The 144,179-nt window shown below is 35.2% G+C and overlaps 11 protein-coding genes, 2 long non-coding RNA genes and 2 other non-coding genes across 23 annotated transcripts; 10 read left to right on the top strand and 5 right to left on the bottom strand.

Annotated features, from left to right (window-relative positions):
- Positions 1-6,530: 6,530 nt before the first annotated feature.
- On the bottom strand, positions 6,531-34,274 carry LOC120630404 (intraflagellar transport protein 172 homolog). The gene is made up of 35 exons (XM_039899628.1): positions 34,193-34,274; positions 33,455-33,626; positions 30,447-30,639; positions 29,676-29,868; positions 28,982-29,116; positions 28,463-28,650; positions 27,736-27,875; positions 27,141-27,217; positions 25,572-25,688; positions 24,835-24,970; positions 24,084-24,214; positions 23,893-23,981; positions 21,918-22,057; positions 21,178-21,305; positions 20,886-20,991; positions 19,911-20,132; positions 18,048-18,220; positions 16,775-16,891; positions 15,905-16,075; positions 15,457-15,525; positions 15,056-15,301; positions 14,383-14,524; positions 13,754-13,961; positions 13,117-13,333; positions 12,613-12,736; positions 11,846-11,957; positions 10,568-10,735; positions 9,992-10,074; positions 9,734-9,924; positions 8,965-9,210; positions 8,726-8,822; positions 8,270-8,410; positions 7,609-7,727; positions 7,184-7,295; positions 6,531-6,719 (listed from the first exon to the last, which is right to left on the bottom strand). The coding sequence occupies exons 1-35, from the start codon at positions 34,229-34,231 to the stop codon at positions 6,592-6,594; spliced, it is 5,070 nt and encodes a 1,689-aa protein (XP_039755562.1). The 5' UTR covers positions 34,232-34,274; the 3' UTR covers positions 6,531-6,591.
- A 460-nt stretch (positions 34,275-34,734) lies between these two features.
- On the top strand, positions 34,735-35,658 carry LOC120630378 (60S ribosomal protein L14). 2 transcript variants are annotated; one of them, XM_039899595.1, is made up of 2 exons: positions 34,735-34,880; positions 35,081-35,658. In XM_039899595.1, the coding sequence occupies exon 2, from the start codon at positions 35,087-35,089 to the stop codon at positions 35,585-35,587; it is 501 nt and encodes a 166-aa protein (XP_039755529.1). In that variant the 5' UTR covers positions 34,735-34,880; positions 35,081-35,086; the 3' UTR covers positions 35,588-35,658. The 2 variants fall into 2 exon arrangements, with proteins under 2 accessions (XP_039755529.1, XP_039755531.1); XM_039899597.1 differs by lacking the exon at positions 34,735-34,880 and adding an exon at positions 34,896-34,920.
- A 324-nt stretch (positions 35,659-35,982) lies between these two features.
- LOC120630379 lies at positions 35,983-41,952 on the top strand. The gene is made up of 15 exons (XR_005659027.1): positions 35,983-36,171; positions 36,417-36,459; positions 36,948-37,017; positions 37,202-37,260; positions 37,446-37,526; positions 37,816-37,945; positions 38,245-38,323; positions 39,192-39,228; positions 39,410-39,462; positions 39,817-39,862; positions 40,102-40,139; positions 40,345-40,402; positions 40,829-40,873; positions 41,312-41,348; positions 41,890-41,952. It is a non-coding gene; the product is annotated as an uncharacterized LOC120630379 (long non-coding RNA).
- On the top strand, positions 38,100-38,180 carry LOC120630760. The gene has a single exon (XR_005659040.1). It is a non-coding gene; the product is annotated as a small nucleolar RNA Me18S-Um1356 (small nucleolar RNA).
- Positions 39,686-39,751, top strand: LOC120630758. The gene has a single exon (XR_005659038.1). It is a non-coding gene; the product is annotated as a small nucleolar RNA SNORD31 (small nucleolar RNA).
- Positions 41,953-49,012: 7,060 nt separating the features above from the next.
- On the top strand, positions 49,013-50,642 carry LOC120630579. 2 transcript variants are annotated; one of them, XM_039899844.1, is made up of 3 exons: positions 49,013-49,175; positions 49,991-50,130; positions 50,469-50,642. In XM_039899844.1, exons 1-3 carry the CDS (start codon positions 49,113-49,115, stop codon positions 50,560-50,562), a joined length of 297 nt encoding a protein of 98 aa, XP_039755778.1. In that variant the 5' UTR covers positions 49,013-49,112; the 3' UTR covers positions 50,563-50,642. The 2 variants fall into 2 exon arrangements, with proteins under 2 accessions (XP_039755778.1, XP_039755777.1); XM_039899843.1 differs by having other exon boundaries at positions 50,463-50,638.
- On the bottom strand, positions 50,619-63,001 carry LOC120630576 (sperm-associated antigen 6-like). Its single transcript, XM_039899841.1, has 14 exons — positions 62,912-63,001; positions 61,869-61,973; positions 60,728-60,885; positions 60,114-60,160; positions 58,456-58,540; positions 57,005-57,139; positions 56,442-56,555; positions 55,681-55,854; positions 54,866-55,018; positions 53,958-54,110; positions 52,593-52,751; positions 51,120-51,265; positions 50,821-50,881; positions 50,619-50,695 (listed from the first exon to the last, which is right to left on the bottom strand). The coding sequence occupies exons 1-14, from the start codon at positions 62,949-62,951 to the stop codon at positions 50,624-50,626; spliced, it is 1,602 nt and encodes a 533-aa protein (XP_039755775.1). The 5' UTR covers positions 62,952-63,001; the 3' UTR covers positions 50,619-50,623.
- LOC120630577 (DNA-directed RNA polymerase III subunit RPC7-like) lies at positions 51,382-52,235 on the top strand. Its single transcript, XM_039899842.1, has one exon. The coding sequence runs from the start codon at positions 51,468-51,470 to the stop codon at positions 52,119-52,121; it is 654 nt and encodes a 217-aa protein (XP_039755776.1). The 5' UTR covers positions 51,382-51,467; the 3' UTR covers positions 52,122-52,235.
- Positions 63,002-63,655: 654 nt separating the features above from the next.
- Positions 63,656-66,375, top strand: LOC120630558. The gene is made up of 2 exons (XM_039899813.1): positions 63,656-63,999; positions 65,499-66,375. The coding sequence occupies exons 1-2, from the start codon at positions 63,892-63,894 to the stop codon at positions 65,844-65,846; spliced, it is 456 nt and encodes a 151-aa protein (XP_039755747.1). The 5' UTR covers positions 63,656-63,891; the 3' UTR covers positions 65,847-66,375.
- Positions 66,376-70,287: 3,912 nt separating this feature from the next.
- On the bottom strand, positions 70,288-82,814 carry LOC120630243 (coiled-coil domain-containing protein 93). Its single transcript, XM_039899393.1, has 10 exons — positions 82,425-82,814; positions 81,950-82,158; positions 81,343-81,610; positions 80,760-80,921; positions 80,339-80,386; positions 79,832-80,130; positions 79,547-79,666; positions 73,059-73,288; positions 72,116-72,236; positions 70,288-71,090 (listed from the first exon to the last, which is right to left on the bottom strand). The coding sequence occupies exons 1-10, from the start codon at positions 82,506-82,508 to the stop codon at positions 70,859-70,861; spliced, it is 1,773 nt and encodes a 590-aa protein (XP_039755327.1). The 5' UTR covers positions 82,509-82,814; the 3' UTR covers positions 70,288-70,858.
- On the top strand, positions 74,068-75,048 carry LOC120630245. The gene is made up of 3 exons (XR_005659016.1): positions 74,068-74,165; positions 74,271-74,474; positions 74,920-75,048. It is a non-coding gene; the product is annotated as an uncharacterized LOC120630245 (long non-coding RNA).
- Positions 82,815-83,556: 742 nt separating the features above from the next.
- Positions 83,557-88,087, top strand: LOC120630244 (glomulin-like). The gene is made up of 7 exons (XM_039899396.1): positions 83,557-83,768; positions 83,998-85,762; positions 86,026-86,375; positions 86,457-86,548; positions 86,627-86,747; positions 87,285-87,488; positions 87,971-88,087. The coding sequence occupies exons 2-7, from the start codon at positions 84,043-84,045 to the stop codon at positions 88,004-88,006; spliced, it is 2,523 nt and encodes an 840-aa protein (XP_039755330.1). The 5' UTR covers positions 83,557-83,768; positions 83,998-84,042; the 3' UTR covers positions 88,007-88,087.
- Positions 88,088-88,158: 71 nt separating this feature from the next.
- Positions 88,159-90,866, bottom strand: LOC120630720 (suppressor of cytokine signaling 5-like). Its single transcript, XM_039900007.1, has 3 exons — positions 90,227-90,866; positions 88,848-89,141; positions 88,159-88,452 (listed from the first exon to the last, which is right to left on the bottom strand). Exons 1-3 carry the CDS (start codon positions 90,712-90,714, stop codon positions 88,308-88,310), a joined length of 927 nt encoding a protein of 308 aa, XP_039755941.1. The 5' UTR covers positions 90,715-90,866; the 3' UTR covers positions 88,159-88,307.
- Positions 90,867-91,113: 247 nt separating this feature from the next.
- Positions 91,114-130,474, top strand: LOC120630352 (F-actin-uncapping protein LRRC16A). 7 transcript variants are annotated; one of them, XR_005659025.1, is made up of 28 exons: positions 91,115-91,386; positions 91,484-91,581; positions 92,538-92,588; positions 94,048-94,156; positions 94,874-94,977; positions 101,374-101,486; positions 101,745-101,834; positions 102,499-102,764; positions 103,323-103,510; positions 104,115-104,192; positions 106,589-106,773; positions 107,101-107,252; positions 107,752-107,867; positions 107,952-108,023; positions 108,679-108,850; positions 110,633-110,768; positions 112,085-112,277; positions 113,741-113,859; positions 115,205-115,322; positions 118,142-118,316; positions 119,114-119,185; positions 120,953-121,142; positions 121,901-121,947; positions 122,113-122,208; positions 123,665-123,751; positions 126,104-126,232; positions 127,693-127,725; positions 128,694-130,474. XR_005659025.1 is itself a non-coding variant. In XM_039899552.1 (28 exons), the coding sequence occupies exons 1-28, from the start codon at positions 91,326-91,328 to the stop codon at positions 128,708-128,710; spliced, it is 3,201 nt and encodes a 1,066-aa protein (XP_039755486.1). In that variant the 5' UTR covers positions 91,115-91,325; the 3' UTR covers positions 128,711-130,474. The 7 variants fall into 7 exon arrangements, 5 of the variants coding, with proteins under 5 accessions (XP_039755488.1, XP_039755486.1, XP_039755487.1 ...); XM_039899552.1 differs by having other exon boundaries at positions 126,104-126,166; XR_005659026.1 differs by lacking the exon at positions 123,665-123,751 and having other exon boundaries at positions 91,114-91,386.
- A 2,028-nt stretch (positions 130,475-132,502) lies between these two features.
- On the bottom strand, positions 132,503-143,891 carry LOC120630256 (histone deacetylase HDAC1). Its single transcript, XM_039899411.1, has 11 exons — positions 143,733-143,891; positions 143,241-143,353; positions 142,967-143,084; positions 142,030-142,130; positions 141,243-141,486; positions 140,587-140,763; positions 139,923-140,025; positions 138,689-138,923; positions 138,397-138,486; positions 137,829-137,970; positions 132,503-137,107 (listed from the first exon to the last, which is right to left on the bottom strand). The coding sequence occupies exons 1-11, from the start codon at positions 143,779-143,781 to the stop codon at positions 137,031-137,033; spliced, it is 1,449 nt and encodes a 482-aa protein (XP_039755345.1). The 5' UTR covers positions 143,782-143,891; the 3' UTR covers positions 132,503-137,030.
- Positions 143,892-144,179: the final 288 nt, after the last annotated feature.

Here is a 144,179-nt window from a genome sequence, read left to right as displayed (position 1 = left end):
ACAAAATCAAACGCAGACGAAGTCGCGGGCAACAGCTAGTTATTATATATGTTTTTAAAATGGGACAAGGATGTCCCATTTTATATATTGAACATTTTTGAACGACACTATTGAACTACATATTATTACCCGTATGCAGGACATGTTATATAATTAGTTATTATTTATAATATCTTATTTATGTCAATCCAAATCTTATTTATGTTATCCTATAACTAAGTAGGATTAATTTTTTTAAAAAGTAAACTTACAAACTTTTCATACAACTGAGAAGCTAGTGTATCAGGAAATTTATGAGATAACCGAGATACTAAAACCAGATTTCCTAGTGTAATAACCATATCTCAAAAACGTTCAGAATCATTCTCCATAACAAACAGACATTACTTAAGCTGCACACCAAACAGGTTTTTCTGGATGTCCAGGAAATTTATGAGTTTACCGAATAGGTAAAACTAGAATATTGAAGTAATGAAATCTTATGAAAACCGCATAGAATCACCCACCCTCTAGGACATACAAACATCGCTAGAGCTGCCAACTCTACAGATTTCTCCGGATTTCCTGGAAGATTTAGCCGTCCCGCCATGAGCCCTGGCGGGACGTCTACTATCCTAGAAAATTTATAAAGTGTTTTATATGCCATTTAGTATTTTAATTAACCTACCACGTCACTCGTTTGTGAAAATCGTTAACATCCGAAAGCCCTAATTTCGAAGTAAACTCTTCGAAAATTACTTCAGTAGCCTTAGTGTACGTTTTCAGGTAAACTAACGTCACGTCTACGTAAGCGTAAATCTGTAATTTTCAATAGAGTCCCAAACGTCAGTATGAGGCAACTCTATACCAATTTTACCGATTTACTTTACTCAAAGTTATGTTTGTTAACTTGATAAGATACATTAGGGGCGCAGATTCTAGACGTCACCCTACTTTACCTAAAGAGAACTCTACCCACGCTTTCCTCATCGGGGGCACATCACATGTAGTCAAAAGGAATATTAAGTACCTGGTATGTATTAGGAAGCAGATTACCTGCTCAACATTTTTTATCACCGGTATTAAAATACTACTGCCTTGATACATATTATGCAGTGCCATTATAAAACTATAATAACACTCGATACAAGTCACCCTCCCTAATTAAACTTGGATTTAAAGTCTAATAAAGCAAAACTTTACAATGGATGCATTTAACATGCTGCAACATAATCATTATTCATGTATTTGGTTGTAAGATACTCATATTTATTTAGTTTAAAAGTTTTATAACTGATCTTTAATAACCATTTGCGCTCATTCTTACCTTATAAAAAAATAATGTAAGTATATCAAGTAATCTAAAATATTAGCTGATATAATGATGGAGTATCTAGATATAAATTAATTGTAAAAGTATCATATGTAATGTAATTAGAAAAAGTATCTGTCTTTTTAATACTGTGGTATCTACTACTTTGACATCTTAAAAACCCCAACTTAACACTTTGCCTTATACGATTTATAGAAAACTCTTAAGTGATCCTAGTACGTAAGCGCCTCTAGGTACTATTCTTCCAAGGTTGTGCTTTAGTGAATTTTCCCTAAATAGCTAATCTACTGACATCGTTATTTCTTCGTATTCAAATAAATCTTTCTACGAAATGTAAGTACTATTGAACAATTTATTTTTCAAAATTTTCTACGCACAACTATTTCGTGATAATGTTGAATCTTTTATAATCTGTAGAAACTTTGATGTATAATATTAAAACAGATATTTAGTAAAGCCATATAGTATTGTGTATCTATAATATAAAGTGGGTATCTCCCCGTTTTTTTATTATCGTGAATTAAAATATTTTGATTAGGTACACAACTTATTACAAGGTAATCAGACTCCTTCATTAGAGACTTTAGCTGACATTTGTACTCGGCATTCCAAAATAAAATACTTATGAACGAATATTTTAAATACTTACAGAATAAATAGGTAGCCTTTTTTTTTAAATATTTAATCTTTTGATCTTTTGATCTTTTAGTTACACCAAGCTTCATGGGTATTTACGTCTTGACAGTCAAATCCTGATCTTATAATGTAGGCTATCTATCTTACAGCCCTCTTCTATGTGCACAATTTCATGCACTACTCTATAATATGTGCTCTATTATTAATTATGTGCGAAGGTGTCTTCTTTTTATGTGTATTTCCAAAGTTTAATCAACGAGGTCTACACTTGCGTAAATAATCTATTTAACTTAACCGGTTTAAGATCTTGAAAATTAACAGTCACAAGTAAACAGTCGCCCGTAAGCTAGACTAAAAGTTATTGGCAACTGACTTCAATATTTCCTTATTTTGGCAACATAGCATGGCAGTATATGTTGCCAGTTATTACATGTCCTTTAAGTTATGGAGATGTTATTGAGTAAGCCGTGTATATTCTTTCGAATATGATCTATTAATAAGTAACTCTTGAAATATTAACCTCTATTAGGTATTATATACGGCCATTAAAAGGCACTTAATTCTTCAATGATGAAACTTGGCCTATCTTATTCAAATATATGTGTGAAAAATCATATTTTTATTGATGTTAGATGAAATTGACATATCGACGAATATAATGTTTTAAAATTTTCTCGTCAAAATGTGTTCTTCCAAAACTGTCTTAGCTTAGTGACTTGCTTGACAATATCTTATAGTTGTAAGAGATACGTACTCTGAATGTTGCACTTCAAAAGATCGCAGACTGCGAAGAGCCGCGCGCAAGACAATCCATTCTTTGTGAATGTACTAAACATGCGAATAACGTTGCATTTACAGACCTGTTTTTTTGCGTGCAGCTCTTCCGCCTTCTATAAATTTTACGCCTTTTACGGCATAGTTTGCGATCAGCACTATCGCTCACGACCCTGATTCTTTATGGCACTGACATCTTAACTCGGTATTTTGTAAAGCAAATGAAGACAAAGACTTAAAAATTTATACTTCTTCATACAAGGACTATAAATTTTTACGTCAGATATTGAGGTTATAAGTAGATATGTTTCATTAGAGTGTACCGTTATATTAGAGAATCAGGGTCCAAAAAAAATTACCTTAAATTGCTAAACCTACCTAAAAAAACACATTATAATTAACTATGAATTAAGTAAATAAATATATTCTAATATTATAATTCCCTCGAATTACAAAAAAAAGCCAAGCGCTCTACGATACCTGTTATTATGATAGAAAAGCGCAAATACTTTTTAAGCTCCACCAGTGATTATACAATTCCTAAGAGAGAGAAATATTTAGTATCTTAACTTAATCCCTAAACATAATCCCATGTAAAATTTTATATATCACTATGCCTTGTAGATAAACTTATCACGCATTGAATATATTTTTACACTATAATTTTATATTATTCTGTTAATCTAAAAAAAACGGAAAAAATATTTTAAAGATATATTAAAATAAAATCTACTAATAAATATGAAAATACTATACTTACTTAAGACGTTTTGTCGGAATGTGTACGTACGTTGAAAATGACTGGGCAATCCAGACGAAGAGTTCAGTACCAGTCAGTTTATTTAACTACCTAACATTGCAAAGATTAGCGGAGAAAAAAAATAGAGTAGTCAACTGTAGGCAAGGGCGTAGCCAGGATTTGTCCCACAGGGGTTTGAAGCCAGGAAAGCACATATAAAGTGCATGTTTTACATAATATATTGAATGTTTTACTTTAAACTATGTAATACCGAATTAAGCGACGAAAAATAGACAAAAACAAGTTATGAATGAAGTTCGAGTTGAGGCACATTGAACATGTAAATTTTGTGCTTAAATATCACTCAATAAGTAATAACAGTTTCTTTTCAATATTGCCTAATAAAAGTTACAGTCCAACAAGTTTGCCAAACTGAAACTTTAGATCTAAATTGTTGGTCAAAAGTTTCTTAGAAGAAAACACTCGTATCAAATGAGTTTAATATGTTTCTATAATTTCATTAAAACGTATATTTTTATGAGCAGTAAATATTAATTATAATAGACATATCGCGTATTTTGATATTTATATACTATTGTTTTAAAGTAAATTTGAATACTATCTATCCTCAAGAGCCACTATTATTTACGTACGTATTTGAACAAAACCTTATTTCATGCTGAACCTCGGAAAACTGAGGTAGTATACTGAAAAGTCATATTTTATTTAACTGTATTTATGATTCCAGGAGGAAAAAGTCACAAAGGCGAAAAAAGTTAACTCGGGTCTTTAAGTTGCGCTAATTTTAAAAAGCCTTGTCTTTCTTTAATCGCAAGAGGACGCAAATTGGCACGTGTAGATATGGGGATGCGGGCGACGCACGACGCGATGCATTGCTTGAGTTTGCCATATTACGGTATTCAGCCATGAACGTTCAGCCATGGCTATGCTTTTGGCTGCAGTGTGTAGTTTACTAAAAATTACCTCTATGTACATAGAAACGTTAATAAACGTTTGCTGTACAGCAAGAAACAAAAATTATCATAAAATCTGACTAAGATTTTGGGCATTTTTCTGTCATTGTAAAGTTTGTAGTTGTCTTTTAAAACAGTTTTTGATCCCTTGTACTTAAAGACCTAAATAATATCTAGCCATAAAATAAATACCTATTTGTAATAAAGTTTTTTTAATCTAAACCGGATGCGTAGAACCTAAGATTTTACACGATTTTTAAATTGAGTGCCGTAATTTACTAAAAATATCCTGAACTCCTGTACTTTGACAAACAGAAACAAACAAAGCCGCATGCAAAATCTATTTCCTACATAATAAAATCTAACAGAAAGGTGGTAACTTACGCTTACTATTTCGATATTTTAGTATGTACGACAAAATAATATTCTAAGTATGTAAGAAATATATAAATGTGAATCTATTTACTTAACATATTATTACGTGCCTATAAAGAACCCCGATACCACCGGATATATCTTGCACCTCCTCACAAAACATATCTTTCTAATAACTGAAACGTGATCCTTGCATATATTAAAGTAGAAATATTAAACGCTGAGTAAATACCCACGCATATGTACAACTAAGGCCACATCAACACAGTTTTTACAATAAATAGGTAAATAGTAATTTACATTGAACGAGTTGAGTTGTCCCAATCTAAATGTTGAAGTACAACTACGAGAAAAGTAACGTATAACTTAACATTGAAAAGAGACTCAGCGTTTATTGGTTAGACGTTAGTTTGAATATATGGATTAGATCTTCTTATAATATGAAATCTAATGTGATATGGTATCGGCTATCTGTTTCATGTATTTATACTTCTAATTGTATCTTAGTGTTATGTCGTTTCTTCATAGATACAACGTGATCTTCTTAAAAGTTCCGTTTTCGCGATGTCATCAACTCATTGGTCGATGCAAAATTTTCATTCATCAATAAATTTAAAAAAAGTGCAAATTTTCAAATAAAGTAGCGGATATCTCTTACATTGCGAAAACGGAATAAGAATACAAAGTAAGTAACAAATAATATGTGTGTCAAAATATATTATCAAAATAAATGTGATAACAAATGAGTTTATTATAGCGGTATAAACACAATACTTGGTTTTTATTTTCACCCCAAAGTAGATGATCCAAATTCATCCGCCCCGAATTATAATATAATTTCTAATTGAACCATATTATGGTTCAATTAGAAATTAATTTTCAATGAAGAACATGATGTATGTTACCAGTTCCCGGCAAGCACCTCTAACTTTTCGGAGTTGTGTGTTTAACACTGACTTGGGAACATCGTGAAGAAACCTGCATGCCTTATAGTGTACCCGAAGGCCTGGTCCAGTCAACCAATCCAAAATACACTAAGGCTTGAACCAACCAACTAAGGCTTTTCATTCTAAGAAACCTATTTCCTGTATTCAGTAAGCCAGTCATGAAAGAGAGAAGAAATTAATATTAAAATCTTCAGATGGTTCAGATGGAGGGTTGAATCTTTTCGTACCCTTGCCCGCAGATCAGGATAGCACTACGTTTAATCTACCATCCGAAGAATTTGGATTAGATTATTTAATTACGAGACTAATTTCACTCCGGCCAACTATGATCTGTACTTTACTTTATTAATAAAAAGAAATAAAACGGCACAATTCACACCTAAAAACTTTATTCTTCAATAATTCTAATCTAACCCCTGAAACATTTAAAATCGGGATAAGTGCGATCTCTCTGGCATACCATAGCAGTACTTAGGTATTGACATTTCTTAAACTCACAGAATTAAGAACATACAGAACCCTCATTCAGCCATCGCTGCATTGCATTCAGTGCATTCTGTCCAAAAACAATTAAAACACCCGCAGAGTGTTGCTAGCTCAAAAACTTTTCCCATTTTCCTCATGGTAAACGTTATTACATTAGAGGTAAAATAATTACTGTCAGCTAAATTGAATGAATTGACCGCCTGTTCGAGAAACACCAGTAAAGTGGAGTGGTTTTTCATACTTGAGTCATGTATACGGTTTCTGTATGTTCTTTATTCTGTGCATAAACTATACACATATTTCCGTCCCCAAACCACCCCTGCACACATGCAACCGACGTATGTGAGCTCAAATATGAGAGTAATCAGCTGGCCCGCACCACTTGGTGATATGTTGCAAGACTGACGCCGCTGGGGCGGCACCGCTACGAGCCGCGTGCGATACACGAGACCACCACTCACGGTTCGCACAGCGACCTAGAGAATAACAATAAAAGTTTTCGATGTAGAACATCAATGCGGCAGGTAAATTTTTGATCAAAAAAATCTGATTATGCTTGTTTTTGATTCCGCCTTATTCATTTGCTTTAATAACTTTACAGATTTCCATACAAAATTGTTTCCGTATCCAACAGCAACTTCGGAGAATGTGCTTAAGAACTGTTTGCTCTAGTTCCTCCATAGTTCCAGTTCCACCTATTGAACATCTAAATACCTCTGTCTGCAGAAATACCTAACCTAAGTATTTAACTACTTAACAGAACGTGGAGTATTCTGCACCGCAAAAATCTGGAATGCCATATTGAATCCATCAATGGAGCAGCTTTAAGGGTTATAGAGCTATCCATCTCCACGACCAAGAGTACGTTTTGGATCTGGGCTACGTTTGTCAGTTGCCTGTGTAATTTCTAAAATACTACTTAAAAATATTGAATTGTTACCGTTAGTAAACGTGACAAGACGAGATGCCAGAAGGTATCCAGTGAGTACACAGAACGGCTCATCATCTCCAACGAAAGAACTGTACTTGCCACGACCATCCACCGGGAGTGTCTATGATAAAATATGACAATAGGATATGTGAGCATTAAATAAAAAAAACAACAGTAAAAGCTCTTTGCTCTGACCAGGTTTTCTCTATCCCGTATAAGATAAACTGATAAAAAGTAATTATAGTTTAATATATTTAAATATGTTAATAAACAGTTACTGACTAAACAAAGCAAATGTTCAAAGCAAAGTTCTAAAGATATTTTTGAAACTATTTAATAATTATCATCTTTCATTGCAATGATAGGGGTACATCAGTCATATTAAGGCACACGAACGAAGCCCTTTTAATAATGTAATATGCATGCATGCATACCTGTTCAACCTGCTGGTCCATAGATACTGCAAGTACCCAGTCTCTAAGCGCATCTAACGGAGCGCCACGAACACACGCGCTTTCTAACACCAAAGGAGTTCGTGGCCAGTCGGTGCACTCTGTATTTTAAAACAGCCGTTTAAATCTCAAGACTTTCATAAATTATGGCGATTGTAACTTAGAGGCTCTAAACTACTGAACGATTTTCTTAAGTCCGTTGTGGCATTTATCTCCAGAAATCTTCATTAAATCGTCGTAAAATATTAATGGGACCAAAAAGATGATAAAAAATCAATAAAATCAATTCCAATTTGGAAAAATTTTGATTTGGTAGCCAAAAGAAAAACTACTATGTAGACCTATTGTCGCAACTTTCCGATGTCCTTATAGATTTCTGTAATGTCTAATTTTTTATGTGGAATAAATTACTTAGATATGCTAGGGATTCAAAGTAATTATTATTAACAAAATATACCTCAGAATCTATTACAACAATTTGGGTAAATTGTTTCCTAAGGAATAAACAATATAAATCCATATCTATATAATAACTACACTTTACGTTACTTTCGGTGAAAACTTAAAGGGGACAGTTGATAGAGATGAAATGATTGAAAATACTAGATAAATCAGACTAGAAGAATTTTAATTTAAAACTTACCAAAATCTGTGTAATCTAGGAGATGTACAGAGTCTTCGTCAGCTGCCTCAGCGAGATCAAGACAGTGGTTGAGCATGACAAATGCCTCCCGCGCACCGTTTGAGGTTTCAGCTCGAATGACCTCGCCGCAGGCGTAAAATGCTATTTATAATAAATGCATATCGTTATGAAAATCGCCAAAAAATCATTCATATTTGTAATATTGAAACGGTTCTCATAATAGATAATTTACTAGGAGATTTAAATTCCGGATTAGTCCTTAATTTGGAATCAAGGTTTAAGCGATTTTTTTTAGATAACCCTTTCCCTTTTTATAACAACTTTTGTTTTATATTATAAATATGTTGTTATATTATGGTTAAATTTTATAATGTAATTACAAAAGTATGATTTTCGGTAATGTTTCGATCGTAAATTGATAACATGGTAAGATAAACTAGGAAGACATTAACTTACCTACATCTGCAACTATAATATCTGTGTACCGAGGTAATGCCCGAGCTACTTTTGATGAGATTTGTGGTACGTGGAGACCCATCAACAATGTGAGAGCCTATGAATAAACCAAAAATATATCCTTTCTTTAACTAATCTATCATAAGAGGAGGTTATACATACATTAAAGGCAGGTATTTATAATACAATGACAAAAGATAGCCTACACAGTTATAATGCTGTTACGCATATACTTCTACCTGTAAAACTCTGTCATCTGCTCCTGCAGCAATCATAACATATCCAGCGTCTTTCATCGCTGCAAGTGCTTTGGGTGCCGTAGATATTCGCACCAGAATTTCACTGCAAATAGCCTTTGCTAAAGGCACATCGCTGCTGGATATAATAACACCGTTGTCCTCGCTTAGATACTGGCGTAATGTATCTAAAGCCTGCGATAAAACTTCTGGCACGTCTTCGCTTTCTATGTCTACGCCTTCCATACGCTACAAAGGAAAAAAAGTTGTTTATGTTGTTTTAGTACGAAATTTCAAAAAAGATGGAGAGACTGCAATTTAATTGTGAATGTAATTTGTAAAAATAGAAGCAGGAAGAATAAAAAATTACCAAATGATCAAATCATATTTTGGGAATTACATTTTTCAATGCAGATTATTTGAAGGATTTATATTTAACACACAATAATTCATTAGTTGCTCAAGTAGATATGTTAGGAATTTTAAAGAACATAAAACCTGTCATGAGGAGATCCACAGAAGAACTAAATTAACTGACATAACCAAAACCATAAGTTAGGTAAACAATGACCAGGACAAGTTTAGTTGCAAACGGAGAGCACGCAAAACAAGGCCTAAGTGCGGGGAGTTTTCGTCGTCGATAAACCTTAACCACGACACTCACAAGTCCAACACCAATGTCGAACAGAGAATAAAAACCTACACCATTAGCATCAGATATATGATGGCGTATCCAAGAACCATCAATCATTTTGGTAATTATCATACTTACAGAATGCGTCTTAAACAAGTGCGCAACGTATCTGAAAGCATAATGAGGAGCCTTTAACCCCGCGTGAGCAAGACATCTTTGCCAATGCCCAGCTCGTGCTAACTTCTCCAACGCTGCCGATTCAGAATCATTTTCTGCAACAGCCACCTGAGGCTTCTGTTCTTCTTCTTCAACGTAGTCTGCTGATGTGCCTGCAGAAGGAAATTATGAGAATTTACACAGAACCGTGCGATCTCCCTATTCGATAAATATCATTACCTGCCACGTTGTCCTCTTCAATACCTTCTATAAGTGCAGCTTTTAATTGCTCGCCAACCTCACTCTGTCCGATTGAAGCAAATCTGTAAATGGGTCAGAATGAAGAATGTGAATGGAGATACTTTCAATGACCAAAATTTAATTCAAATATTGTAATTATTATAAAAACTCACCAAGGTGTGAATTGAAATTTGATTGCTTCATCTATATGTATTAATTTAGTATAATTAACAATTAAGTATAATTACTGAGCAAACCTTGACACTTGAATTTACATTGTTATAATATGAACAATATAATTTATCACTTCTGTAAGACTGTTTTATAGGTACTGAAGCTATAACCGATGTAATGGAGGCTGTAGGATAATACACAAATCGAATGACGAACCTATAGATTCGTAATTGAGGTGTGTATTTTTTGTCTAAGTTTCCGATGACAGAGTTTTCAGTTGGAACTAGATGTGACGTCGCCGTCTAAATGGTCAAAATCAGGCCGCCGGACTATGTTGGCGTCTGCAGCTTTGGTGCGTAATATTCCTTTAATCTTTTGTATGTTGACTTAAAATAAACTTACGAGTCAGCCAACATATTGGCAGCATTACGTCGCTGTGATCCTCGTAGTCGGTCTCTCGCCAGCCTTGCCGCTCTCAACGCAGCTCTCTCGGCCAGTCTATTTGCACCTCCCGAAGCGCCAGCTGCACTCGCTGTTAATAACAGCTGAACTGCTTCCCACCACTCGCCTCTAGAGTTATTATCATAGTACGGAACTTCAACTGCTATGCTTTTAAAATAGCTGATAATTTTGTTTTCTTTCAAGCCCGCAGTTTAATGGTAAAATCAATTCAATCATTAACAACATGTATCGTAATGCTCATGATGAAGGCTCGAATCTATAGTTCGAAGTAAACGAGAAGAGAAAGCAACCGAGTCTCCAACTTCTGAATTTTTAAATAATTGTCAGTTTTGTTGGAAGTACTAATTGTAAATTCCGATTGAATTTAATTTAATTTAAGCACTGGTACTGCTATCGTAATGATAATCATGTTTAATCAGCAATAAGGAGGGTTACCTAGACTTTAAAAAATCATGTATTTTGGGTTGTTGTATCGCATTTTTAATTTACAACAAATGATTATTAAAGTAGCTTTACTTTAATAATCGTTTACTACGATACTACTTTATGCAATTTTCTTCAACATTTACTGGATAAATTGAAAATACAGATTAACACCAAAGCACTAAAAAACATTCATGTTTAGGTGTTTATCTGTATACTATAAGTATTAATGTATATTATAAAATAAAATAAAATTACCATCAGTCATCTTAGTGCCCTTAACACAAGCTACGCATACTTTGGGGCTAGATAGCGATGTGTATTGACGTACCATATTTCCTAGTTCCTATAATTCCAGTGTCCGGGATGCACTTCCCTATAATTTTATAAATGCGTTTTGTTTATAGTTTATATCCTATTTCTATAGTAGAATCTCAATTTATAATTGCAATATTGTTTTATTGCTAAGTATTTCTTAATTACCTAAGAAAACCACAGTAAAGCGCGGGGACTGCTAGTTAATAATAGAAAGTCGACCCAAAGTCGAATGTAGATTATTTTGTCTACAGACAAAATAAGTATGATTAAATATTTTAAACATAAGCTTAATTTACTATACTCCGTGAACCAGAGACGGTATAATTTATAATTTCTTCAATCTTTGTACTCCACACCAGACAGAACTTCCACTAAGGAATCTCTACGCTCGTTTCGCTCCGACACCGGATTATCCTCAGGAGATGTTCACTTTACAATGAACAATTGCTAAGAGTGTATGATTAAATCAACTGTCACCTGTCAGCATGATCAGCAGCTCGTTGCAGCAGCGGTGGCACGGAAGGCGGGACCGGTTCCGCGCTATCCGGTAAGTACTCGCGGGAAACTCGAGCCGCTTCTTCCCACAGTTCTATTACCAGAATAACAAGTGTACAGCAATCGAATAAGTAATAAACGTGGACGAAGGACGTGGGCAACATCTTATTAGTAATAAGATGTGTAGTCTACACGAACTGAAGCTGGCTAAAAGTTGACTATATTTTAATCCTCCTATTTGACGTAACCGTGGGCGCTAACCATGGGCCTCTTCAGAGGGCAAGAAGAAAGTATTTCTACGTGTACAAATCTGAAATAAAGAGATCCATAGAAGAACCAGAGTTACGAACATAGCTCGAGTTGTGAACCTACAAGGGGATGGGTATATAGCTGAGGAAATCGATGGTAGCTGGGATGCCAAGGTGCTGGAATAGTGTCCTACATAATTAAACGCAGAGTTGATAGATTCCATGCGTGTAGCAGGGTGCCATTACAGGCACAGTAGGTTTTGCGGAATCATGATCAACTTCAAAAGACCACCATGCCTATATCCGCCGCTAAACAGCATTAGCGCAATGCTGTGTTCATGTCTGCAGGGTTTGGTTGCTGTTGCAATTACAGGAACATGAGGCTTACCAGTTACCACCTAAGCCTCAGGTCATTTGTCATTGACAATGAACTGGAATTTTTGAGCAACTAGACACATCATATTGTTATTGCAAACAGTTAAAACAACAATGTAAACGTACCCAGATCCTTGTAATGCTGTACTACCTCTCTGGGTCTGTTTGCGCGGATCATGAGAGCTTCGAATTGTACAAGATCACCTCTTTCAGCAGCAACCCGACCCCCTTCTATCAATACTTCTTCCACCTACGGACACAGGTAGGACCGATTAAGCCTTTAAAAAAACATAAATTCATTCGACAAATTCTCCAAAAAATAACATTTATAATTTTCATACATATAGTGCGTAAAGACAAAAGCCCCATGACACAGCGAGTAATGGCTATAGATGAAAGCAAAAGACGCAGAGGACGCCCACTTACCACCTAGACTAGAACCGTATTCAATGAAATAAAAACTCTGGGCCTAACGCCAGAAATGACACAAGACAAATGGCGGACAAGTATCAGGAGGGCCGATCCCAAATATGGAAAGCGCCAGGAGAATGATGATGATAAGTCAACAACTTAACACTAAACCACTTTCTAACAAGAAGAATGTAAGTATAGTATTAAAAGAAAAACTACCATATGCGAAGCGTGCTGTTCTGCCAAAACCAAAGCCCTCTGATGGTGACCCTTCGAAAGCCACATTCGTATTGCATCTTCAGCGGCGGAAGCTCTCAAGAAAGCAGCTTCGGCTTCTTCTGGACGTTCCTCGGCTAACGCAGCTGCCTCGTGTCTTGCTACTTCTCGTTTTGTGATACCCCCTCCCAAGTCGCTGAGCTCCATTGCAATATCCCACCTACGAGGGCGAAATATATCCATTTAACCCGTTTCACATCGTATAGTTTATTGATTTTATTAGCACAGTATAAAGAAAAGATAGTCTCTTAAAAAATTATAATGCAATAGTCTAATATACAAGCTTGGATGGCTTTGAGCTCGTGGTAGTTTTTAACATGGCCAAGGCCACGATATTGGAACAGGGCAAAAAAAACAATCCGTACGTGCAACAGTACCGCACGTAGAGACCTCGAGTCGCGAGAGGACAGGGTGATGGCTCTGGCCACTAGATCAATTGTCCTTCCATGCAAACCCGATAGCAACTTGTTCTAACACAAGTTGCCGAGCACCATAGCGTGGCGCATAAATTTTGGGGGATTGAGAAATCCATAATGATCAACATGATCATCAAGTCCGTGAATGATTAAAAAAATGTTACCTCTGAGCTTGTAAAGCCCATCTTGCACCTAATGCCGCCAGTCCCCTTGCAGCCAGCAGTCTGGCGGCCGGTGCAGCAGGCAGAGCGGCCGCCCACTGCAAAGCTACCTGTTGCTGCACAGCTGCGGGAGCATGCGCCCGCGCAACCCTCTCTGCGCCCTCCCATTGGCCGCTTGAACGGTACATTTGGATAGCACTCTTCCAATCGCCTGTTTTATAAACAGCAATCGTTTTTATCAAGGTATTGAGCGTTCACCTCAGATTTTTCTAAAAAAGGGTGAATAATGTTTTTCAGAAGCCAGCTTCAAATAAAAAAAATACAGAAGCTCTCAAATAGTTCTAAGACGCTTTTTCGTCCAATACGACCTGCGGCTAGAAAAATTCAAAACAATGATAAAAGTGTAATAAGCGCCATAACATGTTCATATGCAAATGTAAGAAAGAAATGGGAAATATTTTGTGGGAGATTAAACGTCACCCATCCACCCTATAGTTTTGATGTATATGCACTGTCTTCTATAGCTAAAGATACAGCCGCTACAGCTAAGCCTAGATGAGCCTCTGTCTCCAGGTCTTCAATTGGCTTAATTCATTTAAAAACAGATCAAATTAGCTGTACAGTTTACTAACCAGCTTGTATGTAATAATTCTCAGCGGCCCGCAGATCACCAGATCCGTGCAGTGCCTGAGCCACGTGTCGTCGGGTCGCCTCGAGTAAGGTAGTGCGATGAGCCGCCACTAATCGCAGCATTGCTTCGTACTGTGATGCATCCTAAAGTACAAACCTAATATCATAAATGCGAATGCGTATTTGTGGGTTTTTTTTTCATTCCTTCCCGCGTAAATAATTAACCAACTATATTGATTTTTGGTATAGAGTTAGTTGAAAGGAAGAAATGTAGAACTTTTTCTCCCAGGATAAAAAACGTCCCATGGGACGTAATAAACGGGGACGAAGAAAGCGGGCACCAGCTGGTGTTCAATATCCAAGAATTATCTTGGATCCAAATAAAACTTTCTGTATTTTATGCTTCATCTTCTAAATAACCAACGAAGTTCATACAACAATCCATGAGGTAAAAAATGTGTTAAACCACAGAAAGCTCTACTAATATTGATCACTTTGTATAGTTTTATAAGTATAAATTTAAGACAAATTAAAATCTATTCATTCATTCATTCAATCTGTCAACTGAGAATTTTAGATTACATAGATTATTTTGTAATTTCAAGCATTATTCCGCTAGAGAGATTCTATTACATTTTGGTACATTGAAGGTTTTCAAAAGTTAGCATGTCATACCTTATACATAGATATAGCTTCGTCAGGATCACCGAGGCCGATGTAGATCTGTTCTGCCTTTCGTAGCTGACCCTCTTGCCGCAGTTGCTGAGCCAAGGGTATATATATGTCTCTCGTCTCTTCCTCCGTTAATTGCGCAGCGGCTAGTCGTAGTCCTTCGGCGACTTTCCCCGCGGAATTATATGCGCGGACGCATCTTTCGGCCATTCCACATGACGTAAGCACTCGTTCTGCTGTTTCCCATTCCTGATTTTGCAAAAAATGCATTAAACTATTAAGGCTCGCACATATAGAAGTGGAGGTCACTCTTGCTCAATTGAGTGCTAAACCGTTTTGCACCTCAAAACCTTGCAGATTATAATCGACTTGAGACATCCGATAATAATATAAAATTGATTTACCTGGGTAGATATAAAGTGATCACCCAGCTGCTCGCATTGTTCACGAATGGCTTCCTTGTCATCTATGACCTTAAAATAAATCAAGGGTTACATTTTTTTTAAATAAAGTCGTTTTTGAGAAACACTAACAAGCTCAGTCTTCCACGAATTTCTCAGTCAAGGCCAATACTAGCCATTCAACCTGCAAACCTTCGTTATAGGAATGTTCAAGTTTTGGTCCATCGGTTAGCCAATCACAAAGCACGCATTTGAGCCGGAGTCTTATGATTGGTCGCACGCAGATTCTCGAGATAATCAAACTAAGGAAAAGTCTTTTCAAATCTCTCCACCTCGGTCTTGCAATATTCCGTCTATCGTGTCTCAAACATTAAGATAATTATTTTCTGGTCCTATTTGTATGAGATAAGACTTAATTAAGATAATTGCCCGTGTTATAGTGCTAAACTACCTGCACAATCTGCAACGCCTTCCGGTAATGATGCGCCTTTAGAGCAGCTACCAGGGCGTCAACAGTACGCCCAGCCTCAATGAGATGAGGAACGGCCGCCCCCGCCTGCCGAGACGACACCAGCCAAGCGCCCCACTCGCCTTCCAAGCGTGTTACTTCACCTGGGCATGCCTATCAGGACAGATCAACATGCAACTGTATACCTGTAAAGCTAAGCTACGCAGGTATACCTAATAGGATTTAGTATGCTTATAGTAGGTTTAAAGTCTATATTCCACTCTTCAATGAGAAATTACCTTTATTAAGCAGTGAAAAAGCAATTAGCTGATGATGAAATTAAAAAAATTGAAAATATTTGTTACCGAATAGTGTAGTTGGAGCTTGGGAACTAAAAAAAATAATATCCCTTGCGTGTCCATTATTACTTAGAATCCAATTAATCCAAAGGAGTCCATTATAAAATCTAATTGGTTAATAAATATGAACACCTAAACAGGCTATCGAAAAATGTAGTCGAATGTAATAGAGTCCTAGATACATACCTATTCCTATTTACCAGTAAAGCAATAAGTAGCCTAGCATTTCCAAGAACTAAAAAGTAAATAAACATTAAGAAAAAATATTTCGAAAGTTCCTCCCAAATGGTTGTGAAAGCTTAATAAATATTTTGATTTGAAAAACAAATAAAAAATTTGTTATGGAATAAATGCAAATCGCCTTTTAACTATTCTCCAAAAATAATGTCAGAGTCGGCGAAGAAGGGGGGAAAAGTAAATTCGATTTTAAAACGCCAATCATAAATTAAAATTCGAACAAATCCATTTTAAAACATTTTAAAAGTCTCAAATATTTATTGTTGTTAATAAAAACCTCTCGGGCAAGTTGAACCGCTCTCGCGTAATTATTTCCTTTTGCGTAGTATTCCACAGCAGTTCTGCTATCCCCTTTCCGCTCGGAAATTTCTCCGGCCATTTCCCACCATTCCTCCTGAAATGCAACAGAAATTAAATTTTAAAGCCCGTGAGCAGTGTACCGTATTACAGCTCACTTGTTTTAATGGTGAAAGAAAACATTGTGAGGTAGGCATGCTAGAAAGTTCACAAAGACGACCTCCCTGGCGCAACTTCATTGTGGTTGGTTTTAAGTGGTCAGGTCACGAGTTCGATCCCCGGCAGGGGCAATTTGCTAATTCATAATTTCTACATTTTGTCCGGTCTCATCTGGAGGCTTCGGTCGTGGCCAGTTATCACCCTACCGAAATAAATTAAGCATGCCGGTAAGAGGTCGCGTAGAAACCGATTAGGGGTATAGGTTTACTATAACTTCTATACTCCTAAAAGGTTAACCCATTCAAAATTCAAAATTCAAAATTAATTTATTTCAAGTAGGCCTAATATAAGCACTTTTGAAACGTCAAGTCTGTCTGTTTGTAGTGATTCTACCACATTACATTATACTGCATAATAACTTACCAGCAGGTATGATTGCAATCCAACTTGTTGTGGTACAAAAATAAGTGTCATGTGAAGTCTACCAATCCACACTTGGCCAGCGTGGGGGACTAGGTTCTAAGCCCTTCTCATTTTAAGAGGAGACCTGTGCTCAGAAGTGGGCAAATAAACGTTCTTTAATAAAGTTGATGAAGTCTCATATTAATGTCCCACTGTTGAGCACATACATAGGAGACAAAGATTTAGACCACAGACAAAAATACTTGGCTAAAAACCCTTATCATTCTGAGGAGAGCACTGTGCCTTGTAGCGAGCCGGTAAACGGTTGACAATGATGACTGAAATAACGAAAGTTCCCATACATTATGGGAGCAAATATCCGTAAGTAGTAGTAAATTGATTTAGTGACAGTTCGCTCGGAGAAGTAGTACCACCATGCTTTTTTCCAAATACATCTGCTTGGTCCTTCTAATTATATAAAAAAGACCTGTTAATTGTAGAAATATCTACTTCGTTTGTTTAGTTTTATTTGTTCAGTTCTATTTTTACTTAACACGATGGCTTTATCATTCGCTTAAAATTAAACCCCCTTATTAATGAATGTATTAGCATAACTTGGCATAGTTATACAGTGTTTTGACACAATTCAATTCAAAAGCAGCACCATTAAAAAAAAAAAAAAATTTAAAAACCTGCACGAGCTGGTCGTGTACAGCTTGAAGCATCTCATCGTCTCGCAAGAGCGCCGGGTGGTGTAACAGCACGGTTGCGGCCCGACGGGCGCGACCACCGCGCAACCATAAACGCACTGCACCTTTGACGTCACCGTTCGCTGCTAGCACTGCGCCGGCTTCACCCAAACGACCTAAAAATATCGGCTAAATAAACACGGCTTGTCAAAAATATTTTTTTTTTTTCTTATAATTAGGGACCATCTTAGCCTGCTGTCTTTCCGCCGAATTTCTACCACCTATCTGTATTATTCTATACCCTATACCCTATTATACCCTACTATATATACCCTATTAATTGTCCACATGCTTAAATTCAAATATTCTTTATTCACGTAGGCCTATCACAGGCACTTATGAAGCGTTCATACATATATGTTTACATAATTAACTTAACCTAACTTATGATGAGACTGAAAACCTTATTCAATAATACATACAATCACACCCTCACCCTCACCGAGACCCACACTCACATACACATACAAATAAACACACGCGCACGCACACACTCATATTTAATTTTATAAGTACGTAAAAAAAAAATTTATGGATGTATTTATGTAAATGTAGAAAAAGAAAAAAAAAATGCTTGAAAGCATTGATAAACTCAAATTGTTTTGGAATTTAATTCAAAAGGATTTTAGGTTTCTATTTTTATTCATCTCACTAGATTTAATTTAAGAGTATGGTTCTCGCTCCAGAGATGGGCGATAATAACTGCGCCAAAGTCTTGCACTATAGCAGTATTATCGAATTAGGGGTTTCATGATACACATTACCTTATGTTTGCCTTATTTTGTACTATTTTAAATTTACTGTGTAACACTTAATTGAAATAAAGTTATTATTGTTATTATATTCAATCATTTATCCTTTTTTATTTTTTATTTTTAATTAATAACAATGGTTAAAAATAAAATAAAAAACACTATTAAAAATTTATAAAAAAAAAAAACTTCCACCCTCCGCTTGCGGGGCTTTTGAATGCCCAAGCAACCGGTGGTCAGGGCTCCAGAGTAAGGAACCTCCTCACAATACGCGCCGTTTCAAGGACTACTGCCTTCTGTATCCGACCCTTGATCCAACAACCAAGCGAAAGCTTCTTAAGATGTTGGTCAAAGCTTTTCGCGAGAAGACCATTGACTGAAACGACGATCGGAACAATAACGGTCGACTCAACATTATTATTATTGTGAGGTAATGGTGACTTCGTTCGCCAACTTAAACCTAAGCTACGAGGGTTCCAACCGCGCCCTGGTCTAAGAAGAACCAACAACAAACTTAGCCGGGTAGTTTTTGTTATCACCATCGCACACTTAATACTGTACGTACCTACGTACAGTATTAATCCCCTGATTATATGAGCCCATGGCAATTCCCTTAATAATAGGATCCTAGAATAATAGGTAATTGATCTAAACTGCAAATTTTATAGAATTTGACTGAGATCTATAGATGGCGATAGCATTGTATAGATGGTCGACATCTGTATAAGTTTTATAAAATCACTGTAGTACCCCTAAAAGGTTAGCCCGCTACAATCTCAGACCGCATTAATACTGACCACCAGGTATAATTAGTCAAGGGAAAACTAATTGTAGAATAAAAGAAACGTCGAAATGTAAAAATGAATGCAATGCGTAAAAAAATGATCGATGTATTTACCCTAAAAGTACCACCAATATGCGGTGAATGCCTTGGTAGTCCAATAGTTTCGTTCCGTGCAACTCTAAGCTAGCAAAGACGATACCATTCAAGGTCTTTACTTTAGCGATCTTACCTTACCTTCCTTGGTGCCCCAGTCAAAACTCTTCTACTTACCAGTGTTAGTCAAATAGTCCATATACTGCTGCTTCAAAGTCATCGCTGTAGCACGATCAGTCTTTTCTGCAACCGTTATAGCCTCGGTCCATCGATTGAATTGTTTGTACATGTTAACAGCTAATTCCGGCTGTCCGGCTTTACGAACGTAGCACTCTTCAGCAGTTGACAGACCACCGGCGAATATGGCGAGCCTCGCACGAACTATTGGGCTACTGAAGCCTGTCAGAGAAATTTTTATCAAAAGTTTATTGACTTTATTTGTATTAACAAGACGATTTTTGTTTAAACTTTTAAAGTCAATAATTAATAACCTATATCCGTGCAATGCTGAACTGAAGGACCTAACGGGAGGGTTTGCGCATAATCACCACTCGAACCACGAGTTGGTGATCGCAGTAGATAATAGCAATACATAGGATGCTGCGGCCTGTTGTTTGTTTGTTTGAATGCTTATTGCACACACACATTATATACAAAGTAAACACATATACAGAAGAAACTTAGAAGAGAAAACAGCGTGCATAGGCGGTCTCATCACTAAAGCGATCTCGTTCAGACAACCTTTGACGTACTTTATATCTTTTCGAGCTACTTCTGAATATGAATCATATTAAAAATTGGAGCGACCTTTTAATATTAAAATTTCGAATTGCGAATATTAGATTTTCAGGATCTTTATCATTTTTCTTGTAGAAAATAATGAAATAATCAGAAAAATAATTTAAAAAAAAAAAACATTTTTGACGATTTTGGAAGATTTCTAAACTTTATAAGCCAACATATTTTGGTACGGGACTCGAAAAGAAAAAATCGACGGTTTTTTGGGCCACCCTAATATATATCATTTAAAATATATACATTAAAAAAATATTATAATAAACTACTTACTCATAAATTCTAATACTACACACATAATATACATAATTTATAAATATCCTGTTCTCCGTTATGTTAATATTTACATTAAATTACCTTCAACTGTATCTCCGTTTCCTTCTCTGGTCGCTAACTCTACAGTTTTTAACAAGTAGAAAGTCCGCGCATTGTCTCCAACTTCGCTGTAGCATTTAGCTGCCAACTAATAACGGAAAGTGAACAAGAGTGGATTATTGAACAGTATCGATATTCTACACAGAAAGTTGCAATCCACACTGCAATATAACTGCTACTTTCTACTTAACATTTAAAGATTAATAAAGAAATTGTATCGAATAATATTGCTCTGTTTTTCAACTGTTTATTTATTCATAACCACATCACGTACTTGTATGTCTTCATTAGCGAGTGACTGTTCAGCAAGTTGGCGCCAAAGTAAGGCCACATCAGCGGTACTGGAAACGGAGTCCAAATAACGTGCACAACCATCTAGATCTCCACTTCGAAGGGCAGTATCTGGAAATTTTGAATGACTTGTACACTACTCATTGGTTTGAGAATCTGTATCACAAAAAAAACGAACTCAGCGCGGAACATGGCATAAATGATTATAAAACTTCAGTTCTTTAGGGCCATATACAAATTGAAGGAATTTGAGTAGTGCAAAGCATACATTATAATATATCAAATTCAAATATATTTTATTCATGTAGACCAACAGGCACATATGCAGCGTTCCTACATAACATATGTTACCACATTCGATAACTTATCTTTCACTAAAAGTCAGTGTTCTTATAAGTGTTCTATCAGAACATTTCTAAATCATCCAGCCAAATATTAAAAAGCACTAACCAGTCAGTAATATAAGCTTAAAAGACAACAGGAATTCTACGCAATGAATTTTATTGCACGACTTTTATGTTTTACCAAACAACTTACAGAGAATTTTTTTATATACATCTTGATATGTGTTGATGCAGCCTTAGGTGAAGCGTCCTTGCATAAATATATCTTTTCACTCTTGTTTGAAAATACTTATAATAGGTATTATTGATAGCGGGAAAACTAAAACGCCAAAGAAAAACGAAAGAGCATTCCAGCAGTATTAGATTAATGAAAACATACTGAAGGCCAAGCGATGCTCGTCTAGCTGCACATACGGCAACAATCCTCCTTCTAACAATACTTTGCGAGCTGTCACCTCAACAGCAGAACCACCACCACATTCCGCCATTTCTACGCATTGGGGCTCCCACGCGCTATACCTAAAAGAAACAATAATTTTACTTTTGTTTCACTTGTCCTGTCTTTTAAGCGTAAGACTTGACATTCGTAAGAAGTGAATGAAAAAGTAACTCAACGGCTCATAAACGAACCTTCCCAATTTGAGTTGATAACTTCGTACGACAGTTTGTAAGGCATCAGCTACTTAAACTAAAAACAGGCATGTTTCACCCTGCATTTTAGATACCAAATCATACTAACAGCCACGTAGCTTTTAGTAAAGTAACGGTTACTTACAAGCGTTCTTTTGAAATTTTATATCTGTTTTGTATTCTCATTTTTAACGGTTTGACATTTTTTTTAGCTGACTACCGAGTATTCGCCAACGCGATTCGTTAAATGGTGCCAGTAGCGTTTTGCGAAAGACAAGCTAAAACATTTTGCGAGAGACAACCTAACGTTTCAACGAGTACTTTCAATATGTTATGGACATATATCGCACTAATTTAGTTTTTTTTTTCATTATTAATAATTGATGGACCAAGCAAAAAGCCTACTTGAGGGTAAGTGTCCATCAACCTGAGGCGAAGGTGTTAAGCCTCATGTGCCTGCAATTACACCGGCAACCACGCCTTTCAGACCGGAACACAGCAATGCTACCATGCTGCTTAGCTTCAGAAATAAGCATGGCATATTTCGACGCGCTCTGAAGCAACAAGCTCTACTACAACTAAAACTACTAACTAAATTTGTTATACACCTATCGTTTGATTTAGTTTTTATCGCATGATCGTAGTCTTATTCATGTATCCTAGCTATGAGGAGTCTGCACAGCATGTCTTTTTCTAACTTGAACATAGACTATAGTCGTAAAAATGTAATAGGCCCGTAATTTGTGCAAGACCATAGAATGTAACTTGGAACAAAACTGAAAGAAACAATGAAATAAAAATCAATTACATACAGTGTTTCAAAAAATACGTAAATTTTTTTGGGACGTTAAATAATATGGAAGAATATATCGCGAGTATTCTTTTTGCGCTTACTTTATAGTAGCATGCAATTTATAATTGTTGCGAAACGTTTCGAAAACAGTTACGTTCTCAGTTTTTTTTTTTTTTTTCTAGAGTTGTAACGATTTTTTTACTGAATATCTAAAGCCGCCGCGCTTGGTTCTCAAAGCAGCAAATAAAATTTTGAATTGACGACAGGTTCTAAATAATGAGTCTGAGTTGATGTATCTGACCAAGCGGCACATGACTGAAGCGTCCCCGCGCGCACTGCGCAGTTTTTCGTTCCCCATCTTGTAAAGTTGACTGTGCGCTCGTTTAAGTTTGATATATACTATTTACTATTACGTTAACTTTAGCTCTTCTACTTTGGATATTGATTTAAACATATTGATTTGACTCGATTTTTGTGTTTGTTGTTTTATAGTACGAACTCTGTTTCAACATGTTGAAAAGTGAACGTATAATCAACAGTCAGTCACGAATTGGTTGTGAAGTTAAAGGAATACTTTGAACGAACGAACACTTTACAATACATAATCATATCAATCAAGTACTGATACAAACTTGAATTGATTTATCGTGAGTATCGAGTACCGAGTCTCTTATGGTTCCATAACTAGTTACGTCGCGATGACAAATTTCAAAACGGGCCTATTACTTTTTTACGACTATAGTAGTTTTGGTGATCGCATGATAGTAGATTAGGTTAATTTCAAGTTGAGCTAATGGCGCAGATGCAATTAACATTAACTTACCGCTACGCTGCTCTTTTGTCTCTATCACTAACAGCATCGACAAAGTAAATGTTCCGTACTATTAGATAGGTACATATTGTGTGGTATTTAGTCTCTATATCCACTTACCAAATCAGCAAGTGGGTCGGTGTCTGTGCGACAACAGCGTCGCTGTTTTCTATCCACTGCACAAAAGTAACTCCACTAGCCACTATATCCTGTAACAGAATTTAAAGATTCAAAAAGCACAATATGCCACGAAATTAAACTATTATGTCCGTTTCATTTACCATCCTTTAGTAGTATATAGTATTAAAGACCTTTTCTCCAGTATCCAGACGTAGTAAAGCAAGACGTCGCCGCGTGTCTCTTAAAAGAAGTAAATGCCCACTCTCATTTAGTTCCAGCCAATCCACGCGAGCTTCGTGCCACCACTGTCCCAGCTGTATACCTAGAGCAAATAAATCTATTATCTTTCAGTGCCCCGTGCATGCAAGGTGATCCATCGCAGCGATCGATTACACGCAATTCACACCAATCCATAACTTCAAAACTGTTTGACCACACTATCGTTCGCGACGGGACGTGGCATCACAGAAACTTCGTTAAAGTAGAACGCCCCAATCTTAAATATCTTAAACTTAAAAACTTACGCTAATAGCGCGTGCCAGTCGCATGTATATATAGCTTGCACCCTTACTTCAGAAAAGATGCTTACACCGGTAAATCGGTAGAGTTTGCACGACTTACGCTATAGTGTACTTGCAAATGGAAACGCCCCAGATTGTCCGATGTCCAAAATTTCTTTCGACGAAGGTATAAAGATGGATTGTCCCGTGTATGGAAACCATTAAGAAACACAGCCATTAAGAAACGGCTCGAAAAACTACTCCAACGATGCAAAAATAATATCATAAATAGCCTAAAAGTCAGACTAAAGGCCTCTCCCAACGGTAGGGTTTGTCAATAGTCACCGTGCCGAGTAGCAGCTCAGAGGACCCTGAATAATATGTCAAATAAAATATTTACAGTATTATTAGGGACCCAATTTTGTTAAGATTAACAACTTACCGGTAACGAGATCGACCACAGCGATTGTCTGTCGGTCGAGCAGATATGCGAGGTGTTTGCGATCTTGCCCCTCAACTTTCTGGCCCTCGTTAATACGCACGCTAAGTACGTGCGGATTCACGCGTTCCGTGCGTACCTAAAAAAATAATATGTTCTACAGTTTCCTTGATAAGTATCTAGAATAATAACAATCATGTTACATAATAGTGGATTTTTTTATTATTTTTTTATAAAAATAATAAAGAAGCGTTTTCTTTATTTATATTTCTTTAATGTTTGTGTGGTTGTTATCTTTTCACGACTAAACGGCTACACGGGTCTTAATGAATTGCAAGGAAATAGATAAAATTCTATAGATGGACATATGCCATCTTTTGTCTCCAAAAATAATCTTGAAAGGGGTGAAATAGAGGTTGGCAGTTTGTATGAAAGTTTTTGAAGTTAAATCGGCATTGAGGTTTAAAAATAAATATATGTACATACATATTTGTAAATTAAAAAAAAAACGGTGATAGCCTAATGGCTTCGGCTTTCCTTTCGTGGAGACCGAGTTCGAACCCCGGCGATGCCACCACGCACCGGTAAACCCAGTGTAGGTCGGCCCCCAACGAAGTGGATAGACGACATCAAGCGAGTCGCTGGGAGCCGCTGGAAACAAGTGGCCCAGGATCGTGGATTTTGGAACTCCCTACAATGAATCAATAAAAACTACGTTTTCTTGGAATACTATTTATTACCGTATGTAATACTTTGTCAAGTCCGTACTCTACGACGCTTAGTTCTCCAGCACGAAGCAAAAGGCACGCACCCCCAACTTCTGCGTAGATTCTTTCACCAGTACCACTCCATGGAATCTAATGCAATAACATCAAGACAAGAGGCTGTTTAATAAACGGATAACGTCGGAGTAGATTTGCGCTCTGACATTTCAAAGGCGCTGTCAATGAAAGTGCTACAAAACACGGTATAACTATACCGACATTATGCTACGTTTATTAGTAATTTAGGCTATTTTATTTTTATTAACCGCCCATGCAAAAACGATCAGATGTTAGAAGTTTTTCGTGTCTGGTTGTGTGTGTGTGTGTGTTTACTGTGTTTTGGTTGAACCGATTTTGATTTTGTTTGTTTGAAAGGTGAATTAGTGAGTGTTCAAAAGCGGGAGTGTTCTTAGCTATATTTTATGTTAATTGGTCCAAGATGGCCCGCTGCAACAAAATGGCGAATTACTTTTTTTTTTACAATTCCCTCAATATGGGTATCAAATGAAAGAGCATAATGGACACTTTTTTCATTGGGTGGTATAACTTTTAAGTAATTAAGAAATCCAATGAGTTTAGTTACAAGAGAACTCGAATCAATAACTATAAAACAAACTACCTACCTAGATACTACTACAATTTACAGGTTTTTTTCATAGTTATATAAGGATAGATATAAGGACCAAGCATGATATGGTAAATAAAAAACCATCGCCTATAAACAGGGCAACTCTTGCAAGGCATGCAAGGAACACGTCCTGCAACCCTTTTGTTCTTCAATCCAACCAAGTTCTTCGGTAACTCTTCCACTTTGAAGGCTTAGGAATAATTTGCCTACTGACATCCGTAAAAGTCAATCCCTTCCCATATTTAAGTGTCGTCTTAATTAAAGACTGCTATCTGGCTCTGAGTGAAGTAATTTGAACAAATATCGTTATTTATGTGCATTTTTTGTATTTTTCTTTTTTTTATGTACTTATATTTTGAATCTTTAAAATTATGTATATATATATATTTTTTTTTTTTTATTTTTTGGTAATTAAATTGCAATTGCAAAAATCGTAGGCATGCAATGCCTACGATTTTTGTTCTTTTATTTTGTTTATTCTTTATTTTATGTATATTTTAATGTTTCTGTGCAATAAGATACTTCTTCTTGTTCTACTGCCATCAACCTGAGGCGTTAGTGTTAAGCCTCCTGCCATTACACCGACGCCCACGCTCTTCAGACCGAAACACAGCATTGCAACAATGCGGCAGAAATAAAGAAGGTGGTACTTCTTCCCCAGACGAACTCTAGTACTAAAAAAACACACCACAAAGATATATATTTAACAAAACATCATTTTCTTGTATGCTTTTGGTTGCCTGGAAGAGATCGCTATTTAGCGCCAAAAGTTTTAAGGCCGCCAAATTGTACGTTCTACTTTATTGTGCTGTTGTATTTGTATCTCTGTAAATTTTCTCAGTTGTTTACAATAAAAGTGTATTCATTCATTCATCATTCAAAACATCGAAGAACCAAACAATAAAGTCAATACTAACCTCGCTAGTCAAACCACGAGCAATGTCGCAAAGTATAAGGCTATTACTAGTCCGACAAACTGCGTACCAGTCATGTCCTGAAAAAGTAAAAGTAGAAAGCTAAATAATGATAACATACAAAGATATTACGCAAAAAACTACATAAATAATTTATCATTCTTCTTTTTAGGTACCTTTATTACGTCTTTTATTTTGTGTCAGAATTTATGTTTGAGGACCTTTCTGGCGCAACGGTGAGCTCTGTGGATTTAAGCGGAAGGTCCCGGGCTCGATCCCCGGGCATGCGAAATTTGGGAATTTATAACTTCTGAATTTTCTCTGGTCTGGTCCGGTGGGTTTTCTGCCGTGGCGAGTTACCACCCTATAAACACGTGCCGCTAAGCGATTTAGCGTTCCGCTACGATGTCACGTTGAAACCGATCAGGGGTATGGATTTGATATCCCTATCCCTAAGAGGTTAGCCATCTCACCGGTAGGTGAGATTGCAGTCCAGGGCTAACTTGTAATGGAATAAATAAAATTAAATAATATCACCAAATGCATTTACAGGCCAAAAATTTGCAAATTGGCAACTATTGCAATGGTAAATGCTTACCAATAAATCGAACATTATAGATGTCAGGTGCGAGTTTAGTGCTGACTGTTAGTGGTGGCGAGTCATTAGCCAAGCGGGTAAGCAGCAGTTGACGCGGACTCACGTGCTGTACGCTCACAGAGTCTCGCCATACCCAGCGTCTACGATCAAAAGACGACACTACTAATTACTAAAGGCAAGGCGAAACCGTGGCTTCTAACTTACGTCAAACATGCGACCAATCACAACTCACAAGTCTGACGTCATTGGTCGCACGAAGGACGCAAACTTGAATGTCACTAAGAACGCCGTGGTGCGAAGGTACAACTAAATTCATCAATTTAGAGATCACACGCTCGTAAGTCGCACGTCTGTGATTGCAGAGTACTAACACTAGCCGCAACAAATTCAGATGCCAGTAACATGTGAATTCATAACCTTCTATGCTATAAATTTCTTTATAAGTTCCACACCATAATAATTCTTTGAATTGTGCTTTTGACACTGGAAAGATATCGTTCCAATCAGATCTCATGTCCATTTAAACCGGTTTCATATCCTTTATACCCCTTAATCCTTATTTATATAGAAAGGAGCGAGCGACCAAATGGCTATTAATTTTCATGGGTGGCGTTGATTACTTAACATTAGTTAAATCGTTTCAAAGTTTGTTCGATATATATTAATAAAAAAAAAACATAAAGGTACCCATTTTCTATATAGAGAGAAATTAATAAAACCTGCTTACCTTAGAACAGCTTCGAACTGTAAGACAGCCCCTGTCTGCGATGCCACAGCCAGCTTTGTGCCATCGCCGCTCCACGCAAGAGCACGACAAGCGTACAAGTTGGATATGTTCAGAGTGGACAGCTCTATGCCGCCTGAATCCTTCACTTCACCTATCAGACACCCATCGAAAATGCCGAAGGCTAGCGTCTTCATGAAAAATAAATTAAATCGCTTTAAACGACCCAGTATTAGTTATTACCTTTCCTAGCCCTAGTAAATACCACAGAAAAGATAGGTATAATAGGTACTAAGTAATGCAATTAAGGAAGTCGTACCAACCTCAGTACCTATGAATTTCGAGAATTCATTCAAATAAATCTGATCCTTTTCTCCGTTTTTATTTTGCGAAATTTTTAATCAGCAGTACAGAACAATTTCAAAGTTGTTTAATGACGTAATAAAGTTGACTGTTTATTGTATTCGAGGCTATGGGCTGTCTGGGCTGGATTTTCATCATGAATTCCAAATGAAAAATTACCTGACCAGATGGGCTAAGTGTTGCGGAGATCAGATCTCTGCGGTCAGGTGGTAATGTTGGCTCCAAGTTTCGCACCAGTGCTCCTCGCTGCGCCTCATACATCGCGATGCGACCATCGCAGGATCCAACTATCAACTGAAAACACATTGCCATCACACACAAACACACATTTACCAAGGTTAATTTTCATCCTTAGCATGATCATAAGCTTTCGCTTCGGCTGTTCCTCTCAAGGAGCAGTTTGCAACTAAAGCATAGCCTGTTCTTTCAGTGACCACCAATAAAAATATTACGAGTATAACTAAGTATGGTAGTTATAATATTGTTGTCTAATCGTATGTGCCTTGAGAACGGAATTAAGCAATCTTAAGAAGTTCTACTTCTTTTTGCCCTAATCTCTCGATCTTCTAGGCCAACTTGAAGATCTGTTATTGCTAGTTTGGCATCTTTTTTTCACTGGCCGCCTAGCCTGCCTGGCGGAATCCACTTTCGGAATGTTTTTTTTTGGAATAACCTTTTCATCGCACCAGCTGTGGTTAACAGTATCTCGATATCCCATAATCTACCACAACAATCAACATCCATGGTGAAATATGGAGCAGTAGTATTCTTAAACCACGGTACGGTATTTGTCAAACTTAAATTTTCTAAATGTTGCATTCCAGAAATTGTATCTTGTCATTAAGTCACTTACGTAGGGGGGCATCAGCACAAGGGCGGTTGGAGGAAGAGCGTAACGTAACAACAGCCGACCGTTAAGGTAGAGCGTACCATCCACATGGCCCGAGGCTAGTGTCGCTTCGGTACCGCCACCCTTTGTTAAAGCAACGCAGCATGCACCCGCTGACCATAGGCTGGAGCTCTTATTGGTTTTGCAGTCCAATGAACTACATGACAATAAATTGGCATTACTTTAAAAATCTCTGATCAATCACAAGACCGTGTGGAGACGGCAGACCAGAATACAGTGGTCATCGCGCACCTGGAGGAGATCGCTTAAAGCTATAAGACCGCCTTTGCGCATTTTTATTCGTCTTATATTTATGTTTTCAATTTATATTATAAATTGTGTGCAATAAAGAATTTATCTATCTATCTTGCCGCGTGTACAAGGCGAAGTCTGCCCAAAGTGCTGACTAGCCTTTTACCCAGCACTGGGATGTTTTAGGCTATTGAAGAGATTCTTGCTCGAACGCACGCTGTTTGATTGGTAGAACACAGACAGACACAAAAACACAGACGCAAAATTAAAAGCCGCTTAGGACATTTGTTAGATTCATCAGTGTTTTTAGGCACTTTTATCCTATAAGCACAAATAAATAGTTTACCGTGCCCGGCCTGGACACGGTAAACTATAGTTAAAAAAAGAAGAAGTTAATTGAAACCCGTCCTCTTATATCAAAGGTATGAAAGCCTAAGTTGTTAGAGGTCTGTTACTAGAGGTTAATTAAAAAACAATTCATACCGTATCTTTCCATCGCTGGTTCCCGTAAAGAAACCATTTTCAGCTGGGAGCAGGCGCAATGGTGCGCCAGTTAGTGGGAACTTGTTGCATATCACCTTCTTTCCGCTCCAGTCGGCTCCGACTCGATATACAAATACCATATTATCGCTTTGAGCTACCCCAAGCAACTCGGAATTCTCACTAAACGCCAAACCTTCAATACAATAACTTAATGAGTACCTAATAAAGGAGGATTGGCAAAATTTATGGAATCTGCTCGAATTGGAGAGAATGATACATCGTTGGAAAGATAGTTTTGTTTATAAGAATAACCGTGTGGCCAGCCTCAGTTCGTTGTACAATCAGAATAATCTAACCTTGAATTATTTATTTTTTTTTTCGCTACCTATTATAGTTTTTCTTTGGCATAAAATTGTAATTAACTAAGTAAAATAATAGTCGTATTAAGTTTTATCATTTATTATAATAAATGCAAACATATACCACAAAATAGCATATATATATATATATATACAATTCATATATTTTTTAATCAAACATAACATATTTTACTTAGCGTCATCTATAATAATGCTATTTAAAAACAATGCTGGTTCAGTAAACCCTTTTGTGTCCAGCATATCCTAAGCACCATACAATTGATTGTGTAAAGCACAGGAGCCCACCGTGCGGCGTCATGTCAAACGCGTACAGTAATGATGGAGTATACTTCCGTTCATGCAATATAAATAACAATCTAAAATTTATGATCTTCATCGCACAAGAAAAATCAATGTAAAAAATTACGAAATTAATCCTAAACTTTATAATAATAATTTAGAATATAATTAATAAATAATGACGAATAATATGATAACGGAGAACGGGCAGCAGCGTCCTCTATGCTTCTACTAAGTACCATCTACTGCGGTCACTAACCCATCTGCACAGCGTGGTGATTATGGGCAGGCAGCGTGGTGTTTATAGGCAGGCAGCGTGGTGATTATGGGAGAGGCCTTCAGTCCAACAGTGGACTGTTATAGGCTATTGATGACAAATTATGAAAAATAGAGATTAAACTTCAAAGCATTCGAGTTAGTAACCTACTTACTTCGTTATTTTAATAAATAAATATTCTACGACAATACACACATCACCGTCTAGCCCCAAAATAAGCCTAACTTGTGTTATGGGTACTAAAATAGGTATATATTTATATAAGCCATATAAATTTCGTAAACTTAACGTAGGTATACAACTACAATGAGTTATGTACTGCTTAAGCTATTATTCAACTATTATTAGGTCATTTCGCCTGTTTGCGTCCACTTAGTGGAGTTGTTAGGTTTGAACGTGAAAAAAAATATGTCCGTGCGGTAGTTTTTAATCAAATATGGTCGTAATGTAGTCCCTATATAGTCTTGTCAAGTTTAATGCACAGTTTTGGACAACGCATCTGATGTTTTATTCTACACAGGTACAAATAGCTGAAACAGGCGATTTTCCCATTTTGCGTCCACAAAATCCAGATTGCGTCCGCCTGTGGACCAATTGGCGTCCACCTGTTTAAAAATAATTAGGAAGGGAAATAGGAAATAAAAAGGGAAGCTTGTGATTTTAATCAAAACATTTATTTAATACCTAATTGCTGATATCATAAAAGTTAACATAAATTGCACTTCAGGATATTTTTTTTTCTCCTCATACTAACTCCATTAATAGGTTCACTATTATTTCGAATATCATGTCGATGACTTTATACGATTCTATTTTACCATTTCGGTACAAAGCCTTTAAAATTGGCCAAGTTCGAATCGGACTCGCGCGTTCCGTGTTTTATTCTATTTTTTAATATTTATTGTCAAAGCGGCAATAGAAATACATCATCCATGAAAATTTCAACTGTCTTACTATCACGATTAATGAGCTACAGCCTGGTGACAGACGAACAGCGAAGTCTTAGTACTAGGTTCCTGTTTTTACCCTTTGGGTAAGGAACCCTAAAAATGGAACAAAATTCAAATATTGGCAAATACATAAAATAATTTTCGTATAATAATTGTATATTTTTAGGTTAGGTAGGTTATAAAGAGTATATTTAAATAAAATTAACTCTATTATTTTACTCTATTATTTTCGTGTGATAAAAAGATGAACGCAAAATGTTATAGGGTTTCTAATGTAGGAAAACTGTGCGTCCAAGTCTGATTTTTGACATTCATTATCTTTTTTTATATTTCTAATAATATGGACGCAAATCGGCCATCATATTATGCATGTTAATGTTGTTAAAATTGATAGGAAGTTTATATTGTTTTTCCCATGTTATCGTATTTAATTAAACATCTGACTGAGAAATAGTTAGAGTAATCTGCGTCCACAGCGGACGCAAAGTGGTTTTTTTATAAATTTTATGTACCAGTTCGCGTCCACCTTATATAAAACTGTCAGTATAAAAATATCAGCACAAACATCGTTATTCCTATAGTGTGGTTCACAATTAAGGTCTAGGGATAACAAAGTATTCTAAATTTCACATAAACACCTTAAATACTTACCGTGAAAAGTACAGCTGCTCACTATTTTTTTTACAACACATTCGCGCGTCAGCACTTGTTGGTTGCACACGCAAGATTAGTTTATTTTTCATTAAATTTGGGTTGCACGCACAGATCTTTTGTTTGTGTGTGAGTACCTGTCATAGGTCCGAACATCAATAGAAGCGCTCTTGTTTAGATTGGTGTGTCGGTATTGTTATTTTTCACTGTTGTAAAACAGTGTACCGTCGTTTGGACGCGAATTGGGCGTCGGACGCGAAAAGGCGAAAAGACCCTACTTTATGTTTAATTTTTATGCATCAGGATCCCTTTTCGGTGAAAGCCTCCTCCAAGGCTTGCCATCTTTCCCTATCCTGAACTATTTGGATCCATTGGTTACTACGATAACTGATATTTGTATGAATAATATACATAAATACTTATAACATACAAATAAACACCCAGACACTGAAAAACATTATGGCTACGCACATGTAATAACATAAGATTTCTTCCCAGCAGCTGGATCCGAGGGTTTAGTACTGAACTTGTCTCTCCGTACCCCATCTCTGTCAAATAGGAACACGATGCGTTCCGCAGTCGCTACGGCTAACTTCACATTATTCGGAGACCAGCATACATCTGCGACTGGACTATCGGTCTCCTGCGATATTTTTTGACTTCTATTAGAATTGAGCGGTGATAGACCACTTCAGCCTCCCTTTCAGGGTAGAGCGAGTTCGATCTCCGGCACGCACCTCTAACACTTCAAACTTAGGTAAATATGCTTTTTTACGTCAGTAGGTAAATATAACTTTATTTAATGGTGAAAGAATAGGTACATCGTGAGACCTCGTCATAATACAAATAATAAATTGAATTCATTACCTACAGATTGGCGGAATTTTACGAAAATTATAACTACGTTAATAATAATAACCCGGATCGACGTCTTAGGGGGGTTCGCCAATTCAGTTACTCCTAGAGAATAATTATTGACAAAGAATTGACCTACTTATACCCATTAGTAGTGTGAACATTGTAATGCGGTTGCATAGTTAAACGCAATGTTTTGTCTTTTACTACTTATAATTATAAATTTTTAATATTAAATATGTTTCATATCAAAGCAAAAATAACATAAATCTGTTGATATGTAGCCTACGTCACAGAAGGAAGAACCGACAAAAACACATGCGCCCTTAATTAAAATATTTTTTAAGAATTTACCTGTGCTTCCAAAATAGTTTTGGCATATTTTAAACGCATATTTAATCAAACAGAGGTTAACACAATTAAATTGCTAACACTGAATTCCGTACACATCCAATTTTTCCAATTGAAATATTTGTTGTTGTTTTGCTCGGTCCCATTGCTTAGCAACATAAATCGAACTTTACCGCCGATTTCAAAGAGAAAACAAACACTAACTACGTATCAAACACAGAGAAAGATAAGGATGTGCACAAATCTCTAAACTAAAATGGGCAGGTTGTAAATATAATCCGTTCACTTTAACTTGACGCTTTGACTGTATGTTATGCGTGTAGCTGTTTTCAAAATATGTTTAAAATCATAGATAGGTCATTCTTTCTGTACCTATCAATTAAAGCTAACATGTACAAAAGCACAAATGAAACTACGATACATCACAGACTAATAACTTGTGTTAACTAACCTCGCGTTACAAACTCTGTGAGTTATAAACTTTACGAATAATAATGTCAGTTCTTCAGTTTGTTAAATCCATAAATCCGATAAAAATCTCTGATACTTGTGTGGTACCAACTTAAGAAACTTAGTACCATACTACAGATAAATAATTTCTTTAAAAGGGAATTCATTTTTTTAGTTGTTGGTAACATTGCGTGTTCACGTCTTTCTTGCAAGTGTTTCGCGATTGACAGGACGTTGTGAGGTTAGAAAATTTCTAAATCCATTTTAATCCGTGCGAGAAAGTTCGTATTATAAATGTTCTTTTCTATTTATAAGAACTAAGGACCATATCTTTTGAATTTTAACAATTATTTTTGGTGAAACGTCAATCCATGTAAAACCGGAGTGTCTGCATCATTTACAAACAAGTCTATCTGTGTTGATAAAAATCGTGTCTTTCAGGACGTCATGCCGTTTGAGCGCTACGTAGAACCGGGGCGTGTCGCCCTGGTATCCGACGGTAAATTAAAAGGCAAATTAGTGAGCATAGTCAACATCATTGACCAGACTAGAGCCCTAGTCGATGGACCTGGAAGTGGTATCCCAAGACAGCAAATACGTCTAAACCAGCTGCATCTTACAAAGTTCCGCCTCTCATACTCCTTCACAGCGCCAACACGCGTTGTAAGGAAAGCGTGGTCTGACGCGAAACTCAATGAAAAATGGGCTGACAGCCAGTGGGCCAAGAACCTCGCGAACAAGGAGAAACGTGCACAAATGACAGACTTCGACCGGTTTAAGTTAACCGCCGCTCGTGTCAAGAGGAACCGTGCCAGGACTGCAGTGTTCAAGAGTATGAAAGTCAAAGCGGCACGTAGTGGCGGCTTTGGCAAGAAAAGGCTACCCAAGACGACAGCGAAGAAGGTCCGCACGAAAAAAGCGCCCGCCGCCAAACCAGCGAAGAAGTAATTCTTGTTTTGTCTGAAATAAATTTGTATTTATAGGGCAATTGAAAAATAAAGAGTTACTTTTAAGCTACAGTCACTGTTTAATGTTTCTCTATCATTTATTATAACCTTTTAAGTGATATCAGGTGAGTTTTTTTACTTTTTCTAGAGTATGGCGTTTTTTCTTTACTCAATTTTTTTTATGTTTCAGATGTCTGTAGCCAGCGTGTGGAAAATTTTGAGGTTAGCATCAAACACTTTTTCTTTAAATTTTTTTAATATAATAATATGTTCACATTGTATGACACACGTTTAAAATACATAAGCTCATTTGAGGTTATCTGTGTTCTAATAACTTAAATGACTTGTGTGCTCATGTAATAGGTAATTCAAATTTTTACTGCACAATCAAAATGATGATTTATAATTATAGTCTCGTTCGTATGAACCTTATTGATTACAAACATACCAAATAGAACTGAAATAACTACTACTAGCTTTATAGTTTTATGAGCATAAACTTTGTAAACTAAATCTAATATTTTTATATAGATACTGAAGATAAACTGGAAAAGGGCTGCATAATCCAGTTTTACTGATAAATTTGTAAGTAACATTTGTTTAAAATAACTTAAAGTTAAAAAATTATGAGTTCTTAATTATAATAATTCAGACTCTCCCTATTTAAAAAAAGTTAACAGTTAATCTTTTTGCATGATGAATTATTAAATGTCTCGTTCGTATGAATTTTATTGATTACAAACTTACCAAATAAATCTGAAAATCCATTAGTTCATAACTTTATAACATTGTCTGATTAACTGTCAATTAAATTACAATTATTATTGCAGGTTTGCATTATATGCAACATAGCTGACTTGATGAAAAATAAATGTAAGTATCAAAAATGTCCTGTCTTGTTATTGCAAATGAGAGTTCTAATACATGCAAGTACTATGTGCTTAAATCTTCCTTTAGGTCGCCTGTGATGATCTAATGATTGTATAAATGACATTGCAGAAATTCCAAGACAATTGGCCATTGTCGTAAACTTCTTTTAAACAATAACACTGTTCTCACTTTGGAGAAAAGTACTATACCCTACCAAAGCCGATGTGTTTTCAGACAATCTGACTCACTTGACTCTGGATAGGAACATTATCACACTCCGTGTAAGATGTGCTGTTTGAGTGACTGCATTTCTAAGGGTTGAGTGTTACAAACATTTTGTTCTAAGACCCTAAATAATGAAATTTTACTACTTTGATCAAGTTTTATACATATCTTTTTTGGTCATTATATCAGCATAATCCATTTTCCATATCCTGTAATAACTGAATCAATGCATGAATTAACTTTTTAATATTGTTTGTTTGTTACAGAATTTTATACAACTTAATTTGGATGAGCAAGAGTAAAATTGGAAGAGGACGGAACATTATTCAAAAATTTGTAAGTTCAGCTTTTTATTTTTTTTCTAGTATGTAGATGATTACTATGATGAATTACTGTTATCCCTGTCTCACAAAGTCATGGGGAAAATATGGTATGGTAACATCTGAATCAATGCTAATATTATTTTAATAATTATTTTTGATTAATCTTAGATAAACTTTAGTTTATTTATGTTTTGTAGGGTCAATGTTGAAGTTCTGGTGGAATCTTGGAAGACTTAAAGAATAAACCTATGTTCAAGTAAGTTTAATCTGATTATTTTAAGTTTGTAGATATGATAAATGAATGATGAATTACTGTTATCCCTGTCTCACAAAGCCATGGGGAAAATATGGTATGGTAACATCTGAATCAATGCTGAAATTATTTCAACAAATTTGTTATTAATCCTTGTTATAAGTAATTTTTTTTTTTCTCTGTTATAGGTGAAATTGTGAAGACAACAATATTTTTATCAAGCTATGGTCAGTGCTGGATGGATTTAGCATTATTCTTTATCAATCAAGGTAAACAATACCATCAGATTATTAGGACTTATTGCGATTGCAGTTTTTTTTTTTTTTTTTCTAGAAATAACTATACAATCATCTACAAAGATTTGTTAAATAAAAATGAAGATGTGTTCCATTAACCAACCAATTGTTAAAAAGTAGTTTGATATGATGACAAACTTACACCATTACCTGAAAATCATGATTGATTTCAAACATGCATCACCAACTGAGGCTTTACCAGATATTTAACTCATATCATCTAATAGGATAAACTAGATACCTAACCAGGTTATTGTTGCAGGCTTCCTATGGAACCCATTGTGAAGGAAATTCTCAATTTATGGTACTCCATATTCAAAATGTTTCAATGCTGTGCAAAATTATCCAAGATGATTATGACTCTTTAAAAGATGTATGCAGAAATTTTAATGGTAAGCACACAAATTATCACATATTATGTTTAAATAAATATCAATGTTTGCCTTTTATATTTAATAAAACCAACTACAATAAACATACAATTTGTTAAATAGGTATTTATCTATATAATAAATGATATCTTCCACTCACCAAAAAATTTACTAAAAATAGTAAATGATGACAAACTTACACCATTATCTGAAAATCATGATTGATTTCAAACATGCATCACCAACTGAGGCTTTACCAGATATTTAACTCGTATCATCTAATAGGATAAACTAGATACCTTACCAGGTTATTGTTTCAGACCTCCCATGGACTCCCAATGTGAAAAATGATGCAAGAACACAATGAGCCTATAATAAAATATTTGCAGGATATTAATGGTAAGCCCACAAATTATCATACATAAAAAAATCTAATGTTTGGTATGCTTACTTCAATAGTAGATTGTGCTAAAAGGCTTGGGTGACAAATATCTTAAATAAAATGGGTTACCGAGAATAATTAATCCATCAAAAAAGCAACTAATAAGTAGAGATTGGATACTTCGTAACATTGCTGTAAAAAAAAAAAAAAAAAATAGGAATAAAAAAGTAACAAACAATGTAGCATTTACATACTCTTCAAAAAAAATGTATACTCACCTAAAGGTAAGGCATGCATTATGATCAACAATATTAGAACCCACAGCCAGAAAATAAATTATTATTAGATAAAGTTAAATTCTGTCTACAAATAGCCTAAAGTAGGACAAGAGCATGGAGTAGTGAAAAATAGTTAAACGAACTAAACTTAGCAACAGTTTAGACTAATATAATGTCCTAACTACGAAATTTCGTTGTTCTTACAAAACAACCTACCGACCGGCGACTTGTCGGCGTGTTAGTTCGACAGCATCGCATCTCTTTATAATTTCAAAAGCTTTGTTGGCAGCATGTAATCAACAAATCGACGGGTTAGTGGCTTTGTTATGTACACTCCTTTTGAGTAGTAAATTACTCACAAACTTGTTATAGTATATAACCTAGCTAAAAAGACCCTACCAAAGCCGATGTGTGCACAGAAATAACTGGCATGCTTGACTCTGGATAGGAACATTAACATACACTCTGTGTAGGATGTTTAGCTTATATAGATAAATATCCAAGGGATAGACTTGTGACAAATCTAATTTTAATATGTTCTTTGTTCTTATATCTTTGACTATATTATACTCAAGAAAAAGTTTAACTCACGTGTTTCTCTTTTCAGATATGGGCCCAACCCAGAGATGGTGCTTAAGTTATGAGTAAGTACTCAGTAGTAACTCTATACTGTATTTTGTAATTAATTGTTATTTTGTTAAATGATGCTAATAGTATCGCCCCTAGCTGATTCTTGATTGATTGATAGTTACTGATTTTTTTGTTATACTCTTTTTATATTGATGGTTGTACCAAACATAAATATGTGTAAAACTTTAATTACAGGATATGTGGGTAATGTGATGTGGAACAAAGTGCTGTAAATAGTATTATGATATGTAAGTAAATTTTTCATTACCTATGCCTGACCACTGTGACTCTCAATATATTAAGTGTGGTGGTAGGCTTAACTATGATACAAATGAGTAGTTTTCTATGCAAACTGAATTAATTACCTTGGGTTAAATTTACATTTAATTTTCTACTAAGTCATCAGTACTACTTATTAAGACAAAACTAATAAAACGCCTGTGATGTGGTGTGGATCTTAGGTGTTCAGTAAAATATTATGATGATTTTATATCGCCCCAGTCTGAAAACAGTGTTGATCGATTTTTCTGATTATATTGTATTTTATATTTGTAACAATTTTTTCTTACCATGCTAATAGATAAATTATTCAATTGTTACAGATTTTCGTGATAGCACTCTTAAAACATCTCACAATGTATGATTTGGGTAAGTTATTAAAACAAATACAAAGATACTCCTCCTAATCTGATACAAATAAGTGACTGTAATTTAGAAAAAAAAATTTAGAACAGGTTTTTAAATAGTAAAGATATGCATTAATGATGTTAATTGTATCGCCCCTAGCTGATTTTTGATGATTGATTGTTCCTGATATAAAATTGTTATACTATTTTTATTAAATGATGTATGTATACATAACTAACATTCTTATATTTTGATTGCAGATGATGAAGTAAAAAATTGGAGCCAAAAAAATATTAATGTAAGTTCAAATTGATTTGTTATTGATTCTCTCGACGTCAGGTAATTGATTTCAATTGTCAGCAGAAACAAACTGCTTATATGATGACTATAGTATCGCCCCTATCTGACATACTGATGATTGATAAACACTGAACTCTTCTTATATAATAGATTTTATAAAATCTATCTTAATTTCTTGTAATAACAAAAAATATGTATTCTAGGTGGGCAAATAATAAACAGAACTGGATGAAAATATATTGTGTTAAACAAGGGAAACATGTAAGTAATATTTTAATAAGTAGCAATTTTTTTGTAGAAGGAAGTAGGCATTTGTAAATGATACCCTAAAACCTGAGTATAGTATAAAATGTGACAATATAGTTGACGACCAACATACATGTTGACACCCTTAGTGCTTTTGCTATACTATGTCTTGTAAACAAAACCACTACATAATAGAGATGTCTTTTATACCTAACCACATATTGGAAACTTGAACACTCAGAATTTTTCGAGGTGAGCAAACTGTGTAGACTAATATTTTGTTAAAATTATTTTAATTTACAAGGTCCAGTAAAATTCTATGATGATTTTATATCGCCCCAGTCTGAAAACAAGTGTTGAGCGATTTTTCTGATTGCATACATTAACATTTTGAACTATATTTTCATATAATTTTAATTAATAGATTATTAATTGTTACAGATTTTCATGATACCATTTAAGAAACACCGCAACTATATGATTTATGTAAGTACAATTTATGACCTGCGGGGCTAATTAGTCTGTATTCCGTAAAAACTGTTGTTTATTGAACCTGTCTTTACCCAAATATTTGGTTAACCAAAAACATTGCATTAGAAAGATTTCTATTGTGTTGATGATTCAACCGATTTTTGCTGTTTAAATATAATGATTTCGCTAGGTCTAGGCTTTTTTAGAATGTGGGGAATTAAACCACATTAATTGCTGCTACGATTACCAGCACATTATTACAGTCTTCTCATTATTGCATTTAATAATTAATTAACTATGCCAAAATAATAATTTAGTTCAATAGATGATGCTCTTTTAAACAAGCATATATCATAATGTTATTGATGAAGATGATTTACTGATAATGTCACTTTTAATATTAAATGATAACACAAGTGATCTGTTTATATTACTATGGTATTTCTTTTTCAGATCCGTTCTCTTAACTTCGACTTGCCAGAATCACAAGGTAATTATAATCCTCTTAATTATTCAACTGCAAGTGCTTAAGGCATACTTGCCATTCTTAACTAAGATACTTAGCACAGAGTTAAATGGAGTTAAAATGAGATTAACCCAGCAATGTTTTAACTCGTCGACTAGTGAGTGGGTCACTGAAACACTTGCGCAAACGTTCGCAACCCAGCTAGCTAGCTACTAATGATGAATCCTAAGTTATCCCTGTCTCACTAAATCATGGGGAATATTTGGTATGGTAACATCTGAATAGGAAATACATTCACACCAGATATTTATTTTGTATCCTATTTACACTTACAATGCACTTTTTGTTACAGGTAAATAATATCTACCATTGAATCAAGTGACATCTTGAAATTTAAAACATGAAATAGTGTTAGTTTAAACAAATAGAAATGATGAATTATTGACAAGCATATATCTAGAATTTTTTTGAAGATACTTTTTCCCTGACAAATATTTTACTAGTTATTATGTTATTACATTTCTTAAGTTTAAAAGTACTAATTTTGTATTATTTTTATTTTCAGCTGAAATTCTCTTCAATTTGAGCATAACATTGTTATGATTTAATTAAATATATGATGTTGTAATTATAATTTATTTTTTCATTATTTATAAGATACCCATACAGCAGAGATTCCTTAGTCGGAAATACTAAAAAGATTTGAAGAGCAGATGCGCCAATGAAAAAATTGTCTAAAAAGATTTTTTAAATTAAAGCTAATATAATATTATGAAACGGGATTGCCGAATGTGAAAAAAAGGCTAAGCTAGGCTGTGTGAGAAAGAAAATACTAAAAAGCACTGCACGGCTAGCATGGGCAGGGGACAATTAAGGCCCCCCGGGGAAAGGATAGCTTTATCAAATCTCAGAGCATTTGCGCAAAAGTGGAAATAATATCCAAATTAATATATGTGTAATAATAAACGGGAGTAAACTTTATAGACTCCACGTTCCCGTGCTTTCCTGTGATATATTTTTTATCTGCAGTACGCTGGACAGGCTTTACCACCTTAAATGATAACTAAAAATTATATTCAAGTTCTTTCTACCAAGTACAGGTTTCCATTACTACAATTAAATCATAGCTGCGAACTCTCCACACTCATAGGTGTTTAATATGTTATTTAAAAATGGACCTGGTGGTGAGTGTTGACGCAGTCTTAAGATGGTGTTAGATTAACCTGTTAATGGTACGGCAGTATTTTAAAATTATGCGTCTAAGCAGTTTCTGCGCAGCATCGTACCTACCGCAACGCAAAATCGCTCTGTGACTTATCTTTGTTGGTAGAATGGTAAATAACCAAGCCTGAACCCCCGCTAGACAAAATTAATGTTTTTGTTTCCCGATCTTCAAGATTTTTTTAGTAAGTTGTCTTAGATAATTTTTATAGCCACTTATAAGTACCGTTTTTTTTGGTATGATAAGTACACAGATATTCGGTTGTATGCAACTAAAAATTTTTCGTTTCATGTTACGAGCAATAAGTTAAGGTTTTTTTTTTTGTCAGCAAAAATATCTGGACTTGCCAATAAAACGAATAAATTACCCATTTTACTTTGTTTTTATTTCAATATCCATTCCTGTATATTATCATATTATGTTCTGATTGTCGAGAAATAATCTTAAGAGGATTTTGAAAACAATATAACCCACGTCATGTCATGCAATATATTAACCTTTCAGATTCTAAAAGTCATCATCAGATCTACAACGTGTAAAAAAAAACCGTGTGTGTACTTATACTTCATTGGCGTACGAGGTAAAAATCTTTTCAAAAATTTTATCTTTCGCCTTAATCTACGTTTGTAGAAAAAACGACACTATAGTCCGAAAAAATGTAATAGGCCCGTTTTGACATTTGTCATCGCGACGTAACTAGTTATGGAACCATAAGACTCTGTACTATTATGTATTGTAAAGTGTTCGTTCGTTCAAAGTATTCCTTTAACTTCACAACCAATACGCGTGACTGGCTGTTGATTATACGCCCACTTTACAACACAAAAATCGAGTCAAATCACTATGTTTAAATTAATGTCCAAAATAGAAGAGCCATAGTTAACGTAATAGTAAACAATATATATCAAACTTAAACGAGCGCACAGTTATGGAGGGTAGAGGTAAGGAGAGTCATCTGTGTATATTTAAAAGTGTCGTGAAAATGTATTAAATTAGGATGGCGCCACATTTGCATCAGGGTAACTCTTAAAAGAAGCGCCAAATATAAATATTGTTAGAGTAGGCTTGAAAAATAAACAAGGAAGTATGGAGATACAAGGAAGTAAGGTTATATTTACCACAATATTTTGTACAACGTAAGTTGTTGAAATTCTCAATAATTAACTACTTTAGTCGATAATGACATTAAATTTTTTAACTCTGCATACTTCAATTCATCTACGATTGCTACATTCATACCATACCCTGTGCATCCACCAGCGCCATTGTGGAGGATTTTTGAACTGTTATTTAGCGCAACAACTGGACACTTTTTCAACTTTTCTCCCATATAAGATGACTCTCCTTACCTCTACCCTCCATAGCACAGTCAACTTTACAAGATGAGGAACGAAAAACTGCGCAGTGCGCGCGGGGACGCTTCAGTCATGTGCCGCTTGGTCAGATACATCAATTAGACTCATTATTTAGAACCCATTTTGAGAACCAAGCTCATTCTTACATAAAGATGTAAAGTACAGACAGTAAAGATAACTACACAATATTTAATTTCGATATTCAGTAAAAAAAATGGTTACAGCTCTAGAATAAAAAAAAAAAAGACTGAGAACGTAACTGTTTTCGGAACGTTTCGCAACAATTATAAATTACTATAAAGTAAGCGCAAAAAGAATACTCGCAATATATTCTTTCATATTATTTAACGTCCCAAAAAAATTTGCGTATTTTTTAAAACACTGTATGTAATTTATTTTTATTTTATTGTTTCTTACAGTTTCGTTCCAAGTTACATTCTATGGTCTTGCACAAATGTCAAAACGGGCCTATTACATTTTTACGACTATAACAATAGAAAAAAGGTATTTAATACATTGAAAGTTTTATTATAACGCATCCAGTTAAATAAAGTTTTATTTAAATATAACAAAAAAAAAATGGACACTGTAAGTAAGTAAACTTAATTAAATTTGGAACTTCAAAAACTTTGTCCGATAATGATTCTAAATCATTAAGTAGTCAAGTAATCATTATCGGACAAAGTTTCACTCAACATTACAATTTTTGTAGGTACAGTTCTATCAATTAAATTACCGGAATGAGCCCGTCGACTTTGACAATTGAAAGTGTATACTGTCAAACCATACAGCTAACTTCAGTGTCGATTTCTTGTGACGGTGTGCGCGCACGCATCGCAAAAATTTACCCTCATCATTTATCCCTAACGCGCCAAAAGTGTAGCCTCAATATAAACCGAAATAATTCTTCACAGGCTTTAGAGTACATTATTTAATAACTCTGAGACCTATCTGTGAAACAGTAACGCTAATAGTTTTTGAGTAAACCACTGTCTGTCATTATTTGATTGACAGAAAAAAAGATAGAGCCCTAACATCATATGCAAAATGCACGCAAACAGCAGAAAAATTAGGAGTGATAGATAGCCCAGTGGTTCAGAGTTCAAATTTATTTAAAAAAAAAAAAAAATGACCCACTTGCGTAGGCCGTAGCAGAGAAGGAAAACATTGGCAAATATTGTATGCCTGAAAGTTCACCAAAATGTTCTCAAATGCGTGCAAAGCCCTCGAACCCGAACTTGGCCAGACACACGACGAAACCAGTTTCATTCTGAGAGATAAACTGAGCAGTAGGACATAATAAGGGGTTGAATTAGTTTCGTATAATTTTGAGCACATTGTGGTGAACTTGAATGGTTCCACACGACATTTTCCTAAAACGCACATGACTGAAAAGTCAAGAGGTACGTGCACGGGATGCCTATTAGCAAAGGTCTATTCAAGGCAGTCGGCTTTAATGTAGTTATCACATTTATATACAATTTCTTTTACATCAGCGTATATCAAATACATAACTGCTAATTTTATGTCAAAATGAAACATTCTAAGAGTTACGGTTTAAAACTAGGACTCCTGAATGCAAGATCGCTGAATACCGGACGAGATGAGTTATTAGCTAGTATGGATCGATATAAACCCGATATTTTAGCGTTAAATGAGACATGGCTTAAATAAGATGAACAAAACTACGCACTCGTCGTCGCGTCGTGCGTCGTGCGTCGTCAAGCATAAAGCTAGAGCAGGAGATGCAAGGGGAGGAGGAGTTGGTTTCTATGTAAGGAAAGAACTAAGAGCACGAATTAAACTCTCACCCGACTCCCCTGAAACAGCTATGGCTTGAATAATTATTAATACCAGGTAGAGGGCGTCTTGCAATCGGAACGGCATGTAGGCCTAAGTCTGTATCCGTAATTACAGCCATTGACGCGCTTATTGAACCTTTGTGTTTTTAGCCAATGCAATCACACTTTTTTAATGACAGATTTTAATGTTGACATGTTACAGCGTGAAAAGCCATCTTGCCGTGAAGTTGCGGAGTTCCTAATTTATAGAAACTTAGCACAAGTCGTACAGGAGCCAACCCGTGTAAATGAAAAAAATAGCTCTCTATTAGACTTAGTAATTACATATTCACCGGAAATATGTAATGGTATAAATGTATATCACAATCCTGATTTAAGCGATCATGCTATGATAATTACAAAAATGTAAAGAAAACTAAAAGGGCACCTAAATTTATATGGACGCGGTTTTTAGATAGAATTAATGATGACAGTTTTTCAAAAGATTTGCAAAATATGAAAAGTGTTAAATTTACGGAAAATACCAATGTAAACGAACGTGTAAAGTGTTTAAATGAGGCAATACTACTAATTTTTAATAAACATGCACCAATAAAACGTATAAAGATTTGTAAAATGGCTATGCCATGGATTACAGACAATATAAAGTTTATGATGTTACTTCGAGATAAAGCACTTAGCAGAGCACACACTGCAAAAAAAGTTAAAAATATTCAAAAAGGACTACTATAGATCTCTTTAAAACTTAGTGAATGGAGCATTAGACAGAGAAAAATCAGCGTACTACACTTATTATATCAACAAAAATATTAATAAGCCTAAACAAATGTGGAATTATTTTAAACAGAGCTGTCCTCTAGACAATAGTAACCATATTTCAACATTACCGAAATCCTTTAACAATCCAAATGCTATAAATGATTTTTTCCTAAATGTACCAGGAAACGAAAATGTGGATCTTATACATCTTTTTAAAGAGCAGAGTCATTCAAGCAATATATTTGAAATTAAACAAGTAACAGAGGAAGGTATCTTAATAACGATTTCAAGTATCTCAACAAATACTTTTTGTCATGACGACATAAATATACAAATGGTTAAACTAACACTACCTGTAACGTTACCGATAATAACACAAATAATAAATCAGTAAATTTCCACTAACACTATTCCTGACTCCTGGAAACTAGCAAAGGTGAAACCAGTACCTAAAGGTGGAAAGGTTAAGGATTGCAAAGATTAAAGACCCATTAGTATAAGTACTACCTGTTCTTTCCAAAATTGCGGAGAGAGTAGTATGTACTCAATTAACAAAGTCTCTGGAAAATGGAAAAATTCTACCTGAAATACAGTCTGGATTTCGCACTGGGTATAGCTTCGCAACTGCGCTTGCAAAAGTATCCGACGACATTCTTTGTGAATCAGACAAAGGCGTGGGAAGTATTTTCGTGCTCTTAGATTTCTCTAGAGCCTTTGACTGTCTCAATATTGATTTATTAATTGCTAAGTTATTGTATTACGGTATATCGAGCACATCAATTAAATGGTTTCCATATTTTTTATCAAACAGACGTCAATACGTTGAAAATGAATCTGAACATGTTAAAAAAAAATGCTTTTTACAGACTTAAAGTTCTTTATGGCATAAGAAAGTATCTGTCAGAGAAGGTGAGAAGAGTTCTTGTAGAATCCTTAGTATTATCTTCATTTAACTATTGTGACACTGTTTATGGGCCACGTCTATTCCAAAAAACAAATAAAAATATTCAGCGAGTCCAATATGCTTGTGTGAGGTTTTGTTTCAATATTAAGAAGAAAGGACATGTTACACCGTACTTAAACAAAAACCAAATTCTAAAAATGGAGTTCAGAAGAAAGCTACATCTGACATGCCTGGTCCATAAGATTGCTGCACAGAAAAGGCCTTTGTATTTATATGAAAAATTGGATTGGGTAAGAGACTCACAAGTGCGGAGTACACGAAGAAAAGAAGCCAATTGCATTCTCATTCCGACACATAGAACTTCTGGTTATAAAGGTTGTTTTAAGTATTCAGCATCAAAAATTTGGAATGACATCCCTCCTCCCCTACGCAAAGAAGTAAAGTCTACAAATAGAGTTAAAAAATTCTTCAAATTATTGTACAAAAAATCTCAATGACCTTGTAAATAAAAAATAACAAATTATTACTTTTCAAACCTTTTAGTACTTTTATATAAAAAAAAAATATGCACACTAAAGACACTCATATTACAATTAAATTTTTGATTTTAGTTTTTCATGTTTATTTATTTCATATTTTTTGATTTTGTTTATTATTTACCTCTTTGATGATTTTGTATTTCTCGATGTCCTTCAGGGTTAAATAAGCTTGTGTTAATGTAAAAAATATCTTTTGTTTGTTTATATATTATATTCTATGTTATTGTCCTTTTTATGATTATTTTGTTATTGTTTAGTCGCGAGGATTCAGTGACGACGAAGATAATGGGGCTGGCTAAAAACCAGTGCTGCGCGTTTTAGTATGCAGCTATACTGAGCCAGCACCTTTGTCACACCTTTTTTTTATTTTTATACTTAAACAATTAACAATTAATTAATTAACAATTTTATTATTACACAAATATAACATTTTACACAAATGTGTGACAATAAATACGATTTCTTTCTTTCTTTACCTAAGCAAAATCACAAAGGAAGCCGCCAGGCAACAGACTTTGCGGCTTCTTTTAATATTTAGTTACAGATTCCATTATTTATTCATTTCATTAAAAAAAATGAACAAGTAAATTATTTAATGTGTTTTGTCATTCAATTTAATAGAAATAATATTTTTTTGTGTTAACGTACGTATAAATTTGCTTCAATATGGATTGTTATTTTTAAATTAGCTATTGTTACCTGATTACTGCCAACCAGGATTTAATTAAAAATAAAATGACAGAATTTAAATAAGTTTCCTCCGCTCGAACGGAGTCGGAGGAGACTTATTTAAACTCTGTATTTTTGTCTTTCTTTCATTGAAACGACTTTTTCCTAAAGCAACACTGAAAACTCCAGTACTGCCCATCAGTTCACGCGTTAAATAAAGTTTAACAGACGATACCAACATGGCAATTTTAGTTGCTAATATGATAAAACTGAACTGATCAAATATTCACACCAGCAAAGTAGAGAGTAAAAACCTAGCAAAAATAACATTGGTTAGCACCGCTTCCCCTTATTTTGCAGGATGTGGTTCATTGATAATATATTTTATCTATTAGCCACATGCACAATAAATATTTCATTGTCAATATATTATTTTAATCTACCTACAGCAAAATAGTGCTTGCATTAATTATCACTGAGCACAACTCCTGAACCAGTGTTACCAATTTACAATTACTAAATACCTACTTTTAACAAAATGCATTACATTATTGTAACTGAATTGCAATCACCAGGAGAAGAGCCAGTTTGCAAAGTTAAGGTAAAAATTCCTTAGATACTAGTGGTTCCCCACAATTTTTTCCGCGTACAAATTCTGTTTAGTACATTTTTCCCTTAGATGCTTTCATTCGCTATTCTATACACCATATTATATGATACACTACAAAGTGACTAGTTTTGAAAAACTGCACTATGATGTTTGGGAGTATCATAAAATTACATATTTTTATAGAAATTAAAAGTTTTGTTGATATAAATTCCATACTATATTTTAGAAAAAATGATTCCCCTGAAAATCTGGCCGTGTGTCATGGCCGCACTCGTGTCGATTTAGGCAAATGAGAGCTTAAGTAAGTCCTTGTTCCATAGCTAAAAGATTTTGCAGGTTTATTTACTTAAAATAAATACCAATTTCACTTAGAATTTAAATAAACGTTTCATAGTACATGAATCATATATCAATAAATTAATGCAATATTTTATGGATTCTTTATTATTGTCATTATGCCTTTTAAAAGATGCTTATTATATTATTTCTCCTGCAATAACATTTTTCCTGAAATAAAATATAATGTAGTAATAATAAATAGTTCTCATTGAAAATTGGTTCTGTAATTTTTAAGTAATCTTATAAAAATTTCAATCTTTCCTTTTTAAAATATTAGGATTAGACAATCATTCTTCTTCACTATAATTTAATACGTGATGCGCGCTTACGTCGCGTTAGTCTAGTGCGTAATTCTACATAAATTCTACTAAATGTATAAATTCAATATACTTCTGATGTAGCTACCTACTCCACTCGTATACGATATAGATATTAAATATTCAAACTAATTTTATCAATATCTACAGGGCCTACCGTCAGCTGACGTAAATACTCTAGAATCATGTTTTTTGGATCTTCATCTACCATGCAAAAATCTTGAAGACTTTATTGAAGTGGATTTTTCCGGTGTTGATGTTTTGAATATACTTTGCGGCTTAGATTTTCGGTGAGTGTAAAAATGCTAAAGAGCGAAGGTAAAGACTTAAAGATTTCCTCTCAGAATAATTATAGTAATAGATAGTAGATAGTATTCCTTGTTCCTATGATTACTCATTCTTTTTGACATTATGTTAAAGTTTTTTTACATTCTACGTGGAGGCAAAGACCGGTTTAAGCAAATAATTGTAAAACTGTAATTCTTAATGTTTAGCAATTTTGTATGTGCATCTTCGTGTACACTGAATCAACATTCAAGTATACCTTTTTCCTTGTCACACAGACTTTGCGTTACAAGAAATACGATTCTTTTTGAGCTGTTATTAATAATTAATGAACTAGTTACAGAGTCGTTAGTCAGTGTATGGCAATTGAAATCACTGCAATTGGAGGAAGAACAATGAAGATTCAAAAGATTTTTTGGACAATGGCTAAGGAGTGAAAATTATACAATACTTTAAATAAAGTATTTATTTAAATATTAAATACAACCTTCTAAAAAATTAGTTTCCATTTTCTATAGTTAACTCGCTTTGGCAATCGCTTGGTACCCTGTCTGTAAATAGTTCTGGAATCTGTAATTAGATTTTTTTTTCCAGTTTATATGGTAAACGTGTAAACGGTATAAATAAAGAGCGCTCTTTATTTATAAAAAAACAAGAGAATAAAATATACTTCATTAATAATTACACAATCATACCTGAGGAATATAGGCCTCCACTCTATCAAGCAAAGAATCTGAATAGCCTGGGGAATAGTACCTAAAAGTAAATATATATATTTAGTACCACCATTATTTTTTAATTTAGATACCATTTTCGTTGTTTTTTTATTTTCATAGTTGAATTATGATCGATTTGAGGTTGCAAACCTTACAAGACTTTTTTACTTAATGCGCTTAAATAAGAAGTATTTGAACTTTTCATAAGAAAATTGGGGCTAGTTTGATAACTATTTTTTATAGTCAATGCTTGAAGACATTCAATTTCCGAAACATACCGTACAATTTCCTCCGGAAAGCAGCTGTTTATTATGTTAATATATTCTTTTAACGATGTTCCTGGCACGGTGTCTATCTCTTGCACCCTTTTAAGAGCACCGGTAGTTACAAACAATCTTCTTGCTCTGGCGTCATTCGGTAATATCTGCATATTTTGAAAGGATTGACATTCACTTATACAATATTCGAAGAGACTAGAACCCAGGGCCGTAAATTCAGTTATAATAATAAAAGTAAGTTTGCAGTTGGCAGTGACATGTATGTCATAACATAAGCATAACCTGATTTTTAAAATAACAGAATATTCGGTAGGTAGAACCTATGTAGACGGGTAACTATTTTTAACCATGGCAGCAAGAGGCAGAGGTAGAGGCAGTACTTCTTCTTTAACCCATGAACAGTTACAAGCGCTAGGAATAGCCCGCGGGGACAACACACCGCAAGCCCTTGCACCACCGCCTTTGTTCCCGAAGCTTGAGGTTAAACCTCTACCATTAAACTGCGACGCCGCGACTGACTACATGGTAATAGTGAGAGACCAGTTCATAGAATATTTACATGAATCGCCCGCGTACGTCAAAGCTAACACACGTACCGATGGTATCGAGCGATACTCTGATAAATACAAGCTTCTAGCTCAAGACGCGAAGAAGGGTAGGATATTGAATTGCGTATGGGGCAATATCCCGACGGAGCTGCGGCCACATGCGGGCCGAGTGCGCACGACAATACGGAAACGTAAATTAGATGACCCAAGTGAGATTGCAAAAAGGTTACAAACGTTGGAACAGAAGGAGACCCAAGAAAGCGATATTATGGACGTTGATGCGACTGAGGCTAATATCAAGAAAGAAAATGAGGACAACGACGACGAGATTGAGGATGAACAGGAGCAAGAGGAAGAAATTGACGATGGCACAGATTATGCTAACAACTACTTTGATAATGGTGAAGATTATGAGGACGAGGATGAAAATCTTGATGATGGCCCAGTGTATTAGCTGTTACAATAACTACCAACTATTAAATATCTGTGATATTAAATTTAAAGTGTGTTCTGTGAGTGTTTACATCATAATCAAAATAAAGCACCCAATTAGGTTATTTAAAAGGAACTTCAATTGAATATTCTGTATAAGCAATCAGTTTTTAGCAAATTAATTGATAACTACATAGTAAGCATGCATATATCAGGATAATTCTCTATACAGATTCTGCAAAGAGGCAGCAGAAACACATACACATATTATTTACTGTCACTGTCCTGCACAAATTAAACAGCGTAGCATTCATCTAGGGAAATACATTGTATACCTCGAGAAGCTATACAACTCTCAGCCAAGAAAGTTCTGCTGTTCCGGGCGGCATCTGGTATTGTTTGGGAACCATAGATAGTGACGATCACGATCACGTAGTTGACACTGGTACTATGAGCCCTGCATGGGAGAGCGAGTACAATAATAAAATCCTACCTTAGAATATTGAGCTAGAACATATTTGAGGATACAAGCTGGTGCAGCATGCAACAACGGCTCCAGTGCTGGTCGGTGTAAACAGCATTGTAGTGATTGCTTGAGTGCACATGACGCTCTGGCTCTTACTTCACCTGATGACTTAGGATTTGTATAAAGCTGTAGATGGGAGACAAGTAACATAGTTAAGTATTTCAGTATAATAAAATAGATTGACTGCAAACTATGTATTGGTCACAAATAATCATTAACAAAACATAACATGCACTTATCAGCCAATGCATATGGATGCTCATGGATGGATAAAAATATATCTATAACAGGTAGTAATAATCTACTTAATAATGAATTAAACTGTCCATAAAATGAACACCTAGAAGTAGCAGAAACAGTTTACAAATTAAATTAGCGTTTATTAGATCATGAATGAATTAAGTATCTAAGCAATCATAGATAGTGTTTGATTGGAGAGCCTCTTCAATCAGCTTCATCAACAATCCAAATCATAAAGCCTCTGTGTTATCATACAAATTTTCTTGATCAATTAAATCAAGTATTAAAACATCAACTGCCTCTTTGGTCTAGTGGTTAGCATGTTTAAATACGGATTAAAAGGTCCTGGGTTCAAACCCTGGGAATGCACTTTGAGCCATTAGTCCCAGTTATTATGACTTGTGATAATAGATGTTGTTAAAGCCTCTATACACCATTTAAAGTAGGGTGGTGGGTCTATTTTAAACTGTTTTAAACTTAAACTGTTTGTCGTATTAAAGACAAGGTCTGTGCCCAGCAGATAGAGTTAATAGGCTGATGATTATTAAAGTATGAACCTTAAGTATCCTGTGCGTTTTGGTTAAACTGTCAGATTTCATAATAAGTAGCTAATAAGTTAAGCTCTAGAAAGATCTGCAAAGTCCTCCTGACTTCCATCATCCCTGCTATCTATAATGACTTCTAGAAAGCGTGCTCCACCTTATCACTTGACATCAGTAAACTTAGTACAAGAATTCTTAGTAATCGCACGTTTTCGAGAATGGAACACTTGAACATTAGAGAAAAATGGTTCTTATGTGCATCACAGTGGTAAAGCTCCAATTTGTCTAAAATTGTTTAGCCCGGGCATTTGACCGAACGTTTGTTAAACAAAAATCAGAAGTACAGGATTTGTGACTCTAAAACAAGTAACATTAGGTCAATTTTTCTTTGACTGTGTTTAATACTCGAAAACGACCCGTCAATTGTGAGCGAGCAAATCTTTTACTAAGGCTACACAGTATGATTGCAGTCAAGCGCAGGTCTGTATATAGAGTGTATGTACCCATGGTTTAGTAATATAAACAAAATTTAGTAATGTTCATTGCTAACTTGCAATAGTCTAGGGAGAGCGTTAGCCACGGCCACGGCGAGGCTGTGCTGCGGTGAATGCTTGGCGATGTGGCCGAGCGTCCATGCAGCAGCGCACAGCTCCGCGTCTTCACACTCGTTATTTTGTAGTATTTCTACCAGTATCACTACCGCCTGCAAGAACTCTCTATTTTACTTAACCCTGCTTTTGAATGACTTAGTTTTACTGCCAAAAACTGAAAGTAACTTAAATAAGACGGACTATTAAGTATTCTCGGTGCGATTCTTGTACAATGTAATCCACCGTTGTCAATTAATCTAGGCATGGTACTTCGTACCTAAAGAACTAACTATCATAATATATACTTACCTAAAGCCTTACAATTAATCAAACCTGGTCTGGGGGCGCCAAATTTGCATTGCGATAGCTAGATTTGAACTTATTTGAGAGTTTTTTTTCTATAAGTTAGCCTTTGACTAAAATCTCATAGTACACATACAATAAAATGTATAGAAAAAAAGTAACATTTATACCCGCAATATGACGAGGCTTTTTCATTTTCGTAATTCAGATCTACATAGAACAACTGGATCAAAAGTTAGGTATTTAAGAAATGAGTTAAACGATTTTAGTTATACATGCTAGTACTACATTCATAAATTTGTGAGCCTTCACGGCGGTGCCTGGCAGATGTGAAACATTGAAATTATTTTATATAAGTCATGATGTATCTACTGATGATTGTCCTTTATAAATAAATAGATAAAAACGATTTAACTTCTCGTCACAAAAAACAATGCCATCATTTTTGGTCCGACCGAGAATCGAACCCGTTTTTACGTTATGAACCTACGAGGTGTAGGTACAAATACTGCTAAGTAGATACTATATCTATTCTGTGGTAAAACTACAAACTGTAAACAATAACCTTGGCTTCGATAACGGCCATCGCCAACTGATCAGACTGCCCGGCTATGTAGCCCAGGGCCATGCAAGCGGGTACGCGGGACCCTCCCGCACCTTCGGACAAGAGTTCGACAAGGGGACCACATCCACCCGTGTTTACCACCAACTGCGCTAACTGGAAAAAGTATAATAATTAAAATATCCTACTACGAGAACTACTCGTAATGGGATATTTTAATTATAATATATTATGTAGACGTAAGTATAATACTTATGAGATCGTCTTTTTTGTTAATATTTGTATATACATATTATTTTATATGTATAAAACATATATCGGCCCAGTTGCCTTAATTAATAAATAATAATAAAAATAACAGGCTAAGAGCAAAATCAACTTGCATGATTTTTCTTTCGATGGGACTGAGTTCGATCGCTAGCATGCAACTCCTCCCGTTCGGAGTTAAGCAATCAAAATTTGACTGCTATAGCGATGGATTTCCCCATGTATGGACTCGTAACTCGCAACGGAAGCAAAATAGTTTAGTAAGGGTACTCTTTTTACAGCCATCTGTTTGTTTGATAATAATGTACCAGTTGTTGTAGTAAAGAGAAAATTGCGCGGAGTATAGCAAATTAAGCTTAATTTTCAGAATATATCATGGATATCTTTATGAATAGCTTTTTCTGACAAAGCTCGTCCGGAGAACCACTATCGCTATACTTATTTCTGCCGGTAAGCAGCATTACTATGTACCTGCATTGTTGTCTTCCGCTTCTGCATCTGCTTCGACTGTCAATTATTACTATGTCAAAAATGTAGAATAGAATACATACATCAACGGAATGTTTGACAATATCGCGCAAGAGGCATGCTGCGGCGCGTCGCACAGGTGCTGAATCATGCCCAGCGTGGAGTAGTGCTGGGGGTAGGGCTCCGCCGGCCACGGTTGCTTCGGCCAACTCGGCACGCGCGCTTGCCACCGCCCCTAACGCGCAAAGGGTGCTGCGCTGTACAGACAATGACTATTAATAATCAAGCTGGGCCCTGTGATTAAGCATCTTTGGTATATTTAACAAAAAGGCGTAGTCAGTGGCCATCGCAGTTACCGTTGATTATACGGTGGCTTTTTAGCACTGCCAATAATTGTGACCGCTTAAATCTATCATCTGTATTCTGACCTGCCGTGTGGTGTTGGCAGATTAGAAGACAGTTATCAGCACTCCCCTTTCCGCGGGTGTACGGCTACTAAGGGAATATAACAGAGAATGGGGTGGCATCGTCCAACGTTCTCCATATTACCATCTACTGCGATCACAAACTAGTCTGTCCAGCGTGGTGATTAGGGCTAACCCTGCTGCTAAGAGACGCCTTTATTCTAGCAGTGGACTGTTATAGGCAGTTGATGAAAACCACCAAAGTCGTTTGGGTTTAGATGAATATGTGGCCACCGATTACGTCTATTTGTTATGTCTACTTGAGATCTTATTAAATCAGGAATTAAAATTTTATGAAGGGACCTAATTGTTTTCAGCTCTTATGTAGCCCAGGTTTAGATTTTTACAGTACATAATTACCGGATCAGTTGCAAACAGACCTTCAATTTTGGATCCTGATTCTCTAGGCCTCGCACTAAATGGCAGATTGCTCCTGTATCAACCACAGCTTCGGGTTTGTGCTGAGCCAAATCTACGAGCGCCCCAGCAGCAATCTGATAGGTGTTTAGCGAAATTTAATATCGGATGTCACTTTTCTAACCAGTCTATATAGGTAAGTTTACTACAATTATTAATAGTCATAAAATCTGCAGTAATTCTCAATTTTAGATTATTTAACAATAAGGAATTTATGCGTCTTTGCTGTAGTGGTATGGTAAGCATGTTCGACTACGGATTCCGGTTCTTGGCTTAATACCGGAACTGTACCTACCAGCATTTTTCAACCGGTACTGCCCAACCTCGCGCATTGGAGAGCAGGTTTAGCCCTCGTTCTTGATTATCTCCCACTAATAATATTAGAAAATAATTGTGAAAGACCGCCATCCCGTATTGTAGCAGCGTGCTGGGTTTATGCTCTAAATACCTCTTTACTAAAAGTGAAAAGGCCTACCCTGAAATGGGACATTAAAGTGCTAATAATAATGATGATGGATAGTTTTACCTGCTTCAAACTAATTTCAGGTTCTTGAAAAGCCAACACCAATAACGGTAGTGTTCCCACATCGACTACCATTCCAGCTAAGTGCTCGCTATGTTTCCCGATGTAGCCTAAAGCCCATGCTGCATTTTCTTTTACCTAAGATGGGATCAGTCCAAAAACTGTTAAATATGTAGGATTTTTCCACCCGGCTTATTATGTAGCTCGTGACAGAGCTCGTCCGGCACAACTACCATGTTTATTTCTGCCTTTCTGTGTTTCTATGTTTGAGTTTGAAGGGCATAGTTTACGGTGTTATTACAGAATATAGACTCATGTGACTCAACACGTAGGCCTCAGATTGAAAGATATAGTGTGTCACTTTGCAGGACGTAATTCTTGTATGCCCTGCGTTGTTCTGTTTATACTCGATGCTTCTCTGGTGGATGGTACAGACACGCTATTCATCTGCCTAGTCCATCAATAATATTACAATATAAAAATGTTATTCTCCAGCACAAATTAGGGTTGTTTCGTGAAAAGGCTGTTGTTTTAACGTTATCTCCAAGGCGCTGGACCATTGAGATTACGTTAAAATAAAAGGTTTACTAACTAACAGTAAATAATTTAACAAATTAGGTAACAAGTTTTTTTTTTTAGAAAGTTTGTATGTAAACATTGAATATGTAACTAGGTAAAGCTTACATTATGTGAAAGATTGCATAATTACCCGTATTTATGCAAACTACCCAGATATTGTCAACTTTGCTGCAAGCGAAACGAGTGCAGGCAACTTTTCGTTAGATAAAAGCGACATAACGGGTGATCACTGCTAGACTGCTTGTGGCGCTGAAGGCCAAGCGATGGAAGATATCAAAAGATACCTTCTGTTTATTTTTATTTTTTTATCTTTATTGCACGACCAAAAATAGTTTACAAAATGCATGCATGAAAACTGGGTGCGCGAAAATTGTTGTTATAACAACAAATTTTTAAAAAGTTGCGAAATTTTGGCGCAGAAACTGCTCGCTACTTGATGCTGGTCTAGGTCGCTATCTTAATGTGAGAGCCTTAGGGCGTTTTTCCGGCGATATAACTTGGTACTTCAATCTTCTAGAAAGAATCAAACAGCAGAGTAAAGATTTTTTTTTAAAATTCTACTACAAGTAAGCCCTTGACTGCAATCTCACTGGTGGTAAGTAATGATGCAGTCCAAGATGGTAGATGGCTAACCCTCGTCAATTTTTACACGACGTCTTACCGCGACGCTAAATGGCTTATAGCGTGGTAACCAGCCACGGCCCGTGCCGCCTACCAGACTAGACTAGAGAAAAATCAGAAATTAAAAGTTCCTAAAATGTCCCTGTTTTCTGTGGGAATCGAACCCAGGAGCTCCAACTTAAAACCAACGCGCTCACCACTGCGCCAGAGAGGTCGTCAAAAAGAAGTTTTAGACGGAAGTAAAATTGACGTGCCTGCGTATCAAAATCTTCTAAACACGAAACAATATGTTCTAACGCACCGAGCCGAACAATAGCTGACGCTAACTCCTCATTATGCCTGTAAAATAATAAAAATATAAGAGCAGTTTTCAACAGCAGTAAATGTAATCAGGTTGTAAAAACTTATAACACAATCCCGCAAGAGCCGCACGTAACGCTTTTTACCCTTGACGGAAAAGAGGGTTTTTTCTTTCTTGAAACCGCAAAATAATTGATGATGAAAAAAAAATGAAACAGAAGTATTTCTAACCAAGAGTAAACAATTGTCACGCTGTTACTTAATTTGTGTAAATGAGTAATAACTGAGACGGGCATACCTTAAGCTAGTAGCTATTTAAAAAAGGTAATTTCATAGGTAAGTAATTGCATAAAAAGTTTATAGGTAGGTTAGTGTGTATAGATTTTTTTTTATGTTTGCTAAACAGAGCATTACACTTTGCAGAGGGGATTTAATGAATGGCACAGATAACTCCGCCGTTGCCGATCTCAAGCCCGGATGTGAAAGGAGAAGGGTTAGTAAGGTAAGCCTACCGTAAAAGGTCAACACAGAACTTCAGGCGGCGGTTAATAACCTGATAACACCATGGCCACTCGGCGCACATAAAGCGGTAACCAGTGGCCGAAAGGTCTAAATAGAGACGTCCTCTAAAAGACGGAACCCACTGAAAATATATCTCCCAAGAAAACCCCTTCCAACCATAAAGTCATGGGGGTCGTGAACACCAGGGTGTTCATCCCGTCCCACGACTGAAGGATAGATAGGTCATGTGTAATAGTCTGTGTACTTATCTGTAAATCTGTGTCAATAAATGAATTCAAAAAAAGTGAATAAATGATGGATGGATGGATGGATGGATTGACCTGACTTTGGTCTAATTTTTTTATAACAATAGCATATCAATATCAGGTTCTTGAGTATATTTCGTTAGAAAAGGGGTTGTTCTTTATCTAAACTACGGGTGGAAAATACGTCATTTCTTCACCGCGGGTGGTCAAGTTATTCTAAAAGAGAACAGTGGGAACAGCTTCCCTTCCAGCTTCCAACATTAGTTCGTTACACGACATCCACAATATTTCCAGCGAAATAGTGGCAATGGCAATGAGAGTTCCCACTGAAAAGTTATTCTTTACTGAAACTTTATTATTTATAACTCATAAAATTTCTTGCAATTGAAAAGTATAATTATGTTTAAGGCAAAATGAGCTGTTCATCAACGTAACGCCGTATTCCATGAAAATTTCATTCTCCAAATCTTTTAGCAAATGCCTCGCCTGTTTTCAAGCCTGAAGTGAACAAATAAAAAAATACAAATATTGTATGAATTTGCGTGATAAAAGTGAAATCTTTTTATCGTTTTTTCATCTAGTTCCTCACAATCGATATAAAAAAATTATGTTCAACTTAGTAACACAACTCATTCTCACCCTCAAACTATGTACGCCCTCGCAACGCTTGTTCATACAAATATCTCTCGTGAGAATAAGGTGTTTTCCGTTTCGTATAAAACTCTACTATTTCATCCCGCTTCAACCGTTTTAGAACCGCGAAAGAAATACCGAGGATATTTGACTGTCAAATGTCCTCGGTCTTACGGCAATGGACGACCTCATTTAAGGAATATTTTTCTTACCTTGCTACTGCTCTCATTAGATACAAAGCTGACCGCTTATAGTAAACCTGTGTGAAAGTAAGGTTTAATTAATTAATACTACAAAAAACACCACCGATGCAGTGACCAAAACTAATTTGATCGACTTCGGTGCTTAGCTTAGTTTGTAATTAAATCTAGTTTATTGTTCACTAGCTGTTGTCCGCGACTTCGTTCTCATTTGTTTTTGTTTTTAAAGCATATTTAGTTCTAGTTATAATTTTTTTAAATAACCGTTTTCAATTAACTGTAGCCAAGTAGCTTTAAAATAACTGTTTTGTTGATGTGTTGATGTGTAAATGTCCTTAAATTTTTAAACTCTAGATTACTTGTAAATTAAAAATCCGATTCGAATGAGTGAGAAAGTATATGTAAGTACTAAGTATATATTATGGGTTTTTTCCGGATTCCAAAATTCTTATATAGTACGTTCTGAAATTTTTATATGCATTTTAAAGTTTGGATCTAAATTTCATATTTCCTCAAATTTAAGTTAAAAACACCTTCAATTCAGTCATTTAGGTAGTAGATTGTAGATTACGAAAAAATTGACCTGTATCTATTATAAAAAAAATAGCGGAATAAAATAAAATAACGTTGAATTTGTTGAGGTTCTCAAGCGTGTCAGTGAGCATTCCGGCGTCGAGCAACCGTCGCGCGACTCCTTCGTCATGTTCAGCCAGCCTGGCTGCGGCTACCACGGCGCACTGCCGCACTGTACTGCAAGAGTCCGACAGCAGGGGTTGGAGGAAGTCTGCAACGAGTAAAGTAACAACCCAATCGTCTTACTAGCTTGTTATTATTAGCTTCACAAGTGAAAGGCCTTATGCCAGCCAACGTGCTCGATAATTGACGGACTGTCGAGCGATGGCTCCCTCGTCTGTAACTACCAATAAAATATCACCCTGATTATAGAATCCAGACTTATTGAAGCTTTTTTTTTATACTACGACAATACACACCTCGCCATCTAGCCCCAAACTCCAAATCAAGCTATATAGCTAGCTGGTGTTATGGGTACTAAAACAATGAATATCTTTATAAATAAAATATATATAGATAAACACCCAGCCACTGAAAAACATTAATGTTCATCACACCAATATTTTAAAGTTGTGGGCATCGAACCCACGGCATTTTACTCGGAAAGCAGGTGGCAAAAAATAACATGGATTTCGTGCGACACGCGGACTGAGATATGAATAATTGAGCACGCATCGCGGCAAGCCGTCAAGCTCGCAATAATGTGTTACAATTTCGTTGCATGCGATGCCTCGGGTGGAGCTTTTTGTGACAGAGCTGGTCCGGGGCATTCAACGACTGTATCTATTACCTTATTATAAACTCGTGCCGTTAATCAGATTAAAGTTATAAATTACCAAAGGTCAAATTATAAATACAAAATGTTGTCGGTTTGTTTATATACCTAGTGTTCAGCTCAACTATATCGTAAAATCTTGACGAAATTTGGCACTGAAATAGCTTGCATATAGAGGCAGGCATAAATACTTTTTATACCGAAAACGTAGGCAACTGCTAAGGAGTTTACACCAAAGCCGCCGACCCACCGATACATCCCCGCGCGGCGCGGCGGCTTTATAGTTGACGACGTCACTTATAGGTGTGAAACATTTTTCGGTGGCAGGACATCAGCAATTTTCCGCTATCAAGCCGCCGGGCCGTGTCGGTGACCTTACCGTGTAAACTCCTTCAAATATAGATACACAAATGCCATACCCAACGCTCCAGCACTCTCCAAACATTTTACATTGGTAGCCCGCGTAGCCAATTCAGCCATTGTCTGGACGAACACCAAACGCGCTTTCTGATAAGTCTCGAACACTATCAAAATATAATTAAGTATACAGTAAGATACAATATACAAAGATTGATATTTATCGACTAGTAACTTATGCTTACGTGCCTGCCTTAAACTAGCAGTTACGACTTCATCTGCACAGAACCTACCTAATAGTAAAAGTTCTCTCGAAAACGGCTTAGTTTTATAAAAAGCCTAGGCTGCACCTTCCAAAACTTTAAGTAGTTCCGTGTCAATACTAATAACATTAGAGAGGAGGCCTCCACAAGTCGCACTGTGTAATGACTGTTATTTCTGCGACGACCTAGTTATGGATTTTTCAAGTTTCGCTCCGAAACCGGAGCATCCTCAGGATATGTTGACTTTACAATTAATAATTGTTAAGTCAACATAATTTTTTTTATTTTTTTTATTTACATCTGAGGATGCTCCGGTTTCGGAGCGAAACGTGAAAAATCCATTGAGAGGGTACATTGCCGAAGATCTGCTTGGTGTTATGTGTAGTAAAAGGATTGAAGGAACTATAAATTACAGCATAGAGCTGTAATTTATAGTTTCTTTTTCTAGATTCTCCTGCTTTTCGCGGAGTATAGCAAATTAAGCCTTATTTTCATAATGTCTGGAAGCGTGCTATTACAGAAACACGAGGCTTAACAGCTACCCGCCTCAGGTTGGCGGACACATTGTAGCAATGTGTAGAATATGCTTCTTGCATGCCCTGGAAAGTGCTGCTATTTTTATAGGCATGGTAATTGGAAATGAAAAAAATAATATTATCTATTATTTTTTTCATGGATTTCCAATAACCATCAAGTGAGCCATCTGCTTGGTCCGTAATTACTTTTGAAAAAAAGAAAATAATTCTTTTGCTCGCCTTGATGGGCGACTCACTCACATTAATTATTATGAAAGGTATTTGTACTTAATTAATTCGAAATAGATTTACTTGAATAATATTTACCCAGTTGAATATTCCGAGGACTGCTCATAGAGTGACTCATGATTATAAAAAGTTATTCTTTTTCATTCGCTGTTTATTTATTCGTTTGTAATAAAAATATCAAGTGGTTTTATTTGTTTTGATGGTTCATAGACATGAGTTATCGAACTGCCAAAATATTATTTTCATAATTATTAAGTAAAGAGGATACGAAACAACTATACCTACGTTGATAAATCTCAGTAGGAATAGATATACACATACTAATGAAACTAAATGTGGAATAAATAAAATAAAGGTGGGTATACAATAAGAATAGTTTACCTGCTCACCCAGGTAAACTATTCTTATTCTGTAATTATACCTAGGTAAAGTTTTTATTCTTATTGTCTTTCCGTCTATAAAATATTAACTAAAACACTTGCTGTAATTACGTTTAGCATTAAATAGCTACCTATTGCATAACCATAAAATTGGAATTCCCCGCTAAGGATTCTTAAACAACATAGATATCTCTATTAACGCTAATCAAGATTTGTTCCACTACCAAGTTACTGCCTACGAACAGGTAGGTATCTATTGTGTCCGCCGCGCCGGGCTGGTCGTCAATCGGGCGACAGGTACTTACATACTGCGCGGGCGCAAGTCGTGCAAGCACCCGTGAAGGCCATGTGACAGGTGACGTCACGTCGCCCTCCACACATGCATTGTATTTGAACGGTTTGCCTTCTACCTGGACTGCACACATAGGCAGCCATTGTGAAGTGAGAACCACGTCGCCGCTGCTTACCTGGCATTTGGCAAAGTTCACTCACACAAGACTACTCAGTACACTCTGCAACTTGTCGTGGCCGTGTCTCCGCGTTCTTACCTTTTAACCACTCAAATAATTGTAAAAATGAGCTTAAATATTCAGCGATGACAATTTTTTATAAAAAAACAATTCTCAAGCTGGTCTAACCAGCTAAGTTATTAGTGTTTGAGTGATTGACTAATTCATTATGCCTTATATCATGGTGATGGGTTGCCTCAGTGCATTACATCTTTCCAAGGATGAAGGTGCTACTGTGTACGGACTGAAAAGTGATGAACGAAGTGCGCTAGTAAGGGTAGGTTTATAAGACTCTATTGAGAACTGAATTATTATTACCCTATTACATTTTTTTTTATTTTAATCCTTCATACCAGACATCTTATTTTTATTTTAAAATAAGGTAACTAACCTTGGTTTACACTGCGCAAATAAAAAATAACTAAAAAGTTAAAACAAACTATCTAATGTTAAATATCTTGATATATACAATAAGGTAGCCCAACTTATCTATATAAAAAAACATCTGACCCTTGAACAATTAACAAAGCCTTCTTCCTAGAACTAGACTTGGCTTTAACGATCCCAACAAGTTAGCGTCCTTTTATTACGGAGTTCCAATAGATCAGAGGGCCACCTTCCGGTACCATGTATAATAAATACTTATTGCATTGTCACCCGATTAACATAAGCATGCACAATTTCAAATCAATACAAAACCGAGAAGTAGGTCAAATTGTATTTGCAATATTTACTTTTTAATAAGCAAAAACTAATAATAACAAAAAGGTTCTATATACCAAATAAAACATAAATTTCAACTATCGGTTAAGCCAGTGAACAAAACAATAAGAAGCATTTGTATTAGAGCCGTTACGATATCTATTGCGATGAGTGAAACGTGCTTTTCAGGACACGAGTAAACTCATAAACAGCAATTGCTATGAAAACCAAACGATAGGTATTAGGTACCTTGTTATCACCTTTTAGTACAAGTAGGAGATTCTCCACAATTACTTCTCTACCACTTCGAAAATAGATTCAGTAAATTAAGGATTATTTTTAGATTTGACTTATGTCAAGTGGGAAACCAGAAATCGGGGTACATCGGGGTACATTTTAATATTATAAATGTGCCTACTTACTGTTTTCTTCCTATCTAAACTTATTATCAGACCATCATTACGATTGTAAAATTTCTTAATTTGGTTCTTAAAAGGGTTCTCCTGACGTTACCCAATCCCCAGTCCGATTCAATGATTCTGTATGAAACAAAGCGTAAGTAAGGAAAGGATTGCACTATTCGACCAAAAATCCGCCTGGATACAAACAAAGCGAAAATTAAAACCCAAAACCCAATTTTTAAGTTGATTATTTTTATTCTTCCTGTAACCTTGTACAGTTATGATTATATGAATACAAAGTATAAGCATAGCAATGACAACTGGCTAGACATACAACTAAGGTGTTTATAAAGTGAAGAAAGTTTAGTGAGTGAAGTTGTCCTAATCCAAAGGTAGGCTGAGATCGCTACTAAGCGATAAGGCCGCCTATTCTACTTCTATTGTTCTTTTGTTTTCCTAACTTCATAGTGGTGTACAAATAGAGAGTTAAATAAATAAAATAAAGTTATGTGAAACCGGATCAAAATCGGCCCATTAAATTCACAAGAAAATAGAATCAACAACACCCTAGGGCCTAGGGCTTAAATTATACAAAAAAATCTTAACAAACGCCTCATTTCAACTCACAGTATACTTCTCGCATCAGGATTAACAAATAACCCTTATTTTTCAGGAACTGAATTCGTCCTTCGGAATGTCTGTTGCAACGGCAAACGAATCAGAACGTACAGTTCGCGTCGCACAGAAAGGCCTGACTCTAGTGCTTGTCAACCGGATCCACGGCCTTCTTGGCTACGACGTTGTATCACACGCGATGGCCATGACTAACGCCAACCGGGAACTGATCTCCTTTACAATGTACAAGAAGACGAGCCCGAACTCTCACGGCCAGGCGCATGGTCAGACACATGGTCAGACACACGGTCAGGCACATAGTCAGGCTCACGGTCATGGACATAGTAGCTCGCACAAAAATCACCCAAAACCTGCGCAGGCACACAGCAGCGTTGTCACGCTATGATAGACCATATTAGAGGCGTTAGAGGCGCAACCAATATTATCTATAGATAGACAATTTTTTTATATAGAACTTTTTGATGACTTATATGACCCAGGATGGGTAAAAAGGAAAAAAAATATTTATGAATATACTTTGTGTGGACACAGCCTTACAATATGTAAAAATACAAACTATTGTTTATTTTGAGACTATAAGTCTATAAACTCGCTCACAAGTACGGAATTTAAAAAAATGATTGAAATTATATACAGCAAGTGAAGGGATTATTTTTAGTTTGATTATTAAGGAATTTTTTTAATAAATTATTCTAAGCACCTACTGTACAATTCATAATCATAGATACTAAAGAGTTTTTAATCATTACTTTTGGCTGTATAATAAATTACCTCAGATGACAGATATATAAGTGACGAAGATATTTTAATTGCGGGAAGTCGTTTAAACTACGACAAGGAACAATAGGTTCGAGCGATGTATTTTTATAAATGTGTACATGCATGTATAAAATTTTAATTAGAGTTATTGAAATAAAAAAAATATATATTGCTTGTGTATGTTTACATTTTATTTTATTATTCTCATACAAAAATGCATAAATACAAAGTCTATCAGTCTTAACATAGATTAAGGAATGGAGTTTTTATAACTTAAAAAAATATTTTAGTTGCCAAGCCGAGTTGAGATTCCAGACAATGCTGCTGATACTGTTGTCGTGAATCTCTAAACTGATTTAAACCTCATCACTATCAACCCTTTTCTGGCGTGCTACAGGGCAAGGGTTTGAGAAGAATGAGAAGGGTTTAGGCCGTAGTCCACCACGCCAGCCAAGTGCGGATTGGCAGTCGAATCTTACCATATGTATACATAAAGTAGGAAAAATGCATAAAACGTAACGAGTTACATGTAAATTTTAGGGTAGGTAGTGCTTTTGTGCATGTATGAAGTGCACGCCACTGTTAGCATGAGAGCTATCTGTAATGTTCTCAAACATGCTTGCAGGTTTCCTCAAGAAATTTTATAAGCGCAAGTCAGGGACTGAGTTCAGTCCTCCGAAAAGGGGAACTGAGCTATCAACACTATGCTATCACAGTTTTTTTTAAATATTAATATCCCTTATCAGGAGAACTATTTTAAAAAGACAGCACTACAGCTATACCTGTCAGTTTAGTTTAAGTTAGGGATTTATTTAGACACAGAATTTTCACTAATGTAAACGTAACATCGTAACCTAAATTTTTACTGTTTAACTCACGGCATCATCACGGATCACGTTAATTTACGCTCGACGCGACAATATAATATATACAGTGCAGTGCATGCCGTCGTACCCCGTCATGCGAACAAGTTCATGACGTTCAGGAGTTGTTGAACCCGAATGGTTTTGAAACTAGTCTGGCAATCCCCAAAGAAAATTCACATTAGATAAGCCGTGTTTTAAACAGTAAAAATGAACTTAACTCTCGATATAGTAAATTCTTAATTTTTTTATGAAAATTAAGCTTAATTTGCTATACTCCGCGAAAAGCAGGAGAATCTGTATGGTGTAATTTATAATTTCTTCAATCCTTATACTCCACACCAAACAGATCTGTTAGCATAGCAAATTAAGCTTAATTTTCATAATATATCATGGATTTCCGCAAAGTAACGTGCTTCTATCCAATATTCTAACATTTGTTTTTCATAATAAATAACAAAAACCTACAATTAATTACAATTTTATATCGCACATTATACCGGATGTTTGGTGCATCGTGTGCCAAATCGAATCTGATGATTGGAGGGGTCTTTGGCTATCTCTTCAGCCCTCGTAAAAAAATCTTGCTCAAACGGTTTTTTTTATACTGATTTTAAATTGTTTTTTTAAAAATTGTAAAAATTCTACATTTAAATTTTAATAAAAAATAAAGTTGTTAAGTATTAATTAATTTTCTTTTTAATCTTTAATTTGTAACGTTTTACGCTTCTTTTGAAACTAGAATTACACGCCAGCAACATCTAGTTTTTGTTTTACAGCCCCGCAAAGTTTTTTTTACGTAAAAAAATAAGCTTGAACGTCAACTTTCGGTTTTAATAAAAAAAAAACTAAAAGTGATCATGTTCTTCCAATTTTTTTAAAACATCTCTGGACTGTCCCCTTTCTAATGGTGTGCAATATGCCATGAAAAGTAATTAGTAACATCACTAATTTTCAAATTTTCTAAACTTAGTCACAATTTTCTAATATTCAACAGATGAAAGAAAAACAAGTTTTTGCGTAAATAAAACTCACAAGCAGGTAAAATTTTTAAATTTCGTAGGTTTTACTTGAAATAAAAATAATACATTGCATTTGAAACATTTATTTCATAATTTTTACAAATTCTGCTCAAATTGTTCACCCCTGTTTCGAATGCAGGCCCGACATCTTTGACGTATTGTTACAGTTGTAGTCCGAAGCCGTATTTCGTTCTTAATTGTACCGAAGGCCGCTTCTATGCGTTGTATTAGTACCTCCCTCGTTGGGACTTCTGTGGCGTATACTAGCTCTTTGGCACGTCCCCAGACATAAAAATCTAACGGAGTTAAGTCTGGGGAACGTGGAGGCCATGCAATAGGCCCATCGCGCCCAATCCACGAATTGGGGAACACATTATCGAGGTATTCCCTCACAGTTAAACGCCAATGCGCGGGACAGCCGTCATTTTGAAATACTATGGGCACATCTTCATTAAACACGGGCACCTCGGCCAATAATTCCGGCAGATCATTTTGCAGGAACTCTAAATAATTATCGCCATTTAAGTTATCAGGCAGGTAGTGCGGTCCAATTACCTGATTCCCAATCACTCCTGCCCAAACGTTCACACTAAACCGTCTTTGAAAAGATTGCTGTCTTTTGGCATGTGGGTTTTGCCGTTTCGGTGCCCAATGGTGTAAATTGTGCAAGTTAAGAATCCCTTCTCTGGTAAATTTGGATTCGTCAGTCCACAGTATTCTTTTTAAAAAATCAGGATTATCCACATCTGTGTGTAACAAAAACCGACAAAAGTGCATTCGTCTGTCAAAGTCGCCACCCTCAAGACCTGCAACAACCAAAAATCTTTTTAATTCCCCTTGAGCAGTAATTAATTGCACTAGAAGATTATGGATACCTGCTAAACAAAGGCAACGTCAAACAAAGGTTTTAAATTACGTACCTTGAACCGGAGTCTCGTGGAATGGATATTTTTCGTTTTGTCGAAGGACTTTCCACACTTTCCATATTGAAATATCAAGTTGTGCCGCCACATATCTAATGCTTCTTGTGTCGTCTTCCTCAAAAAGTGCCAGTATTCTCTCGTCCACTTCAACATTATGTCGCACAACATGTCCCCTTGGTTCATGAAAATTGACACTCCCAGTCTCGCGTAAACGTCGGTATGTGTCTTGGAAGACTCTGCGGCCAGGTAATCGTCGACCAGGAAAGCGTTCCTGGTAAAGTCGTTGCGCTGCACGAGCGACACCACGGGCTGCACCATAAACCATTATGATGTCCGCATATTCCTCGTTAGAGTATGTCGTCATTGCAACAACAAAAAAGTCAACAAAGTTTAACAATAACACCAAAAGTAAATAAAACGTAACAAAAAACAACAAAACTTAACGAAAACTAAATAAAAGAATCGTGGAGTACAGTAAGCTAGCACCCACGTTAGGCAGCAGAGGCAGTGATGTCTCGACTAAAAAATAAGATGGCCGCCGTGTCGACGCGACGCGGGGCCCGTTCGCGATTGGTTCAAACAGGTTTGCACTATGCAAGAAAGGAATAGAAGATAGATTTCGCTTCACTAGAGTGAAAAAACTATTTTTGCCTGTTTAAACGAACAACGGGCGTATAACTTTATGAAAGAGACAGAAAATGTCATCTGCCTTGTGAATTGTGAGTGTTATTTACGCAAACCCTTGTTTTTCTTTCACCTGTTGAATATTAGAAAATTGCGACCAAGTTTAGAAAATTTGAAAATTAGTGATGTTACTAATTACTTTTCATGGCATATTGCACACCATTAGAAAGGGGACAGTCCAGAGATGTTTTAAAAAAATTGGAAGAACATGATCACTTTTAGTTTTTTTTTTATTAAAACCGAAAGTTGACGTTCAAGCTTATTTTTTTACGTAAAAAAAACTTTGCGGGGCTGTAAAACAAAAACTAGATGTTGCTGGCGTGTAATTCTAGTTTCAAAAGAAGCGTAAAACGTTACAAATTAAAGATTAAAAAGAAAATTAATTAATACTTAACAACTTTATTTTTTATTAAAATTTAAATGTAGAATTTTTACAATTTTTAAAAAAACAATTTAAAATCAGTATAAAAAAAACCGTTTGAGCAAGATTTTTTTACGAGGGCTGAAGAGATAGCCAAAGACCCCTCCAATCATCAGATTCGATTTGGCACACGATGCACCAAACATCCTGTACATATATAGCGCCTGACTGCTATCACACTGGATCGTAAGTGATGATACGGCCTAAGGTGGAACGCACTTGAGTAAAATATGCATGTTCAACGAGATTTGAACAAACCCATAACAGATGGAGCAAAGACGAAAGTCCGAACGGCATTCCTATTTTGGCGGTGCTTATGAACTAACTTTGTTATATCGACAAAAAGGCCGAACTCATAGCGTTAGTCGCTACGAGTTCGGCGTAATACTTCACATGCTTTTGGCGCATTATGTACCGACTCTGGATTTATCTGTGAAACCGAAAACCTTATCGTTTTTGAGTAAACCACTGCCACAGTTTTCACTGAAAGTAATCAGATACAGCCCTAAAATTAGGAATCCACTCGTGGTCCAAAAATATTGAAAAATTTTTCATTCAGATGCCTTCATTCCAGTCGAGACGGTGTTGAGTCGATATGATGGGCGAAGTTCATGAAACTGTTGAGCTACTTTCAACATTACTAACATTCCGCTCTGCCAAACTTAAGGTTTATGCAAACCGTTCAATGGCAACTGAATATCATCGAACCTATTGGTCCGATACTATTAAGGCTCGTCCCGACCAAACTTATGCCTACCCTCAGCCAACTTCTTCAAGGCCGCCGCGTACTGTCTCTGCACGTCCATGAGTCTAGAATATTCTGCGTGCAACGCCGCCTTTTGTTCTTTCTCATGTATAAACTTCTGCTCGACCTTTTTGACGGTTTGATTCACCCATTCCACTATCGATTCAAATTGGGTCATGAACTCTTCCCTTTTTCTAGCTGATGACATTACCCTAAAATTAAAAAGTATTTAGTACAGCTTTTTGGGATTGATATCGTCCGTGGAATTACTTTTTAATTGCAGTAAAGGGCTAATTGAGTCTTAAAAATCTAGTTTTTTTTTTAAACACGGCAGAAACGTATGCGGCCTTTTAGGGATCCTGACAGTGGCCGTGTATTTCCGATTTGTCGTATACTAACTCCTGCCACAAAAGACAACGATCACCACCACCTATTTGGGGAGTGTTACCGTCCCGGATTTTATCACTAACTTGTGATAGTAGTCTTTAGAGACCATCAAACCTACTGGAATAATCGGACATCGAACTCGAGCTTTTTGTAACATGCTCGTCCGGGGAAGTACCTAGTACCGCCGTGCTTTTTTCTGCCGCCATTGGCATTGCTGTGTTCCGATCTGAAGGGCGTGGTTATCGGTGTGATTACAGGCACATGGGGCTTAACACGTAGAACGCTTGTAGAACGTGTTCCTTGCATGCCCTGCGAAGTTTTGCTCTGTAGGCGACGGTTTTCCACATACTATCAAATTTGGCTTGACTTCGGGGCCGTCAATTATAACTACATATTAAATAAAAGATTTATTATTCCTTAAATGTCTAAAAGAGTCTTTTTTTTTCGAATTGTGTGCAGCTGATTAACCCTAACGATTTTAACAGCTTAACGTGGGCTTGTTGGCGAGCCAGTAAGAGTTTGAACCCTAGGGCTCGAAGAAGCGAAGGGATCGTCGGCCTGAGTGCACCTCATGTGAGGCCGAACCTCGGTTCAGGCGACGATTGGAGTGAAAGGGTTACGGACGGTGATTAGTCCGCACGCCTCCGAGAACGTCGGTGCGTAATCTTAATTATAGACAAGGTGAAAAGTAATTTGTGTATATATCATCATAACCATATCAACCTATTACCGACCCACTACAGGTCACGGGTCTCCTCCCACAGTGAGAAAGGGTTAAGGCCCACCACGCTGGCCCAGTGCGGATTGGTGGGGCAAAACATGTATATATAAGTTATTAAAAAATACTTACTCGTCGTAGTTATCTAAAATTGAATTCAACAGACTCAATTCCTTGGAGGTATACAGTTTAACTTCATACAGAGTGTTATAAAATATGTAATATTGCTTGGTTTCCTTGTGTTTCGATGCAACTGAAATAAATATATTTAATACAAATTACATTAGTCAGAATTATTGGAGGGCTGTTACCATTTTTTAATCTTATTGGGTTTAGAATTTCTTGAAACTTTTATGTTATATGAACTCATACATACTTACATAAATATCAAAACGAAAGTAACGGCAGGGACAATTCGAAGCGTAGTTCGCAATATATCAAGCAAATGCGTTACGTCTTTAATTCGCTTAGCGGCACGTCTTTGTCGGTAGGGTAGTTACCACCCTACCGACAAAGACGTGCCGCTAAGCCACGGTCAAAGCCCCCCAGACCAGACCAGAGAAAATTCGGAAATTAGAAATTCTCAAATTGTTCCTGCCGGGAATCGAACCCGGGACCACGTACTTAAATTCGGTCGTCATTTCTATTACTAATACGCTTTTATTTTCCCAATATACATATACGGAATTTTTGAGTGTGATTTTTACGCACTTCATACCGTCACATTGGAATAAAAGCACAATAATTTAATAAGTTTGTTCCATTATCTGACCAGTAACTTCAGGTTTAGTGAGGCTACGGATTACGTGCCTTTATGTTTTCGCTAAACGCCTTGAGTGTACTTTTAGTCTAGTACCTCACCAGCCAGGAGCGTTTAAAATGTTGCCAAAAACAATTTAAAAACGAGATTATTGGACCGTAAAGGAACGGGTCCCAGCAACCCGATAACCTCTTGTTCCATATGATTCAGATACCAATAACTTTATTTGAGGATAAAAAAAAAATCAAAAATAGAGTAGTTACATTTTCTAAACAATTTTTTTGCAACCCATTAAACGCATTGAGTTAGCCTCACCTTGATTGTAAAGTTCCACGAATCGCTTCTCGTACTGCAGCAACTCAGCCGTGCCAGGCACTTCGTCTATAGCCACCGTATATCTTAACACTTGCCGGTTCAAATGCCCTAACTCCACTCTGACACCGCTAATGTAATCCTTCAACTTTTTCTCTCTATCTTGGAATTCTTTCAGCTCATCGGGCGTCAGAGGTTGTTCTTCTACAACCGTTTCGGGTTCTTTGGCAGTTCTGAAATGGCGACATTGTTATAATTATAAATATTTCTCATTTATGATCCAAAACCCTATTCAAAGTGAACTCTAAAGGATGTGATGATTATGTTTTTGCAGACCTTGGTTTGCACGGCTAGCATAGGTAGGAGAAAAAAATTGTACCCCCCATGATATCAACTGGCAAAAGATAAACTTAACTTGTCCACTTGGATATAATAAAAAATAATTAAGACTAAAGACATATTTTACTTTACGCCTTACAATGACATTGAATCTGAATATTAAACACAAAAGGCATGGCTCTACAGTGATATACCTATGCCTTTTCCCTACGCGAACGAATAAAAAAAATTATTAAAGTGTCTTATGACTTATACTTACTTTATGGGTATGGAGTATGGAGTGTAGAGGTAAGGAGAGTCATCTTATATGGGAGAAAAGTTGAAAAAGTGTCCAGTTGTTGCGCTAAATAACAGTTCAAAAATCCTCCACAATGGCGCTGGTGGATGCATAAGGTATGGTATGAATGTAGCAATTATAGCAATTGTAGATGAATTGAAGTATGCCGAGTTAAAAAATTTAATGTCATTATCGACTAAAGTAGATAAAGTAGTTAATTATTGAGAATTTCAACAACTTACGTTGTACAAAATATTGTGGTAAATAAAACCTTACAGATTTATTATAACCAAACGTGCGTTTAGAGTGATTTTATTTCGTAAACAGTAAATAGTACGGTTATTGATATATAAACATTTAATTTTATGAAAAAGTGAGTCAATAACAGAACAGTTATGGGTAAAATTTGTGTTGTGAAAAGTTGTCCAAGTGGACGTAAACCCCAAAACAAAAAAAATAGTTCACCTCAGCCTCTTTCGTATTTCCAACCAACAGTATGTAAATCAAAATTGTCAAATGTCTGCTAATTTTAGTGTCGTGAAAAACTTACATTATGGTAAACGAAAGCATATTAATTTTTTATTTATCTAATTTCACAGACACCGGCAAGATTACAAAATTGGAAAATTTCGCTGGGTATTGAATTAAAAGCTACTGATTACATCTGTCATCTCCATTTTAAAGAGGAGCAAATAAAAATGTACGAGAAACTGTACATAAAAGAAGAGCTCGTAATTATGCCTTTAGGAAAAAAAATACTAAAAGAAGAAGCTTTACCAACGATCCAGCATCAGTTTATTCCGGTATTTGAACATGAGTTTTTAACAAGTACTGTAGATGAACTGAAAATACCAAGCTTACATTCGAATAACAATGGAGACGAAGAGCTATTTCTAGTGCAAGAAAATAACATCGAGCCCCAGACAATATTAGTAAATGATGTTCCTGATAATCTAATAGATGATGGTGTTCAAAGGGAGCAAGACTTGATAGAACCACCTTTCAGTCAACACGCCTGTAAAGATTCGAAGAATCTACAAGAAATCGAAGCTTCAAAATTGCCACCGTTTTGGTTGTATATACCCGAGCCCAATGGATTTGTATTTATGCGAATGGATCCAACAACTCAGCAGATCAAAATTCGGTTACGCTTAAACAAGGATACATCTATTACTGTATGTATCAATGAATGTCCGAGCAGATACATCTATTTTTTTTTAAAAATCATTGATTATTATTTTTTTTCAGGTTCTTTTTCCTAACAATGACGAACTGCCTCTAAACGAAAAAATTAATTCATTAAGTTGTATCTATGACTACTTGAAATCAGTGGAAAGATGGCCTTTATGTGTTGGTACTCAGATTGACAGTATAAAGTAAGGATTGCTTGTTTCTGCTTAAGTGATTGAAAAAATTGAAAACATTTTAATCTTTTATTTATAAAATGATAATAAAATTCTCTTTCTTTACTTACATAAATTAAATAGCTGAATCTAACAATTTTTTATAATGAATAAACTCTTTTATAATTTTAATGTATTCTTGAGTACAGAATACCTATTATTAGTGAATATTAGTATCGCACTATTATTAAGTCGCATAATTATAATATACCTTCAATAATTTTTATAATGTAATTGTGTCAAACCTTTCTATTTCATAAATTTTACCGTGTCACCTAAATTTATGTGTGTACCATTTAACTGTTTTTTTATTTGGTAACTGATAAATTACTGTTAATTAGCAATACATCATTACTTATACAGTGTAATATTACTTAAGTACCTAGTATATGTTATATTAAATAAATTGGAATTGAACTTCAACGTTAATCATATTTTAATATAACTTCGTCAGATAAGTACATAAACATAATCTTCAACGTCAATAAATTAGACAGTCTCGATTGTGCTTAAATAATATATAGAATTTTCTTATCCTATTTTATTCACGACGCCCAAAATTTTTAACAGCTACACTGTTTACTTACAGAAAATTCAACTGAAACAGGAAATATTTAATAGCAAAGTCAGAGTGTGCTAAGAAGTCAAATGCTATAGTACAAGAAGCAATCCTGAAGTTGCCGACAGAATTCCAAAATGCCGTTAATTCGTGCTTTGAGGCTGCTAAAAAAAAAGAACGCTAAAGGTCGACGATTTACCTTAGAATGGATATACGAGTGTATATTGATTCGTTTAAAAAGCAAAAACACGTATCAATTCCTGCGTCAGAGAAATATTTTACCTCTTCCCTCGATCAATACACTAAATAAATTTATACGGCAAATTAGCTGTTCTGCGTACGGCTTCCAGCCTGCTACTTTCTTTGCCTTAAGATGTCAAACAATGGAGAAAGGAGAAAAACGAGGAGTTATTTTGGTTGACGAGATGAAGTTGAGTGAAGGTGTTTTTTTTGATCAAAAATCAATTAAATTTTCTGGTTTTGTTGACCTCGGAAAGCACACCCCAGAGGATTTAAAAAATAAAACGGCAGATCATGCTTTGGTATTCAAATTTGTACCTTTTAAAGGTAGATGGGTGCAATCATTGGGCTGTTTTCTCTCAAAGAACGCTTGCAAAAGCGAACCATTACATAAACTCATCGTGGAATGTATTATACTTATGGAAAATAGCGAGATCAATGTTGATGCTGTTGTTATGGATGGTGCGTCTTGGAACCGAGGTGTTTGGAAAATATTCGGCGTAGATGAGAATAATATCAGCTGTGAACATCCATATGACAGCTCACGACGACTATGGATGATATCGGATTTCCACCATTTAGTTAAATGCTTCCGAACCTCGACCTTAGATGATAAGCTGCATGAGTTTAAGGTATAATAGAGTACATTTTCTTATATTACGAAATTTTGCTATGTTATTCTTGTTATCAAGATTATATATTTTGCAGACTCCTTTTGGGAGAGTAAAGAAACGGCATTGGGAAGCATTGTTGGAAGAAGAAAATTATCGTCAGCCAAACTTGAAAATCGCTTACAAATTAAAACCTGCGCATTTAAAACCAAAGGGTTTCCAAGCAATGAATGTTCCTCTTGCTACAGAAGTTTGTTTAATATTTTGATATTTCTATCTATTAATGAATTATTCTATTAATTAATTAACAATTAATTAGTTTTATTATAATATTTTAATTTCGATGCTTACTTATAGGTATTCGGTTATGAAGTATCCGTTGCCATGGCTCATTATCAATCAACCTGCGACGAATTAAAAGATTCAACTCCGACGCAAAATTTTATTGATCTAGTTTTTAACTTGATCCAAGCGATGTCATCACGTATACCGAGAGATGCTTTATATGTAAAAGATGATTGCCGTCAAAGACAGGTAAGATTGGTTTTGAAAATAAAAAATAATCAGAAGTTAAAAAATTGTAGGTTTCTTTGGAAGAATATCACTCGACTAAGCTTTGACTCGACGATCATGGCAATAGTTACCAAGCCTAAATTGTCAGGTACTCAATGCCGAACCTTTATGTGTCATAGTAAAAGTATCTTAGAAAAATTTATCGGATGGAGATTTTGATAAATTAAGCATATTTTAGAATCATTTCGTTAATTTGTGTGATAAAATTTTATTTTATACACCGTTTTGACATTTTAACACTTATTTTTAACACTTCATTTCATATTAAACATCTTTCAGGCGATTTTCAAATTCTTAAAATTCCTTGAAGATTGGGAAAAGCTTGAGAAGAAAATACCTGTTTCGAGAAGTACTTTACTGGGATTAAAAGTGACCTTACGAGCAACTATTGAAATTTTAGAAATGCTTAAAATCTAATGTAATTTTAAATATTTAATGACTGCGACTTTATCGCAAGACCCGTTGGTGGTTATTATAATTATAATCATTATATTATAATTTTTAGTAAAATTCGTTCTATTTTCTAATAAATATTTATTTATTTTCTATTTCAGAGATTTTTTTCAGTCATGAGACAATCATGTGGAGGTAACGATCATCCTGACCCTAAAATGTTTGCTCAAGTATATCGCTTAGCATCTTCCTTCTCCTTGATACGTCCTCCAAGAGGGTGCAATGTTTCAGGAAAAGATCTTTTACGGAGTCTAATAGAGGCTAAGCATGTCTTAACAACATCTGATACACAAGGCTAGGATTCGTGGCTTGAAAATATTGACGAAATGTTGCAAAGTCCTCAATCATTAGATGAAAGCTCCTCAATCGACGTGGACCACGATTATAACCAGGCGGTAACTAGCGATGCGGTCCAATCGTACATAGTTGGTTCTATAGTTCGAAAATTAAGAAAAACCATAAAATGTCAAATTTGTTTAGAAGCTATAGAGACGCATGCTGAAGTTGGTAAACAATTACAGCGGAATGATGTTATCAATAAAATGGACTTATATGGTGGACTGCGGTTTGCAAGTAATCAATTATTTGATATGACAAAGCAATTGGAAACGTGTGTGTTAAGAGCTGTCAGTAAAAACTTGACTAATGTAGAAACAATTTGCGGAATAAGTATGGAACTCAGAAAAGAAACTGTTATGAAAATTGGGTGCTTGCAACATGAAAATAGTTTAACTGCAAAGGTTATAGATATTTATATTGTTATGTTATTTATTAATTATTAATTGTTATTTATTATATTAACAATAAAATATTTAATTTATTATTGATAATGTTTGTATGACATTATGTCTTTTATTGCTGTTAATTTATATTGTTCATTACGTGTTCAGTCCATGTTACATGACTGCTCTTGTAGTAATATTGAAATATACTAATTTATAGAAATAAATAAATTTTTTTAGCGAATAATATTGTTTTAATACGTTCAATGATTAAAGGTATCTATGTTTTTTTCTAAAAATTTTTAAGATGCAGAAATTGATTGCTTACAGGAGAAAATTTTTATATTTTCGTTTTGCTCCTGATGAACTTTTGTACTCTAATTTTAAACACATTCGTTTGTTTATTTTATTATATTTATGTACTTATTTATTTTGTATAACATAGTTATTTCTTCTTATTAATATATTAATTTATTTTTTGATATTCACACATAAGCGTTAAATCGTTAAATGATACGTAAAAAAATAATCATAATATATTGATTCCCACTTTATGCGGATTTTTAAAAGCGCGCCATAACTTAGCGGAAGTTTCTCTTTCCTTGTTTATTTTTCAAGCCTACTCTAACAATATTTATATTTGGCGCTTCTTTTAAGAGTTACCCTGATGCAAATGTGGCGCCATCCTAATTTAATACATTTTGACGACACTTTTTCATATACAGAGATGACTCTCGTATAGAGTATGTAGTATGGAGATACAAGGAAGTAAGGTTAGTTTTCTCAATAATTAACTACTTTAGTCGATAATGACATTAAATTTTTTAACTCGGCATACTTCAATTCATCTACGATTGCTACATTCATACCATACCCTGTGCGCCATTGTGGAGGATTTTTGAACTGTTATTTAGCGAAACAACTGGACACTTTTTCAACTTTTCTCCCATATAAGATGACTCTCCTTACCTCTACCCTCCATATTTATGGGATTGATTATTTAATGGAGAAAAGAGAACAGTCATATTATGTTGTACACAAATCTCTTCACACGGGACTTCTCAAGGCAGAGAAACCTTACACTCTGCATGCGTTCAAAGGATGCAATATGCGTGCCAAAGTCAAATGTACAATCGATTATACACCACGGCCTTCTAGGCTATTTAGCGAGATTTTAAATTTAGTTTAGTTTCATACAGGAAACTTGCATTCGAGAGAATATTTTATGTCCCGGGAATAAGAAAAAGAAAACCGCGACTTTTTTTTAAACAAAAAAAACTAAGACAACAGTTATTGAATTTTATATATGCTTACCGCGAAAGCTCTTCCAATTTCTTATGTTCATTTTCCCTATGTTCAATTAACTTTAAGAGTTCATTTCTTTCCCTCGCCAGTTCTTTCAATGACTTGTAAACTTCTTTAACATTTTTATCACTGAAATAATAATTTGCATATTTAGTGTATTATGTTGATATTTAGTCTCTTACAGCAACAGCCCGAAAAATGTAAATCATCTGTCATAGGCATATGTTTTACTTAGATATTTAAATTATATATATTGCTTGAATTCTCTTTGATTACAAAATATAGCCTACACACCTATAATCATCTGTTTTCATTAACTTTTTAGTAATATTCTGCAAATTATTCATTACATCTGCATATTTAGCTTTTGCATTGTCTATTCTTGCTTCGTGGTCTTTTCTAACAACATCTATTTCAGTTTCCATAGTTTCAATAACTTTTGTTAGTCTCTCAATATCTTCAGAGTATTTAATTTTCTCTTTCTCTTCTAGTTCCTTAGGTATATCTCCTGTCAGCTCAGAATGTAAGACTGCATAGTGGATTTTTGTATTGGCTGTATCTTTGTTTTCTTTATCTTCAGAATATCTGTCTGTCTAAAAATATCATATTAAAACAAGTATCATACAATCAGTATATTAGTTTTGCGTTTTTACGCAATATATCGCAAGAATTGCAAAACATAAAAGTAGGAGAATTATTGCAAAGTAATAATAAGTCGCTTTTCACCGATAAATGTATGTAAATCCATAATTTAAGTTTATTAAAAATAATAAATGATAGAAAAAGATAATCTTAACTTACTTCTGTAGTTATATCTGAAGGATCCGCCAAAGTTTTTTCATAATCATACTGTAAGAAATATGTTTATTATTAATTAGATTCCCAAAAAAAATTATATTTGCAATTCTAGATCAAAGTTATACAACTTTATGGGACCTCACTAAAGAGAGTTCATCAATTTACAGTAAATTTTTTCTTCATCTTATTAAAACAACAATTTTTCCAAGTGCGTTTTAAATATTATAAAAAAATATTTAAGCAAATATATTAAAAGAAAAAATAATAAAAAAAAACCAATAAATTGGTTTTAACACACTTGTTTTGTAACACCCTTTTTATTATCTGGATTTAAAAAAATAAAAAGATACTGTACACAGTACCAATATGTAATGTGATAGGTTTAGTCATCCAGTTTCCGCTGAGTAAAAATATATAAACTTACCAAGAAATCTAGTCCCTCATCCTGTTTATCCTCATTTTTGTGATTTGAAACATGCATCAACATGCGTTGGTCATACTCGGACAATACTGCATTTACTTGTTCTAACTCATTTGTAGGGAAAGCTCCTTTCCTTTTCCTAACTCTACATGGTTTGTATAAATTCTGGAATAAGTTTTATTTTTTATTCTTTATCATTTATCAAACTATAGCATCAATTAAAAAATATTATCTCAAGTGTTGTATAGACGCAAGGCAAGTTTGCAGTCCCAGCAAACCAAAAACACACTTGAAGAAAAAAGTGTATACTTTATTTTTAACTCAACTGATGCATACTTTCATACTGCACTTATTTGACGCAATAGCACATAGTCTTGAACTTTCACAACACAAACACTCAGGACAGCCATGACACTATGGGCTAAAATGTCACTATGTAACATTAAAATTGTGTACTTGAAAATGTTTCTGCTTTAAGTAGGTAATCACATTTTTTTCACGACAAGGTGTTTAGATGCCAGTATCTTCCTGCAAGGTTCACTAGGTAATAATGATATGAAATAAATGTTTGATATAGTTACAATACCTGTACAACAACAAGATTTTGCAACAATTTCTCACTTTGGAGGTAAAGGGTTCGATCAGATTCAAATATGTGATCTTTTTCATACTGCATCACTGCAAACTTGCGCAGTTCATCTTCCTTAGCTTCTCTGAACTCACTTGAGTATTTTATCAGCCATTGAATCAATGGGAAAATGTTGATGAAGTCCAGACCTTGTATTTGATGGGGCTCAATGATGAATGGGCATTTCATACTTGGTAGGGTTTTTACTATCTTCTCTGTTAATGCTCTACAAAAAGAAGTAATCATCATGATCACAAATTTTGTTTGGTCAATTAAATGATGTATTAGTAATATAAAATTTATAGACTCCTATAAAATTATTTACTAAGCAGTAATAGCCTAGGAGTTAGAGGTTTCCCTTTCAGGATGAATGATGAAGGAAAACATTGTTAGGAAACCTGCGTGCCTGAACGTTCTCCATAACATTCTCAAAGGTATTTGAAGTCTTTGAATCTGCACTTGGCCAGTATGGTGGCCTACGCCCTCCTCATTCTGAGAGAAGATCCATACCCTGTAGATCATGATGATCTATGATATTGATGATGATGAATATAAAAATACTTACATCTTTTTGCCTATGGTAAGATTCTCCTCAAACAATAAACTAATGTCAACATCTATGTCACACAGTTCTATACACCATGTCAGACCACCAACAATTTTATCAAAAGCTGACAAGCCTTGCAGTTGAGCCCTATAATACCCAGCTGCTACTAGCGCATCAGATATTTCATGCCATTTTACAAGCTGTTCAGCATCTTCCCGTACTTCCACCTGAAACAATGACACACTATTAATACTGACTCGTCAGATTAAACTTGGATGCTGGAGTCATTTTTGCATATACTGTTGATTATAGAAATAATAGGTGAACTTGATATATATTCAACTAATTGGCACTGTCACCAGTAGAAGCAGGCAATTATCAAACCATTGCCGGCTCATTAGAGGACACAGATCTCCTTTTACAATGAAAAGGAAATACATAACAAAATAGGGGAGTATTACGTTGACTATAAAAAGATATTTAGTAATATTACCTCTTTGCCTTCCTGGTCCACTCCACTATATATGTTCATCAAAGGTTTGCTTCTGGTAAAGATATTCTTCTGCTTGGTGGCCATGGTTATATTAAAAAAACAGGTAAACCTAAAGATTAATTGATAAAATATTTTGTTCGGGGCAACGAAGTAATTTGTAAGCACTTTACATGAAAACAATTACTATTTGTTACAGATTCGCACATTAATAATTACACTATTTTTTGGACTATTATTGATGTTTTATAAATACAATATACAAGTAAATCTACATAGTTATTAGTTTGTTTATTTTTTGTACTTCAAAATCATTCAATTATTAATTAATCTGTGACTACCTATAGTAGAGAACACTGTGGAATTTGGAATAAAATATTCAAACAGGTTAGGCGTATGACGTATTGCACATTCAATGTAACTTGGCGCGTGATTGATCGGTTAAATTGTTCTTTCAAATTCACCATCTAGTTTTTACCCGCGCGGCGTCGTAACCATTCACTGACTCTAGTTAACATTGCCTACCTAGTGCGATCTAATATTTTTAGCAACAAAAACAAACGCCTACGTATATAATATATCTAAAACCTTAACTATTGAGCCAGTTTTCGTACGGTAATAAAATCATGAGCTCCGATTTTCAATCAATTTACTTTGTAGTTTTCATAAGCTCAAGTCAGAACTGCATTTTCAAATTGCTGCCATAAACATATTTATAAAGAGTGTTCCGTTTAAAAGATTTCAGAAACGATTAAATCGGATGTCTAATAATTTGGGTGATGCGTGATGCTTGATATATCTATATAAAATTCCCGTGTTAAAATGTTTGTTTGAATTATGAATTTTTGAATTTTTATTTTTGGCGTGGCGACGCGCCGCTTCGCCACTCTATATGATTTAATTTTTGTATTTCGTCATTATTAACCGACTTACAAAAAGGAGTGTTTACCAATTGATTGTATTTTTTTTTTAATTTGTGGAACAAATTTGTAATGCTTTATCTTTTCATTATGTTGTAATAACTTACAGAAAACAATTTCGATGTTTCAAATCTGCCAGGCGTGAGACGTCCCGTGAAATATTTTCAAATATTCAACAACACTGCAAAAATTCAGGCAACACTGTCAAATGTCAATCAACCTTTCATTTGCACAAGAATTTGCAATTTTTTCCGAAAACATTTCACTACGGATATTTTAATTAATTACTGTGGTGTTTGTGTAATAAACTGTATTTCTAAGGGCCTAAGTCAATTTAAAATATCAGTTATCCTTTTAAGCCTATAAAGAGACCATAATTGATATTGATTAAATTTTGCAATGAATAAGTTACCGAGGGCTGTTTATTGTAAGTATATTATTTGCCGGCAAACATTTTACATACATTCATCTGTCATATGAATTGTTTCCATAATGATAAATTTGGAAAATAAAGTAATGTGAATATTAGAATTAGAATAATAATCAGGAAATGACATTATTTTCTGTGGATAAGTAAAGATTGTACATCCAAACTAGAAAATACCTAAGTATAATTTAAAACTTGTATATATTATAGTATAAGTACTTAATTTCAGAGATCAAAAAGTTCGGAATTACAAGCTTTCTTTCCACTCTCCATAATGGATCAAACAGTAGATGTTGTGGATTTAATTTCTTCATTACTGGATTCTGGCAAATACAAAGAAGCGCTTAGTGTGCCCATTGAAGAGAAATATGCTGAAAGTTTCAAAGATAACTGTTGGGACTTGATATCAGTTACTGTAGGCAAGATTGAAAATGACACAATAATCATCAAACCTTCACTTTACAATGCCTGTGAAGAGTTGTTAACTATAATTGTGCAGTCCGCCCCTCCAGAAGGAGCTCTTTTAGAATTTATTGAACAAATAGAAGTGGCTAAGAACGATGCACAATTTGCAATTATATTAGAACCACTACAACAACTTCTGCTTAAATTGTCTGTAAAACGAGGCAGGTCTCTAGAATGGTGTCTCAACTCAATAACCACATATATAGATGCTATACCAATCCCTGAACATAAATTAGAAGGGCAAGAACGTCTATTGCTGGATTCTGATATTAATATCAGAAGAATTATCAAAGTTTATTCTTTGTTACCAAGATTTTACAGACCTTTTGTAAGAGAAATGATTGCACCTGATGCAAATGTTAAAACAAAAGAACTTATATCTGCATTTTTAATAAGTTTGCTTGGCAAGCCTTTAATTTATGTAGATTTAGACCCTTATTCAAACTTAAACAGTGAAGCTAGGCTATGTTGTGTTGATATTATTGAGGATATTAGCAAATTATTAAAAAATGTGATGAAGCTTTTGCCTTATGTGGAGTTACATGAGAAGCTAAATAGCAAAAAAAAGTCTAAAGCTATTGCTAACAATGAAGAAGAGTTACCACCATTTGAAAACAATGAAAAAACCAATCTTACTACATTATCAGGACTATACTATTCATTCTTTTCTGGACATTTTGATGTACCAAACTTTGCACTTCCACTTGTATACTCCAATGAATATGTTGTTCACACAGTTTTACTTTGTGTTATTCATTTACTGAGCTTTGATCAATACGGTCCTCTTACAAAGGGTGTATCTTTATGCAAAGAAATTTTTAAAAAGTACCCTAAGAACATTTCGTATAAAATGCTTACATTACCAGTCCATTACAATTTATGCAGAAGCTTAATACATGTTTCCATATATAGCGGTTACAAGTCAATCCGCAAAGATTCTGTTAAAATTTTAAGTGATCATGTTAACAAGTTTGAATATAAGGGCAGACATTTAATTATTAAATACATGTTAAGTGTTGCTAATCATTCTGGTATAATAGGCTATGCTATCACATTGTATAAAAATTCATTAAATGAAGCTTTTAAAGAAGCTCAATTGCCTGATTGTTTTACTGGTACAGAAATGAGGGATATGATTAATAAAATATGTTATTTGCCACATGGTGCAGAATCTGATCTTGTGGAACTTGCTGATCAAATAATAGCTGCATTAAATTTTCTACGTTACCTTGCATTGAAAGATGTTGGTAACAAGACTGGAATCAAGGAGTGCTTTTCAGTGATTGAATCAGATTATTTGGAAAAGTTGAGGACAGGTTTAAATATGTCCAAAGCTCATTATGAAGTAAAATTAAAGGATATTGAAGAGGCACAGAAATCTAAAAAGCCAAATGAAGAAGTGGAGGTTTCTATAAATGTAGCAGGAAATATGTTAGAAAATATACCTACTGAGAGCAAAAAGGAAATTTTACATTCAGGATTGAATGCATTTCATTTGGTAGAATGTTTGATTGCAAGGTTATCTGAATGCATTTCTATAAATAAAACCCAATAAATCTAATCATAAACATTTATAACTTTAAATAAATACTAATAACTACTTTAAATAAATACTAATAACATTACCTGCTTGTATTTTTATTCATTCCCCATTATTTTTATTCACCCTCTACCTTATGATAGAGGTGAAAAAAATTATACACATTTGCCTCTCTTCTGTATTTCATTATATGGCTTTTAAATTTTATCTTAAGAGAATGAATATAATCTTTGAGTTTTATTTTGTTAACAGCCCTAAGGAATGGTCGTAGATTATTTATGCCGCTTACGAGTATGGCGATCAATGATGTCACACACAAAGTACTGCGAAGCTATTGTCAAGGAGTAAGGAAAGAAGTTGTGGTACCAGCTACTTTTGATCAGGAGGATCATCAATATGAAGAAGATGTGAAAAAACGTATTTTATCCAAAGCCCTAGAGTTTGTTACAAAAAGTGGTTGGTCAGTTGACTCTCTAGCTCAAGGAGCTGAGGCTGCTGGGTACCCTGGTGTTAGTCATGGCTTATTCCCGAACGGAGGGGGTGATCTTGTGCACTACTTTAATGTAACGTGCAATGAAAAGCTTGTTGAGGAAATGAAATCCGTAAGAAATGTTTATTGACTCTTTTCTATTTCTTTGCTGATATTATTATTAAATTTAACAATTTATTATCTCCCCATTTAGTGGCCAAAAGAGGAGCTGAAAGAATCAAAAGTACCTGCACAACAAATAGAAAATGCAATAATGACGAGATTATTAATGATTGAACCATACAAGTAAGTACTACCAACATAATTACCGAATATTCTTTGTTTAATTATCTATTTTTAAGAATCTTACTTTTTCCCTTAAAGGAGTACCTGGGCTAAGGCAATGGCGATACAAACTCTTCCTAATAATGTTCCAAATTGTTTAGCAACACTCCTCTCTTTAGTTGACGATATTTGCTATCATACGGGTGATCGCAGTGTTGATGTAAGTTATTTGTTTTGAATTTATTTTCTGTTGCTATTCATTCTATGATTGCGGCTAAAATTAGCGAGATTTAAAAACGATAGTACACTAACCTAAGCGATGGAATGTCTTAAATAGACATTCCATCGCTTAAGTTAGTGTACACGCGCGCGCACACACACACGTGTGTAAAGATTCGCAAAAATTCCGAAATTACGAATTTTATGAATTGCCCAAGGACTTCAAACTTAAAGAGACCAGTCCTCATTACTGCGCAAGCAAAATCAACATAAGGTTACACGCGTTTTAGATACCTCATCATCATCACTACCAACAAAGACGTGCCGCTAAGAGATTTTCTTAGAGTAGATGATAATGTTGCATAGAAACCGTTGAGAGGTTGACTATGGGTTTAATTTATCTGCCATACCCCCTGACAGGTTAGCTAACTTCCAACTTAGACAGCATTATCGCATACCACCAGCTGAGATTGCACTCAAGGGCTAATTTGTAGTGGAATAAAAAAATGTGTTGTTTTAACATTTTTACTTCTTTTAGTTCAACTGGTATATTCGGCGAGTTGGTTTGGCTGGAATTTACAAAGCGTCTGAATTATTCTATTTGACGGACAATAGTCAAAGCAGTAGTGCGACTAGAAGTTTTGTTAAATCACGTATACGTGATGCAGAATTGATTCAAATAGCCCTCAACATGAATCCTGTTTCTGTTGCGCCACAAACTTTAACGGCAGCATTTGTTACGGTAAATAGTTTCGATTATGACCATAATAGATAAAATATTGCATGCTTCGCCACTAATAAAACTCTCACGCAAAGGAAGAATAACAGCTTTGGGTTGTCTATTGACATGACAGCAATGCTCCTGCACCAGATTTAGAGCAAATCCGCACTGGAAAAAACGTCTTCGTGATTTGTTTTCCGCGTACGGAATTTCTTATAGAAAATTCGATGCTGCGGCTTGCCTCGTAATGTGTGTTTAAACACATTAAGCCCTCTTTTTATTTAACTGGGAGAGGCTATTGGTGCCTTTTCTATTGTACACTAAATTAAATGACAATTCTAATTAATAGTGCTATCCTTTTCTACAATGTTTGTTTCTTTTTCATACAGAATCTATAGAAATAGAATAGCACCATTTTTAGAAATAATTAGTACATCAGAATTTTTGGCACCAAAGTGTTATCTAAATTGAGATCTAAATATAACTTGACGTTTCATTTTCAGGCAAAAAATATGCTGGGAATAAACAGTTTGAAGTAATGTTCAAGATGCTTTAGAAGAAAAATAGTTGCAGTATTCTAATATTTTTGATTATTATTAAATAAAATAGTTTGTTTTTAACCTGCCTTTGTTTTATTGTTTAAAATAATAAAACTGCTTTAATAATCACAGTAAAATCATTTATTATTAAATTTAAGGATATTTAATTAATATAGTTTTTGTATAAAATTTAACATTTTACATAGTCATTACTCATATAACAGAGATAGATTAGATTAATAATGGATTAACATAGATACATGCATTGAAGATTTAAGGCACAATTTTTTTTTTGTCTATTCTATAATGGGGCAATGTAATCACTGCCAAGAGAAACATAAGATATAAGATTGGTCGGTAGTGGCAGTTTATTCCATAACTTATCTGAAACTGTTTGTCTTACCACAAATCTGCAGTACTTTTGTAAGGAGTCTAACTTGGCAAATCTGAAAACAAAAAATTATAGTTTAACAAATTAAATTAATTTACTTTCAGATAACATAGAACCAATTAAAAACAAAAGCTGTCTTATAATAATGACAATAATAATCTATACTAATAATATAAATGCAAGTTTGGATGGTTGTTTGTAAATCAAATAAGCTAGAAGGGCTAAACAGATCTGGCCAAAATTCAGCATAGAGATTGATAGTAGTAGAGATAGTCTGGAATAAGACAAAAGCTACTCTTTATCTCCAAATTTGCAGACCCTGCAGAATAGATTTGTTTTTGTTTTTCATAGAGCAGTTAGTGGAATTTCAGATGTCAGGCATACTTATCAAAATTTCAACTTGAATTAAGTTTTGGTTTACAACTAGTGCAAAAATAAATTTCTTCATACCTGTTCAAAGGTCTGGCAAGTTTAACTGGCATTTCAAACAATTTAGATTTGACAGCCACTGTAGCACAATGTTCTGATATTCTGTTTGCTGGAACATATGTTTCATTGTTCAAGGAAAAGAGTCCATTGGCATGTCGTAGACGTGCGTGTAGGGTGCGCCCAACACAACGGAAAGAAACACAAAGGATGTGCCTTGAGTCATAAGAGTCTCGCACCAAGAAAACATTATCATGCTGTCCAGCTAGAAGCTTCTCTGCCTCGCTTGAGGTTATTCCACCCCAGTACCAACCATGTCTAAAAAATAAAACATTATTAGAATCAGGTTCTGTAAAAATCTATTTTATAACAGCCTGTCTATTTACCTATCTTAGGTTCAATTATTCCATGATGATTAAACTTTACATAGCGTAAGCGTGCATCCTGGAGGATACTTATTATCTCAGGAATTAAAAACAAAGACAGGGAAGTTTTTGCTAGTTTTCAATATACTTATAAATAATATTAAGTGAAAGAAATAAATGAATAGTTAAGAATATTTACCCCTTGTGATTATCTTTATTCCACTCTGAGTTAGCCCTTGCCTGCAGTCTTAGCAGTTAATGTATAGTAGTTATATGTAACCCATAACCTTAATTGGTTTCTATGTAGCATAGTACAGGAATTCTATTTCTCTTGGTAGGTTGGGTCCACAACTTCTACCAGGACAGAGCAGAGAAAATTCACAAAGGTCATCATAAATGACAAAGAAGCTAAGGTTTTGGTAGCAGCTTAGCTAGCTCTGACTCAGAAGGGAGTAGATATACAATGGATCATTATGGCAAATTAAGTATGGAGACATGGTTGCAGTTTTTTGTCCAGGGTTGTGTATATAAACATCATGGCTAGATTTTGTGCCTCATTTAAGTAAGCAGATATCCTTAAATATTTCACAGTCACTGATATATTATGACTTCATGATACTTTTATGACTTACTAATATTGTAAAGGTGAAGAGTTTGTTTGGTAATATGCTCAAATCTCATGAACTACTAGTTCAAATTGGAAAAAAAATTTTAGTGTTAGAAAGAGCATTTATGATGGAAAGCTACTGGCTATATAACACCACACTACAATCAATACCAGAGCATCAATGAAAAATGTTGCAAAAATGAGAAAAAATATTGCTTTAGAGCTTCTGATGGGTGTGATCAGTAAATGGTCAAAGTTATGTCAAAACAATGTAGAAACGGAATTGTTGAAGTTCTAAAAAAATGTCAGTCAGCATATCTATCTTTTAAAGTTGACTTATTAGTGAGAAAAGTAGTGGGGGACTGCTAGGTGTATTCTATAATAACCATGCTAAGAATGCAAAGAAATGTTATCAATGCCAAAAAACTTACTTGGAAAGTTGACAGTATATAGCACAACTTTCAACTGATATATGCTGGTGATGACCTCTGAGCACAGAGTGACCATCAGCATGCTGGCACTTAATATTTGACTTCTCAAGTTCCAAATCCTTCTTTATGTCAAGCTTGGTAACAATATGCTTCTCAGTCGACGTTGAAGGTTCATTTGCCTTACCAAGACTACATAAATGTTCACCACCAATATTTTTATTACCAAAATATCTCTGTAACGATCGAACACTGCCAGCAACGAAAAGTTTATTCTTCCAAAACCTAACGAATTTATTCGTGTTGACAGGGGGCATACGCTCAGGCAAGTAAACACGATTGACAATATCTGTGTTATTAAAATCTCTTTTGCTATCCACAGTTCGTTGCAGATGTTTACATTCCATCGGTTTCAACCATTTTCGAAGACAACCAGTGGCTAGCCATTTGCGTCGGTTGCAATGAGTACATCTTTCATAGTTTTTATTCATTATTCAAAATGCAATACACTTTCTTATATCGTAAATATAAACTTTGTCGAGAATTAAGGAACTGTTATTCGCTTTAGTTTTTATCTTTATTATTGTTGTTAAAATTCTGAGCACTGCTCTCAAAAAAATTAAATTTACCACAGATGACGGACGAGCACTATAATATATCATAGAGAAATGAGAATAGTAGTAGGCCACAGAGTAGTATCTTATTAATCTGTGGAGAAAACTTTGGGTTCTAGCTTTTTTACTCAGTTCTGTAAAAAAACATTGTTTTTTCGAATTTTTGCTCGGCCTCGAGTTTTTGTATCCTCTTTGTAACATATTAGGTCAGATAAGTTGGTAGCACTGATGATACAGAAGTGGCCAGACTTTTCTCTACGTTGGACGCTGTTCGTCTGTGTATTAGTTTAAAAAAATTGCACATAGATTTGTGTTGTGGATTTTTTAGTCGATACAATAAATAATTCTTCAATAAAATAAAGTGAAATGTGTTTGATTTTTGATATCAATATGGCAAAATAATTGTATCCTTATAGAGTATTCTCCGTTTTATTTAGCTCACTGAGCATGGATGTATTAATCCGAAAAATAAAATATTTTTCGTAGTGATGACATTAAAGAAAATCGTGAAAATGTCAACAAAATCCCAGTTATCCTCAGAATTAAACGGTATGTTATTACAATTTCTGAATGTACCATGTATCAGAAATATCATAAATGTTTGATAAATATTAAACACAAATATATTAAATTATTTAATTTTTAGAGAGCATCAGCAATGTTCTAGGGAAAAATGTTAGAATTCTTTACAAATCACTTATTCGTATGGAATCCAGAGGAGATAAAGTTGATAATCGAGTTTTGGTAAGTATTTTTTGGTCCCCTTGTGATGATAGTTAATTATAACATTGTACCTTTAGTTTTTAATTCAATTAGTACCTAAACATTAATTAGTACCACTTTAAAAAAAATTTTAGACTTATAATATAACCTATTTAATGTCAATAACTCTTTCTATAAGCTTATATTGGGATGTCATTATTAAAAACAATTTGTTTTATCTTATCTCTAAATTATAAACAATCCTGTAGCTGACCATTTAAATTACCAATTTCCTATGGCCATTGATATGTTCTAACAACCGTAACTGATTAGATTCTGGACAATGACATGAGTCACTGAGGTGTGTCTGGTAGTATATGTAATATGGTTTATGTTTGTGTCCCTGGATTTACACCCACAAACTAGTCTATTTGTAGCTATTTTGAGTAGTTCTGGCTTTGTTGTTACTTTTTGATCTTATGAGTATTCATTCAGTACTTTTATTTTATAGCAAATGTTTGCAGAAAAGTTTACACTGTATTGATAAATTATAACTAATTTTTTTTTCTAATGACGTAAATTATTTATATTTATTAGGGTTTTGTAACAGCTATTAAACATCACTACTGATAAGTCTCCCTTGCAAACTTTGATACTTTATAATTTAATTCTTGTAAGGAGTCATAAGAGTTGTAGCTTTAAGTAATTTTTTGATGGAATATTTGCAGCACTGATTTTCTACTAGCATTGATTTTCTGGCTAAGCTAAGTGGACACAAACATCTTTTGCTGTTTCATTTTGGCATTTACTTAACCTTGGTTCCTCAGAGAACATCTTAAAGGTCAACAACTAACACCAGTAACACAAACCTGTGTATTGTAGTAGTGTGTTGGATCTCAGTTCACTAAGAAGAAAAGGATAAAGCCATTCTGTATCTTGTGAGCGAATAGACCAATGCCAGTGGAAGATCAATAGGCTTATGGTGATATTTTTTGCAGGTTGTGACATCATTTAGAGTTTTTATCACTACAACAAAAGTGCCAACAAGGGTAAGGAAAATTTGTATAATTTCTAACACACTTAAATAAATTTTCCTGTATTGACTTATGTAAACTGCTGTATTGTCTCTTTGATAAATAATTAAATTATGTAAGAGTATATTTATAAATATATGTTTTAAGTTAATAATAAATTCATTATTCACTTTTGAAATATTTTTTTATTTGATTTTTTTTTTTAATACAAAAGAAATAGTTTTTCTAATGTGTGCCCACCATTGTAAGTTTGTTTTGTTTTGAATATTCTATACTTTCAACTACATTTAGTTGGTTCAACTAAATGTAGTTGAACCAACTGTCATCATCATCATTATCACTTCAACCGAACATAGTCCACTGCTGAACATAGGTCTTTTGTAGGGAGTTACCAAATCCATGGGCCTCTTGTTATTATAAATAAAAGTTCTTTTACTATATTGTACAATCCAAGTAGACCTTTCTTATATTTTATATAAGCATAAGCCTCTTGCTAATATTATAAAAACAAAAATTTTCATGGATGGATAGTGTATGTTTTTTACTTCTTCACACAAAAGTTCTGAACAGATTTTGATAATACTTAACAGTAACTAAAAGTTTTTCTTCGGTTCTTTTAAGTTGCTTAACATAGAGTATAGTGCCGCGCGAGGTGGCAGGGTAAAGTATTACGAAATAAGATATTCAAAGCTGATAGAGTCACTGTACAAAATCCCCGAGTTTTAAATAAGCACTATTTATAAATTTTATTACTGCTAAATAAATATTTTGTAACTTTCCTCCAGGCATGAGAGTAAACGAGATTGTGACTAGAGCAGTATTTGATTGTATACCTAGTCTTCATTTATTAATGCAATGACCAATCTCACGTTAAAGAACAATGTGATTATGTTATCAGCGTGTTACATAATTTGTGTTTGACGATTTTATATATGCAAACATTATTATGTAAACAAATTGGGTTTATCTTTAATTGGGCTAAACTCTTTGTTGCTACTGAATAAACTTACATGGAAAAGGTATTGGGGAATATTATATGTATTATAAGCAATGTGGGAAGGTTTTAAAAAAAAATTGAGGATATGTGTTTTTCTTTAATTAAAATCTACAACCCTAACTGATTGTAATGACTTGACACAGCATTATAACTTGTTTGTGTGTGCGTATGAACGTGTGTGTCAATTTGAACAGAAAATGTACAGTCTGAGCATCATATTTAATTTTAAAATAAAACTTCGGTAGTATTATAACTTTTCGCCCCATTGACTGCTGCTGCTGGTGATAGGGTAGTGCTTTGTTTTTTATTGGGGGGATGTTAATTTTAACTTGTTATTTTATCAGGAGATTTATATTTTGTCTCATACCCTTGCTAACTGTGCTTCAAGGAGACCCGTGCCCTGGGCCGGTAATACATTGATTGTGATGATCGCTGCCAAAACACAATATCTTGTATATATAATCACACCTGTTGCAGATCGACAATGGATTTCACTTGATGGAGATAGAGGCTCTTGAGAGCAAAAAAGCGAATCATTTGTCAATAACGCTAATCCACGAGCACAAGCCTGTGTCTATACTAATAGGTGAGTTTTAGTACATAGCAATTATGTCTATTGTTTGCTAATGCAGCTATAGAAGTGTTAACAAGTTAATTATAATTGGTCATGACAATGTAAAAACTCCCGTTAACATTTTGCCTGTGCACATTTTACAAATACTTATTAGGTCAATGGATACCACCTGTTCTCACAGTAACTGATCCTTATAATAACATCGACTGATTAAAAAGACATTTGGATTAAGATTATAATGTTTTCAATCATTATAAGTAAGCTATATTTGTTGTCATTTTGTAATAATTTATATTTACAGTAGGTATTGCCGCATATCATTGTTAAATCACAGATATACGGTTAAGATAAACATTGCTTTTGATTCATTTTTACGTAATCAATTTGCTTTATAACATTTAATATATAAGTTATAATAATGACATATTTTATTAACATACTTTACAAAATATGACAAGTTTGTCAGTTTCTGTAACTATTTTGCTACCTGTATTGAAAAAAAATGTTATTTATTGCAATATTGACAGCAAGATGCAATTTATAGCCCATTTACGGGCCAATTGGTACTTGGCATGCCGTGAAATTGATCGTCGAATGGAAGTTTTACGATATTACATAAATTAGGTTGCTATGTTAAGTGTTATACGAAAGCAAACCGAATGTGCAATAATCGAAACCAAAAGTGCGTTACAGAATGCTCAATTAGGTAAATATCACGTTTACTTTCAGGCGAGGAGGGGTCACTGGAAGGCGTTATAAATGCCATTCACGCGCTGATTGCCGCGTTTGATGACTTATTTCCTAACGTAGCTATGGAGGACATTGTGTCCAAGGTACGATCTGTGGCAGCTTTATTTCATTGAGATGTTATTACCTCTAAAAGTTTGCAATGTCTGGCAAGCGTGGAAAACTGGCGTTTGACAATAGACATGAGCCAGGTTACATGAGGGGTAGGATATTTAGCGTTGCGGTACGTTTCGTAGAAATCGATCAGTAGTACCTATGCGTTTAATATTTTAGACTACATCATCACTTACCTAATTTTTTAAATGTAAATACTCTCGTTACATTAAGTAAGGGCGTAATGTTTAGATGCATTACGCCCTTACGTGTATGTAACGTGAGTATTATGTTGACAAAAAAAAGTGCAATTAGTTATATTATGTTGGGTCATTATACTCACTAACGGACCCGCGCGACTTCATGAATGAATGAATGAATGAATACACTTTTATTGTACACCACATAAACATAACAAATTAAAAGTAAAAATTTAACAAAAGGTATACAATTTGGCGGCCTTATCGCTACATAGCGATCTCTTCCAGGCAACCAAAGGCGTTAAAAACAGCTCAAGAAGAGAAGTAGGTGGTGCATTTAACTGTACTGTGTTGCAAATAAACATGCATAAACCTATATATACAAATATAATATGTACATATAACAAACTTACAATAAAATATATAGATAGTGATAATAATTAATATATACCTATATAATTAATATCAATAATAAATAAATATATACAATATTGTCAAACCACAAATAAAACAGAAGGGAATAGGCAAGTTAAAGATCCGCAGATGCAGACAAAAAATGATCTTTGACAAGTTTTTTAAAAATGGTAATAGACTGTGCCTCTCGGATTTCAAGAGGCAAGGCATTCCAAAGCTTAACAGCCTGAACAGTGAAAGATCGGTGGAAGAAAGATGAATTATGTGAAGCCACCCTTAAGATCAACTTCCTTGCAGTACGGAGAACTTCACCAGGGCGACCAACGAATTCAAATTTTTCCTTTAAATAAGGTGGAGTAGAAGGAAAAAACAACACACAGTAGAGAATAGAAAGAATGTGCAAATTCTGGCGAAGTCGAATAGGTAACCACTTGAGACGAGAGCGAAATTGTGATACATGGTCATATTTATGTAACCCAAATATGAACCGAATGCTAATGCTTCATCCGCGAATGAGCCGACTTAAGAAAATATTCGTATGTTGTCGCGGACTGTTTTATAGTCTAACTTTAAAGAAACAACATTTCCGACAATTCCGATATACTTACTACATACTTCCGTCGTTTGGCGTAACGTTTACCGTTCACGCATCTCACGCACCTCACGCATCAGAATCTCTCAAAAAGGATATTTTTGCAGTTTTTGCCCGAGATTCTAATATAAATGAATCCTAGCTAGATCGACTCATCGCCCCCGAAACCCACTGTATACTAAATTTCATGAAAATCGTTGGAGCCGATTCCGTGATTCCAATTATATATATACAAGAATTGCTCGTTTAAAGATATAAGATTATATACTCATTAGTTGGGCCTTTTTCGATGTAGTTTATCTGTAACTTTAGAGATATTAACATCTTTAGAAAGTGTTTAATCTTTGCCCTACGTAAGACTCGTGTCCGATATAAGTTATAATTGTAATTCAGCAAAGGTTCTTTGCATGTAAGGCGACAATACATCGCTAGTTCAGACCGATCGTCTAAAACGATTTGAAATAAAACAAGACGTACCTATGATGTTGCCCTGGCAGGAAGTTGCTCGTTAACTGTTCCAGACACAAATAGGTAGTTTGATTTTTTACTTTAAATTCATTGTTTGTTCGCGGTCAGAAACAATTTAAGCGCTGTGAATAACGCGTCGCTTACGCCTTTCTGCGAGAAAATCTTTTTGTGATTGGATGAATGTAGGACGAATAGGACATTATTTAATTTCAATTTATACATTTAGGTCCAATGGTAAAAGTTCCGCCTACAAAAAAATAAGTGCGTTGTTTGCGTGTTTTCTTAAAAGTTAAAACTACTCCATCTAAACAACAACCTCCTAAACTATGATACCGAAAATAATTATGACGTAACTATTGAGTCCGCTTTTCCTTATAAATAACTAACTGATACCAGCAACTCAACTAATAGTTGCTACGTTCCTTAAATTCTGTATTAGAGGCCTTTGACAAACGAACAAATCCTTATTTGACCCAGCAAACTCTTACCTCACTTCACTTAATTATAAGCCCTTAGACCTAATTTTTTTATAATACTTAACCTACACACAATGCAAGCTTTTGTTAAAAAGTCTACTCACTGCGTAGGTATTTTGTACGTGTGATAATTAAACTCTCTATAATATGACTTTTAAACGCCTCAAAAGCTTCAATCATTATTTTATTTGCTTAATTAGGTAGTTCGTTAAGTCCACTTCCATCGCGATTATTTTAATTGAAATTGACTACGGTAGGTCACTGGCGTGCGGTAATGAACTCAGTATTGTTCCCATTGTAGTTCAACAAAAGTATTGCCTTTGTCCAATCCTTTGTTTCGTTCAGGATTTTTTAAGAATATTATATTACATAGGACACAACCACATTAAATCGAATGCCTAAAAAGATGTATAGAAAAAAAGTTTCACCAACTTTTAAGTGATAACAATTGATAACGATCACCTTGGATTAGGCTTAATTAATTACGTATTGTCTTGTTCGTCCTAAGTCAAAACGGGCATAAAGGTTTCAGATATTAATAGGGGAGATTTTAAAACATACTCTTTTGAAAATTCAATCGAAATTGCTAAAACTCTTTTGAAGCGAGCATTAATTTTGAGGGTTCTGTACTCAAAGGGTTCCAAAGGGTATTACTAAGCCTCCGCATTCCCTTAATCCGTCTGTTAGTGTACCAGATGTACCTATCTCATGAACCTCAGGTAGAGTTGAGTATTTTACAGAATGTTTCTATTTCCGCTAATCCTTTTTTAATACTCGACTGTGCGCCGCAAAGTAATAGTGATGTGTTTATCAGCCTATATATTTGTTATTGAAGGGTGTTTTTATAAAGTAACTAGCTGAGCCACGGAACTTCGTCAGCACCAAATCGGTTATTACCGGTTTCAATATTTAAAAAAAAAACCTAGAACTTAATTGCAGCGCCACCTACTGGGTCCAGTTTTATTTCGAAACTATATTCTACGCTGGGTGGCTCGTGGCATTTTTCTTCCTTTTAGCATTTGTATACCCGTCGTAACTTCTAAACGACAGGTCCAATTTGAATAATTTAAAAATTAATTTGCAGATAAATCTTAAGTTTAAAATTATTTATTTGTATAAGGATTAATAACATGATAGGAATGTCATCATCTTTCGATTGTACCCGTTTTCTGATTGACAAATTTAAAAAAGGGGGTATTGGGACTTAACCATAACTGTTAGACATGTAGCCTCGCGGACTTTTTACTTTTTTTTGTCCTAACAATGATTACTTTAAACTTGTAGTACATTATCATAAATCATTTTCGCGGCGTACACTAGTAAAACTCCAAGTCGGTATGACACCTTTAAAAAACATCTTTATATTTTAGCCAATTCACAGAAAACCATAATAAAATATACCTACCGTTCATTAGTGAAAACCGTATCAAAATCTGTTGGCGAGTTTTCAGTTTATCGCGCACAGACAGACAGACAGACAGACGTGGTGAGGCTTTATTTTATAATATGTAAAGATTTGAAATAAAAACTTTGATGTAAATAAGAGGTAAAAGATGTAATTTAAAAGTTTTTAGGTATTAGATACCTTTGAGTTTTTATGTGAGCTCATATTCCAGAATAAGACTGAATGTTGTCAATATTATTGTTAACGTGTAAGTAAAAGTATATTATCTCGTGGCATTTTGCTCCAATATATGAAAATTTAGCTACTACATTATCAGATAACCTAACCGCCGATATGATAAAATCAACCAACTCTAAAAGACGAAAAATAATATTAATTTTCAGTAGATATCACATAATTTGTACTGAAATTTCATTATATTAACTTCGCGCGGACGTAAAAAATGCCTTTGATATTTAGAAATTTTGTTGATATCTAGAAAATTCAGAGAGATATGCCTAAAATTAAAAACCCTTTTCTTTTGAATCTGATATTTCCCGCGCTATTTACATCGTTTCTAATAATACATAGTTCGTAGGTATATTAAAATCATTTCATCATTTACTATCGGCGAGATAGCTGCAAAAAGCAAGCCTGTCATCCATATTAAAGTAATAGAAGCGCTGGAATAGATTTAAAATATCTGCAATTAATTCGTTAAACAGAATAGACGTGTTTTTATTGTCAACCGTTCAAATGACGCAAACGCAAGCAAAACAAATATTAACTTCGATTGGGAAAGAACTTTGCACGGGTATGAATTTGAAAAAAAAAGTAAAGTTATTTGTTTATTTAAACATTTTTATTGCGTAGGATAAATTAGAAATATTCATAATAAAAATTTTTTAAAGTTATTGCCATTCCAATAAATTTTTCGGTGACAAATTTATCTTTATTAAAAAAAACATAATTTAGGTTATTATGTGTATAAATCTGTAAAAAATGTCTAGAAGTTATTAAAAACCGCACCAGAATCCATAAGGTGTAGTTGGCCGATAAAAAGACAGACCTAGAAAGCGTCTTTATTTTATACTATGTATAGAGAGATATTTAATGAGTAATCCGTAAATGATTCACATCTTGCAGTTAATGTTTTGAATAGGTAAAAGCTTTTGTCCTCTATAATTAGTTTTGCAGGTTCGTAGCTACACCGATAAAGATGTAACGTTATTAGACAATTGAAAGTTAATAACGAAGTCAAAAATATCTTTATTCAAGTAGGCCCCATAGGTGGCACTTTTGATGCGTACACGGTAGTGAGATGATGGCGATAACCATATTCGTAAACTTAAAACTAAAGCTACGAGGCTTCTAAACGCGTCTTGGTCTATGGAAAAAGCCCCTTGTTGTGGGCTTAGCCGGGTGTTTTTTTTTGTTTTCACCATCTCACATTGTCATTAAAAATTATTAGAAGAGCAATTAATCGAAATATAACTACAATCTGCAATGATATGAAAACATCGCAAGAAAACGAAGTATAAGTTTCAGAATATTGTTTCACAAACTCTTAAAAATCAGGACTATTTATTTGTTTTCTGTTAATAGTTAAATAGTCAATTAAAAAATTTGTTTGTGTATTTTAAGTATGACTGTACCAATGAACCTGTAATTGTATACGATTTCACTTTTTTACGATTCGACGACTCATGAATCATGCTATCCAAATTGTATAAAGACGTGACCGTTTTTTAAAGTAGGTAGGTATCTTTGAGTAAGGTGCCATCTCAATTTAATGAAGGACACGGTAGATATTATATTTATAGTAAAAAATAAAACCTTATAATTTTGTTTTATCTATCTATGATGGACTCGTTTCCACCGCCCGCTTTATTTTCGTTTTTTGAAAATTATGCGGGAGTTAATGATTTTTTTAAAAATCCTGACGGACATATGATAGTCTGTAGAACGCTAGCTAACTCTATACTTTTACTGCAAAACGGTTCTTGGTTGCTTTTCCGGGATAATACAACAGAGTGTGTTATTGATTTATATACGTGTAGTATAACTATCTGACAATAGTTTGTAAGTTGAATACAAAGTCAGGAGGTAATAAATTTCATAGTTAAGTGGTACTTACTTACTCATCGATTCAGAAACTAGTAATATTTTCTTTCAGTATTACATATTTGATTAAATCTCTTTATTAAAGCGTTACATAAGATAACGATATAACATTTGACACGTATGAATTATTTTGGCAAACATTATTATTCAAATAGTTTCAACGGTTCATACATGATTTACGATTTGGATCGTCTACCAAGACAATGAATGAAGAGCGTTATTTAAGTTGCAGATGGACCTGTTTCGTTACTTTAAGATTATTAGGCCGAAGTTGCATTATTTTTCACGTTTCACGTCATATTAAACCTAATATTACTTTTAGTTTTCCAGCGAAGGGACAACGAAATGAAAGTTTGTCTAAAAAATGACAATCAATATTCAAACACAAAACTCTTATATTTAACTATTTGAGTAATAATATTCAGTCAATGCAAATTACTACTCTAAAACGAAGGAAATTAGGTTCATTTTACTTAAACGGTACAGAGTTTGATGCGCGAAAACGACTCATCGGTTTACAGCGAGCAAATCTCACACTAAGGCTAGAGTATAGATCGCAGAATCGTATGGCTCACGTTAAAATGGTATTTGGTATAGACATTGAATTGAAACATAAATTCCGTATATATTTTAGGCCGGTAAACATAGTTATCTCGTACTTTAGTACTTTTTGTATCGCTTACATCGTACACCAGAATTATTCATTACCTATTGCTTTATTAATATTTCAGGTCCATTTACCATTCCAACTCCAGTCAGTTAGCGGTACGAGAAAACATTCCACTTGTGGCGACTTTTCCAATCAATACGCTGCCATGTGTGATCTTTATCAAACACCTTTCAGGTATTTTATAAGCTGAATATTTTATACAATAACACGCACGCTTAAGTTGTGCCGAAACTGTTGTACACAGAACTAGAAACCAAACCAAAGTGACGGGTCAATATTTCTGTCCTTTTTCCATTGTATCCCCTGGAAAAGGACAGCGCTACTTTTAGACGTGTCTATTTAGTTCACTTTGTTTTATTTATGTGCAACAGAATTAGTGAATTAGCACCATTGTAACTTGGTCGGTATTTTAAAAATTGTCCTCCGTTGCAGAGCTGAAGTCGCATGGGATATTGATACAATTTATTTGGCGCACGACATTAGGATGCTGCATTTAAAAGACTTTGACCACTTGGACCAAAGGTAAGTAGGATATAAATTGTTTAACTAGTATATAGTGTAATGGTTTCTTGTATCACGAATCCTTTTTTATCCACACTACGGACATGCACGTTAGCATCTTAAGTAGAGCATCAGTTTCGATCATCTTGTGGTCATCAAAACATGATCATACCTGGTTTGATTCAGTTATACTTATCTTACAGGAACTAAGTTTATTACATTAGCCTTGTGCTTCCAATAGTAGGTATAAGCAGGTATAGTTCCACACATAAACACCTCCAAGTTAGTAAAGTTACTGGGTTTTCTAAATTAATGACCTAACAGACTATAAATTTTTATACGCTTTTCGTTTGATGCAAAATAAAAACAACTTTTGGAGGGCATGTACTTTTCCTTGTTTTACACCTGCACCCTTAGTACGAGATTAGTACGTTACGTTTGTAATCGTGAAGTCGATTTAAAGTATCGAAACTGTGGAATGTCAGAGTAAAATATAACTTATCTTCATTTGTTTAAAGTTCAAACTTGACCACATTTCTACTAGTTGTAGCTCTTAGTAGAACGTTTGTGACATTAAAACCATTTTGCTATGACGTAAATAGAACTAGTTTGCGAGCTTCCAATCCTATGATAAGGCTACTGTACCATTAAAAAAAATGCTATAATATTTTCGTTTATTGTCCAGGGATCTAATCCCACTGGTGATGGCCTTGCAACACAACACATGGTTCAACGGCGTCTGTGGTGACGGCGTACGTGTCGGTGGCGAAGCTTGGGAGGCCGTTGCGCGACTGTTGCGCTCCGCCGCACCGCCGCCGAGGCAACTTAGTTGGCGAGCCGCAACATTGAGACACGATCACGCAGCTAAATTAGGACATGCGTTAGTGCGAGCGAGACATCCACCAGCGATGCACACGATAGATTTGTCGCAGAACCACATCGAAGACAAAGGTGAGTTATGAATTTTAAGCAAGTTTTTCGCGAATGCATTTCATGCATGCACCCGCAACATTGAGTCACGATCACGAGGCCAAACTAGGGCATACGTTTGTACGAGCGAGACATCCACCTTACAAGCACACTATTGATTTGTCCCAGTACCACATCGAAGACAAGGGTCATTTTGAATTTTAAGAAAAATGTTCGCGAATGCATTTCATGCATGCACCCGCAACATTGAGACACGATTACGTGGCTAAATTAAGACATACTTTAGTACGAGAAATCCACCTGCGATGCATACGATAGATTTGTCGCAGAACCACGTTGAAGACCAAAATGTGTTTATATTAATAGATACTATTGATCTTGAACACTCATAACCTACTTCTCACTAATCATATCCTATGCAGTTTGGTTCTCTGGCAGAGATCACTTTAAAGCGATAAGACCACGAATTGTACAACTATTAGTTAAATGTTTTGTTTTTTGTTTTTATTGTATGTGTTTCTATGAATGGATGTTTTTCTTTCTATCATACTTGATATTTAAGCATTTATATATTTGCAGGTGCCATGAGCATACTAACCGGGCTGGGAAACAATCCGGATGGTTTGCGACACATCGCGTTATCCCAGTGCGGGCTGACGGGCAAGACTGTCTCGCACCTCGCTGTGATGCTTAACGATAGTCCTTGCCACCTCTCCACACTGTCGCATTTAGATCTGTCACACAATAACCTTAAGGACGACGTTCATGTAAGTTTTCATTTTTAATTTCTTCCACTACGAATTAGCCATTGATAATCTTACCTGCCGGGCTAGCACGGGCAAGAGACAACAATTATATCCCCCGATTATATCACATGACAAGGGATATAATTAATGTGTCCACTTGCTAAAGTAAGGGAAAATGGTGTAGGAGAAGTTTACCCCCGTTTATTATTACACATATATTATTTGGATATTATTTTAACTTGTGCGCCAGTGGTCTGAGAGTTGATAAAGCTGTGGGAGAAGATTGTCTGCTGGCCATGCTAGCCGTGCTGCATGTTTTGGTGAGCAGGATAACTTTCTACTTGGGGGGAGGACAGTATATTTATTTTCCCACACAGATGGTAGAATTGACATACGTGTAATATTAGAAACTTCTTTGTTGGTCCAAAGCATATATTCTATCTCATGTCCGTGGATATAATAGGTGGATACAATTTTTGTCTCCGGTCTATCTTAATCGTGCTGATGTTTGAGCTCAAAAAAACAACTAAACAAATGGACATCCTTGCGCATTTCTATATTATATGAATGGATGCGCTCAAATTTTAATTTGCGTAAGTAATAATGACATTTTATATTGTTTCAGAATCTATACAATTTCCTTGCGCAGCCGAACGTTTTGACACATTTGAACTTGATCAACACAGAGACAACTTTAGAAAACGTAAGTGAGATAACACATTAATGTTGAACCAGCGGTTCACTTTCGCTTTTCTGCAGAATATATTCGGACCTACCATGTCGCATTGTCCGCCCGCGGTTGTGCCCAATTTCCGTATCATGATGCCAAATAATTTACCATACATACTCAATATGGGCCTAAGAAGGCTAAGAGTCACTCAGCGAGGAGAGAGCTATGCTCGGAGTATCTCTACGTGATCAAATCAGAAATGTGGAGATTCGTAGAAGAACCAGAGTTACCGACATAGCTCAACGAGTCGCGAAGCTGAAGTGGCAATGGGCCGGGCACATAGTTCGGAGAAAGGATGGACGTTGGGGTCCCAAGGTGCTGGAATGGCAGCCCCGAACTGGTAAGCGCAGCGTTGGTCGGCCCCCAACGAGGTAGACAGACGACATTAAGCGCGTCGCAGGTAGCCGCTGGTTCCAAGCGGCTCAGAACCGTGGAACTTGGAACTCCCTACAAAAGACCTATGTCCAGCAGTTGACGTCTATCGGTTGATGTGATGATGATGATGTGATACTCAATAAATTCCTCAAGGTATCAAATGCATAAAAGGTTTATTTTTTAAAACGAATGTTAAACTAAAATAAAAGAGAAAAAAATTTAGCGTGAATAATGGATAGAAGCAGGCGTTACTTTGCGGAATTCCATGATATATTATAAAATTAGGCTTATTTGCTATACTCCGAAACGCAAGAGAGTCTGCATGCTGTTATTTATATTTTCAAAGCGAAACGTGCGTAGCGAAATGTACCCTACATTTTACTATTATAATGTTAAGGATTACTTAAACGATAAAAAAGCTTGGATTTGAATTGCTCTAACTTCATAGCTTAATATAAATTTAATGTGAGATGGAGGTAACAAAAAAAATTACCCAGCTATGCTTTTTGTGGGCTCTTCTTAGATCAGGGCGCGTTTGGAACCCTCGTAGCTTTAGGTTTAAGTCAGCGAACGAAGTCATCACCATCCCCTTACAATTATGTAAACATAATGTATGAACGCTTCATAAGTGCCTGTGATAGGCTTACATGAATAAAGAAATTTTGAATTTGAATTGCCTAAGGTCTGTTTGGTGTGGAGTATAAGAAATTATAAATGACAACACACAGATTCTCTTGCTTTTCGCGGAGTATAGCAAGTTAAGCTTAATTTTCATAATATAATGAGCGTGGCCTCCACCACTCAGCATATACTACGCCTTTGGAGGGACCAAAGCCCCTGGTCGTCTGTGGAACCATACGGAGACGCGGACGAATATCAATACATTATATAGATATGGAACTTAGAAGTGTAGCTTGTAGCCTTGTATTACAATTTAATCTGGTATATCTGCACAGTGGGTATCCAGGTCAATTTGTCTCTAAAAGTTGTTAGACCCGTCGTTCGAGTTACTGAAAGGGAGTCAAGGATTATAATTGTCGAAATGGGCTATATTTGGATCAGGCCCATTTAAAAATGATTTCACTTGCTGTAACTGTCTGCAACGTAACAATCCTACAAATTGGTACTGCGGCCGGATGAATCTAATACACAAAACAATTTGCTGGTGATTTCTCAGTACCAGATTTAACTGTGATATAAATGTAACTATAGTTATATGGTCTTGAACTGTTCTTTCATCAGAATACCAAAACGTTGATTACTTTTAAAACAGATCTTTAATAACAATACCAAAACGTTGATTACTTTTATCTGGAAGGCTTATTTTTGTTTCTTGGATGTTGGTATTGGACCAATGATGCAATATCCATGCTTATAGAATATTTGGACTATGCACATACAATTCATAATGCTACGTTTTCACATACTTATAGTAAAAAAAATTTCAACGAGTTATATTCTATCGGTTCACCTTCAAACATCGATATTGAAATGAAAAATTATGCTTAACTTAATCCCATTAATTCAAGGCTTAGTCTGATGGGCAAATTTACTGTGGATGCACTTCCTTTGAACAGTTACTACAACTTTAAATGTAAATCAGAGAGCTGAGGTTGTTTAGCGTGAACTACGTAGGTTGAGATACGCAGTTTCACACTCGTATCATAAAAACTAGACTTTGTATATGTAGGTAGATTAATGAAAACGGAAAAATCCTTCACCAATATTGGATAAAAAAATCTTACGGGCCGAGGATTGCTATTATGAAGTGCACACAAGTGTATAGTAAGAATTGGCATACTTGCAGTGTATGTGCCAATTTGTATATGATCGCAAAGGTACGGTTTACCCTATTTAAAAAAAGTTACGAAACGTATCAAGCACCCTCAAATCAGTAGTCATGATAAATGCTGCACGGCTATATTTTACTATTACGCTGTCAAACATAGATCTCTCGGATACCCGCCATCTTGTATCTGCACATTTTGTATCAGATGTGGGGCGCGTTACTGCGAGGTTGTGCGGCGCGGCTCTCTACATTGCTGGTGGGACGAAACCCGTGGTCACCAGCGCGACGGCCTAAAGACCCCCCGCCATCATTCCGACAATTCTTCACCGCCTGCCTCGCCCTTGCAGATCTGGACTTCTCATACTGTAAAATGCCACCGGATGCACTCAAGTAAGTAAACAATATAGTTTATTGCACGGATTTGCATTAAAGGCAAGGCCAAACGGCGGCGTCCAACTTTGCGTCCTGTGTGCTCAATCATTACACGCGCCCGTTTGAGCAACTCTTGTAGTCTGCCTGTAATAACACTGGCAACCACAATCTTCAGACCGGAACCCAGCACTTCTTGGCGACAGCAATGCTGCTGTACGGGCAAAATAAGTATGGTGTTGGTACTTCCCCGGATTAGGTAGTAAAGATAATTATACCAAGCACAAATTCCCTGTTTTACCTGATTTTATTATGGGGCCTTAAAGCAGGTATTCATGAATCTTCCAGGAGCCTGCTGTTAGGACTGGCATGTAATGAAAGCGCAGCGGGTGTTAAGCTCAATTTAGCAGGCGTATTATCATCTTCACAAGCGGCACACGTGTTAGAATCCTGCATACACGGCGTGCGATGTTTACAATCTTTGGACCTTTCCGATAATAGTGAGTAATAGAATTATGATATCTTAAGCTACGGCAAAACCAATAACGACGCGCCAGTTCGAGAAAGAGTTGCAATTAAATTTAAGTAGCACGCAGTAATGGACGCTATCACGTGGACGCAGGTGGGAGGACGCGTTTGTTTTGCCTCCGCTTTAGACTTAACGAACTGAACGGAAAGAGAACTCGTTGTTGTAAAAAGGTTGATATTAGCTTGCAAGTTATGGATAGTTTTAAACCAATATTTAAAAAGTTTTTAATTGTATGTATATTTGTATTTCACAATTTTATTTAGATGGCTATGCTGGTGTGTGGCGGATGTTTGTAATTATGTCACTTGGAAGTATGAAAGGAAATGTGTAAGATTTACGTTTTTGTAAATTATGCATGTTTATTTTTTACATATTTAGTATTTAGTGTTGTTTGCGACAGCACTCCGACAAAACGTGCCATATTATGTAATGTCAAATAACCTATTGACTACTTAAATATTTGTTTACAGGTATGGAATTTGAATTATCCGGCATAGTGAGAGCAATAGGAAAAAATCATTCAATAACACATTTATCACTAAGTAAATTGATTGGTAAAAGGTCTTATGCACCGCCATTAATACAGGTAAAAAGAAACTTTATTCTTTATTGTATATAAATTATACGAGTCTCTTTATTTAAATAAGTTTGTTTTTCAATTGTTTTTCAGGCTTTGGTCCACGTTTTACAGGAACCCGACACAGCTTTGACTTCATTAGACCTTAGTGATTGTAAATTAAAGGTACAAATTTTTTATATATACATATTTTTAAACAAATTATAACACATTTATTTTCGATGGCCGATTGGCGCAGTGGGTTTTCTGTTTCCAAGGCCGTGGGTTCGATTCCCACAACTGGAAAATGTTTGCGTGATGAACATAAATGTTTTTTAGTGCTGGGTGTATATATGTATATTATAAGTATCTATGTATATTTATAAAAATATTTATCAGTCATCTTAGTACCCATAACACAAGCTACACTTACTTTGGAGCTAGATGGCGATGTGTGTATTGTCGTATATTTATTTATTCATTATTTATTATCTTTAATATTAGATGATCAATAATTATATGTATGACTGAAGCGATGATCTTTTACGGTGAGAAAAGATACGATCATATAAAAATACTATAACTGTAAAAGCTGTACCTGTAAGGGATCGTCTATTATAATTATATTAAATATATTAATATATTATATATATTTTAAGACTGGGAAGGGGATGGGAGGGTATTTAAAAAGATCATAAAATATCACAACTGTACTGTACATTTTTATGGGGTTGTTTGGTCTAAAACCTCACCAGCCTCCACAGGTTTTTTAAAGGGAGGCCTTGCTAAAACTTCCTGTGGTTAATAAACGACTACTAACAGGTACTATTGTGTGTTACAGAGTGATTTGTACGGACTTCTAAACGCACTAGGCGGAGCACGCAGGTTGCGTACGTTAGACGTGGGAGGGAACTTGGCGGGCGATGCAGGCGCGCGTTTGCTAGCCAAGGCTTTACAATGCAATTGCACCTTACACACACTGTATATAGACAGAAACGCGTTCAGTTTGCAAGGTATATTATATTATTGGTTTATTTGCAGTTTTAATTGTGTAATATTACAATTAAAAGTGTGATGCCGTATGGTGACGGCAGTTCAGAATACAGGTGTCACCAACCCTCCTCTTCCGGCGGTTGTTGTACAAGGCGACTAATAATAGTAATAATAAAACGACAGGACGATCCTTGCTAATAAGCCAGATACTGTGATAATGGACCGGGCACAGTCTAGGGTGTTTTTGGTGGACATCACGATTCCGTATGACGAGAACCTCGTTAGAGCTGAGACCGGGAAAAAACGTAAGTTTCTTGATTTAGCTCATGAGATTACCGCCATGTGGCATGTGGAGTCCGCTGAAATCATCCCTATAGTTATATCTGCAAATGGTTTAATCCCAGTTAGCCTAGCACACCATCTAAGGCGACTGGGGCAGCTCACTGGCAGCCAAGATGCAGAAAGCGGTGTTGCTGGACTTGGCTAGGATAGTCCGCCGATTTCTTATCCTGTCGCCCTGACCCCCGGCTGCCTGGTCTCCCCTGCCGGGGTGTAATCCTCTGCCCGGTTCAAATATGTAGTTATGAAATGTATATTTAAGTTTATTAATCTCTATGTATCTAAGTAAGTATAATATACGTTGTTTTGGCGCATTATATGTATTTATTTTGTACACGGGCGTGAGAGTAAATCTCGAATAAATGTTTTTTCTAAAATTACCCTGGACCCCCAAACTAGGATATCCCGTGTCTTGGGGGTCAGATGAGACTAAGGAAATACAACGGAGAACGGGCAACAGCGTTTTCTTCAATCAACCCGTCTACCAAGCGTTGTGATTGTGGGCAAACCCTCGCATTTGGAGAGGCCTTTAGTCTAGCAGTGGACTGTTTTAGGCTGTTGTTTATGATTACAATTTAATACCGTTTAGTTTATTTCAAACTATAAATCATCATCCAGTTTCGTGCATAGAGGGTATGCACAGGATATGCAGATGATATACAATGAAGAAAATCGCCATTACGATTTATAAATACTCAAGGGTAGGCTTTCAATAACTCTTACAATGCCTATCGTTTAGTTTTTGATAACTCTTACTGGAGATTTTCTTAATTTTATATCACCTGCAAACCCCGTGTGAAACCCTCTATGCACGCAACTGTCATCATCATCATCATATCAACCGGCCGTCTACACACACCTTACCTAACCTTCAACGCTTAATTGTTTCCCCCCACAATGTGAAGGGTTTTAGGCCATAGTCCGAAAAGTCTTTTTCGGACTTTCAAAAAAGTCCACAAAGTCAGTTGTGCTTGCCGGCGCACGAACTCGGTCTCCACGTATAACGAATTCGGGTAGGAATGCAGCTCTAAATCACCTAAGTCGTGTCTATAATGATCTTACTCGCACAAATAACAATATTGATCTATTTTGTCAAAGGCCAAAGGTTTTTAAGCGTGCTATTATTTCTGCTTTGTCAAGCAATCCGGACTGCACTTTTGGATTGAAATTTTTAGTTTTCTTTTCTTATTTTTCTTATTAGTTTTATTTAACTTTCGTATGTTTATTATAGTTTGTAGTTTTAATATCGGCCATTTTGTAGTAAATGCTGTGCACACCTTAAGTCACACTGATTACAAAATATTTGTAATTTTTCTTTACTATGTATTGTGAACAAGCTGTTGGTGTTCCTTTAATAGATAAATAATAAAATAAAAGCCAAAGCTTTACCCACTTGGCTATCATCGCATCGAATTGTATGACTATGATTTATATTTGTTAAATATCGCGTATCATGTATTCAGGTTTGACGGATATAGCAACGGCGCTCAGAAGGTCAGTGAGCGTCCGGCGAGTGGAGTTTCCTGGTTGCGATGCGGCTGCGGGCGGTCGGGGGGCATCAGAGAGGGTTGCAACCCTTTGGAGGGAGCTACATGAAAGGTAATGTACAACAATAGGGAACATTCTTGTGTTTCGCTTTAAAATTGTTTTAATAAACATTAATACATTACATTTTTTCTCTTGTTATTATTATATTAATAATTATTATTAACTGTTTATTTGTATACGATATCATTATTATATACAAAGATAAAATAAAAACCGAAACTTGTCGAGTTAAACAGTTTTTTTTATTAGGAAGTTATTAGTTAAGTTATTTAATTTTATTTTATTACAAAACATTGACTGAAATCTCACCTGGTGGTAATTGATAATTCACTCTTAAGTTGGTAGCGACTATATTAAACCTCATTTATTGTTATTTAGGTATTGTAGTTACGCCATTGGGTTAGAATGTGTCTGGGTAAAGTCTTCTTTGAATATGATTTCATATCGTCATGAAAAGGTAACCGCACTTGTGATTTAAAATTATCATAATAAAAAAAATTGATACAAAATTCCCGCGGCGCAGTGCGGATTCAATTCGCCCGAATATTCTGTTATCCATTTTAGACTTGCATACGTCGTGAACTCCTTAAATACGGTCAAAAATAGCGAGGAAATTAGCGCTAACTCCGGACATTTGGTAAACAGAATTTAAGAGAAGAACCACAGAGAACAACTCGTCGCGAACAGTTATTATAGTTTATTTCACGGAATGAGGTACATACAGAACCCACATTCAGCCATTATTGAATGCAGTGCATTGTGTCCAAAAACAGTGAAAACTCCCCACGTATAACTCACTTCACTTAAGTGTTGCTAGCTCAAAAACTTTTTCCCATTTCATGGTAAACCCTTACAACAATAGAGGTAAAATAATTACTGTCAGCTGTTAAATGGAATGAAATGACTAATCTCCTGCTCGAGAAACACTGCTAAAGTGGAGTGGTTTTTCTAAAAATCCTATTATAATATTAAGGATTACTTAATCGATCGATAAAAAAGCTTGGGTGAGAATTTCTCTAGCTTCATAGTTTAATATAAATAAACTGTGAGATGGTGATAACAATAAAAAATTTACCCGGCTAAGTTTGTTGTGGGCTCTTCTTAGACCAGGGCGCGTTTGGAACCCTCGTAGCTTTAGGTTTAAGTTGGCGAACGATGTTATCACCATCCACTTACAATTATGTAAACATATATATATGAACGCTTCATAAGTGCCTGTGATAGGCCTACATGAATAAAGAAATTTTGAATTTGATGCATCAATATAGGTCGTGTACAATGTCTCTTTTTCTTAATTCATATTATCGTATTATTATTTTATCTTATTATCGTATTTTATCAATTCTGTGGGTTTATTTGTGCGTTAGGTTGGCGAGCAACAGTAGCACGGGTCAGTGCGGGCGAGTGCGCGCACTGGCGTTAGAGCGCGCGTGGGCAGGTGGGGAAACCGCAGCGGCGCTTGCGGCCCAAGCGGCTGCCGCTCTCCCCCCGCCGCCACTGCCCGCCGCCACAGAGCGCGCTGCCGCCGCTGCGCATCACTTACTACACCAGTACTTGCAGGTATTTATTCACCTACCCGCTTAAATTTTCAAATTGTCCATACAAACTTAGTGGAGTTTCACCACATCAAGTCGCCTATGTATACTTTTTAAATCGAAATTAAGCTAATAACAACAAATGTGATAAACGCAATGGGAAGTTACCCGACCAGTTAGAGTATAAACAATTTTGCGATCTTAATACCGTGCGTCGCGAAACTGAGGCTTGTTTGATCATGGACAAAAAGCGGACCAAGAATGGATCGGTTGCGGCTAACACGTGCTTTTATAACGCGCGCGGCATATCCACAACGGTGGTAGGAGCGCGATTCATCATCCAGTATACACCCAGCTATTGCCATGGAGAACCAGAAGAAATCGGAAAAGTTACCAATTCGACAAAATGCACTACCAAATGTTTCACGTAATGTTTACTGTCTGTGCAGGTATTTATTCACCTACCCGCTTAAATTTTAAAATTCTCTTTAACATTAGAGGATTGTGCAATGTCCATACAAACTTAGTGGAGTTCCAGCACATCAAGTCACCTATGTATACCCACTTATGATTGTAAAAAATAAATTAAAATAAATAATTAGGTAACGCTAAATTATTACTCTACCAGCGGTACCATGCTAATTTCACGTGGGGTTTCTGTAAACACTTGTACGTGCAATTTATTAGAAGTTTTACTCGGCCCAAGTCGAGGGGAATCGGGGGGGGATCTCTAGATGTATAGATTGTATCCTGCCCACACTTGTATTTCTACTACGTACTTTTTTATCTCTGGGAAATTAATCAACTCTCTGGGACTCGCCGATGAGGCGCCGCACGCACAGGTGTCTGTGGCAGTGGGGTGCCCTTCATATATGTACAAAAACACTATCTTCCCATTTTTTTCTCTTGTAACTAGTAGAGGAGGAGGACTTTTCAATTTTATGTTATCTTCCGCTATTAGGCATATTCAAATTCAAAATTCATTTATTTCAAGTAGGCCTAATATGAGCACTTTTTAAACGTCAAGTCTGTCTGTTTGTAGTGACTACCACCGGTTCGGAAGGCAGATTCTACCGAGAAGAAGCTGGCAAATTTACATTTTACATTTTAACATTCATTTTTCTGTCTTGTGAGAGATGAAAGCGGAGCCGGATGCTTCCAAGCAACCTTGTCATTAAGAAATTCATCAATTGTATAGTAACCTCGCTGTAATAAATGTGTTTTAACATATTCTTTAAACTTATGCTTTGGTAGGTCCAAAATTACCTTAGGAATCATATTATAAAAGCGTATACTCAATCCCACAAATGACTTCTGTACCTTTCGCAGACGATATGCAGATCAGACAAATTTATGACATAACCAGGTAAAAGCCACTGTGCACGCCACTGGTCAACGCGGGTGACAGGAGCATATCGGCTAACTCCTACCGCGACTGATCGCTTACGGAGAACGTTTTATAGATCTTGTATAACGGGTTGTTTACAGAGGTGCAGTGAAGTGTTCGCGGCTATGGGCGGCAGCGGCGGTGGCAGCGAACTAGTCACGCTGCAGGCCGTACGCGATGCCATGGCGCCGTGCAACACGACGCTGCAAGACTTACTCAAGTTCGTATACCGTCACCACTATCCTCGGCATATTGATGGTGCCACCTACCATCATCACAATTTTTTTTTACATATATTGATGGACCAAGCAGATGGTCCTTCTGATGGCAAGTGGAAACTGTCGCCTAGAAATAAAGCATCACTCCACAGGGCATGCAAGTAGCACATCCTGCAACATGCCGTCATGTGTCCATCAATTCAACCGTAATAACACCAGCAACCAAAAAGAAAAAAATAATAGGTACATAATTATTAAAAACAGCAAGCAAGAAAAAGAGATAGATAATAATAAGGATATAGGTACATTAAAAGTATTTTTTAAAAGATGCAGGAGCTAAAATACAGGTCAACGACAAAAAATTCATCGTCATATAGTCACATAGCGCGAAAAACGTAACAGTTGCATGTGTATTTTCATAAAAATGAACTGAGGCCGATGGCTTAACTTGAGAGCACACAAATGCCTTCAAGGGGGATGATCATCATTTGGGTCTTAAGAACATTGATGAGATTGTAGTTAAGAGCTCACTTGTAATTGATCAAAATAAACGTTAACTATCAGTTGGTAGTGATAATGATCAAGGTAAAGGTCAAACTTAGGTCACCCTATCCTTACAGACTTCGATTACCATTGCTGAATAGTGCAAATCTGGTTGCAAGCTTAAGCTGTTCACGTCACTGCCGACGCAGGCTAACAAGTGTATTTCTTTTACTTTTTAAATCGAAATTAAGCTAATAACAACAAATGTGATAAACGCAATGGGAAGATACCCGACTAGTTAGAGTACAAACAATTTTGCGATCCAAATACCGTGCGTCACGAAACCGAGGCTCCTTTGATCATGGACAAAAAGCCGACCAAGAATGGATCGGTTGCGGCTCACACGTGCTTTTATAACGCGCTTGGCATATCCACAACGGTGATAGGAGCGCGATTCATCATCCAGTATACACCCAGCTATTGCCATGGAGAACCAGAAGAAATCGGAAAAGTTATGAATTCGGCAAAATGCACTACCAAATGTTATTTATTCACCTACCCGCTTAAATTTTAAAATTCTCTTTATCATTAGAGGATTTTGCAATGTCCATACAAACTTAGTGGAGTTCCAGCACATCAAGTCACCTATGTATACCCACTTATGATTGTAAGAAATATAATAAATAAATAGGTAACGCTAAATTATTACCCTACCAGCGGTACCATGCTAATTTCGTGCGTGCGTGGGATTTGTGTAAACATTTGTACGGGAAATTTATTAGAAGTTTTACTCGGCCCAAGTCGAGGAGCATCGGCAAAATGCACTACCAAATGTTTCACGTAATGTTTACTGTCGTATCGCAGTGAAGCAGTAGAGCGGCTAGCGTTGTCTGCGTGCGAGAGCGTAGAGGCCGATAGCGACCGCGGCCCGCTCGTCGATCCCGATATGCCGGACTTGCTCTCGCCAATATCACATTCAGGGGTAAGTTATTTCTAACATTCGTTTTATGTAATTCAGTCAACTTCCTAATGTTCAGTTTTCATATAACAATTCGCTCACCATATTTGCGTTGGTTGCAATTGGTATTCATTTTGGACCTTTCAATACATAGGTTGAACTATGTGTTTTAATTCAATTGTAGTTTTTAAACAGGAGGTATATCTCATCATACTTATGGGTCTTTTGGTAGTCAATGCTGTGCACACCGTCACCGTCACACGCTTAAGACCTTCTCACTACGAACAAACAAAAAATTACTATTCTAGAGAAAACAAACAATATTTTTTTAAAGTTTTGACTTTCACGCAGTCTTCGATCGCAGACGAGCGTCAGTTTTCAAAGAATATTTCCTTTATTCATTTTTTTAATTAAGATTTTTTTGCCTGCTGTGTATTTTAGGTTAGTCTTTAATTAACCATTTGCTATAAAAGTCTTCATTGTGTTTATTATAATTTCATGCTATCACAGAAATTGGATTACTTGAATTTGGTAAGATACATTAGAAATTAAATATTAATGTAAATATAATAATGTTTTCCCAGCCAAAATACCTTATAGATTAATGAATCATTGTAGAATGCGGCAAATAACGTTATTCGATTTTTTTAAATGTGAAACACACGACTAAGAAAGCCAAGGTCACAAGATGTTACACTTGATCACTTGTTTCACTTTTAAACGTATTATATGTCAGTGTGAATATAGTAGTATAGTAGACTATACTACTAACGGACGGACAGAAAGCAACTACTATAGTAGTAAATATATAACTACTATAGGGTATATACTAGTATTATAGTAGTTGCTTTCTGTCCGTTCTCCCAAATCTGACCGACTCAGTCGCCACTTACGCCCTCTTTTATACTACAAATCTGAGACCTAACACCTTCTTTACACAGAAATCGAAAACAAGGGAATGATCCTGGACCCTGGATTTTTAAGAAATTAAGGCACGTTGCTTCAACTAACATACTTAAGACAATTTACTTTAGCTTTTGCTTTAGCTCAATCTATTATAACCTATTGCATCCCCGTTTGGGGTGGTGCTACTAAAGTAAAGTTTTTAAATGTAGAAAGGGCCCAACGTGCCTTACTTAAAACCCTGTATTTTAAGCGTTATCATTTCTCCACTGATAATCTTTATAAGCTTTGTGACCTATTAACTGTCAGAAAATTGTATATCTTAAACTCTATTTTGAAAATGCATAAAACAACAAAGTTTGATACTAGTCGACTAAGTGGGAATAGAAGAATATGCAATGTTTTACTCAGTCATAGAACAAGGACTGCTTTTGCTCGTCGACAATACATCACGCAAGCCACCACTCTTTACAATAAAATAAACAAAGAATTTGCTATATACCAAAAAACGTTTTTTGAATGTAACAAAACATTGACAGCCTGGCTGAAGACACTAACCTATGAAGAAACTGAGGCGCTTCTTCAGTTTATTTTAATTTAAAATGTAATGGATATAGACGCACTTAATAACATGTACACACACACTCACACACAAACATCACATGCGCGCACACACACTAACATAAACACACCATACACACCAAGACACACTACTCGATCGTTTTATTTTTATTTTATCTTGTTTTTGAAGAGTAAGGCCTCCTGACACAGGTATTTTGATGCTTACTAGGAGGTCTTCACAACATGTATTATTTACAATGTAAGAAACGAAATAAACGATATTTATTTTTGAAGTGAAAACTTCTTTAGCGGCGTTGAGCACTTTTTCTGTAATGGGTATAAAATCTTAAACTCGCGTCAGGACACGTGACCTGATCGAAAAAGCGTAAGACGGATGGAGAGTAGACAGCTATCCCCTCTCTACGGCGCGGCGAAAATGTATGCCTGGGCCTACTGTTTCGTTTAGGCAGCGCAGGGCGCTTGCGCGAATGTTCGTGTATGTTACAGCGTGCCACGCGCATCCATGGATGGTGACAGCTGATGGCTCGACCGTCTGTGTAGTGATCACATTGTTGTGTATTCGTAAAATTCGTGAATGTAAAGTGCTTAAAATATGGAAATTGTATAATAATATGAAATTAAGATAAAAATAATATAAGATATAATTAATATAAGATACATATTTATAAATACCATATAATTTTATTAATTATTTATTTAATATATTTTTAACTAGTTTTAATCTTATATTCTTTTAATTTTCAAACCTTATTTTGGTGCAAAAGTATTCCCTAACCATTCCAAAATATCAAACATGCTCAACGTTAATTAAAAATCAAGTTTTCACTTCTGCCGGCACTCCCGGAGTGCAACCCGTCTTTTTTTTTTTTATTATTTATTATTATCCTGAAACATTTCGTTTTATGACTATTCCCGGAATTAATTGGTTTGTTAGTAGGTTCAGTTATGTAGGTAGTTCAAGTTCATTATAACATTAAAGTCTCTGTAAGAATATATGTTGTTCCGGCCCAAGGCATCAGGATGCTCTGGCCTAGGGCATTGAGATGCTGCGGCCCAATACATTGGAAACAACAATTCTTAGTTTAGTGTACTTTTCAGTGTATTTCCGTAAATTGCCGACTTACTTTTTGTAAGGTTCACTTGGAGCCGACAGTTCGCAAATGTTATTGCACCAATAAACACAATTAAAGGAACTAATGTCATAAGTTAGTCTTTTATTAGTCATATATATTAGAAAAGTTAAATGAGACTTTATATTGACTTCAGAAGAAAAATAGTGTCAGATTGATGCGTGATTATTTATCTATAAGTTCCGCAAATAAACAGATGTATAATCTAAGATAGAAAATACGTTTTAGGCGACGCCGCTCGGTTGTCGGCGACGCGAGCGCGGTAGACGCGTGCGACCGAAGTCCGTAGCGGAACAGCAACAGTGCAGTAGTAACGAAATGCTCTCACTACCACCCCTACACGGCGAAGCAGCCGACGCTTTGGCTGAACTACCCGCCCATACCTTGCGGCATCTTGTTAAAGGTACGACTGCTATTTAACGAAAATAATATTCATAATGTATGTTGCTATGGTTTTTGGTTAAAGACTTATTTTACTTTTTATTTTTTTATAATGTGACCAAAGATAACAACGATTATGCTGTATACACCTATAATTGATTATTGTAATGGCACTAGCCAGAATTTGTAATTCTAACACATAATTTAAGTTTTTTATGAATGTAGTTACAATCAATTACTGGCGTCTTATGAATAAATAAATTGAACAAAAAAAATCCTGGCTCGCTTCCTTTAACTATGTCTCAAATAGATAAATACTTTCGCAAATAGTATAAGGGCTATTCAAATTATTATTGTGATATGGGTGCAAAATTTATTACAGGATACCAACAGATGATTGATTGTTTAGTTGTGTTTGTATTTAAACATTTTTAGTTTCATAGGTTATTTACAACAAAAAATATAAAGTTATTTTTTTACCGATTAGCATAAAAAGAGAAGGTTGTCATTCCGATGATTATTTTATTTGGTTGAGAATGCTTTAATTTAGGTCATATTAAAATACTGTTAATTTTATTACGATAGCTTAATCTATTATTATAATATTTCTATTAATAATGAATGCATGCGTTTAAATTAAATTTTGTTTTGCCCGTATTGGGCCTAGTAATATCTGAAACACTTGGAATGCTTAAAATGAGAAAAAATCTTGTTTAACTATTAAGTAATAATTTAAGTTTAAATTAGCTAGTTTTTGTTCTAATGTTATTATCATATTTACAATATCCGATATGACTAAAGAGCATCCAATTTTTATAGGTAGGCCAAGAAGAGTAAAAACGAGAGCGCCGACACGACCAGTCACAGATCAGTCTCAAGAGATAGACGAAGGTAACAATGTCATAATAAATAGAACACTTGTAATCACATATTCAATACTAGCGTCTTAGTTGTATGTCAAGTTCCAGTTAATCTATATTGAATGATTGTGCAGCAGTACTAAAATCTTAATGCATATAGCATTGAATCCAACAGTCAAATCAAACCGTGGAAGTAATTCCCTTCCTATATTTAAGAGCACTCGAAATTGTTGACGAATACGTATACCTAGGACACACGATCCAGTTAGGTAGGTCCAATTTCGAGAAGGAGGTGAACCGCCGAATCCAACTCGGATGGGCAGCGTTCGGGAAACTTCGTGCCATCTTTTCGTCAAAAATCCCTCAGTGCCTGAAGACGAAAGTCTTCGAACAGTGCGTGTTGCCAGTGATGACCTATGGCTCTGAAACATGGTCGTTAACTATGGGCCTCATAAGAAGGCTTAGAGTCACTCAGCGGGCGATGGAGAGAGCTATGCTCGGAGTATCTCTACGCGATCGAATCAGAAATGTGGAGATTCGTAGAAGAACCAAAGTTACCGACATAGCTCAACGAGTCGCGAAGCTTAAGTGGCAATGGGCCGGGCACATAGTTCGGAGAAAGGATGGACGTTGGGGTCCCAAGGTGGTGGAATGGCAGCCCCGTACTGGTAAGCGCAGCGTTGGTCGACCCCCAACGAGGTGGACAGACGACATTAAGCGCGTCGCAGGTAGCCCTTAGATCCAAGCGGCTCAGAATCGTGGAACTTGGAACTCCCTACAAAAGACCTATGTCCAGCAGTGGACGTCTATCGGTTGATGTGATGATATTTAAGAGTCGTCTGAAGGACTACTACCTCTCTTTGTGTGATGGCATATGAAGTTGTTGCTTAATTATTATTTGTAAATTATTTATTAAAATCTACTTTTATATATTACTAGCGTACCTTCGCCGGTCTAGATTTTGCTTTATTTTATTTAAACAATAAACTTACATCATTAAATTTTTAATTTAAGTCTCATAATATATTAAATCATTTATTTCTCTCCGTATTCATTCTCTTCTATTCTCTTCTCGAGCGGGTGAAGATCATTATCTTCACCCATGTACACCCAACAATAGAATATCATCATAGTAAATAAAAGCTGTATTTGACAGATTGACAGTTCAAAAATAGGAGTGCTCCGATCGTCACCAAACTTTACAGGATTACTCGCCAGGTCAATCCGGAGATTCCCTGAAAGTTTCATTGAAATCGGTCCAGCCGTTTCGGAGCCTATACGGAACATACCCACACACTTTCTCTTTTATATATTACTAGCGCACCCCAGCGCCATCTGTCGGGCTAATTTGTGAATCTAAACCATCCAGGGTGCCACCCAAACGTATACCAAAAAAATCATTCAAATCGGTCCAGCCGGCGGAGTTCAGTGACATACACACGCACACAAGAAATATATACATAAAGATGTATGTTATATATTTATATATATTTATATATTACGTTTATTTATTTAAATTATCGATGTATTTGTATACAATATACATTTTTGTTATTTATGTATATATTAATACACTCTTTGCACTATCCCGTTCTCTTGCTGTAAGTCCTTTCTACAAAGGTTGCCTGTAAGAGATTGCTTACAGCAAAATGGCCGCCTTTGCATGTCTACATTGTGTACTGTATACTCCTTAATGTTTCTTTTCTTGTGCGCTTACGTGCAATAAAGTCTTTTTTCGTCATCTTCTTCAAAAATTCACTTTAAAAAAATATAGTTATAATCGTAAATGTTTTGTCAGGTCTGGATGAGTTCTGGCGAACTTGCCGTACTCCGCCAGGCAGTGAAGAGGCGTCGTCACTCTCTGCGCGCACTCCGCTCACTTCGCGCTCCCTACACTCTCTTTCCTCACTCGCCTCAGCGTCGCCCGCCTCTCCGGCTTCGCCTTCACCCGCCCGACATTCGCCGACGCTTCGCAGGGACGATACCATGTAAGTGTTATATATTATGTATCACCAAACACTCTACCAATCACTGAAAAGGCGTCGACACACTCAGTAGTCCGCTCGCGACGCTCTCGTTTTACTCGCTCACCTGACTTGCCTCAGCATCGCCGGCCTCTTCTTTACCCGACAGACACTCGCCTAAACTTCGCAGGGATAGTACAGGACCATCGTCACACTCGTCGTGAACTCCGCTCACTTCGCGCTCTCTGCACAAACTCCTCACTCGCCTCATTGGCTTTTCTTCACCCATCAGACATTAAAAGATATCTCAGGAAATTCCAATCTCCCAGTCAGTTCAAGAGGTGTGTGTATCTTTGAGTCATCATATCAACCCATTACCGGCCCATTACACGGCACGGGTCTCCTCCCACAATGGGAAGGGGTTAAGGCTGTTGTCCACCACGCTGGTCAAGTGCAGATTGGTGGACTCCACACACCTCTGAGAATATTATGTAGAAGTGAACTCACTGGCATGCAGGTTTCCTCACAATGTTTTCCTTCACCGTTGAAGCAAGTGATACTTTAATTACGCACATAACTAAGAAAAATTGGAGGTGCTGGGATTCGAATTCGGGCCCCCGAAAGTGAAGTCGAGCTCCTACATACTGGACTACCACAGCTCCGCTTGAACTTTGAGTACGTTCTCTTTAATTCATAAAAATAATGTATTTCACACACTAAAATATCATGATGCACTTTCCATATCAAGCAGTCGGTACTGATTAGACAATTCTGTTTTACAGGTATAGCGTGACGTCGGGCGAGAGTACGCCCGTACTTTTAGAATGCGGTGAGTGTAAAAAAAAAAAAACTTATTAAAATTTAATTAAGTTTTATCGTGTTATCGTTTTGCGATAAACGTAGTTTGCGTTCGTCTTACACGTACCATAGACAAAGCGTAAGGCAGGCTGAAGCAACGAGTCTTCTAAATAAAATATTATATTTCCTTTTACAGAAGTTTCTCGATGCAAGTCTTCCGACAACGTGGGCTTTAAAGTGGCGCCAAACACTCCGCCACCTTCTCGCTCGTCAGACAACGTTAACACCATGGGTGAGACGTTTATTCGTGATATTTAAAATCTCGTGTGAAAAGAGTGACCGTCCGACACTGCTTATGTCACGTCTGCTGAGTTTTACACAAACTGCACTGAAATTTCAGATTTTAAGCAGATAGATGTAATATATTAGGCTTTATATCAGAGTTATTTAATAGTCCATTTTTATTACTTGTCTTACTATGTAAACTACCTTTTCATTACTTTGTAATGTTACATTTATTTCAACGTACTTACCTTTTTCTAATTTTTTAACATACATTACACACTAATATTACGCTAAAAAGTGTATTGAAACTATTTTTTGTAACAAGACAAGTTTTAAAAATTAGAGTACTATTTATGACCCTTCACAGTAAATTAAAGACTAAAATATTGCCTATGCTATAAAAAAAAATTAATATATAATATATTTAGATTAAAGATTCCTGATGGTGCACAAAAAATCCCAACATGATGCAAATTCGGTTGTACTTTAGGATTAGAATGCCCTTTTTGTTTTTAAGGCGCGGTATGCCCGAGTGCTTGTAGAAAGCTTTACCCTTTTAACTGTGTATTTTGTTGGTATAAAAATTACCATGATCTTCGAATAACATATGCTTGGATAATCGTTGGCTATATATAAAGAAACCACACGCCAAAGGCTATTTACATGCGTTTTATAGTACTGGGAATGCAAATGATGTTAAAGAGCGCCTTTTGTAAAAGCGGCTACTACAACGTTTCTGTCGACTCGTTCTGCTGACGTCAGTTCGCATTTTTAGTACTTAAAACAAACACACACAAATTATGCTTTCGGCACGAGCATCTTGTGCGATCAACTTTCAGCTATCCTATACCGTACCTTGATTCTCTATGACATTCAACTTCATAGGAAGTTTGTAACGAACTAAAATAAATCTTTAAGTCTTAGTAATTTGATTTTAAGTGACTACGTTCCATAATTTTAATTAGATTTTAGATATTTCCGATCCAGAATGCCAATTCGGAGATGTTAAAATAGCGTCATACCTCCATGCGATTAAATATTAACCTTATTTCTAATGCCACAGTAAGCCGTATAAACCATACCTTTAAAAAGTTGCTTAAAACATCGCATTAATAGACGTCACCTAGCGTGTTAAAAAGCTATGGCCTAAGTCTCCCAGCAGATATAGATTATAGTCTGGAATAGCACATAGGCTACGTATTATCCCGGATAAAATTTACGATTTATTTTTTGTTTTTCACAAACAATAAAGAATCTTAACTTTTATCCGGGAACCGTCTTTTGAATTGTGGGAATTCGGTGGTCATGAGTTCCGCGGGAAAAAACTAGTTATTTACTAAACATATCAATGAGAATATCAATGAAATAGAGAATCAGGTCCATGTATATGTGTGTGGGTGCCTTCCGATCGGTGCGTAATTAACGCGTTTGTGTGCGCTGCCGCTAACGGTGTGGTGTGGTAGGCAACGGGTGCGTGCGCGCGGGCGGCAAGGCGCGGCCGTGGTCTGTCGCCGGCGTCAACGCGGACAACGCGGCGCTCTGCACCACAGGTACACTACACGCATGCTCTGTGTTTGCACTCGCCACTAAAGTCCATTTTCTCTTAACTGTCTTATAATGTAAACAATATTTTCGCTACCTTATAGTGTAAAATTTATTTAAGTTGTCAAGAAAATAATATAAACATACATAAAGAAAATTTCTTTTTATTTTGTTATTTTATATTTATTTTATCACACTTGTTTTTTTTTTATATTTTTAAAACTCTTTACACTAAAACGAGAAAATAAAAATTGTTTACATCTTGAGACAAGCTAGAAATAATGGAGTGTAGATTGTACTGCATTGTGTTTAATTAGGGGACGCCTGCCAATGGCAGACGGGTGATCGGTCCCGTGACCATTCCACCCTATTTCCCATGATTGAGACACAGGTTTTATTGGTGACCCGGCAGCATCCCCCCTGAAACCTACCAGTCACTTTTGTGAACCTAACAATATTTTTACCTCCCCGGCTAACAAACTTTGCGAAGCGGTTGTTTAGTTACGCAATGTTTTATGTTCTTCTGTATGCCAAATTACTAATGATAGAAAGAGGGAAATCATTGCATAACTTATCACCAGCTTTGCTATATTCTTATTACAAAGTCCATTTTTCTTACTTGTCTTATTATCAACACAATATTTTTTAAACTTTTTACAAACGAAAAAAAAATTAAAGTCATATACACTCATTAAGGAAATAAGGAAATATCATTTTAATATTTTTATCTGTAATGTTATTTTAATTAACACCCTTTTTTTTATTCTTAAAATATAATTTAAGATTATTATTATAAGACAAGTAAGAAGAAGGAATTTAGTTCGTTTGCTCAATTAATTTCCGCTCTTTGAAAGCGGCCGCGGGCTTATGGCGAAAGGTGGGCGTCGGCTACTCCAGAGACCCGGCGGATCTTCGGAGGATGCAGATTGCTAATATTTTTATTGCGGTTTTTGTTTTACCTTAATTAATGTGAAAATGTAATTAATAGTGATACTATAATGTGAGTGAAATCATCAACTAAAATAATATTTTAATGCTGAGCTCAGGTTCCATATCAGAAAGGAATGTAGTTTAAACCCATACTGCTTCAATGTAGCTTTTAACCGATTTAAAACCTAAATTATTATTGGTGTTTGTAATAATTACTGGGAACAACTGCTTGACTTGCTCTGCGAGGTACGGTAGGTAAAGGTCCAGTTTGGATCTATGTTGGTCACTCATCAAGTTTAGTCAACATTGATTGGCAACGTAATCGACTTATTTGTCAGACTGTGACCGTCTACAACAATCCCTCAACAATCTGGTTTGGATATAGCATAACTTTGATTAAAATAAAGTAGAAAAAGATTATCTACAATCCAGTGAATAACAAAAATAATTTTACATTGCACAAACTCATCAGAAGCGCAAGAAAACTACCATCCTGTCGTTTCTACATTTCATGATCAAACAATATACTTTTTTATGTATCAAATCATTGTCTTTGGAAACATTTGACTTGATCAAAAGAAGCCCATAGACCCTTCTCTCTATGAGCAACAAATAAACTTAAAGGTTTGCATGTAAACAAGTAAATATTATGATCGGTGAAAAAAAACATCGTTAGGAATCCCTGCATGCCTGAGAGTTCTCCATAATGTTCTCAACGGCGTGCACTTGGCCGGTGTGGTAGACTACGGCCTTAACTCTTCTCATTCTGAGAGGAGATCCGTGCCTTGTAGTAGGCCGGTAATGTGTTGATGATGATGAAGTAAATATTCAGGATATGACGTATACTTCGCTGAAAACTAATCTATTTAAATGCAAACTTTTACGTCGCTCTGTTCCTGTGAGGATGATGAACTAGGAAACTAACAAACACTTTCTAATTTCTTATGTGAAACAACATATAACCTTTTAAGTAAAATCAACTCCTATATTGTCACAGCAAAGGGCACGACATTGTATTATGTCTTCATGACCAGTGTGCCCAGCATATTCACTTATTTTGTATTTGAATTCTGTAATAGTTAGTTATGAATTATATACAACATTATTAAGTTTGATGTTGGCCATGTAATAAAAAAAGCAATTGCTGAGTTTCTTGCCTGCTTCTTCACGGTAGAATCTGCCTGAACTGGTGATAGATTCACTAGTCACTACAAATAGACATACTCTAACGAAGAAACAAAGTTCTTATAAAGTTGACCTACTTGATTTAAAAGTTTTTGTTTGGTTTCACTTACCCAACTTTTTTTTTTAATTTTCATCTCTCCTTCATGATACTAGACAGTATGTTGTACAGTATATTGATCGGTAGAAACATATTATAGGGATGTGGTAGTTTTGTTGCGCTAACGTTGAGCGGTGGTGGTCTACAGAGGGCGTGGAGGCGTGCGTGGGCGGCAGCATCGTGGGCATCACCCCCGGCGCCGCACTAACCAGTAACATTTCACACGCTATACTTTACTGAACTACACGTCATATGTTATGTGTCGTCCGCTTATTAGGTACGCTTCTTGCTTTACGTGTGCATTTTTCTAAGGTCACATACGCTCTGTGCGGTTACCTAAAAGCGGTTTGTTGTATTTGTAAAATCCAGATATACACCCGCAAAATAAACCCTTAGTGCAAAGTATACGGTTGTGCCAGCAGCCCTTTTTTGCATCCGTGAAGTTTACGAATATATATTAGTTTCACATGAAGTTATATCCTTCATTTCATAACATAAAGATCTCCGCAAAACGAAGTTATCGTACAGTGCGTATGCACATTATATCCTTGCCCAGAAGGGTGAATGTCATAGATGCGTTGGCGAAGATACCCTACGCCGCGCTGATACCTGTTTCAGTTAAGTATTGCGCGAATTATAATTTGCGTCAATTTCTTCAAGATATTAGAGACCCCTTGTATTGATTTAATCCGATCGTCGCATCCAAAATCGCATCCCGTTGTCTACCTTAACGAGAAAATATGGTATTATTTTTTAATAATTTTATTCAAATCCCAATGTTTTCTTTCGTACACGAAGATGCAGGGGATGTTGTGACTACACCCTCGTATCCAAACTTTCAAATTAACGTAAAAGAACACCCGAACCATACTGTTTAGCGCGACATTCGCCCTTTTGGAAAAGGTTTGATGAGCCATCTAGTTATAAGTTAACGTTTAGACCCAACAATAGATTACTTTAATATTGATTTTTAATCATTCGAGATTAATTGAATGTTACATAAATGAGAAACCTTTTTTTTTTTACTCATACTGCACAGTTGCAAGGTTATATGAACTTTAATATTAATTGACTGACGTTAAGAACCCAACAAGAACCCAACCTTTCAGCGGCTGGTTTATAGATACAGTCTTAGGGATCTACTAATCTCTACAATCCGAGGACACTCTTTCCGTCCTTAAGTAGTGCTTAGGTTTGATTCCTTGTGACCACGTATGTAGCAGGATAGTCTACAGTCATGACCTTATTATACTACATGTAACTGGTATTAAGTCACCATCCTATCCCGGCCTTCAAATGTTATTTAACGTATATTTCTGTAAGTTTTATCCACATTTTATATATAGTATATTTATTTAAGTTCCTAAAGGTACATACTTTTACTGCTACTTTTTAATGATTAGAATGTTGAATGTTGCTGATCAAAGACATAGTATTTTGTTTAGATGTATTAAGAGCCAGAGCTATGCTTAAGCGAAGCAAAGCTAACATTTGTATGTATAATGTAACTTAACTTATTGTGTATTTAACCCTTTAGTAATTGCACGGTAATAAACTATAATGTAAATAATAGAAACCATGCATGTTGTCACCTATAGAATTATCGACTTCACTTTATTATTTAAAAAAATGGCATGTTTCTTTATCTTGTTCTCACATTTTAGAACCTAATAAGGAATTTTGCAAAAAGTAACAATTTTTTTAATATTTGTTAATATTTTTTTATTTACATTACAGGCTCAATGATGCGGGATCATCCATTAACACCTGGTAAGTAAACGCTCCACGCTACTGATCGGCTATTAGAGACTACAATAATGCCAATTCGTTGAACACAGGCACTTGGCACCAGGAAATTAGCACCATTGGCATCCTTTTCCAGGATATACAGTTTGACTTAAGAAATTTGGTAACGCAGAAACGGCATCATTGTATACCAAGGATAGCAAAACATAATAAAGTAGATGTTCTCATATGCGGATTCCACGTTATCAAACTAAATGATGCCACAAAATCAACATCGCACTACTGAAATTTTAATGTATGAGCGCGATATATGTATATATTACTTACAAATATGAATGATTGGTCCTTGATCCCAAAGCTCAACACCAGAAGATCCTCTGGAAGATCTTACTATTTTACCAGTCAAGCGAATCACTATAGCTCTCATGCAATATATAAAACAAAAAATATAAGTGATTGTGAACAAAGTCTGAATTTACAATTTTGACATAATGTAAAACCAAACAGATACGGTCTAAGGTGTTCACTAAAATCCTAATATTCTAAATGCTAAAATTTGGATGGATGTTTGGTACTTAATCACGCCAGAATTGGACAACGGGATCTGGATAAAAGGCATATACATTTATTTATTTATTAGCTTTTCAAGAGAAACAAACAGTACTATTACACATAAAAGTAATGCCGTATTTTTATATCACACAAACCAATGAAGTTTCCACAACTTAGTTATACATATACGATAACATTAACCACAATTGCTTAGAAATAAGTACCTACCTAAAAAAAAAATTAAAACAAAAAAGAAAAACAAAAACTTTAAAGCTTATAAAATACTTATTTTGCCATAAATTTCCTAGATGTGCCAATTTTGACATGAAAAATGTCCGTCTCACAATATTTGCTGTTGAAAACATTGCACGCACGAGTCTGCAACAGCTTTCAGTAGCATTATAATTTCATGAAATAATTGATTTATTATCTAATTTCAGAGGACACAGATGCCTAAGTTAAGCGCAAGCAAATGTGGTTGCGCGAACGTGATACGCTGAGCAGGGTTACACGGACTTTATCTCCGATGCTCACTATTGTGCCAGTTAGACTAACCGTAGACAGTAGATTATCTTACCTACGCGTCTTTACCTATTTTGATCAGTCTCACAGATAGTCTTCTATTGACAAGTAGTTTTTTATTTGACTTAGCAATTTATAGTCTCGAGAATAATTATTATTATAACTTTAAAAAGTATGACAGGATACTCACTAAATATCAGTTCAACCTCTGTTAGTTCAGTCTTAATAAAAATATTATAATGTTATAAAATAATGTAGGACAGGATTTTCAAATCATACATTTTAATTCATTCGCTTATAGCTCATGACCAACGTTACCAATCTCGTCCTCCCATTCATATGTTATCCGCTATGGTTTATTAACCTTTAGTTGACCGAAGCTCATACCTACCTAATTTTAGTCAGAGGGCCATATATTAAAAAGTTGAAAATATATTTTTAACACTCGACTCAAATTAAATGAAGTCATAGATTTTATTTTATAGAAGCAATTACTAAAACACGTGGCGTGTGGTGTGATTATTGGTCTTATGAAATACTGTTTTGACTTTATTCGAATCGCGTTCTTAAAGCGAATGAAATGTTAATATGCAGTTTACTTTAATGAAGGGTACGTTTTGACTAAGCGTAGAGATGTGTAGGACTACACCAATCATATTGTTGAAAAATAATGTGATAAAATATTAGTTTCTTTATCCCGCTCGTCTCTGCTTTAGTGAAACGCACACAGTCTCAAAGAGTCTAAAAATCTAAAACTAGTTTTTAATCTAGTAGCGACATTCACCCATGTACTATACAACGCAATTTCATTTATTATCTATTAAATATGAATAGAATTTAATTCTGGTAATATTAGTTTTACTGTCATAATTATTCCAAGTAGGTAAACAAATTAGTCAGGTATTAAAACCATAAATTATATTTTGTTTTTTTAACTGTGATGAGTTAGTATTATAAAGTTCCCGTATTGTATGTAGTAGTATGAAAATATTTATAAGCCGATTTAAAATTATATTTTTCACTGCTATTATAGGTAATGCTTCTAATTTGTTCTCGTGTGTTCAATTTAATGTTATTTATCATTCTTGTTGATACTTTACTCTGCGCGTGGAGAGTTATAGAAATCGATCTTTACAATCAGTTTTTATTTAGTGTTTACACACACTATTAAAAGTTTTTTGGGAGCGGTTAGGGAAAGAATAAACTTTTATAGATTGCTATCGGATTTATTTGGAAAAATGCATTTTAGCTGCCTAATAAATTTAATGCATAGTTCAGTAGAGAGTACTTTCTTTAAATTAGTATCATAACTTTGTGAAGATATTAGGAAGATAGGTAAGATTGAGTAAGAAGTAAAAGTAAGGAGCTAGATTGATTTACCATAATTATTCTGCTAATAATATATCATATAAAATCTTTTGAATGAAATATTTTAATGCCACTTCTATAAAATCGCTGCCGAAATTACCTAACAGTTGAGTAACTGTTAGGTAATTTCGGCAGCGATTTTATAGTAAACTTTTACTCCCTGACCGTTTCCTATAATATTACAGCCTTTATAATATCATTCGCTTGCAATGCTCTTGTCAGTACAGAATTATTACTAACCTTCGCTATGCGAGAGTAAGGTAAATGGAGATATGTGAAAGATCGATTACATTCGTTATTTATTGGTAGATATATATATATATATATATATATATATATATATATAAAGATATTGATTTCTAGTGCGATGATTTTGTTTTGTTGATAATTATTCACATTATTTTTTATTGTATTTGTTGAAAGTTATAACTTCTTTTATATAACAGAAAAGAAGTGAGTGATTGAAAAAAGTGGCACGTCTTTTTTACCAATTTTACGAATGAATTTTTAATTATGGAATAATTTTATGTACTGAAAATTTGCGTTTTCAGTGTTCTACTATTATTAAACGGTCACTTTTAAAAACAATAGCCATACGTACATCAAGTTTTAAAGATGCAGGGGACGTTTTAAATTCCTGACGTGCGCCCTGTCCATGATTGACTGAAGGGTGCGTTTTATTCGATCAATTAGTTATTTTTGTATGTTTTTCGGCGTTAAAAATTAATATATACCTAATTTACGACAGGTATCACGGGATCGTGTGCCATATTGTTTATTTAATTGGATATAAGAAATCTAATAGCCAATAAATAAATTGGTCTTACTAGTCATATTAATGAAGGCCTACAAATACGCACAATTTGTTTTATAATTTATAAATATACCTATTTGTAGTGATATGATACGAAAACTTCTTCAAAACTTTTTAAGATATCTTCCAATTTTTACATTCCTTATGTGTACAGTTTAGCAATGGAGTATTTCGAAAAATTAATAAAGTGTGATTTTAAATGAAGTTCAAAAGGAGATATGGATTAACTATACGATTTGCATTCAATTAAGGTTCACTTTTACGATATTTTATTGTGAGTATAGACTCGCCCCGTACATTTTAAGTGTTCATTAGAGTAATTAATTATATAAAATCAATTATTGTTCATTTATCTTTTGAGTATAAGGCTGTATTTTATTGAATTTTCATGTACGTAAAAATTATTGATTGAAAGTAGTTGTATTGTATACTAATCCTAAATTATTTCATAGTATTTTTATATTCATTCCAATTTATTTGATGTCGTATAGCTCTTTGGTACCAGACTGATTTTAGGTACTTTTATTTTATGGTGCAATTTATGTCTAGAGCGTTGTGATAATCTGTTTTAAATTACAATATAATATTATACAACAAATGTATTTTTTATTTATACCATTAATATTCGTTAAAAGATGTAGTAACGTCTAACTATAATAGCACTGTTGAGATTAAACCCCTTGACGATTTCTCGATCGGGTCAGTATAATTTTTTTTTTTTTAATAGTTATAATTGACGGCACCAGGTGACTCGTCTGATGGTAAGTGGAAAACCATCGCCTATAAACAAACCCTTCACAGGACATGCAAGAAGCACATCGATGCAACACGTCGCCATGTGTCCTTCAATAATTTAAGGCGTAGGTGTTAAGCATGTGCCTGTAACACCGACAACCACGCACTTCAGACCGGGACACAACATTGTTAATTTCAATGCTGCTTAGCGGCAGAAATCGAATTCCTAAAAAATATAGAATCTCAGCAGCCAATTTTTGTAGTACTAAATTATCGATTAGACTACGCAATTTAAGGAGGCCTAACACTCAGTAAGCATACAAAATTTTGGTAGAAGTATAATTACAGTTAAGTGTAGTGGGACACAGAATACCATTTCTCTAGAAAAAGTAAGGGTCCTGTTTATTGAAAAGTCTAATGGGCACTTTTAACATTATTATCAATAAAATAACTATGTTACCAAAAAAAAAAAGATAAACTGTATCCTCCTAACTTCTAACTTCTTCCATCAGTTTAATTTGCTCGAATTGATTTCTCGTCGATTTATATAAGTTCAAAGTTTTATTCCTTTTTTCGGTATTGGACAGATTCTGGATTCGTCGGATTGTAAGTACATTTTTATTAAGTAATTAATAAGTAGCTGAAAATTTGGCATTATTTTTGTATATGGTCTTCTTGGGCAGTAACTTCAATATACGAACTCCGCTACCGGCTCCGGAGCAGTGGAGCAATCCCTACAGATTAGCCCAAAAAGTTCATACAAGTTATTATGGGAAGGGCGGTCGGTGTCTTACAAGTAAAACAATATTATTTGGACACAATATGTATTCAACAAATAAAAATAAGAATACCTAGTATTTACAGTCTTATATTAAATCCTGTTGCATAAAATGAACAATTGAAGTTTGAACATAAAATAATTTAATAAATAAACAAACCACGATATTGGCGAGTCAATTCTATCTAAATCTAGACACGTACGATAGGAAAGTAAACGTTTCGAATCAATCTGCCTTGGGATAGTTCTATGGTATTTATACTTTAGATAGAAACTCTAAATATCAAATAAAAATTTACTTCAGTGCCACAAAGAATGACAGTAGATCGTTAATAAAACGAACAAAAGATGTTTCTGTAGACTTTTAATTTGTGCCTATTCGCCACGGAGAACGCAAGTTTGTCTCCTGTGAACGTAGACAGTTTGGTTGGCCATTACATATTGACATTTATGAAATATATCTTGCTTTATTTATTAAACACAAAAATTATTTAATTCACAACTTTTATTTGTAGTTTGCCAGAAAGCTGTAGAAATTTCAAACCAAAATAATCAACACATCTTTATGTTCTTGTAATTAGGACATTTATTTTCATTCTTAATTTAATATTACAGTTACATAATTCATAATTATTTTAGATATAAAAATAATACCTATCTAACATTATTTCATGTATCTACATCAATGACGTTTAAATAAAAAGAGGTAGCATAAATCGCAATTTCAAGGAAAGACCTTCAAATTAAAAATGCAAGTAGAAAAAGAAGACGATAGGGATACGTCGCACACATTTGAGACGCAAAACTAAAGTTGGCTAGTTAGCTAAGTTTGTAAGTGCTTTTAAAACACATATTACTTATCTACCTCGTTTTACTTACAACACCTTCGATCTACTTAAGCCAATACGACATTTTCAATAAGGACCGCTTAGTTTGCGTTGAAAATGTTTTTACAAACAATAATTTGTTTATTCAATTTTTTTACAGAGGTCACATAATCAATGTCATGTTTTATTTTGTTTAGTATAATATAGGCATCCTGCCGTACCTATATAATTAACCAAAAGGAACTCTATAATGAAAAACACAATAACTATTTTCTAACTAAAACAAATTATATTAAAGTAAGACCAACGTGAAGAAATACAAGGTTAAAATAACTGAAGTTTCTCGTCTCGTTGGCATTGCTTTATTATATTTGAAACAAATTAAGTATGATTTGAGCTATAGTGGTGGGAACGAGCCATATAAGCGGAATAGGCAGCCAATCTGTGAACAGCGCTAAAGACCTAGACGACACTGTAAATGAATACATTTAATAAGATGGCTACTGTACCAGCGTATTATAAGTTTGTATTTTCTCCTGAGCAGTAATGTATGCGTAGTTATATTTAACCTACACTTCGATAGTCTGAGCTAAACTCAACTTAAACATCATACCGAACCGCTCATAAAACACTAAACTATCATAGTCATACTGGCAAAGCGAGTGAATGCTTAAAGCTGACGCTGCTGGCACCATTTAATTAAGCGCGCGAACCGATAATTGCCAGTCAAATCACGCACACTCACAAAAACAATCAAGTAATACGACAATACTTAAAAACTTCAAGGCACTCATTTTACTTAAGTTACATATATTCGAATATATTAGTGCTGACATCGAGCTCAACCACTATAGGTACGATTTCATACTTAAAGTGCGAAATAAAAAGGACCTCAGCAAACCAATGGGTCCAATTTTACTTAGTTGCTTGAAAATTTGCTACTTGCGTACTTTTAATCCCAATCGGCGTTGGTTCGAACAGTCTTGGCATTGTCTTCGCCTGTCTTGCAATGCCTTGATGCATATGGCTGCAAGTTTAAATGTCTGTCTGATATCTTTTCGAACGCACTTAAGCAAAAAAACGCACACATTTTACATAAAACTTGAGATCGCATAAACCCCCTATGTAAAAATCGTTATTATTACTATAATAGTTAAATACGAAATTATTATTAATTTTAAGTTTAAATTTATCACTACAGAATTGAATTTTGTAAAAAATATTATTTATTTACAGAGAATTTTGAAACCTTACTTATTACAAAATATTAACTCGCTATCTAAAATTGTGTCTTACTTTAATTACAAATAAACTTAGGTAGTATGAGTAGTACATCTCGACGTCATTTAGGCATCGAAGCTTCTGATAAACATCTGAGTTAAATGGCACTTGTTTTAAAATGAAACTAAAGTCACATGTTTTGAAGCTTTAAGTTCCTCCATACATCTTGTAGCCCCATAGCAAAACAAAAACGGTTGTACAAAATGTACCTATTAAAACATGGGACACTAGAACCATTTTACTCAATCATAGTGCTGTACCTGAATAACTCAAAAATAAACTTATGAAAACCATTAACGTTGTCGAGATATGCAACTTAATTACGCGTCACGAAAGAAAATCAAATAAACACATTATTGTATATTTTGTCTCCCACGTGACTATAGGCGTGGATTAGTTTCGTTGGACATGAGTGCTCCATAAAACCGCTGGTATCATCTGAGTCGTCCTATCTTAAACGCCCGCAACTCTCCAGCGAAGCTACGGATGACGGCAGATGAGAACGGAAGCACGTAATACGTGTACTCTATTTTGTCTGACCTATCTTACCATGTAAACAATCTTCACAGTTCACTATAAAGTAGTAACAATTTAAAAAAAAAACAAGTGAGTTTAAATAAATAAAAAAAAAATACTTAACATAAAAAATATTTTTATAAATGTATGTTCGCATGAATGAACTGAGAAAAACCACGATAAATGCCTTTTTTTAAATAAATTTTATACTAAAGAGCAATGATAGAATTTTTTACCTAATAAGACATGAGAGAATAAGCGGACTTTCTAACTTAAAGGCAATATTTGCTTAAATACGGCTGGCATAATCGGTACAATTCAGTCTTGTTCAATCGGCGCGAAAATGTCTTGTTTTTAGCAGTTTCTAAGAAAATGACATGCAGTTGTGGGCTGGCGAAGTAAGCCTAAACTAACCACACAATTCCAGTGCAAGGTCACACATTTAATAGACCTGAAAGGATTGCACTATTTTTATACTTTCGTTTAGTTTAGAGATTTATTTACAACAAAATTAGTACCAGGATATGTAAATGCAAATTAAAATAATATTGGAGATTTTTAATTTTTATATTTAAATTAACATATTAGTTGGAACTTTTTTTAAATTAATACCTAAAACTATTGCTGCCACTCTATGTGTGATAATCATATTGCAACCAACGGCGATTATTGACTGAACTCGGTAGTTATATCGATCAAATAATGTATTACAGCCAGTAGTGGAACAGAGTGAGCCATTCGGAGTTGGATTATTTGATATTTTTGCTTTTATTATTATTTATTTATTTATTGCTGTCAACTTTTAGTGCTACGCCCTTCATGTTTACTCAAATTCGTAATCCTGAGATATACCTGGTCCGTTTTTAGCAGCTCTTTTCAAAAAGTGTGTTACATTTTAAATAAAAAAAATTGTATTTGCTGTTTCGCATCAAAACTTGAAACGCCTTGTTGCCTATATTAATAAACTTCACGTGGGCTTTTTGCCTCTACACTTTTAAATAACATATTTCGATCTATTCAAAGAGGATAGCACATAACTAAACCCCGGATACTACACTACACTTTAAAATCTAAGGTGACCAAACGTATAATTTGAAGTTTTAGTGGTGTTTCGTCTATAATAATAATAAGTCAAAATATATAAAAAAATTGTTTAGACCTAGGGTTGGTACTACAGCGACGTAAATAGCTTGACTTGATTAGGATGATGAAATATCAAAAAACCTTCAATACATATTTAAGACGATCATAACAATTAAATTAATTCTCGGTATTCAGTAGAGTTTTACCAAAACTGGTTTACGCTTTTAATTAACCACTTCAGAACATTATTTACAAACAGTTCCATACTCAATTAGGCTCTTACAGCATGTTCATATCCAATTCCAGTTTCAGATGATGTTTTAAAATTTTGTTTGACTGCCTATCATATTCGCAATGCCCTACCAACAGTGCAGTATCAGAGAGAAGTAAAATTTAAAAATTACCTTAAAATGCTTGAATTTTGAAATTAGTGTCATGTCTGTTAGAGAACCGTCCATTGAAAAAGTAGCCGCAAGAGGAATTTTCTGCATATATAAGGAAATCTACGGCCTTAACCCCTTCTCAATGAGGCAGGAGACCCATGTCCTGTAGTGGGCCGGTAATGGGTTGGTATGATGATTTGGAAATCGTGTAGTCAGAGCCATATTGTACGAGTTCCAATCGACGACAAGATTACTGTAAGGCCATCTAAAATGCAGCAAACGAAATGAGATTATTAATATAAACCAACTTTGACGTTTGTTTTCGTGTGAGAGACGGAAGGAGGTAGTGAGAAGGACAGTATCTGCGTCCTTTTCACTCGCACGCAAATGTTGTCAACGTTTGTTAATTATCTCTTTTCGTTGGCCTTCGTTTAGTGGATGCAACGAACACCTGTCACTTATTGCGCGGATCAAGCATTAGACGTCACTTCTTTCTTTTGCTCTTCCATATTGCTCGCGTTCTTCACGTCGTCCTTTGCGTCGTCAGCTAAAGAAAAAATAAAATAGTATAAAAATATCATGCTCTCTTAGATCAGTCATTGCCAAGCAAGTAACTATAAACACAAAACCATTTTGTTTTCAGTACATAAAAAGTTATCTAATTTTGCATGATAGAATAGTAATAGCGATAACCAATCCAACATGTTTACTATTATTCTATTATAAGCCTTTTTTTCTAACTAAATATCTAAGTAGTTTCAATCACAAAGGTAAGAGTATATTTTTATTTTAATAATAAACTATTTAGTTGTATAACATAAGTCAAAGTCAAAAGTCAAAAATATCTTTATTCAAGTAGGCCCATAGGTGCCACTTTAGATGCATATATTGATGAGTAACAGTAATAGGTATTGCTTACATTATACAGTCATAAGTAATTGTAGTTGCCTGGCAGTGATGGCTACAATGGCGAATGTCACAACTCGCTCGTGATTCCTTTTACACTCTGTGCGCAAATATAAACACAGCTAAGGACGGCAGTTCGACGCTGGGGTTGGTGGATCCGTGTTTCAATTCCCCTTTCTTTCTTTTATTATTTTATTTAACTCTCGATTTGTACCCCACTATGAAGTTGAGAAAATAAAAGAAGAAGAGAAATACAAAGATAGAATTAGAAAACAAAAGGCGGGCTTATCGCTTAGTAGCGATCTCTGCCAGCAACAAGGATTAGGACAACTTTTCTTTAGCTTTTTAATACAAATAAATACCTTTAACGTCGTCCTTAGGCTGTGCGTCTTTGTCCAAACGCGGCCGTTTGCGTTGCGGCACGCGGTACGAACGGTTGTCGCGGCGCCCATCGCCTTCATCTTCTGACTCCGACAGCTCGCCGTCACCCGTTATACGCTTATCCTTAACAAGAAATAATAAATTTCAAATATAGGAAGTTAAAACTCTTTCGCAACGTGCTCCTGTGGCCCTAAAATCTAAAATAATGCATATTGAAAAGGTACTGTGTTATGCAAATAAACCGCATTATAAGGTTCCCCAAACCTTGTGTTTTATGCAACCAACCTCTCATCCACATTAGCAGAAATCTGCCATTTTATATACAGGATCAACGTCAAAATTTGAGTATTAAGATTACGCCTGACCTAAGGAATTACAAATATTCTCTTGTCAAACCTTCTACAATAATTCCTATAAGACTCTTGGGGATGCACAATTAGTTCACTAAAATTCTCACATACAAAAATTTAAATTACAATTTCTCACCATCATGGTTCACACAATTGACGATTACAAGATGAGAAAAGACAGACATAATGTTCTACTGACCTTTTCACTCTGTGGTAGCCGTTCGTCTTTGTCAACTTTATCTTCGTCTTCAGACTCGTCGTTAACCGCATCTTCAGGTATAGCTTGCACCTGCGAAATGGGATAAATTAAATTATTAAATAACCTTCGCTATAATAATTATTTATAAATGTTGATTAAATTATAGTGAAAACTATTCTTTTTAAATGTATATTCAAACGATAAATTGATCTATTTTAATGTTTGTGTTTATAGGTGATAAACAGTTTTATTACGCAAATAATATTAATTCTATTGTGTAGACAAAACCTACCTGTACACCAGGTGCGTGCGGCAACATGCGTAGATTTTCGAAGAGCCTATTCTTTATCTTCTCCAAATACTCTGGTGTGTTCTGATTGGACATATTACTGGGAGATATGTGAAGCTTGAAGTCTGGGCCGAAGTATTCGAAGTAGTCATTGTAGGGCAGCTCATTGGCTATCTCCACACCGAGGGCAACGGATGTTTCATATGTCCAGCACCGAGATACATTGCGGATTGTGTAACTATAATTAAAGTATAATAGTAAGCACGTTTGCCAATGGATCATGAGATCCTTGAACCTCTTTCCTCGGAGAACACGTTAAGCCGTCGCTCGGTTTGGGCCATTCTCAACTAAAGTGAAACTAAAGGGCAGATTCGGTCCAATTAATCGTCTAACAGCCTGACCAACCCATTAATATATAATAAATAATATTAATATCTTTTACGATACCCCAGAAAATGTTGAAAGAAAATTGTTTTGGACTGGTCTATTTGTGTTCACTTAACATAAATCAACCTATCTTTATAATAAACCAGCTGCAGCCCGCGGCTTCGTACGCGGTCTTTTGGTTTTTCATGGATCCTGCGGGAACCATACATTTTCCCGGTATAAAAAGCAGCCTGTGTTAATACAGGGTAGGATTAATAATTAAAAATTAATATTACTTATAACTCCCTCATAGTAGTTTACCTAGAATTTACATTATTATTTACAATAGTTTTTAGTCTAACACTATTTTATTTTTTTGATCGGCGATAATAATGATAAGTTATACACGGTGTTGTTATATGACTGTTGTTACAATGAATTGCTGGTGTGTCTTATGAATGAACAAATAAAATAGCTGTTGCGTGCATTCTTCGATGTGTGTATTGTGGTAGTATATTTATTTATTTAGTACGCGGTCATAACAGTTTTAGGGGTAATGCGTAGGCCAGTTATGATCGTCCGTTGATATTTAGGTTTGTATTAAATGTCAAACACACTTGAAGTTCGGAATCACTTTACTACGAGATCTACAATATTGTTTAGCGCCGATAATAAATACAAAAAGATTTGTTGCTAACCAACCGACAAAGACGTGCCGCTAGGCGATTTAGCATTCCGGTACGATTTCGTGTAGAAACTGAATTGGGTATGGGCTTAATATAACTGCAATATAGCATTATAACTTACCACCAGGTGAGATAGTGGTCAAGGGCTACTAGGTCTACTAATATAATAAAAAAATGATACATACCCTCCTCCTCCAACAAGTAGGAACGGTAGACCAAATCTCTTCACTAGTTCAACGCAGCGACCGTGACCACGTACTGTCAAATTGAAGCATCCCAATCGGTCACCTGAAATAATTCGATCTTATTGAGTAAAACAAAACATTAAGACAAGTTGAAAAAGTGAAGTTTTGTTTTATGAAATATTTGTTAACCTCAATTTGTACAAATAATATTCAATCTTAAATCAGCATTGATAAAAGTCAATCGCGCTTTTTATGTGAACATATCCAAAATGTATATACATATCCAGAATACAAACAAAAATATGTTGAAAACGGTATCCTATTGTTCTTTTTTTTCTTACTTTTGTGAAACTTCGCCTTGCTGACAAAGACGTGCAGCGAAGCGATTTAGCGTTCTGGGACGATGTCGAGTAGAATCCGATTAGATGTACAGGTTAAATTTAACTGACATACAGACGATTAAACTGCATCATCACTTACCACAAAGTGAGCTTGCAGTCAAGGGGTAACTTATAGTGTAATATTAAAAAATAAACACGCCGCAACAGCCTCTGTACTAACATCACTGTGTTCACTGATCTGTCTGCCCTGAGCGGTGATTATGGGCAAACCCTCTAGTTGGCTACCGATAAATAAACCTGTTTAATTAATTCGATAATTGTACCTGTGAGTGAATCAGCCCCGCACTGCAATACAACAGCACTTGGCTGGAATGTTTCCATCACTTTGGATATTATGGGCACAAATATAGACTCGTACGACTCATCGTCCATACCGTCGCGTAAGGGAATGTTCACTGCGTAGTATTTGCCTTTTCCCGCGCCAATGTCTCTCAAATCGCCTGTTAACAAATAAAATAGAATTTTCAAACTAGGCTTGCAGAAAAAAATTGATATAAATATATTATTTTTGTTTGATACTTCGATATTTCAGGTATCGGAAACGATAAGATGGGACCCGCCATACAGTGCGGTGAATACGCGAGTGAATCCCGTACTCTCACTTATAGATCCGTCGAGGGACACACCGAATTTTAAGTGGATGCAAGTCCCGAATAACAACCCCGATTCCCCCAAGGGAGGAATTATGCGTCAGGAATTTTCTGTGTATAAAGTTATTAAATACGATACTTTTCTACTGACATAAACCGCTAGAATTAAATCTAGTTGAAAAAAAACACAATAATAAACTTCATAAAGTAAAAATTTGTGTACAGGAACATTTTGTGTATCAGTAGAATTTGTCATGATATGTACCATTAAAATATTGTTTTTTAATAATTATATACCTATGCATTTAAAAAGTATTTAGGAAACTTACCTGTCCCTGGGAAATATTCTCCGTACTTATGAAATGAGACTGTCATCACCCTGTCAGTAGTGTAGAAAGCTTCTTCCACCCCATCCCCGTGGTGGACATCAATATCTATGTACAGCACCCTCTGGTGGTATTTTAGTAGCTCAAGGATTCCCAGGACAATGTCGTTCACATAACAGAAACCTGATGCTTCCGATTTCTTTGCATGGTGGAGGCCCCCACCCCAGTTTATGCAAATTTCAGAGGCCTATAAAAAATTTAAACATGTGAAATAAATATGGCATAACACAAAATGCAGATATGAAATTAAAAAAAAATGTTATAAGCTCTATTTCATCGTCGTTTAGTTGGTATAAACTGACTCAACTGTTTTTGCAGACATGCTGACGTCCTGTAGCCTTAGGACAAAATTTGCTTGCTCACAATCAATGAGACATTTTCGAGTATTAAACTCTGTATCGTCTGAGTAAAATGGACTTAATGTCATTCATTTTAGAGTTGCAAATCTTGTGCTTCTGATTTTTGGTTCACAAACGTTATGTCAAAAATCCCAGTGTTGTAGGCAAATTCGTGCTCTAATATAATGTTTATAAGATCTCTTTTACTCCCATATTAAAGTATTTCATACTCAAAAACGACTCCTCAATTGCAAAATCGTTTTCGAGTGTATTTTCTACTCAGGCGAGCATATCTTGTACTAAGTCCAGGAGATACTACTACTGGAATCCAGTAGATAGTACACCACTTATAACTTTTTATTCATAAACTATTTTTGCAATTTAATAATTACCTGCTTATTTAGTTTAACAGCTGCAGCAACTGAACCACCCGCGGACAGTTGACAAAACTCGTATAATCCATCAAAAACTGGACAATCTTCACCAACATTAACTGAAGCAAGAAAAAATTGTAAACCATCTATCTATATAGAGTGAACTTTCAAAACTAACTTTTGTAGTGCTCTTAGCTAAATAGAATCCTATAAGGTTGTTTAAGTTTAATCATTAGGAACTATGCAAGAGAAAGTATATTTGAATAATAAAGAGGTAGAATAGGTTTTTTTATATAGAACAAATTTTTTTAAACTTTGCTGCATTTGATATTCCAATTATGAGAAAACTTATTACTTAAAGTTATAGTGAAGAGAACCTACTAAACTGCCATAACGACACTAACAACCTATATATGAGGCAAACTGAACTTACATTAGACACTTGGGAGATGTATAATAGACATACTAAACTTGCATAAAAAACCCTTGTGACCTTCATACAAGACATAAAACTTAGATAACAGACACAGGTTGCATGCAACCTGTTCCTAAAAGGGGGTGAGACTAGATCACAAATTATTAACAACAAATGTAAACAATTTTTATCATTCTAGTGCATTAGTATTTTACGTAAAATAATTTAGTCAATTAAATAATAAAATACAGTTTGATATAAGTATCAGGCTGTTGGCTTTGTAAACAGTACACCTTTGACTACATGACTTAATTAACATGCATTTAAATAGAGTAAAATAAATTAGAAGTTTTCCAAATTTTATAAGGACAATCTAAATTAAATAGCAAACCCTAAAGTTGTTTTAATATTGTCCACCTTTCCTCCTTCTTGAAGAATAAGCTTTAAAATGTTAGATTTACAAACAATAATGATAAACAAGTTCAATTTAGTTGGTGAATTTTAATACAAAAATATTTTTCATTGATTAAAAAAACTTACATCTTTGCATCTGTTTGTTATATTCTGACATATTATCAGGCCGAATGGACCTTAAGAAGCGGATATAATCATCTGAATGAAACTTGGTCATTTCATCGGCAGTTGCCTTGTGTGGTCTCTGAAAATAAATAATGATAACAATAAAGTTTGTTTCAACATAAAATAAATAATATTAGATAGTTTTTCTATGAATAAAAGTTTTCGGGTTTTACTGGATATAAAAGTATTTATTAGAACCAAATTTATTACAACAAAATATTCTATTTACACTCACATAAATTTCCATTTTTCTATATAATCCATAATTTAACAACAAGTTATGAGTCATACGTATACGGTGAGGCTTCATAGGATGACCTTGGCCATAATAATAATTGCCAATATCACCTGAAAATAAGGTTTCACGTTATTTAAAAAAAAAAAACAATAAATTATCATTTTGAACTTCATAAGCAAATGTTACTTAGTTCATTTCCGAGCTTGACATATTTCAGTCTGTACTTTAACTCGAAAGAAGAGTACAAAATCTAACTAACCAATAGCAGTGCAGATCACGGTACAGACGCTTTCGAGTGACATGTAACACAGTTCTTTAAAAATGTTGAGACGAATGTGGACCTGAAGCGGCGTTAAAAAATGGGAAATAATATTTCCCCATCAATTCAATTTACAAGAAATAAACCCAACTAGACATTTAAAGTCATAATATTCTTATTTTATCACAGAGATTGATTTATTGGCGGGTAACAAACTTTGTAGTACTTACTGTCGTAATAATAGCACACTCTTTTTTTACTGTGAGGTTGCATAGCCATTGCAACGGGTGAACAATACACAAATCAACTTCACTAAACTGCAAAACTTCGTTTTAGCACAAATAAATTAATAAACTAAAAATCGAGCGAGCGTTTACTTTCTCGCTCAAAACTCGAACAACCACAGACGATTGACATTGAATTAAACCGACTAACGTGTTTACCATGGAAATGACAGAATATTCTATATATTTTTTTCATCTTACCTTGACGCGTGAACTGATTGGCAGTACTGCCGTGATGCATTTTATGTATTGAATTGCGTATCCCTTATTTTTAAAATATATTTTACATTATGTCTCGTTTGGTTAGGAGAGTACTGATATATGTGACTCCAGACTTTAAAAAAAGGTAACCGCCCATTATATCAATAAAAAATAGACGATAAAATGGAAGTT

This window comes from Pararge aegeria, chromosome 16 (assembly GCF_905163445.1).
Source record: "Pararge aegeria chromosome 16, ilParAegt1.1, whole genome shotgun sequence".
In the NCBI taxonomy this organism is placed as follows: domain Eukaryota; kingdom Metazoa; phylum Arthropoda; class Insecta; order Lepidoptera; family Nymphalidae; genus Pararge; species Pararge aegeria.
The sequence above is the reverse complement of the archived record's forward strand: the minus strand, read 5'-3'. Positions and strand labels throughout refer to the sequence as shown.

Excerpts from the sequence above, each read along its gene's own strand:
- LOC120630579 (XM_039899843.1), top strand. The coding sequence starts at position 49,113 with ATGCATTACATTATTGTAACTGAATTGCAATCACCAGGAGAAGAGCCA. Across the intron at positions 49,176-49,990 it reads AGCCAGTTTGCAAAGTTAAG|GGCCTACCGTCAGCTGACGT; the intron begins GTAAAAATTCCT and ends CAATATCTACAG. Across the intron at positions 50,131-50,462 it reads CTTTGCGGCTTAGATTTTCG|TTACAGAGTCGTTAGTCAGT; the intron begins GTGAGTGTAAAA and ends TTAATGAACTAG.
- LOC120630256 (XM_039899411.1), bottom strand. The coding sequence starts at position 143,781 with ATGGCTATGCAACCTCACAGTAAAAAAAGAGTGTGCTATTATTACGAC. Across the intron at positions 143,354-143,732 it reads AGTGTGCTATTATTACGACA|GTGATATTGGCAATTATTAT; the intron begins GTAAGTACTACA and ends CCTTATTTTCAG. Across the intron at positions 140,026-140,586 it reads CGGGGCTGATTCACTCACAG|GTGACCGATTGGGATGCTTC; the intron begins GTACAATTATCG and ends GAATTATTTCAG.
- LOC120630378 (XM_039899595.1), top strand. The coding sequence starts at position 35,087 with ATGCCGTTTGAGCGCTACGTAGAACCGGGGCGTGTCGCCCTGGTATCC.
- LOC120630352 (XM_039899552.1), top strand. The coding sequence starts at position 91,326 with ATGACATTAAAGAAAATCGTGAAAATGTCAACAAAATCCCAGTTATCC. Across the intron at positions 104,193-106,588 it reads CAGAGACAACTTTAGAAAAC|ATGTGGGGCGCGTTACTGCG; the intron begins GTAAGTGAGATA and ends ATTTTGTATCAG. Across the intron at positions 115,323-118,141 it reads CGCCAATATCACATTCAGGG|GCGACGCCGCTCGGTTGTCG; the intron begins GTAAGTTATTTC and ends AATACGTTTTAG.
- LOC120630558 (XM_039899813.1), top strand. The coding sequence starts at position 63,892 with ATGCCTTATATCATGGTGATGGGTTGCCTCAGTGCATTACATCTTTCC. Across the intron at positions 64,000-65,498 it reads AACGAAGTGCGCTAGTAAGG|GAACTGAATTCGTCCTTCGG; the intron begins GTAGGTTTATAA and ends CTTATTTTTCAG.
- LOC120630243 (XM_039899393.1), bottom strand. The coding sequence starts at position 82,508 with ATGGCCACCAAGCAGAAGAATATCTTTACCAGAAGCAAACCTTTGATG. Across the intron at positions 80,922-81,342 it reads AAAATCTTGTTGTTGTACAG|AATTTATACAAACCATGTAG; the intron begins GTATTGTAACTA and ends AACTTATTCCAG. Across the intron at positions 80,387-80,759 it reads ATGAGGGACTAGATTTCTTG|TATGATTATGAAAAAACTTT; the intron begins GTAAGTTTATAT and ends TATTTCTTACAG.
- LOC120630577 (XM_039899842.1), top strand. The coding sequence starts at position 51,468 with ATGGCAGCAAGAGGCAGAGGTAGAGGCAGTACTTCTTCTTTAACCCAT.
- LOC120630404 (XM_039899628.1), bottom strand. The coding sequence starts at position 34,231 with ATGCGTTTAAAATATGCCAAAACTATTTTGGAAGCACAG. Across the intron at positions 24,971-25,571 it reads TTGACAAAGTATTACATACG|GTACGCACGGAACGCGTGAA; the intron begins GTAATAAATAGT and ends TTATTTTTTTAG. Across the intron at positions 14,525-15,055 it reads AAGCTATATCTATGTATAAG|GATGCATCACAGTACGAAGC; the intron begins GTATGACATGCT and ends TTTGTACTTTAG.
- LOC120630576 (XM_039899841.1), bottom strand. The coding sequence starts at position 62,951 with ATGAGTCACTCTATGAGCAGTCCTCGGAATATTCAACTGG. Across the intron at positions 54,111-54,865 it reads TGGCCGTTATCGAAGCCAAG|GCGGTAGTGATACTGGTAGA; the intron begins GTTATTGTTTAC and ends GAGTTCTTGCAG. Across the intron at positions 52,752-53,957 it reads CTCTCCCTAGACTATTGCAA|CTTTATACAAATCCTAAGTC; the intron begins GTTAGCAATGAA and ends TCCCATCTACAG.
- LOC120630720 (XM_039900007.1), bottom strand. The coding sequence starts at position 90,714 with ATGAATAAAAACTATGAAAGATGTACTCATTGCAACCGACGCAAATGG. Across the intron at positions 89,142-90,226 it reads ATATACTGTCAACTTTCCAA|ACATGGTTGGTACTGGGGTG; the intron begins GTAAGTTTTTTG and ends TTTATTTTTTAG. Across the intron at positions 88,453-88,847 it reads CTTGCCAGACCTTTGAACAG|ATTTGCCAAGTTAGACTCCT; the intron begins GTATGAAGAAAT and ends TTTTGTTTTCAG.
- LOC120630244 (XM_039899396.1), top strand. The coding sequence starts at position 84,043 with ATGGATCAAACAGTAGATGTTGTGGATTTAATTTCTTCATTACTGGAT. Across the intron at positions 86,376-86,456 it reads TTGTTGAGGAAATGAAATCC|TGGCCAAAAGAGGAGCTGAA; the intron begins GTAAGAAATGTT and ends CTCCCCATTTAG. Across the intron at positions 86,748-87,284 it reads CGGGTGATCGCAGTGTTGAT|TTCAACTGGTATATTCGGCG; the intron begins GTAAGTTATTTG and ends TACTTCTTTTAG.